The 124,751-nt window shown below is 38.8% G+C and overlaps 2 protein-coding genes and 1 non-coding gene across 4 annotated transcripts; all 3 read right to left on the bottom strand.

The window, feature by feature from the left end:
* Positions 1–2,437: 2,437 nt before the first annotated feature.
* Positions 2,438–31,396, bottom strand: CCAR1 (cell division cycle and apoptosis regulator 1). 2 transcript variants are annotated; one of them, XM_067299745.1, is made up of 26 exons: positions 31,327–31,396; positions 30,207–30,325; positions 24,045–24,217; positions 23,410–23,454; positions 22,709–22,741; positions 21,496–21,689; positions 20,846–20,960; positions 20,569–20,761; positions 19,242–19,374; positions 18,746–18,907; positions 18,007–18,232; positions 16,604–16,717; positions 15,542–15,708; positions 14,624–14,834; positions 13,735–13,818; positions 12,885–13,070; positions 10,965–11,156; positions 10,150–10,383; positions 9,689–9,800; positions 9,374–9,415; positions 7,847–7,929; positions 6,596–6,742; positions 6,051–6,171; positions 5,215–5,400; positions 4,625–4,830; positions 2,438–3,343 (listed from the first exon to the last, which is right to left on the bottom strand). In XM_067299745.1, the coding sequence occupies exons 2-26, from the start codon at positions 30,277–30,279 to the stop codon at positions 3,284–3,286; spliced, it is 3,492 nt and encodes a 1,163-aa protein (XP_067155846.1). In that variant the 5' UTR covers positions 30,280–30,325; positions 31,327–31,396; the 3' UTR covers positions 2,438–3,283. The 2 variants fall into 2 exon arrangements, with proteins under 2 accessions (XP_067155846.1, XP_067155847.1); XM_067299746.1 differs by lacking the exon at positions 22,709–22,741.
* LOC136992491 (small nucleolar RNA SNORD98) lies at positions 15,859–15,923 on the bottom strand. Its single transcript, XR_010884779.1, has one exon. It is a non-coding gene; the product is annotated as a small nucleolar RNA SNORD98 (small nucleolar RNA).
* Positions 31,397–48,805: 17,409 nt separating the features above from the next.
* On the bottom strand, positions 48,806–120,024 carry TET1 (tet methylcytosine dioxygenase 1). The gene is made up of 11 exons (XM_067299747.1): positions 118,041–120,024; positions 110,206–110,256; positions 90,526–93,064; positions 89,203–89,293; positions 88,471–88,564; positions 74,570–74,778; positions 72,488–72,638; positions 68,020–68,109; positions 67,415–67,552; positions 58,548–58,887; positions 48,806–52,827 (listed from the first exon to the last, which is right to left on the bottom strand). The coding sequence occupies exons 1-11, from the start codon at positions 119,970–119,972 to the stop codon at positions 51,686–51,688; spliced, it is 6,777 nt and encodes a 2,258-aa protein (XP_067155848.1). The 5' UTR covers positions 119,973–120,024; the 3' UTR covers positions 48,806–51,685.
* Positions 120,025–124,751: the final 4,727 nt, after the last annotated feature.

The raw sequence follows: 124,751 nt of genomic DNA on the forward strand, positions 1-124,751 counted from the left end.
TCAGCAGAAAGATGGACAAGAAGCCATAAATATCCGTCAAAGCAGTTATTTTGATCTGCACATTAAAAAATGTTACACTGATGGACAAAGAAACAGCCCGGTTTCAAACACTGGATCCGTGGAAAGGCAGCTGCAAGACAGAGCAGAGCGTTCTGCCTGCTGCACAGCACACGCGAGGGCGCCGCGGGCTGAGCTGCAGGACACGGGCCGAACCGAGACAACCGCGCAGAAAGGCCGGTGCGGCACTGCCCAGGCATTGCGGGCAGCAGCTCCATTCATCTCCCATTCAAGCCTCAACTCCGCAGAACACTTTGGCAAAAATCCACCATTACTCTTTTTGCCACCGTTGCTACGTAGCCTTGAAACTATATACTTCTGCCATTTCATTACCAGAGCAAGCACACAGCTTCATGTGAGTCTACTTCACTGTACGCTATTTTGCATGTAGATTCATCATATGGAGCATTTACCTTCCTATCCTTTCTCATAGATGTCCATTATTCTGAGTATCACTTCATAAGGGTTCAATTCCCCCATACTAGTGTTTTACAAAAGGGGGAAAGGGAAAAAAAAGAAAAATCTATGAACGGAGATGAGTTTCTGTTTACTGGTCTGTTGTAGCAGTACTCTCTAGGTTCAGGCTGCTACCACAGAACAAGGCAGTCCTGGCTTTACTGCTTCCCCTAGAGCATCTGGGTGACTTCAAAACTACAAGTAAACTGGACTTTCAGCCCCCTCAGTGTTGATGCACCAGAGCAAGACCTGGCTGAGGCTCACTTTTACCAGCAGCTGACACCTAATGAAAGACTTAGAAATGGAGAGCCCAAGAGATGGGAAGTGCAGACATGAAAGATGCATGAAATGAAAAAACACTGCTCATAAATTGAGCCTGACAGAAGATGGCTTCTCCAAACTCATTAGTGGCACTCTAACAGACTTTTCTAAGAATGACTCACAGTCTTGGGAACAGGGCTAAGAAGCTTTAGCTAATGACCAGCAGTAACAATGTATACACATAAAAGCAGAAATGGCAGAACCCTGTAACTTGCACTGTTTGCTACAAAGTGCCTTAAAGAGCTTGCAGGAGTGTCTCTTCTTCCTCAGCTACTGGGGCTTCAGAAGACTGACCAAGCTCTGTGTAGACTGTTAATTTTTTTTCCTTGTCTCCCCCCCCCCCTTTTTTCTTTACCCTTTTAATTTCCTCTCCACCATAAATGCAGATTGTTACATTAAAGCAACATAGAGAAAGATTATAATCATTCTAGCAAGTACCTTTTTCTTAGATGCTGTAAAAATCTGTATGAGTCTGACAACTACCTCATATGGCCGGCCACTCACTGAAACGTAAGATGAGGCCTGCTTCTCATCTGTGATAACTGCTTTCAGATAAGGACACAGAAAAACACCTTGGCAAATATTCCAACAGATTTTTCAGTGTGCCGACAAAGATGTTCATCCTTGACTTTGTCTGAAATTTTAAAAGAAGTTTCTTGTGTGTTCGTATGCACTGCTGAGAACTCCTCAAAGTTTTTCCACAAACTCAATCCTTTCCTCAGTGTCTTTAAATAAATGGTGCTCAAAGTTGGTAGTAATACACGCTGTACTGGTCAACAATTTGTACAAAGGTAAAGGTGAAAAATATAATTTGATTGCAAAAGATTTTTTTTTTTAAACCAGTTAACACCATGGGTGCATTATGATCATAATGCTGTTCTTAAGATTAATTACCATCCTCCTTCAATCATATTTTTATTTTGAGACATCTCAACTCATCAAGCATGCATTTTCTGTGTACTCATATGCAATAATTAGTGCTTTTATAGTATCTCCTAGTCTGATGTGAACAGTTAAGATATTATACAGTGACTCCATTGAGATGAATGAAGGGGAAGTTTATGCATGTTCTTTCAATGAAAAATATTTCATTTCTGGCTCCGAAAGAGCCAAGAAAGGTAAGTGATAAAAGCACCAGTTTAAGACTTTTTTTGAACATAAATTCAGGCATTTTAATGTATTTCTCAGTAAAGCTACATGAGTTTCCATGTAGGTTATTCATACATATTATGGCACTCAGACTCTCCTAACAGGTATTTAGTTACCTAGGATATCTAGGTTTAAAAGAAGTTTGCTAAAACTAACCATTTTTCTAAGAAAACATTTCTGCCCCAACCTTCAAAAACTCATCATCTTCCTCAAAGTTTGCATCAAAATACAATTGTTCATACTTCACATTATTTGAATAAGTTGCCCTTGACAATGATGCCACATTAAGTTTAGAACTCTAGTGATTTGTGAACACAACAGAAGGCAGCATATTACCCACTTTCAACAAAACAAATTGTGTCCTGCTCCTTAGTAATTATAATATAGAAGCTTAATACTTGTGTATCCATTCTTTTCTTGGACTAAAGCCTTTGAAGTAATTACACATGCTAGCTAGGAAAGAAGTCAAATTTAATTAAAGGAGGCTTACAACGGTAGCATTTTCCCCATGTAAGGCATTATTCTGACATCTACTGGCCTGGTATCCAACCATACATTTTAATACACGGCATTTGTTATTAAAAAGGAGCCTATATATTAATCCAAAGATAAGAACAATTAAAGGAACACAAAAGACATACATTTAAAACAGGCCCATATATCTTCATATAAATCTCACAGCCCTACCAATATTTTGGTAGGTTTCTATTGCTTTCTTAACTCATCTGAACTACTGTATATCATGAGGCTTTAATACAAGCAGCTTTGGGGAAGAAAGTTACATTAGGGAAAAGAAAGTTGTGACAAGTAAAAAAATCCAAGAAGTTTTTAAAAAAAAAATCTTTACTTGCAAAATTAAGCAGCATGCTATTTTATGATTTATACTTGAATTTAAAAAGACTAATTAGACTGAAATAAAAATAAAACCTAAAAATGGCAATTCTATAAATAATGAAAATTTTGATTTCACTAGACTTTAATGAAAAACATTTGGTAATTAAATACTTGCTACTGTTCATTACGTTGATGAACTTTATTAGGGTTAAAACTATAACAAAGTTCATCCTAAAACATTTTGCAATGCAAAATTATTTTCACTCAAGGAGTGTCTCAAATTGAATGCTAAGAATTACAAGCAATCTTCAGAAGCAGACACTCACATTCGTAAAACTTTATACATCTTTTGGAACTAAGATATTTATACTACTAAAATCAAACATGCATCACTTCCCATACATTCTGGTATCATGATTTATATTACATTATGTAACACCATTCTTCTAAACAGCAGCAGTTTTAATCATACGTTTGCCCCATTTTCTTTGGATTTCTGATCTTTATCTTCGTTCTTCACAACATCCTTTAAAAGAAAAAAGGAGAGAATAACCGAAGTTCCAGAAGTGAGATTTCTGACGTGAAGTGTAAAGCAGTGTAAGACTAAGATACTGTGCTGCATTTACTATGTGAACTGTCTTACTCAATTCAGTTATAACATTCATATTTCCAGCGTGTTCCTGAAAAGCTAAGGGGGCATAAAATTAAATGCAACTTGTGAACTTGTAAAGAGAAGTATAAAAACCACCCCCAGAGGTCTCACTTTGTATTCCTTTACAGGCTTTAAGAGAAAAATCAGATTTTTTTTCTGCAAAATCCATTATTTTAGGATAACATATAACAGAGCTAACATGAAACGCACTTACACTGGTTAAAGCTGCCTGAAAACCCTGGGGTTACAAGAAATCTTCATCCCCAAAATACCAGACAAAGGCTATTTATCTGAGCTAAGATCCTGGGAATAGCGGGTCATGCAGCACCTTCAGCAGCCAGGTCTGATGGAGGTGGCAAGCCCACAATCTGCAGTGCAGCACAGGACTGCGTAAAGATACTGATGACAGTCAGACGGCTGCAAGGTATTGCAGCATCAGTTTAATAAGCTACTGTGACTGATCTGATGCTTCAGTTGTATCCTACAAGAGCAAAAAAGGTCAAAGACTTAACAAGGTTCCTAGTTTGGTTTTTGAGCCTCTGTAGAGTCTATTGGCTTTTCAAAGTAAAGACAGAATTAGAAGCAACTCCAGTTTGCCACTGAGTAGCCTCCCTAACCCACATCTATTCAAGCCTTATTTAATGGGGCCTCACAACATTCTTAGGGAACATGCAAGTCACTTTCTATACAGTGAGAGAGATGATTAAGCAATTTGCTCAAGCTTGCTTTACTGGAATGCACCGATAAATTGAAATGCCCCGATAAACTGAAATACCGAAATTTTGCCTTGAAAAATAGAAGTCTTATTCCTAACTGAACAGAGAGGATATAGAAAATTTGCACTGAAAGGGATGGAGAGGGTCCACTAAAATATTACAATGGCTTGGGATATATATTTAAAAACTACATAAAAATTAATACAAGTCAGGAACTTCTCTTGTGTTTCAAGCTTAGAAAAATACACTATATATGTGTGTGTATATATTATATATATATTTTTAAAATAATTAGTACCTCATTTAGCATCTCATACAATGCAAGTTATTATTGTCCCGAATTCACATAGAAATGTTTTCATTCTGAAGTTTTTCTTCAGATTTAGTTTACAAAAAGTTTACATATAACAATCAACAACAGAATTACAAAAATTCTAACCTGTTTAAGAACACTGTGTATTTCATCCATAACAGTAGCTAAGTTTTTGATTGTCTTATTCAGCTGACTCTCAAATTGCAGATTTTTATCATCAGAGATCTTTAAATTTTCCTGTAGTTGGCCAAGATCCTTTTTGACCTCTTTGAGTTCCGTAGACAGACTTTTGTTAGAATTCTCCAGCTGAAGTATAGTCTTTTCATCCTCATCTAAAATAAAAGTCAAAGTCATTTCCAAGGGCATGTACTTTGTATCTTAACATTCCACTTACACAACAACAAAATTATTAAAAGACCATTAAAAGACTACATTGTGTTACCATTTGATAATATGCAATTCTGACTACATTTGAAAAGAAGCTTTATATTCAACTTGACCGAAAAAGATAAAAACGATTTCATTGTATGCAACAACCGTACTCCAACTGTTGCTGGTGTGCAAGTTCCAAGGGCTTGGGAAATAGAAAACACATGATAGAGTGTGCAAATATCTAAGAACACTGGGTCACAAATATTACTCAGATTGGTTTATCTACTAAAAAAGTCCTAGAATTTTGCATCCATACAAGTACTACCTTCAAAGCAGTGTCCCACCTGTTTTTTCTTCTAGTAACTGAAGCTTTTGTTCTATCTCTGCCCGCACTCTTTCACTTTTCTCCAGCTTCTGCAAAAGGCTCCCAACATCCACCATAGCTCCATTGTACACTATGAGGCCAACATTTTCCTCTACAGCTTTTGATTCTTGCTTTATTGTAGGAGATGGTAACAGTAATCTGTTTCCTACAATTGATTAAATAGTATTAAGAAATAATCATTATGTCATTTTTCAGCTGCCTACAGTTCTAGTGACCAACCTTAAAAACGTCCTTCATTAGTTTAAAACAATATCCCATACTAATTCAAGAGTCAGACCTCTAACATTACAGAAATAAGATTGTAACGTGGTTTCTTCATATGTGTAAAAGGAATAAATAGAGATTCGTGATGTTTGGCCTATCCCTCATTTCTCTCCTCCTTCCTTCCCCCAGTCCCTTCCCTTCCCTCCCCCCCGCCAAGCGGTATGCTCTCCCATGACATTCTTCTATTCTTCCTTTCTGCAGTAATTGTCTTCCAAGAATCGAGCTCCATTCCACGACCCGTAGGACCTGCATTGAGCCTCATGACTGCAAAGGTATGCGAGAATACATAATGTTGTTAATGAACATTCAACATTAACCTCTGTCTTCCTTCCTGGTCCAAAACACATTCTAGAGAATTCATGTTATAATTGTAACCCAGGAGCTGCTGGAAGTCAGAAATACCATAATTTATGAACTGCTCAAGGTTTACTTTTCTCAAATAGGCAGGTTCTCTGCAGGCATCTCAGAACTCTCATATCATTTGCACAGAAACAATTCTTTATGGAGTTTGTACAATGCAAAAAATACTACCTAACATATCTTCCTGTAGTTCTTCAGACTCCTCTTGATTTTCTTCATCTTTAGAAGTATCTGTTAGTCTTCTGTAAAAGCAGGATTCTCTAAGTACTACTTTATTAAGTAGCTTCTTGACCTAAAACACAGCCATGGAAAGCAATGCTATGTTATTCAAGTAATGCAATGGGTGCTAATGCACAACAGTCAGCATAATACCTAAACAAGTATGTTCTACTTTGAAACCCTACTTCAAGAAATTGCAAAGCTTTTTAGCATATTGAGCTTAAAAATGTAAACAAGCTAGGAAAAAAGAGACTTTTTTTGAGACACATTTAAAAGCTGCATATTCAACGTAGGCATACTAAGAGCTGCAAACTGTACCTTTTCATCCTAAAACAATTTACAAAAGATTAAATTAGAGTATCTTTGCAACTAGAAAGTAGGATACCTAGAAGTTAGGGATAAAGTATAGAAGCAACAGCCTTCAGAAATGCTTTCCACCCACACCCTTATAGCATTCCTGCAGTATTCTCAAAGGCATTTCTATTGCTGTACAAAACCTGAGCACGTGACAGGTGTAGTCCAAGAGTGTACAGTATCTCCTCCATGTCCTTTTCCAGAAGATATCCACAGTGACTTTGATCAAAATAAACAAAAGCCATCAGAAGATCCCTATTAACAGTTATCATCTGCGTCTTGTCTTTCTCCTACAAAACATTCATTGTGTGATCATTAGGAAGTTACAATATCATTTTCCCATTGGCTACTAAAAACAAGCAAACATTTAAGTTAACAAGGAAGTTTTCCTCAGTTCCATTTTATCATTTCTTTCTGTCAAGTAATTAATATAACTAGTATTTATCTCCTGGGCTCAAATATAATATAAGCAAACTATTTAGGACAAAAACTTCTAATATTAAATAGGATTACAGCACAATGGACAATAATGTCTGGCAGACACAGCTTCCTTTTGTTCAGACTAACATGCCAAAAAATTTGAAAAATTAACCTAAGTAAACATTTTTTTTAATCCCTTCCCAACCCCCTCCAAATAAAATATTTTACTCAACAGTTGCTTCAAAAGGAAGTTCCCATAGCTGTGTAATGAATGATCATCCAGCTCTAACAGCTACGACCATTTTGCACTGTTTTGTCATTATTCCTATTCCTACATTTCCTAATTTTTGAGGAACAAAAATAGTCAGATGCTTGTTTTATTCTTGCATCTCTAAGAAAGTTTAAGCATAACCAATCCAATTTATGCTCTTTCTTAATCTGAACTGTGGATGCAAGCTACTAGCCTCATCATGACAGAAAAAGCATCATTGTTCTGCAGGGAGATGTACAAGTGCTGCATAATGACTACATCCTTTTTCCTGCAGGGATATGTAGAAATGTTACATAACGATTCCAGGCATTACAATTGGCAAGCCAGTTTTTTTAAAATCAAGCTAAACTTCTGCTTTTCTTACATAAGAACACAGCCATTGAAGACTGTGGATAAAATAATCATATCCACTGCCTCTTATGTGCACATGCAGTCCTCAGATCTTTCAGACAAATTAGTATCTCATAAGAAAGTTTCTACAACAACTTTCACTCAGCAGGCATTTAAATGCAAGTGAAAGTAGATTTTAAGAACCTTACCCAAAGCTGTCATGTTCACTAATTTTTATATATGCAGTGTTTCAGTCTACAAGCGTTAAAGGAATTCAAAAAGTGAAAACAGGTTTTATAATGAAAATAAAGGTAAGCTCTAGTTAGGACAGCTCTAAAAGTTGTATGTAGTTGTTAAGAAATGCGTTAATTACTTTATCTTTAGATGACCTCTCTTTACAATGCCTATTTCCCTCTCTTCTGTCTTCCCGTTTGTTCATTTCCTCTTCATCCCGGTCTATAAAACAGAAAGAAAATTAAACATATCCACAGCAAATGATTCTACAATTATTATCACAAAAATACATGCGTCCATTAAAAAACAATTTACATAACCCCCCAAACATCTGGAAATATTACAGTATTTCCCCAAACAAGAGAAAACCATATGGCATTTTAAGTTAGTCTCATTATATTTTTATTTTTCTCCCATCTTAAAGGGACTTATCAATTTTACCCTGTAAAACCTTAAGTTTTCATACACAGGACAGAAGAGAAGAAATAAATGCCAATGAGGCCAAAACAAGTTGTGCCAACATCATCATCTAAGTGGTGCAGAAAATCACCCCAATTCTCCCTAATGAGGCTTGGTAGAGTCTGCATTCAGCTATGGTTGTTCCTATTAGGACAGAATTGATACTGTTTACTGTCAAATATTTTACATCATAAAAACTATATCAACCACATAATTAAAAACATGTGTTTATATTCATGTCCAAGTGAGATTTTTCATTACTGGTATATTTGATTCTAACCCTTAGATTCTCCAAAAGTTACTGCTGATTACAGCACTTGTTAAATGTGAAGGACAAAAGTTGGGGTTTTTTTGTGTTTACGAGCAGACAATACAGTAAAACTACACTGAAAATAAAAAGAGAAAGAGGAATCTGACAAATGCAGGGATGGATTATGCCATGCAGCTCTGTGCCTTGTATACAAGTTTTTGGCCGGAGAATCACGTGCCAAATCAAGCTTTAAGAAACTGCTCACCTTTCTTGTGAGGGAAACTTTGAAAAAATTATGTATCTCAATATTTGTCTAATTTTGCCAACATGTTTCTGAGAACCACAAGCTTTTTCATGTACCTCCATGGCATGCTGGATGTGTTCTCACCAACTCTGACTGGAAACGGCACAAGGACAGATTATGGGAAGTAGCAGCAGTTGTACAGAAGAGGACAGCCCAGGGAACTTGCATAGGGGCCAGATAATAAGCAAGTAAAGAGTTATTGGGAAACCAGAGCACCAAGCCTTTAAGGCTGATGCAGCACTTTGCTAAAAACACCACTGAAAATGTTGGCTAGAAATACTGGGACTGCAACATTTATGCAGTTCAAAACCACATCTCCAGCAAAAACTGCACCCATTGAAGGAGGAAGAACTCCCCCCAAAAGTACAAACTAAAAAGCCCACAACATATCTTACTCCTTCCTGCACCTTTGAGCAGGGAAAAAGGGTGATTGCTGCTCTCTGGAGACAGAAAAGCTCCCCAGCCCCTTTCCCCATTTCTTTGGGCAAACAGAACTCCACCCAAACACAAACCAGCTCCTCACAGCATCATTTAAGAAGAGTCCCACACTCTACATTCTGGCCTAATAAAAACACGATGACATTTTAAAACTACGGAATAGAAAGTTAGGCACTTAAAAGTGGCTTGGTTTTTCAGAGGTGCTGAATACTCACATCTCCTACTGACTTCAATGGGAGTTGCGAGTGGTCTGCATTCTGAAAAAAATAAAACCACTTCTATATACATGCCTTACTTTGCGTACCACAGCTACAGCTTATATTAACTATGTTCATACAATGCCTAGCATAAAAGGCACTTAAATCTTAAGCAATCTTAAGCAGATCTTGTCAGAATTACATTAATAAGATTAGTAGTCTAATAATGCAATTTTAGATCTCTAGTTCTAGTGCATTCTCCACTTTGAAACAACATTCAATGGCAATAAAAAGACTTATCCAAAAGCCATGAATTTCATAATTCAAAGGTACCTTCATCTTCATCTTCTGCATCTTCTGCCTCCATTGGATCATATTCTTCTTGGTTATTATCATCTTCAGTTTCCTCTTCATCTTTAGAATCATCTTTCCTTTTATCTTCCCTCTGAAACGAAAATGTATCAAGCCAGAACTAATAAAACACCAAAGTGAAAGCAGTCTTACTACCTTCATTCAAAATTTGAGTACGTTTACGTTCAGTCACCAAATTTAAAAAAAAAGTATATACAAATCCCGAGATATGTATGTTAGTATGTTAAAATATCCTAAAATAAATTAAACCTGTAAAGTTTTTAATGACTGAATATGACAGAATCATATTTAAATAGATTAATGAGTCAGAAATCAACTAACACAACAAAAATAGCTTTTGAAAATAGCAGAGAAAACCCCAGATAGCAACAGTTTAATCTTGATCCAGGCAGGACAGTAGTTTATGTAAGCTAGCTGCAGACCTTCTTTTCATCTCTATCTTCTTTTTTATCTTTGTCATCTCCAGATTTTCTCCTCTTGGGTTTTGGTTCATCATTTTCATCATCTTTTTCTTCTTTTTTTTCTTTTTTCTCATCTTTTTTGCCTTTCTTGTCTTTTTTGTCCTCCCTCTCTGGGAGGGAAACCAGGGCCTTGTAAATTCTGACACCAAAATCCCTCTGAAGCATTTCATTGAAGAGTTCTGCAAACAATGAAACCTGAACACAAAGAGGAATGAAAAGGAGATGACAAAAAGTTTTTTTAGAATATATATTACACATTTGTAATACTTAAATAGCTATGAATTGCTGTCTTACCAAGTTTTCATCACATCAGTGCGAAGTCTGACCCTAAATAAAATTTTATCTGGTTTGAATATGGATACCTTAAAGAACTTTATAAAATGCTTCTTTCCTGTACTGCAGTTTTTAGGACCTAAACTAGCTCCCATTTTACTGTATAAACTCACTTCCATACCTGAAAGCTTGCACGTTTCTCCTGGCTATCTTACAGCGGCTATACTGCCGTTCTAAGCTATGTATCAAAGGCTGGGCAATTTTTTTTTTATATGTATTGCACAAAAAAATTAATTTTACTTAGGTTTTATTTTGCCATGCTATCATATACTTTTAGAATTTAAGAACACAGCAGTTACCACACAGAATTAAAAGAACCAAAAGTGGCTGAATTATAAGCTTATTATATTCAACTGGAAGGCATCAGCTTCTTCCCTCAATGCAACATCTCAATATAGAGCTCACTAAAAGGTTGCTTTAATAGAGTAGTATGACTTACTTACCTCAAAGGAATGCTCTTTATTATCTTCCAATCTGTAGTCCAGAAGAACACTAAGAGACATAATGCTGCAATCAAACTTTCCACTCTTTGCTGCCCAGTTCGGATGTACAATGATTGCGGGCTCATCAGGCAGGATGTATCTCCTCTCTCGCCGTTGACGTTCCATTTCTTCTTGTCGCTTTCTTTCCTCTTCCTAAAAAGAGAGAGGAAAAAAAAAACCCACCCCAACACACAGCATATTCCAGAGGTGAAATTTCAGCCTCTGTATTAGCTTCAAGGACTCACTGCTTTGAAGAAAGTGAAGGAAAGCCTAAGCTGCTGAACACGGTGTAGATGACAGACAGAAATTACAGGCCAGCACTTCCAGAACACACGCTGTGCCCACTGCCTCACCTAAGACGACTGGCAATCTGAGCAGCGCGAAGCAGCGCATGCTTTGCCGTTTAACCCAAGCGGCAACAAGCACCTCCCAACTACCTTACGGTGCTGATTGCAGCATGCTTACTTGATGGCGAAGGGAACCAAACTAATTCATTTCAAGATATGGTATGCAAGCTGGCAAGGGAGTCATTGGCTCTGTTTGGGGTGTTTTATGATATGTACAGGGAAATCTTACTGTATCTTAGGATAGGAACAGTAAAAGGCTTCTTGCATCAGTTTCCCAAAGATGTATATCCAGCACAGTTTTAACAATTAGCAGAAGATGATTTACTCAGCTCTTTTGGTCATGAGAAACACCACTTTTATAGATGCAACTGATGCAAATCAAACAAAAGGCTAAAAAACAAAAAACACCATGCAGCTCATTGCTTGCCAAGACAGGAGTATTAAAGTGTTACAGAGTGTGTGTATATAAAGGTGTTTTTTGTTTGTTTTTATTTTTTATTTATTTTTATTAAAGAAAGCAAGCGCAATGAAACCTCCCTGCCCCTAATCTGGGGGGGGGGGGGGGGGAGCACTGTGGCAAGGAACCCCAAGATAGTGCAGCCCATTCAAGCTGCAGGAGAAGGCAGCAGTTAACAGAAACAGCAAGAGCGTGGCCTTTGCTCCCTTACCAAGGGAAAGGCTTACGAAAGTAGATAAAATTTCAAATCGTGTCATGATGATTAGCAGGTAAGATGACACAAAAAGGCAGGTTTAAAAGTAAAACACAATAACTTGTCTGTACATTCATGCCCCTTCTCTGCGGTTGGCTTCAACCTTATTGCATATATTTTTATCTTCACAATATAGCAACAAACACTTAAAAAGTATTGAAACTACTAACTGCAAAACATAAAGGGGGAAACAACAATAAAAAAAACATGCCTTTCAGTACATAGGAAATTTATCGAAAGTGAAAATTAAAGTTTCATAATAAAGATAAACCTATGCAAACAATTAGCCACACAAAGGAACTGAACTGGTTGGGACACTATAACCTTTCACAGACTAAAAACAAACAAACAAAAAAATATATATACAAAACAACCCCAAAACCACACTTCCATGGTAATTCGCCAAGGCTTGCATGCTGCTAAATGCTAATACAACTAAGCAGCTACTTTTCATAAAGGTTTAAAAGGTTAAGATCTTGTTAAATGTGTTCATCTATTTGCAGTAAGTGTAGTTTTGTTGGGGAGTTTTGCCTTTAAAAAAAAAAAATTATGGTCTGATGTTAACTCAGACATCCTTAACAGTTGCATATTTCAGCTGACTTTGCTGATATAAAGAAATTCAAACCTGCCAAGATTTCACTCCAATTCAGCAGCTCAGGTTACAAAAGAGTTCCCAGTCTAGTCAGCTAAGAACTACAAAAATCTCAACACAACTAGGCATAAGTCCTGTGCTTTTAATATTTATATATTTATTTATACAAATTTTTATATATAAGATTTTATGTATTTAGTAAGAATTAAACCAAACATGTCCAAAACCTAACCTCTTTGTCATCTTCAGACTTCCTATCCTCCTCCTCTTCCTCTTCTTTCTCAGACTTCTCTAGCTCCTTTTGCTCTTCTTTTTGTTCCTCTACTTTCAGCTGCTTTGTCAGTCGAGCTATCAACTGAGATTTCAGTCCTTTAGAGCTAAGGGTTCGACTTTCTAATTCTTTGCGAAGGTCATTTACCTGGTAAATAAAAGCTCTGTAAGTGGTATCAACCAGTGACATTGCAAAACATGCGATTAGCAGAAAAGGTGAAGTAAAAATTAAATAAGAGCACTGAAAGTCAACTGTATTTTTAAAAAATCAGTTTTGAAAAAAACAGTAGTATTTACTGATATAAAACATACCATATTTAAAGCTGTGTTCTCCTCAAAGAGCCTGCTTTTTGAGGGGCTTTTCACAGGGGCAGGGAAAGGATTTGGTAGTTTAATACTATTATTCCTTTCAAGGGAGCTTTTTATTATGTCTCCTGGCATACATTTTTGCATAATTATTGCCTTTTTAAACTAATATTAAAGTATTTTAGACCCCACATTTTTGCATGTAAGTAGATATGGCCAGATTACTGCAGAACTTTAATTTTCCAGTTAAAAATGCTGTATTGTATGTGATACACTTAAGTTGTATGAAGTTCAAAGAGTTTCAGTTAGCTGTATTTGCTTATTTAAATCAGAAGTCACACTTGCATACTGCAACATCAGATCTAAGTCGCTTACCTATAAAATTAGCAAGGAAGGTAAAACACTACTAAACATTTTCCACAGTTAAGGGAAATAAAACTATATTTTGGGTCCTGCCTTAAAAAGGAAAATGTACAGTTGAACCCCCCCCCCAAAAAAGTAATTACCTTCATTGTTTTTGGATCCAGTTTAGACCAGTGTGTAGGTGTAGAGATCTCTTTAGCTTCCCCATCATCCTTTTCCTCTTCATCCTGACAAATAAAATTAGAAAATTATCATTCAGAAAGCTTGAAAGCTTTTCATTTACTTTTTAAATTCTGTTGCTGATCTGTGCAAGGTCACAACTGTTTCAGATAGTCTTCTCCTAAAGTTATCATTTAAACAAGTTCACACATACATTCTACCACTTTATAAATTATCACAGTGCCACTCAGCCAATACAAGCCAGATCTGCGGAACACAAAAGGGTGATAAGCAACACCACAAAGAATATTGGGGTTACACAGACACTGCTGGTCTCCATTAACCACACAGTGTGTGATCTTCCCCCAGACTTTAAAACCCCAAAGTTACTCTTTGTTCAGTCAGACCTTCCCTTATTCCAAGATGCTGATCAGCCACATGGCCTGAAATTCAGATGTTTCAGACTAATGTTTGTTCAGTTTCAAGTATCACAATTAGAACTGGCCACAAGAGAGAATTTAGAAATTTTAGAAAATGGCAAAATGTTTAAAGACAGCTATTCATAAACTGCATCTCACTCAACAACTGGTCCCAGATTCCAGCAACTACTTCTATGATAAAAATTTTCTGCGCATCATAAGCACAATTTAATTCCATTTGTGATATCAGCATTCACATTTTAAGTTAGTATACTAGCTGAAATAAAAATAAAAAACAACATTCACTACACTGCTGAAAGCTGGTTTACCAGTCATTGTTACCAGTTATGTTCCTCCTATGTATGTATGTTGTGTAGTATGTGGTGTGCATTTTGTGCCTGTGTTCCTGTGCCTGTGAGAAGCAGAAATAGAAAAAGGGATTAGCGTTCAGTGCCTGTTCTCCATCAGCCTCCTTGCGTTCACCCTGAAGCTTCTCGACCAGCTGCTGCTTGTATCCTCGGGAGAGGGTTTCCCACTCTGAGCGGGTGGGAAGGCAATGCCAAACATCCGGGAAAAATAAAACCACTGTCTCCACATGAGCTGGAACTGTACGCCCCTTGTGGGTCTCCTCAGGGCGATGGTAGCGAATCTCTGCAAAACGGTACCTGTTGCAAGGGAAGAAGCATGTTGGAAAAAAAATTCTACAATACATTTTAAAGAGCCTAGATCACTTGTAGCACATCAAGTAAAGAAACTTTGCTGCAAGACCTTGAAGTTTATCTAAAGAAAAAAATTATGGAAGCCATATTTTCTCTTTTGGCACATTTGTACAATGTATCACAATTTAAAAGAGGAACCAATGATATGCTCTTTTATGTAACTTGTTATGTAGCACAAACAGGTTTAATGCGCAAATAAAAAGAGTTGAAGCACTTCAAATTTAGCATACAATAGGCGTTTCTTTTATTAGTAGAACTGCAATAAGTGTTAACACAGGACAAATAAACTCATCAAGAGAAAATATGGCTATAACCAACAGCTAATTATTTATAGCAAAAGAACAATGAAATGAAGTTCTCTTGACGATCTTCTCCAGCTATGCACAAAACGAAAAATATTTTCAACGTACATTCATTAAAAAATTACAGTATAACATGTCAAAATAAATTCAGAATTTTTAATTAGTTCTTAATGCATTGTTCAGCACAGTTGGCACCAATCAAGCTTATTACAAAACAGAACATCCTTCGAGTAGTTTGCCTGCTCTACCACAAGCAGCTGACAAAGAAAAAGGTGTTTTCACTTTTTTTTAAAGCTTTTATAATAGACAAGCATTTCTATAGTGTATTTGGTTTTGCAGCACAGTACTTACCATTGTGTGCACACACTTAAGTCAATCCCTGTAAGAGCCTTGCAACAACGAATAGCCGTCTTTATCAGCACCGAAGGGTCCTTTTCTGGATCAGGTCCATCCAGTGATGGGGACCAGTGTCCTCCAATAGCCATAGCTTCATCTTTGCCTTTCATACCCACTAAAAACTAGACAAAAAGAGTCTTCTGAATGTTCCCCTGCTAGGGGGTAAAAAGTCACTTTCCCAAAGCGTAAGAAATATTTCATAGCACACACTGAAATCCAACAGTAAACTGTTACATTATTTTGAAATCTGAAAATGAAAGTCAGTCAAGAAAGAGTTCAGTTATTTTTTTTCCACAGAGTATTTCAGAAATGGAATAGGTTTAAAACATCATCACTCATTCTTGTTCTGCAAGACTTTCCATCAAGTTTCTTTTTGCATATAGCTTATTCTTTTGCAGTAAGAAGCTTTCTAACACAACAGACAAACATATTAATTCAAATGGTGTTTTAATTCTGGTAGACACATGTATAGATGTTCCTGCTTAAAAGTGATAAAGCAAAGCTACAAAAGATAAAACCACAGAAGCATTATCAAATCTGTAAGTTCAAGTACTTCCATTGGCTTTAAGATGATTAAGTTTAATTAGAAAACAGCAAATACGTGTTGTCTTGAAACACTATAACACCTACTGAAGTTACAACAGTTTGTTCATTTTGATAACAATGGCTAAATTTCAGTTAGCATGATAGTTACTTGTTACTTCATTTGTATTCTCTTCACAGCTGAGCCCTTATAGTCTACATGCTTGTAAAAAAAAGACTAACAAAGTTAATTATATAATAGATTTCTCTAAATATCTATAGTTTGACTAAGTTGAAGAAAGCAGTAAATATGAAAACAATGATGATAAAGCTCCAATAAATCAGAAAAAGGAGAAGTGACATACAAACTAGATCTCTTCAGAGGAGAAATGAAGCGGTCATTTAGCCCATGAACTCCTTCCTTATCGACAGGTATTTTAAAGCTCTGTAACCAACCTTCATTGCCAAGAGTATCTGGCATTGAAGCATATTTACCTTTACAAGTCTAGCAGGATGCTGAAATCCATCACGAAGTTCTTGGGGATCTTCAGCCAGAGCACATGACTTATGATAGAGATCTTCCATACTAGGACTAGCCATCAACATCACCTGTTGTGGAAGTCAGATCAGTCTTGTGAAGGTCTCCCACTATGACTGGTAAACAAAGCCCACAACTTGCAAGCACTTACACACTTACCAATACTTTCCCTTAAGGTCACAAAAATCAGCACATGTAAGGGTTAAGAACACAGTTGTAGAACTGGGGCTTAAAATGCTAGTCAGAAAGATCTCTTTCCCTCCCCCACCATTCCAGATAAATGCAATGTGTGATCTTATATAATGGATTGAAAGTATACAAAAGCAGCATGCAGAACTACCATACTACTTAGCATATTATCACTGAATGTACTAAAAGAAGCAGTGAGTACATTTCTGGTTTCAGTCACTGACTTCTTCCATTTTGCCAGTTACAAGAGAACTGGCCTCCCACACATCAGACTCTTCTTAACACCCTGTTAGTCTAGCCAAATCTAACAGGGTTGCTTTCTAACCTAAACAGCTTATTCTTTGGAAACAGGCATGCTATTCCTCAATTAATGAAGATGCTTTGAAGCTTAACTTTCAGAGAGTTCTTGCCCATTATAACTAGAATGAATAAAGCAGTATATCTCATACTTGAGCCACAGCTTCAAAAATTTTACAGACAGAAGGCAAGTTAAGTAAATCTTTCAGAAATAGAGAGATTAAAGGCAGCTTTGTTTCTAAACATATTTTTAATGTTAAATACTTTTAAAACAGATTGACCTAGAAATCTCAGACATATTTTAATGCAAAAGCTTTCAAATGGAACAGTTTTCGGAAGATTTTTGGCACTGAAGTCCTTTATGCATCATTATGGCCCTTGATACAGAATTACATGATATTCTGATAGTCTAAACATGCTCAATCTACTTTCAACAGGATACTAAAGATAAAGATGAATTTGAAAGGAGTAACAAAGAAAACATCACTAAAAGGGAGAGCAAAAACTATATAGAAGAGATTCCCTGAAAGGGGGGTGGGGGGGGAAGGGCTACATTAACTGTTCAGCACATATTGCCTAAGGACTGCACTCGGAGATCCTGCAGGAGCTGGCTTTCTTGCCTATAATTAAATCAGTGCAACATAGTGCAGAGAATGGAAAAGAAACCTCAGTACAAACAAGATGTAACAGAAAAACAAACTGAATTTCAATCATAATTCCTCAAACTCTGTACACCAGTTCTTTATCAAAAAGTTTAAAACACTATTTTGGTTAGATCATTGCAGCATATTTTCAGCTCAGTTGTAACCAGCTTTTTGCCTTATAGGTAGAAAAAATTCTAATGGACAGTCATAATACAGGAGGCTGCACAAACCTTTGCACTGTACAGATGATCAGCATCAGGTGGATCAAGGACAGCAGCATTTTTATCTATAGGATCTACTTCTCTATGCATTACGTAGAAATTACAGTAGTTTCCCAGCTGAAATGGTCTAGACATAGGAAAAGCATCCACCCATGTAAACTGAGCATCAAAGAAATCACTCGGGATATACAAGTTCTGGTAACGCCTCCTCAGTTCCATCATATCACAACTACGGCTGAAACAGACAACATTTTTTGAAAGATACAGCAACAACCAAAAAAAGCACAGCATTAAGAGGAACATTTGCTGGAAATACAACCACCTTATACCTAAACTAGAAGAGTGCTATTTCAGATTGTAAAAATCTTTAGACCACGAACCACATGCGAACCTGTAAACAGCCATACATAAAAGACTTCAAGTATTTGATAATTTTGATCATTTAAAGAGTCATGTATAATTACTGAAGTCTGAAAATTAGTAACTACTAAACACTCTTTAATTAAGGTGTCTACATATTAGGGAATATTTAATAAATAGGATAATAAAAGTATTTTGCAGAAGCACTCGAAAATAAGAAAGAATCTAGTAAGTTTATTATAAGGTTCTCAGACATATCTGTTTTTTCTTTGAAGTTCAGATCATTATCTAACATTCACTACACATTTGTGTTGACACTGCTCACAGTAACCTGTACCCCCTAATAAAATGAGATCTTCTAAGTAAAAATCTGGCACTATAAACATACCAGTCCAATGAAAACTTGGAAAACTGAACCGTGTAACGAGGAACAACACGTCGTGGTCTTCGAGGTGATCTCTCCCTCTCTCGTCGAGGTGATCTCTCTCTGGAGCGTTTTCTCTGGGGTGATCTTTCCCGGGACCTACGTCTCTCTCGTTCTCTTTCACGACTTAAAAATGCATACAAGATGTACATATTTTTGCATGCTGCTAACAAAAAAAGCTTTCTAGAACATTATAGCACAATAAAAGCTAGAACTGTCACAGATGATTCATAAATGAAGATGAGAAGTTCTGAGTAATTTGTTCCAGTATATTGTCTCTTCTTTAAAAGAGAGACTGATTATGTAGCTCTTTCACTACAGATAGACAGGAACTCTTTACCAATATCTACTGGTAAAACTGCCTGTATCACTGACTCAATCTGGAGCAAAAAGCTCGGCTCCGTTAGAAGACTAAATAATAATCAAAGCATTCTACAGAGATCTGACATCAAGAACATACCTCCTGTCATCTTTCCGGTTTGGCATAGAGTCTCCTCCTCTGTCATTCCTCCCAGAGAATCTGGATGGCGGGTCTAATCTTCGAGCTGGTTGAGGCTGTGAAACTATACGAACAGGAGGCTGTAACAAGCCAGCTGAAACAAAAATTTGCAAGATGAATACATAGCAGGGGGCAACTGTCTACTCCATATCATTAAAAAGATTGACTTTACAGTGGTTTTGAAAGATGCACACCAGTGAAACAACTGCTAAGCAGCAAATAAATCACCAGCAAATAAATCAACCCCACCCTCAGCAAAGAGCCCTCCATCCTTCCTCACTGATAAAAACAGAAACACTTTTCCAATTTCTTTTAAAATAAGTGAAATTTGTTTAAAGTATCTTAAGATGGAAGTAACAGAATCTAAGCAAGAAGTTATAACCATAAATATCTAACTCTTTTATTGGAAACATAATTGTTTGAAGACAGATATACTACATACTCACTGAGCTAAAGAAAACCTAGAATTTAATTTTGAGGCTACTATTAGGTAAAAACAATTAGCTTCTTTGTAAAAATGACTCTTGAATCAATAGATTATACTGCTGTATTAATCCCCCAACACATACTTTTTTTTGTCTTAAGACAATACAAATTTAACCGACTAACTGTAAACGTAGGAAACATTACTAAATACTGCTGAACACCTAGGACCAACTAGACTGTAATAAGCATTTATCCAGAACAGCTTTGCTTAGGTGGTAGTTTAAGAACTTCTCCCCTTACTTTTATTGTGGGTAAGAAGTACTGCGGGTCTTATTACCAATCCTACTGCTTATTCTTCAGCCACTCAAAGTGCAAATGACACCACAACAACCTCTGGTTTTAATTTGTCATGTTCAGCAGTGTTCATTCCCTTAATTGCCAACTTGGCTAAAATAAACAAATAAAAAGCACAAATAATACATTTTTAAGAATACCACTGTGGGAAAATGGATCTCGTTAAACACTCCAGAAGATGCTGACAAATTACACCAATTAATATTTTCGACTCCTCAACTTGTCTGTAAAACGCTCAGGAAAAAAAAATACCGAATTTGTTTTCAAATTACGAAATCCTAAGAGGAATGACAGGAGTCCACAGGAAGTTCACTAACCAGGGATTCTTGAGCTACTGCAGGTAATGTGATTTGCATATCTAACTTCCCACAGCTATATTCAGACAGAAGAATAATGATCTTCCCCTTCTACAGGATCCTATTCACATAACTTCCCCTGTTACTTCAGTCTTCTGAAAACATTACACTAAGCACAAAGAGAAAACAAACTTTGTAAACTGAAGCAGCACCTTTCTGCTGCGGCTGCTGCAGTAATGGCTGAGGCTGTGTCTGAAGCAAAGGTGTGATTGAAGCAGCTGATATCTGCGCCTGCAACAAGGACTGCGGCTGCGGCTGTGCCTGAACACTGAACGCAGTCTGCTGTGCAATGGGCTGAAGTACTGCCGGAGGTGTCTTGAGTAAAGGCTGAGCTTGGGTCTGGTTCTAACAGAAGGAGAGGAAACGAGTTGTGAAAGAACTTAAACTGGAAGTAGTCAAGTACAAGTTAGACTGGGTAACCACGTATACCTGATTCGGAAGCGTCTGGATCCTTTGCGCGTTCCATTTGAACGGCATATTAGGATTGTAGGTAGCTTCTACCAGAACTCTGTCGCCCACCTGAGGTGTCTTTCCTTTAACAGCACTGCAAACATTGCAGAAAGTGTATTGTAAGAGTCTTACTAAGCTACAGAAGCAAGTTTTATATTTGAAAGTTATGTTTGAAGTTGGGGGAAGTAGTGGAATTTCATTAAGAAAAGCTTATAGGAACAGCATCTACCCCCAAATTCAGTGAAAGCACTGTCTGCTTCAGATAGGAGTATGTACAGGAATTTAATTCCTATCTTTGGTCCAAGATTATAAGTTCCCAGAATTGTACTGGGTTAACATACACAGAGAATTATATGCATTTCTCCACCACAAACTCTTCAGTTTTATATTATAAAAAACTTAGTACCTTCTGAGTCTCCTAGCTTTGGCTTTTGCATGAAGAAAATTCATGTAAGGAACTTAGATCTAGAAACTATTAACTTACTCAACCATCTGACTTTCAGTGTTGAGAGGAAAAACCATACTGACTGCAGACTTTATCACTGGAACCACAGAATTAGAATGCAATAATCTAAAACCTTTTATTTAGTATCACAGAATACATCTGCAAGCAAGTGTTTATGCCTTACCTAAGCTGAAAAAAGACATCTTCATCCACAAAACCAAATGTATCATGTAGCTTAGTAACTACCCCAGTGAAGACGCGCTGCTTTTGTGGTTGGGTTTGCTGCTGACTTGACCGGGGTGCTGGATAAGAAACAGTTATCTGGGCTGCTGGTTGAGGAGTAGAGAGGCTGAGACTAGTAGGCAGTGCAACAGCTGGCTGTAAGCAAAATAAAGCAAACTCTATAAATCTTATAACCTGCTGACATACCTACAGGAACAGTTCCTTTACTCATGTAGACAGGAACATAAAAACCTCCCTAAAGCAATTATTCTGAATGGAGATTTTCAGAATATGGAAGTCTATTTTATTTTAAGATGATTTTTTTCTAATTCAAATGCAGATTGTCTTTGCTTAGCCTTTTCTTTTTAAAAATGTCAACTTTCCCAAAATACATACTTTGTCTGGAGGAGGAAAAGAAAAAAAAAAAGAGAGAAAGAAGACTGCATTATTGTCTACAGGTTACCCATTCAATGAGTCTGAAGAGGGGATAAGCTCCTAGTTTTGCTAGGAATACATGCTTAGAGATCATTCTCCATCCGCATACCAACTGTATTGTTGTAAATCAGCAAAGGGATTGAGACTAACAAGAACCCTTCTCATAACTTAAATTCGTGCGCTTGCCTTCTTACAAAAGCAGAATAAGGAGGCAGAACACAAGTTTTACAGAGTAATATAATGAAATTAAGTAACCTACTTCTACTTCATACTTTTTTAAAAACATGTTTTGAAGATTAAGTGAAAACAGAATGTGAGCAATTTACAGTGTGCTAAATGGTTGCATGTTTTATGCCTGTCAAGCTCAGCAACATGTTTTTCAAATGTCTATATACACATACTGCAATACTGTTAACACAGAAAGTTAAATTCCTTCTCAAAGGAGAAAAAGATTTTCCTAATTTGTTACTTACTGCAAAACACTGAACACTTGAAGTTCAAACCAAAAAAGTAATTGAAACACCTATTCCCCTTTAAGATTAAGGAAAAGTGTATGCTGCTCAGTTATTAGAACCAAGGCAATGCATATTTTAACATCTGGATAAAATAAACCTGTACCAATAAAATGTCCATTCATATTAGTTCATTTTACAGATTAAGCCATTCAAGAAGTCACAAAATTTGTACTCTTGCATTATCTGTGTTTGGGGATGAAGACCAAACAATAAAACCAAACTAACCTGCGTTAAAATGGTCTGCTGAGGTTGCTGCAACTTAAAATAAATAAAAAGTTATAAATTAATTTTATATGCTTAAGGAAAATGTACAATTTTACCTCCTCTTTACAAGTAAATTTTTGCTTAATCTGAGTCAGTTAATAGTCTTTTGGGGTTTGGTCATTTCAGCAGTTTGCATATCCATAAAATTGTGCTTGTGTGATTAATTTTAGGATCACATGATCCAGGTTTATTCAGTAAGCAGAAATGCTCTTTTCTTGCAACTGAAAGGTAACAGCAATATCAAAAAAAGTTTTGGCAGCTGAAGAAGATTAGGCCTGTAATTTTCATGTTCATTTTTTCTTTTTCAAAATCTGGTAAGCTCAAAGATGACCCTAAGATATGTAAAAGGGAACTTTTTTGGACAGCATCTTTCCAGCAGTTAAAATACATGGCCCTGTTTAGAGCAAAGTTTAGCAGGAATCGTGTACACATGGAATTGTATATTTTTAATGTCCTCTTTGCATGAAGGTAGGCAGGCTCCCATTCTGGATACGTCTCTCCATGTTTGTGAACTTCAAGTTCTTTCACTATAAAAAAATATTACTTAGTTTCTTTAACAACTTCCCCTACAAGGTTGATTTTGGAGACAAATCCTACAAGACACACAACCAACATTATTTTTTAAAGTTATTTGTGATGTACACAGTAAGAATCAGACAAACCTGTTGCTGTACACTATAGAGAGTCTGTTGAGGTTGTGAATATTGCTGAAACAGATAAAAGCAAAATATCTCATAAACAGGAAGTATTATTACCCCCAAAATGCCAAATACAAGTTATCTGCTAAGCGTGTTTTAGATAGAAACTATTCACATTTAACAACTGTATTACAAAACACATTGAATACTATCAACATATATTATCCTTATAACAAATATTCTTAGACTTTAGACTGGACCTCTGATGTACTCTTTCTAGATAAAATTTTACTTTGGCAATTTTTGTTAAGCCTGACACTTACAGAGTATCTAGGACACAGTATGAAATCATGCAAAATGCTATCAAGGTTACATATGGTGATTGGAGATACTCAGAACTTTAAACATTCAGTTTAGTGGCAGCAGAATTTTTTCCTGAAATTCTCTCCCACAGCTAAGATTAAGCAGAAATTCTCCCACCTTCATAGATTAATACTATCAATAGCTCTAGACCTACAGTACTACTGTTTTTAATCAAGTTTATACTGCAAAGGCAACATTTCCCACTTGCTTTTCTCCTGGATAATTTAGCTTCACAAAGTCACTGTTTCTGTATTGTTACATTTCATACAGACAATAGCAAATACTCCCTTCTTTACCTGCTGTAATGCAGCTGCTGCAGCTGCAGCTTGCTGCTGTAAAGCAGCTGTCTGAGTTAGCTGATAGTTAGTTGGTGTCTGGGTAGTCAGGCCTGCTGCAGCCAATGCCGTCTGCTGCGTGTATATCGTAGGAGAGGCTCCAAGCAACGATGGCTGCTGTACACCAAGAGCAGCTGAAAAGAGAATAAACACATAAGCACTAAGAATAACTTTAAACAGATGATGTTTCTGGCAGTTGCAGTACCAGAAGCAGTATGCGATGCTTCACTCCTGAGTTAAGTTCATAAAGTAGATAAGCCCAATGCCAAAATTTAAGATAAAGCATTACACCTTGCTAGCTTTTCTTCTAAATTTAGTCAGAATTAGTATACCACAGTAGAGGCACAGAGACTGTTTAATTTTGTTCCCTCAAGTTGCTTATGATTTCACAGCTCTAGTAGTTGTGCTCCACACACACCATTGTTACTGATCCAAAATTAAGCTGTCATTCCTGATCTGAGGAGGCAGTAAGAGACTGATTTGTAGTTGGTGACTATCATCATATAATACACAAAGATGCTGTAATCAACTCAACAGATCCTGAAGGAAGTGACTCCCTCTACCACACTGTTCTTTCCAGTAAAGTACAGTTTTTAGAGAAAAAGTTGATGGCATTGATCTTCTTGAAATTTTGGAATGAAACATGGAAAGAAATCAGTAAGCAACTGTGTAAATAATCACTATGACTATGATCTGTATCAAATATTGTCACATAAGTATTCTAGGAGGTAATACTATTTTAATAATGAAATCAGTAAGCATTCCATATTACAGCAATATTACAATATTTCCAGTATTACAGGACATTTTTCCCCTGGAAAATTCTAGCTTTATTTCACTTTAGAAGCCAAAGAAGCCAGTTCTTTCTCCCATGACATGCCCTCCATTTCCCTAATCCTCTTCCTTACTCCTTTTCCCTCCATCAGGTCCTCTTTGAAAGTATACTTTCAACCATCTAGAACCACACTCATCTGGAACATCATCAATGCCTTACATAATGCACCTTAAACAGTTCTTTAAGTCTAATAAAAAAGCTTTGCTGCTGCATTCTAGGACAACTTACATTTTTCTTGGCTGCATTACTTTTGCTAGCTCACTCAAGGCAAATACAAGTGCATTAATCTTTCTCCTCTTATTCCCAAATGCTGAACAGAAATTCCTATTGGCACGCAAATTCACTTAACGCTATTACCTTTGAACCTGATTACCCTAGCCATCATCATTTGGTCCCTCTGATTCTAATATTGTATTGTAATGAAAATGGGAAACATTGTCATCAAGCAGGTTTCAGGAGCTCCTCCTACCTTTTGTAGGAAGGATATTCACAAAAATATTAACATGCTTGGTCCCAAAACCAGATCTTTGGTTATGCTGCTCTGCCTTTGGTGTTACACCTGCCATTATGACAATTTTCCTTCCAGCAGAACCCACCAGTATCTCTCTCTTATGCAATTCTCAACCCACACTACTACGCTTATCCCATCTTCTCCATTTAAACAAAGATTTTGCCACCACTGCTGTCACTTTCTTAGCTTTCAATATTAACCGGGTACCACATTATCTACAATGCTGCAGATCAACTTGCCAACAAAGAGCAAGGTCAGAAGGGTGCTGTGATCCCCCATGGACTAATATCTGTAGTAACATATTTTTCAAAGCCATATCCTCTTCCTGCTGATTTGCTCTCAAGTATTTCAAGAGTTTAATCTGACCATCTTTTATTTATGTATTGACCTCAACCAAACAGGTTCTGATAAAAATAAACAATCATGTTTGCCACCCTAGTAAAAATAAATAAAAATCCCATAGCCAAAAGCTGACTGTGTGGGGCACTGACATCTGGCTGCCATATTATGATTATTGCCAACAAACATCTGCAGCAACAAACAATGGCTTCTTAGGATTTGTGATCATCAGCCAGTAAGTACAATGACAGAAACGCCTTCCTTCAAATTAAGCCTAGTAAACAATTTCCACTAGCACCAAACACTGCATGACATTGAAGTCAGGAAGGGCTTGGATACAGATCACAGTCCTAGGCCACAGCATCCTTCTAGGTAAAAGAAGTTTCTGTTGCAGCAAATTCAGAAAAAGACAGTATTAAGTGGTCTCTCTTGATGCTTAATTCCAGAGACCCTTTAAGATGAGGGAATGATACAGATTTATTAGGATTATAGTAAAGGAGTACCTATCCAGGGCTTTGAGTACTTTTCACAATTGTCAGAAATTGTGGGTTTGGGGTTGTCGGCTTTTTTTTGCTGTTGTTTGATTTGGTTTCAGGCTTTTTTTTTTTCTTCAGACCTACAAATCCAATTTTAGACAGTAGATAGTCATTAGAAGGTAATATTGCCTTAAAAAAAAGTTTCTTCAAGACTAATGCACATGCAATGTAAATGTCATATAATCCTCTCCCAAAGAATTCCCACCAACAGGCACACAATAGAAACCAGGCTTAGTGTATTCATTATAGGACATCCCTTTACAGCAAGCTAACAAATTGTGCATCAGCTACTGTTTCCTAGTGGATCTGAGATCCACAGTCCCAGAACAGCCACAGGGAATATTTTGGAGAAGTATCTCACTACATGCTTGTCCTATACTTAGGCACTTCTTTAGACATCTCATATAGGCCACCAGGAATAACAAGATACTGAGCTTCAGGGACCTTTGTTTTCATCAGGTGCACAGTTCTTTCATTCTAATGCGATGAAGTCTTGATATAGCAAAGAAGACAATGCTAATTAATCAGAATCGGGCACAGCTAGGACTTTACCTTGACTAAAGAAAAGGTTTCAGAGCAAAACTCTAAGTTCTATGAAAACAGGCTTCACTATGCAACAATCAGTCTTGCAGATGGTGTATACCAAGCACAGAGACACAAACCAAAAGACATGTCAAAAATCAACAGCTGAGAGAACAGAAGGGGATTCTCCTTCAGGGGGCAGGTTGAGAAAACTACATCATAAGTCTGCAGGTATACGGACCAAAAAAAAAAAAAAAAAAATCTGTGTTATGTAGGGTTTTAATTTTCTGCAGCAGGCATAATTTAATTTAACTTCCTATGCTTAACCAGCATAGCAGGGACTTTATTCTGTTCTTAATCATGCGATGCATGAAACTATTAGACAAGCTCTTGAGAAACAATTTCACTGTGTTGCAAGTAGGAGTCTCTCTCGTCATACAAAGATCTCTGCTGGCACCTGGAATTACCTGCCTGCCTTCTAATACCAGAGGCACAAAAGTAAATAGTGAGCTATCCCAAAGGGATTCCAGGAACCCCTCATCACATGTATGTCACTCTACAACTATGTAGCACTGTCACACCTTACTAATTAAGGGCCCTAACTAGCATAGTTACTTCTTCACCAGGGACTGCCAGGACAACATGCCGGTCAAAGTGAAAAAAATCCCAATATTACCTTTTTGCAATTATAAAACTGGGTTTATAACATCGTCAGTAAAGATGAGCAAAACTAGTTCATCACTTTTGACTACAGCTTAGGAAAAAGCTATATAACACATTGCCTGTGTTATAAGAAAACTGAGACCTGTTCTCTCCCATATGCAAACATTTGATGCTTTGGAAAAGGAACCTGACACTTGGATAAAGACAGCTGGCAGGCATAAATCTATATACACTCTTTGCCAATTCTCTGAAAATATACCAAACTTTGGTAAGCATGCATGCTTTTTAAATCAAGTTTATGAATATTAAAATTTACAAGAGCTTAACACAATGCACAATCTACAGAACAACTTCTTGGGCTCATTGGCAGGTGAGAAGCAGTGCGTGCTATTCAGCCTGCCTGAGCACTGGCAGCATGTCTCTAACAAGCAAGCAACCCGGCAGGACAGTCATACCTTCATGCAGAGAAGTGCATGAACGGTGACTACTTAGCTGCAGCTGAGCGGTATACACACTGCTCTTCAGCTCTCAGCAGGACCAAGGAACACTGTATACTAAAAACAACAACATCCACCACCTCCTGTCCTATATACTAGCAATCAGCATTGCCTATAAAAAAGCAGGGGACAGAGTACACGTATGGGTGCTGAAACAGGAGCTGGGTGGCAGAATGCTGGGGACTGGATTCAGCAGTATGGATAGGAAAAAAGAAAGAAGACAAACAAGGTGATGGAGTAGTGACTGCAGTAGCAATAGGAAGGTACTGCGGAGAAGGAAGCAAGGATCTAGAGGCCTTGCAGAGAAACTGTGGAGAAGATACTGTAGAGTATGAAGAGGGAAGCTAGAAACATGAAGAAAGGTGAGACTACTGCAGGAGGAAGGCAAAACTGCAATCAAATGTTAGTCTTTAATGGCTCACATGTTTTAGTCAGGTGCTACAGTATCAGATGAACAGCTAAAAATCCCTGGAGACACTGTCCTCACCGAGCAGGTGAAAAATCTCTCACAGCAATTGATGCTGACTAGTCCAATCCCAATCAAATTTTGCATTTCATTTAATTTAAGAAGGCAGAGAAGTAGACTAACCAAAGGCAGAGTCATATGTATAGGAAAAGAGGTAAGAAGCTGTAAGCTTCTAGTGATCTACCTCTGCTTCCTCTTCTCCAGAGCCCCCTTCTGGTCCTGGCTCAGCAAGGTCTAAGATGGCTGCCAGCTCCTCCCCTTTAGCATTCTAACAGCTTTCTCTCCAAGGAGGGACATGGAGCATGGAGTTGGCCCTCAGCTGGGCCTTGCACCACCACTTTCGGTGCACAGTCCTGAGAAGGCCCCAGCCCAGGGCAGAAAGCTCCAGAGGTAGTTAGTCACCCTCTGACTGCTCCAAGCTATCGCTGAGTCAGACACTGGAACCACAAGCAAAGTTTCTCTCTCCCATGTTCACAGTTCCTACCCTTTCCCTCCAGCTTGTTAAGCAGTTTTTTGCAGAAGGGGAGCAGTACCAGGGCATGCAGATTAGCTGTCCAAGGAACAGGCACACTGGGACTGAGTACTGTGAAACTTATTGGTAGGAGAGGGGGGGGAACCCAGTTCCTTGAGGATATGCAGTAAGATTGGATCAACACCCAAAGGAAAAAGGAGTAAGTCATGTAAAGAAAACTGAGTTAGGAGAAAGATCTGTGTTCCTTCCCCCCCCCCCCCCCAAGGAGTGGCAGGCATTCCCAAATTTTGCTAAGCTTCAGGAAGTAAAACTACTCACAAAGGAGGTATGACATTCAATTTCATATCAGTCAAGAGTAAGATGCAAAGGACAACTTCAAAAAATGGACACCACTATAGAAAGACATCTCTTTAACAAGGCTACTGCCCACTCTCATATTTTGAGATCCTGAGTCCTCAAAGTACTACAGCTTTGTCAAAGCCTTCTTGCATCAGGCTGAATTGAACTACAGAATTTAGGAAATACTTTGAATTCAAGAGGAGAAAGAGGCAACCCAGCACTGGAAATGAAGGTACCAATATTCACTGTGCAGCAAGTCCTGTCTTAAAACCTTTTTATAAAAGAATCCATGTGAAACATATATCAAGATGTAGCCAGCTAAGTTTCCAAATACAATAGCCTGTGATTCAACAAGGCTACTTAACTAAAACATAAAGGACATTCTTTATGATCAACAGGGCACTATCTCTGGCTGTAGTGATCTTTAAGTTCTAACTTGGCACAAAACCCATAAATGCCTCTCCCCCCAAGAAGTAAATCTCAAAGACCTCTCCGCTATGTGAAGTATGCCCAATATATTAATAAAGGCAAAGTATTTTGTAAACATTGATTTAAGCTGCCCTGTGAATGAAACACCGGCACCACATAAAAATCTGTGATGTCTTATTACTGCTATTGTTTTTTAATCTACATGAATGCAGTCTGATGAAAAGTAATTTGATTTATACAACTTTGGATATGAGTAACTTAATTTTACTGACCAAGAGACTCAAGGAAAATTCAGCTATGATTTTACTCATTACTCAAGAAAATATATACAGCTAATGTTAATTAGTGATCATTAATACCTTTACCACATAAGAAACATCCAGCATAAACTGTTTCAGTAGAATTTATCAATAAGTTAGTTAGCATGGAGCCACTCTTAACTGCATACCCAACTACGGAATCTCCAAACCTACTAGATGTCAGGGTTCAAACACCAAGTTATATGTAAACTGACCTGGCTGAGATACTGCAGTGGCTGTAAACTGAGTAGCCCAAGGGGGATTCTTCTGTCCTCCAAACTGAGCCATCGTGAAAGGCAAAATCTCCTGGGTTTCTATCTTCTATAACTGCAATCTATTAAAATAAAGCAGCAGCTACAATCTTTGAAACATTTACCATCGGCCTATTTTAATTCTGGGTCAAAAAAAAAAAAAAATCATGTTGAAAGATTATCTTTAGATCCCTAAACCTGGTGGGCAGCACGCATTCTTACTAAAAGTGGGGGAAACAAAAAGTTGCAAGACAAGTTATTATATTTGCCTAAGAAATGATCTCCACCCTCCCATCCCTAACAATGAGACTAATGCTATTTAAATTCAAAAAAAAAAAAAAGTATTGAAGTTTACAGTGAGACTGGGGGAAAGGTGACTCTGCAGAATGAAGATTTTTTTTTGTTATGGTTACTTCTACGTCGCCACTTAGAAGCGAAGCCGGTAGAAGACACACCACATGCTTTCGGCCATCGCTCGGTTTCGAAAAAAGCAATTTCCTTGAACAAGGGCAAATCAGCAACACAAAAATGGCAGAAGCGCTCACCAACTCCACAACTTGCCCCCTCCCTCCCTCCCATCCCCCCACCCCCCGAAAAAAAACCGCCGGGGCCATCACCGCACCGCACGAGCCTGTCGCTTTCTTCGCCTACGTTTTTGTTTTAATTCACTTTCTAAAACGCTAAAAAAAAAAAAAAAAGCCTAAGCAGAGCTAACCTTTTTTATTACGCGCGCGCAGCTAAAACACCGGCGGCTAAACTGGGCCTAGGCGCTTAAAAACGAAAAAATACACATCCATCATGCAGGAAAAACAGAGGGCCGGGCCAGGGGAGGCCGCGGGAGCACCGGGGGGAGGCCCTACCTCGCAGCTCCGCGAGCAACGGCGGCGGCGCGGGGCCTTCCCCCGCGGCCCGGCCCGGCCCGCCGCGGCGAGGAGCCCGCCGCCGCCCCCGGCCGACAATGCGGGCCTCAGCGCGGGCCCGCTGGGGCCTGCTCGGCGGCGGCGGAGCCGTTGGAACCGTTGGAGCCTTCCCCCTCCCCACCTCCTCGCGCGCGCGCGCGCACGCCCGCCGCCGCCGCCGGTACCTGAGCGGCGCCGCGCCGGGCCTGCCCGGAGCCATTTCAAACCCCTCCGAGCCTCCCACACCGAGCGCGCCGCCACTGCGCAGGCGCCCCGCGCCCCCCGCCCCCCGCCCCCGCGGCGGCCCGCGGCGCACACTGCTTACGTTCAAACGCGCGCCCGCCGCACGTGCCGCCGCCGCCGCTCCGCACAATGCGGGCGGCCGGTAGCGCGCAGGCGCAGAGGGAGGCTCGCGCGCCACGCGGTGGGGGGGGGGTGTCCGGCGCGCGCCTCCTAAGGAGAAGCGGCCGTTGGGCGAAGGGAGGCGTCTCGGCGCCATGTTGGCCAAGGCGCGCCGCCATGTTGCTGTGGGTGCGTGGGGCATCGCGGGGTGCCCGGGCCGCGGCGGTGCCGCCTTGCGGGTCCCCCTCGGCCCGCCGCTGCACTGCGGCTCTGCGGGGAAGAAACGCAGAGGGGCACCCGCTGCTCGACACTCCCTCCAGCGCCCCACCGGGGGCTCCGAGCAGACCCTCGGCGTGGGCCGTTTTCTGGCGCTTCTCGCACGGCCTCAGAGGCGCCAGTGCGGAGAGCGGAGCGCTGCAGTGCTTAAAAAAAAAAAACGAAAAGCTGCACTTCTGCTCGGCCGAGGGGACAAAGGTGTCATCTGAAAGGGAGCAGCGGCTCGCACACGTGCACACAGGCAGCCCAGGGGCTCACTTGGGGCGGGGAGAGCGAGCTCGTCAAAGCCCTGGACGAGGTGCTTTGCCACAGAAATTGCAGCCAGGAGCAGGAGCCGTTGCAGTAGTTCATGGGCAGCAGTGATCTCCCTTCCCTCCCGCTTCCATTGATGCTATAAAGTCTTCCATCCCTTACATTGGTTTTGACCAGAGTTTGCTTCGAGGGAAAATACACGTGTAAGTTGTTACTCAGCACTTTAGAGAAGTCAACAAAACACACTCTGAGTGTGAAAGTGGGACTGCTAGGTGTTTACTTGACATTGTTAAAAAAATTGAAGTTTGATGATGGAGTAAAATCCATCCTTGATAGATGCATTGAAAGGCAACAACATCAAGTAGATTTTTCCTCTTAAGGGTAAATTAAGTTCTCATTTGCTGTGGGCTGCATTATGTTGTAGAAGGGCAACTAGGAAAAAAAAAAAGCAGAAGACCACCAGGTAAATAAAAATTTATTTCAGCATTTGGTATCCAATACTACACGCAGGTAGATCTGTGGTAGAACTTTAAAGGGCAGTGCAGCTTAGGCTTAAACCATAACCTCTTAGGGTTGAAGATGTTGTACGCTGGTAAGCATTGTTCTTAATTAAAAACAAAACAAAATAACATTTTAAGCCTTATTCATGTCTACTCCTGGCATTACTCCATCAAATTCTGCCATTGGACTATGCAGAATCTGTACTCTTTAACCTGGAAATAGGCTTTAGAGGCTAAAAATATAACAGGGTTCTCTCCCATGCTATAAATGAAAAAGATGAGGCAAAACTGTATTAAAAGAGAAAATAAGTTTCAGCAAATGTCAGAATTTTGGAAAGTACCTTTGTTTGTTCAGTCTTCTGTCCCAGAGTCTTTTTTAAAATCAGAGAATGTATAACTCTTACTGATCCTCTTAGGAAACCACAAGCCTTATTTCCTGTTATCTGAAGTAGTATATAACTTCATGTACTTTTTCCTCTCCACATATATTTTGCTCTCTTTAGCTGGCAAATGTTGCCATTGCTATTTTTGGTACACTAATGACTCCTGTTGCTTTCTTTAGGTCTCTGCATTCTCTTTTCAAGATAAACCATGCTGTTGTGATATTGTTGTAATGAATAACAGTCGTAATAGAAAGCACACTGCCAAATTAAATGAGTACATCTAGTCTCATTTCTTTAAACAAACAAACCCATAGGCTTAAGTAATCGCTCCATTTCTCCCTTCTTTTTTGCAAGTCCTGTATATCTTTTAAGTACATCGGACAATTTCAGACAAAAATGATAAAGGGGCAGAGGTCTAAATGGTATGAAATTTCTACAGATTTGCTTAAAATAATCAGACAAGTTGAGAAAAGAGAAAATTAGCAGGGAAAAATTAGCATAATCTGCCTTCAGCCTTTCTGGTAGTTAAGGGAGTTAAGAATAAGCTGGGGATATTGTGGGGAGAAAAGGTAATACAGAAAGAGTATAAGCAAAGAACTTCATATGCTTTCTGGCACTGTTGGTATGTTTAACAAAGATGAATGGAAAAGAGCAAAGAATAGAACTTTGGTATCAGGAAATGCTACATAGTAGTGAGATCTCATAGTGCAAATAGCTAGTATTTTGGATCTCTGGCCTTCAGCACTCAGCTGTCAATGCTTTGCCCCAGAAAGCCATTAAGTTGATCTGTGGCACCTTCTACAGTGGTGTACATGTTCTTTATTACCAGAATGTTTATGGAATGAAAACAGCTATATTCTTTTGAACAGGGGCTCAGTTGGTACTTAATTAAATACTGTTTTTTAAAAGGGTTTAAAACTAATCGCCTTTTTTTTTTTTTAAGATTGTGACTAAAAGAGCTCTCAAAATCATCACCACCACCTCTATGTATACCACTGTTAACACAATCATAGAAGTAAGTATATTTTCTACTACCACATCAGCCAGCCTTACTGATCCAGCACTGTAGAAGCAATAACTAATACACTGAGAAGTATAAACACTTAAGTAGCAAGTAGAAGCATGCTGTTCTTCATACTGGGTGTGGGTGGAATGCAGATTTAGACATGGATATCATGCAGGTCTCTAATGAGCATACTGGGTAGCTGAAAAAGCTAGTGTATGGCTTGCTTTGAGACAAAGGAGCTTCTCCATTAGCTCAAGGAATATGAAATTGTACTTTTTCTGCAGATAGTATACATTTTAGATCTGCACTGATGTTGATATGTATCAACATTTGCCACATTGTATTTTGTGTTTGGTGTAGTATCAGTATCTCACCTTCAGCTGAAAAAAAAAAAAAAAAATTTGTTTTTGAGATAGCAACATTTGCCCTTAGTGAAACTCACTGATGACTCCAGCTTCAGATCCCCTAGATCTTGAAGGAGCAGAAAAATAATCACATTCATCATCAAACAAATCTTTACTATCTTCAGTATGCCCCTAAGGTGTCTCATAACTGTGATTGTATCATGAACTTACTTGTTGCTGTACAAATGCACCACAAAACAAAGTGTTTGCTGCAGGGGTTTTACAATCTAAAAGGAATGACTGAGTATCAGCTGCAAATAGTAATTGTCATTGCTTTTAGAAATACATTGTACTTCACAGCCTTGGAAAAATAGAAGTCCTATTTTTTCCAAATAAAGGGAAATACAGAGAACGGTTATAATGCTTTATCCTTCTTTTGAAAGCGAAGACATGGGTCAGGCTGTATGTAAGCACAAGATAAGGACCATATGCTTCAGAGGCAAGTTACCCTCGTACCTACACTAGCACAGATGCTTCAGTATTTCTCTTTACTAAACCACTACACATTATTGACACTACAGAGTTCCACATCATAATAAAGGTATGATGGCTGCACACCTGATTTATAGTGTCCTTCACACAAAAAAATTAAGCATTTATCAACCAGTTGTCACTATACAGCAGCAGCAGAGACTGTAATATTTTCCTGTGTTAGAAAAAAAACTAGTCTGAAGTATCTTAGGTACATGCTGTGAAAGAAAACTATTGAAGGAGGCATGTAAGAGGCTCATTTTTGTTGGGAAAAAAAAAAAAAGCCAGAAACAGATTTAACTGTGTTAATACTGTGTGTTTGAATGAATTGGAGGGGAAATTATAATGTTTTAATAAACATAATTTTGACAATCTGTGCAATTGAGAAGACACAGCAATTAGTGTTTCACACCAAACATGAAACTACAGGGAAGAAAACTAATAATAATCAGTAACTGGGGATATTGTATCTGTCCAGCTCATATAAGACCTTTGCCAACTACAGAGAAATGGTTATTTCACTGAATTTTGATGGTGTACAACTTTGATGGTGTGACCCATTATGTTTCTTTCATATTCTTGTTGAGAACAGATTATCATGCATCTTGATCAATTCCTGAATTAACATTCATATATATATACATACACACACACGCGCACACACACACACACACACACACACACGCACATTATTTCTGGAGCATGTTCTTTGTAGCTCTTGATAGGTTTATTTACATACTCTCTTCAGAAGGTCAGCAAAGATCATTCAGGAATTCAAATGTGTTTTTACCTTTCCAGATATTCAGTGATACCAGGAAAACCTGATGGCAACAGCAGTTCAGTCAATGGCTTTTTTGATGCTTGAATTATAGGAGCCAAGAGTAGAATATAACCTTCTGAACAGATTAACAGAATTTTTTCTTGCACAGAAATTTCTCTTAGTTCTTTTCTGAGATCTCTTATGTACTGAAACTTTCCATTCCCTAACCACTTGAAACATTTAGTACCATAAATTTATTACATACTACTATACAAAGCATTTAACAAAAATATTTCTGAACTTGCCAGACCACTCAAAAACACAGGAGGGATGTCATAGAGTTAAAAGTCTACCTGATTGGGTTTAGCAGATTGCAAATGTGTGACATGCAAAATGTTCCCCCCTACCGCTATAAGCTCTTAAAAAAAGGATAAAGATCTTATGTCACGGTCTACTATATCCAGACAAAATTAAATGGGTTCAGAATGGACTTCTGACAAAGCCTGAATTTGTTTAGTTTATGCTAGAGCATTTATATTATTTTTAATTATTTTGATGCTAATATACACCAGGATTACAGGGGCCATCACATACAATATATTTAACTGATAAAGTTTCCTGTCTAAGGGGATTGGCAATGATTCAGTAAAATAGCTTTAAGATACTGCTTTCAGGAAGCTCAGAGAAGGGATTCTTATCTCATGGTGAAATTCATTAGCATTTATTGATGTTACAAAAGTATTGGAGATCCCACTCTGAACAAGGTCCCATTTCTAGAATTTTTATGTAAGGGCTTTTACCTAATGGGTTGTTTGTAGATTTTAATTTGAACATTTACGGTTCTGAGTTAAAAAATGTCATCTGTGCATCCCCTAAATTCTGAAATTCTACCACATCTCTCATTATATATACCATGTGTTTGTAAGATTGGGTGCACTTGTAACTTTATTTCCTTAAATTTAAATTAAAGGTGCATGTATTTGAGAGAAGATTGGTCCTTCCTCAATTCAAGTTTGACCATATGTGCTAGAAGGCTGAACCCCAGAATATTTTACAGTGCATCCCACAGCTGTCTTCATTGCTATTACATGTAGAGGTTTGACACAGTGAAACCATTAGGGGATTGATCTCGATGTAGCACATTTGACTGCCTCTCATACCAGTCACTTATCTATATCAAGAATAAGGGTTTCTGCATTTTGCTGTAGTTTATAATAGATTAAATACAGTATTAAATCACACTGTGATCTCTGTAAATGACTGAAGTGAGCTAAAGTGATGCATAGAATCTTCAACTAAAGCAACTGGAACATACAATAGACTCAAGAAGAGGAGATATGTGTTTCTGCCAAAATAAGTAAATGAAATTCTTAACATGTTTCAGCTAATAACTTAGATGGTATTCTGGGATAAATAGAGGAGTGAACAGATTGACAGTGTTGGACAGATGAAATGTAGCCTAAACACCATCTTGGTGCCCTGTTAGCGGGGCTAGTCAACACTTAGTGAGATAACTACTAAAAATATTTGTGTTTCAGTTCTGAAATCAGATCCCTGCACACAGGCCTTCAGGGTCTGGGTTGTTTGCAGCTATTCTTCTGTCAAATCCCATGAAATGTTGGCTTTCCTTCAGCTGAACCAATGCTTCTTTGCTTGAGCGCAGTTATTTTATATAAGCAGTTGGTTCTTGGTTCTCCTAAATGAGTACATAGCAGACTTTTCTCCTGAATAGTCCCATTTGACACTTCAAAATTTCAAGAAAATACATTCTTATGATCAAAAACATTTCTTGGAAGGAAGCTTCCATTTCAAAAAAATTTTTGGACAATCACAGTTAATGCTGAAGTTTCAGAGAAATACATCCTTGCAAAAGGGGGAATCTCTAGTTGGAAAATACAACTATGCCTTTAAAAGTAAGGTAATTTCTTAACTAAAATCAGATAGAATTGGTTTCAAATTTTGTGACTGTTTTGTTTTTGCATAAGAGTTTAACATTTTACTTTAATCACAAGTACTCATCTGAGTTTTATAAGGTTCTTAGAGGAGTATAGGATATCTTATCTAATTTTAGTTGAAGGAAGAAATATTGTGAATATTAGTTTTATGTGTGGCTTCTTGTCTAGGGAGAGCTGTAATGTTTGGATCGTTCCTCATGATTTATGGAAAGAAAAAGAGGTACAATTTGTGTTGACCAAGGAGTACAGGGATAGCTGCCCTGATTAAGGATTCCTTCCTGCTTACTTGAGGTGACATGTGTTTGAGCAACCTTTTTTGCCTGTCTATAGAAGTGCACTAATTCTACCTTTCACATAGCAAGATTATAAGGAGATACATGAGAAATCCCTTCTCACACACAGAATGGAATCTGATACATCTAGAAGAACAGGGTTTTCCTAAAGTGCTCAAAGAAAGATGGGAAGAAAAATCCTGACCACCTTTAAAGTCTTAGCTCCATTGCTTGAAAAGCAGGAGATTGAGAGCCAAGAACTAATTTCCCTTCTACTATTGCCCGCAATATCTAGTCTCTTTCCTGAGCAGAGCAAGAGCTGAAGGCCAGGCAGATATAATTCCCACTGTGGTGCAGCTGAACGTAGAGATTCAGAGATGTCACTTGCTTTGGACTATGCAGGCTGCAAGACACAGGAACAACTAAGAACATCCTCAGAACTCTGCATACGGTAACAGCCCCAAGTAACGGCTCCTCCAGTGCGAGAAGGCAACGGAGAAACATTTAAACTCTAGTTTCTACTCAGTTTGCTCAGACACAATAGAAATTACACATAGAGGAAGTACTTGTCTGTGCGCTTTGGGGTGATCTAGAGCCTCTGGCCCCTGCAAGGCTTGCTGGTGAGCACACTAATGTGGAGCATTCTGCTTTTCTTTGACTGTGCTGGTCAGGCCTCAGAAGAGTTGCAGCTTAAGGAGTGTTGTTAAGCAGTGGCACACCTGAGCCACTCACAGCTTCATGCCCTCAGGATTTGCAGCAGCCCAGCTCATCTCATCCTTTCAAAATTCGTAGCAACTGTGAACCAGACCAGTCCTTACAAGGCTCTTCCGCTAGTGCGGAAGTTAGTTAGGGTCTGTCATAGAAGTGCTCATTGAGGAAAAAAAGGCTTAGTACTTGATTTCTCTGAAGGGATCCCTCAAGTGAATGGAGTTAAAGTCACCACTGTGCAAAAACAAAAGGCTACTTACAAAACAATGTGGTCACAAGAAACTGAACTGCCAACTTGTTTTGCCATAGGAAGCAAAATTTTTACTATTCTGAGTAGAAAAATGAGGCTAAGTCTTGGTGCCTCCAGCAACAATTCTGGGCTACTTCAGGCTCAAACAGGGGAGAAGTGTTACCCAATTTTGTTAGGAATAAAGAGAGATGCATGCATGATACAGTGGAGATGATTATGAGTCAGTTTTGGCCTAGTGGAAGAAGACAAAAAAATTGAAAATTTCAAGAACTCAGCTGCTAAGAATTTTGTATAACTGGTGTATATTATAAAAGCAAAACTGTATTCTGAAGTAAGCAGACTGGACTGGGAATTAGAGGCCCATTTTAAGAATCACACTCCATCAAATGGTTATTGAAATAGCTCGGCTTTAGATTTCCATATTTTTAACACCTTTTTCAATGTGCCTTAGATCAAAAACACAAGCAGGTATCCCTGCTAATTATTTTATTTTAGACCATCTAGGCCATGTACTAAACCAAAACATGATTAGTTGAAGCATTGTCTTGTTTGTGCTAAAATTAGTTTTGAATATGATGCTCATTTTGATGTGGAGAATCCACAGAAAGTCCTATATATCAATCAACATCCATTTTGAAGATACAAGTTAAGTTTAGATGAGATACAAGGACTTTCAAAGATGAAACATAAAAGGCTTTGCATGACCTCATTTGCATTGGGTAGCATTCTTTTTGTAATGAATAATCCTCTAGGGTTATTCAGAGGAATATTTATAAAAAATGAAACAAAAGTCAGGCAGACAATAGTATATAACAACAGAAACTGGCATTAGTATTATCTGACAGCGCTCAAACTTCAATAAATGCCCTGCCATTCTAATCTTTATCAGGTATTAGAGCACTGTTGAACAGTATAATACAGCACTAGCAAAAATTTTGTAAACTTGCAGTTTAAGCTGTTGTTACAATTAATACAGTTTTTAACAGATATTACAATTTGAGGTTATACATCTTAAAAATGTAGAAGCAACCAACTGTATTACATGAATTTTCTATTACCTGTATAGCTTATATAAGAACTTCAAAACATGAAAATGCACTGAAGCTACCTCCAGTTCTTGAGCTATGAGATAGAGATAAATGAATGTTTGGCAAACTTTCAGGGATGGTAGGGCCAATCACTTTTATTTGTTTTTGTTCCCACAAGTTACAGGTGAATCTGCATTTTAAAATCTCTGTATGTATTAATACACTCTCTAATATATGAAAAGGTTTTAGTAAAATATTGGCTGTTCAGAAATGTGGCTCTGACTGGGAGCAGATTGGGCAGTGGGAACCTCAGGGGGTGGCAAGATGCAGTTGGCTGCCAGTACCTCAAAGGGAGCTGGAAAATGTTGCTGCTTACAGGTGTCTCTCTTGAGATGATGTTCTTGGGTCAGCTCCCGGCTCCTTAAGTGCCATTCAGAAGCTGCATGCTATCTTAGACATCGGTGCTATATGTTACTGACCCCAGCGGCAAGCTGTGGAACGTGCACTTCCATCAAAAGCTTTGACAGTGTGGCTTAGAGAAGGCCTGGGGCGGGTTGGGAAACCAGTCGCTATAAAACCCGTTCATGATTATCCTCTAAAAGAGCAGCGAGTGACATAGAAGGGTAAAGGCCTTCCTGTTGGATTACCACATCTGGTTCCCAGGGACTACATGCACCATATCACATAATTTACTTTATATTACTAAGGAGGTATTAGAGCCTGAGTGTAGTAGCATTTTCCTGCCTTGTAGGAGATTTCAGTTTTCTGGAAGATTATTGTAACAACAGCTTTTGCTATTGCATTTACTGGAGAAGGGAAGAAAGCAAATGTGAGCAGTAAGAGTTGTTTTCCTTCTTTCCTTCACATCTAAAGAACAGGAAATCTCTCTAGTATTGCTGTTCTGCACTAAATGTTACATAGGAAAGCTGACTAGAGCTGAGGTGTATTGTGTCTCCAGAAAAAAAGTACCCTCTCATTTGAAACAAAATCTGGACCATTTCCACTGGATGGGAATTAAAAACCACAGTAAATGATTCCCATAACCTTGCTCTGCCAGACAGGGCTTGTAGAAAAATAAGGCACTTCATGTAAGAGTGTTCAGAAATGTTTTGGTCTTTCAGTCAAAAGAAAATGAAGCTCCGAATTTTCCGACTGCTTCTGTTGCTGTCGGCTCTGCCTGGGACAGTTCAGTCCTGCACACGAGCACAGGCAGACTGGTCAACAAGGGGTCGGGTAGCCGCATGCTGTATGCCCCTGCCTGTTCTGTCCACTGCAGAAATCTCAGACTTTGATAAGCCCAAACTGTAGTCCTGTAGGCCCGAGTTAACTTGTGAATATATTTCTAAATGTAGCAAAGGTTATTAGTGATAAGAGCATAAACTTTTGCAGAGGAAATGTTTCAAAAGCTGAAAATACCTTTATTAATACTTGTCTTACTCTTCCCTTAACAAGAAGGCCCGCTTTACTGACTACAGGGCAAACAATATAAACATAGTATACAGAATGTAGAGAATATAGTATTTTTTATTAGAATAACTTCTTGCTATTGTCAGAATCTCTTTGATGAGGTTTTCAGTACCCTCAGATGTGCTGCAAAATGAAACTATTTCTAGGTCTAGAATCACTAATTTTTTAATTCCCATCTAAAATTTAAAACTGTGTAATGGTTTTAAATGGTCAATACTAAGCTCTACTACATTTGTGTGACATCATATTCTGTATTATAAACCAGGGCACTAACCTTGCTATAAGTTGTATGGTACAGGCTCTCCTGGCCTAAATTTTCAGTCCTAACTCTAATTACTTCAGCATGACTTTATTTTGGGGGAATCCAATTTGTGTTGAGAAACAGCATTCTTTTATTTCTGAAAGCATTTTACAAGAAGATAAAATGCAGGAAAGAAAAATTAGACGACTAAGTGCAAAATAGAAGTATAAAATTTATTTAAAACCACCCACAAAGTTCTGTGTAATCAGGAATGATACAATTTGTAATAGTCTTTTTAAAAACTCATGACAAGATTTAAAATATATTTTCAATTACAGTATTCATTTAGCCTTATTCAGTTAGGACAATAAAAAATGAAAGTTTACGTTCTAAACAGATGAGACACACAAGAAAAATAGAACAGAACAGACAATTTCCACAACAACAATTTTTACATGTATGTTTCAATACTAGTATCAACATTTCAATGCATCTTGCTACATAAACATGAAATCATGTACAACAACTGCTTGCACCAAAAAACATAGCTTAATTAGATCTTTCAAGTAACATGCAGTCACAACTCACAAGTCTTCAAGTACTGCTGGTAAGGGTTCCCTTGTCTGCAAAGAAGATTTTAAGGTTCAGTTCCTCAGCTAGTGTAACTCCTCACAGCTCCATTAGCCTTATGAAGCTATGCTCAGTTAAACTAGGAGAGAGTCAGGCCCCAAATATTTTTCAAGAAAGGAAGTAACTTTTATACTTTCTCCTGTAAATACTGTGACATAATGAAGTGCTTTTACTTTCTGATTTTTTTTCTCCCTGTACATAAACTTCTTTTGCTTTAAAAAGTTATTTTATGTTTCAGATCTAAATACAGTAGGTTGGTAACTGGAAATAGTCCAAAACCTCAAATTCAGAGTTCAAAAATAAATATCAAATGCATCCCAAGGAAAGAAGGAGAAAGAAAGAAAGAGAGGAAGAAAAAAAGAAAATCCTGGCAATTTTTTGTTGTTTGCTTTGGCATACTGTTAATCTTTTAATTTTTTTATATCAGGGAAAAAATCATTAACCCTAGCATTTTAGTATGGTGTGCTCTTACAAATTAATGTTCATTCTTATGATATCAAGTTTTGAACAGCATTTGTGACCTGGTATAATATTGTCACATTATGAAGAGCTGTCCTCTTCCAAACTAAACAAATAATCTTAGAATAATTAATTTTTAAAGCCTGAAGCGTCTAAATGTTTGGATTAGTTAGAACTGGCTTTCTTTTAATGATATTGGGATATCAGGTTTGCTTTTCTGGCCTACTGTTATTTTTTATTTAGAGGACTAGAGACTCACAAAGTTCAGACACTGGCTTTTGAGTTGCATGGATTCACACAACTGGCATTCACAAAGTTAGTATAAAATCTGTTCTCATTAGGCTCTACAGTATCACTACAGTTTATAAAGTTAAGAATGAAAATACAGGATTTTGTTTGTCAACGTTATTTTCTCTTTTTTTGAAAGAAATATTTCATAACTGGAATATAGTGGGGCTTGATGCTCATATAATGCACCCATTGGCAGCAAGGAAGCTTTGCATGACTCAAGCATACAGAACAGGGCCAACTTTTTCACTGTCTAGGATCACCACAATTAAGGCAGATAGGAAGTGTTGGCTCTTAGCTATGTGTCTCAAAATTCACCCCACTGTGGCAGCATCACACAGTACTGCACACACACCCTGTTGGGTCTTAAGTCAGCAAAGAATGGAGCTAAGTAGATTCTCAAAACCCCTTTTTATGTGATCAAATAGAAGGGATCAAATAATGAAAAAATGTAATTATTTGAAGAAAAATTGCCCAGACTTAGAATTAATATTATTCACAATTCTGCCAATTTCTGGCCAGGACATTATCTTGAGGTACAAGTCTTCTACCACATTCTCTTTGTAGACAAGGTTGGAAGAAGCACAGCCAATATAAATGAATACTTATAACCTGTTACAAAATAAACCAGACCAGTTTCTTTTCAACCTGTATTTCTAAACTAGTGATAATTTGGATGTTACTGGCCAATATGTGTGCAATAGGGATATCATGAAATTGATTTCTGATGATTGTACAAATCAGTCTTTTGGCAACGGTTCCGATTTATACTAATGACCTTTTATACCACTATCAGTGTAACGGGATATTCCAAAGGACGTAAGCTAAATGGATATCCATTTAAGGCCCCTTTATCCTTTTAATGTGATGCAAAGGACAGTAGTATAAATGAGAATCAGGCCTTTTATTCTTATTTAAAAAAAACACACCCAAACCCTAGACCTTTTTCCATTACAATGTTATAATAAAAATACAGATATACATGTAAAATATTTATCAATCATTCAATTCACAAAACTTTCCACAACAGTAATTAAAATGTTCTGTGGCAACAACTGCAATACTGAACGTCAAACTAACAGTTCCCTTGCTCCATTGCAACAGCGCTTCTTTGGAATACAGTTCATCTACTGTAACTGGTAACTCTCTGTAGATTAACTGCCACATCTGTCCTGCTTCTTACCTGTGTCCTTTTTTGAGGTCTACAACCTGCACCCTTCCACTTTATAAGGAAAGCTGGTACGGTGTGCAAAGTGTTGAGAATAGCATTGTCAACCTGTCACACCAAACAAGAGTAGGTCACCTTAACATAACTTGTTTAGCACCCAAATCTTGACTTCATTGCAACTACACTGCTGGAAGATTCTAGCATTTTAATATAAATACAGATGGGAAAATGATGTGTATCATGGTCCAGTAGAAAAAAAAGAGAATAGATGCTGTTGTGGGAAGAATTAAGGGTACAGCATTGAGAAGCATCTTGTGTCATTTAAAGCTAAAGTTAAGAGTACGTGGTTAGACACTGCAAACAACGTTGGGATGAAATGGGGAACTAGAGTGAAGAAAGGATTCTTACATCTTTGTATCTCAAAAAGAGGAAAACAGTGATGCTGACACTCCTATACCCTTTTATAAAAGGCAGATCATATTTAATTATTTTCTGCTCAAGCTCAATCACTTCCACTTGCTGCTACAGAGGAAGAACAAAAAAAAAAATCCATTGTTCCACTCTTTTCCAAGCAGTTCACCGTCAGTTAAGGCATTTAACTTATGCAATACTCAGGCTTCTCACAAGGGCTACAGCTGATCTCTGCACAGGGATATAACCAGAAGATGGAAAGAAACACTCCTGCTCTTGTAATTGTGCACAGTCTACAGAGTCTGTCTAAAGAGTCTGTCTTATGTCAGGATTTGAACAGAACTGATAGAGTAATTCAAAAGAAGAGAGGGCATTACAAAGAGATGCTCACAACAGAAGCAAAAATATCCAACTCTGGAGAGCCACGGCTGTGAGCAGTTTGCTAATATTGCAAAGTGTCTTGTTCAGCTACTTGCAGATATAAGAACAGAGTGTAACAATTACATAGAGTTCAAAAAAAATTTGGAAATATTTTAATTGGACTTAGAAACAAGAAAACACTGATAGTGAAAGATGATGAAATGTCCCTCTCTCTTGGAATGAAAAATTATCAAACTGCAATAGTCTAGGCTCCCTATAAGAGAACATGAATTAAAATCATAAAAAGAAGCAAGAAACTACTGTTTAAAAGATAAAAGATGACTGAAAGAGATTTTGGAAGAGTCACAAGAAGAATAAATTCTTATGGTTTTCCTGAGATGAAGATTAGCTGGTTTACATATGAAGCAGAGACAGTTTGGGAGAAAAAAAAATTCACAAGTAGGCTGACCTCTTATATTGCTACTGCTGAGTACTGAAGTAGATCTACAGAGAGTTATGGAAAACTTCTAGAGTAGTTATAAGTGTTTAAAGCATTCAGCAGCAGGTTACAGTATAACCGAGTGCTGACTGTCAAAGTAACTAACCACAGAGGATGATCCATAAAGACACCATAGACTGAGAAAGGTAGCTGTAGTATCATCTCTATGGATTAGAGAGCAATACCTGCTAATTGACGCTAGTAAATTTAAATGTTCTTGAGGGAGATAATACAGCGCTATATTGAGAATTAAAACTTCAAAATTTAGGAAACAAGTATATAAATGACAATATTAAACTAAAAATTGAACTCTCTCTTCTGAAATAACCAAAAATGTTTAATATAGCGGCAACAAAATAAACATGAAATATGTTTTAAACCACTCTTTAGAAGAAATAAGTGATCTATATATACTGGTGCCTGATTAAGTATTACTGTTAATGTTTGGTCTTTGAGAAAACCTCAAGTATAAATCTCTTCTCTTTATGTAATTATACTTTTGCAGCAACATACTGAAGGACAACCTAAACAACCTGTGAAAACTGTTTGAGTACAATATCAGATAATTCCAGAAGACACTGAAGCCACAAAAATACTAAGTATGCACATCTTCAGAACGTTTGACACTGGCCACTCTGAGATCAAAGAAGGCCACCAATGTGTCACGGACTTAATAAAAAGAAAACTTATGTATTTAAAATAAGATGTACCAAAGAAAAATGTCAATAGAAAGAAGTACCCTGGCAACCACAAATGTGTACAGAGAAGGCTGGCCCAAAAGCCAACCGTACCCTTCACAGTTTTGTAACTTATTAATGCTTTGTGTCTGATTAGCTTTCCACATTCTCCATCTTGATCCTGGGAAGAATGAACAGACTGGTGATGACAGCAGTGCTTGCTACCTTGTCTACACGGATTAAAGAAAAGGTGACCGCCTTTTTTCTTTTTTTTTAAAGAAACCAGCATATGCACACGGAGAACAGAGGAAAAATTACTGTCCTCAAAGGAACTAAAGGAAACAGATGAATGTGTACATATATCCAGGGCTGTGTGACATGACGACACATCCTCACCACTGAGAAACAATGCTGTAACGCAGACATTGCAGTCCAGTACCATGGTGTCACAATAATCAGTGGACGTTTTCTCTACAGTGGAAAGGTTTCCCTCCACACTTCCTCCTGAAAGTTAGATTACCACCTGACAAAGTTAAGAGGAAAGCCAAACAATGTTTCCACGTGTGATTGGACTGTTCCTCATCTCTAATTTTATTATTTAAGATGAGAAGATATATAGCGTCATGGGTCACAGTTAGGCAGACATCTTCCATATGTGAGAAATAAAACACACTGACAATTTTATGGAAGATATGTCACAAAGATTGTGCTGGTGAAGAAGTTTAATGACAACCATGAAGCTGAAAGAGAGTTCATTTAACACTGCATGAATACATTGCTGTTATGTATAAAAAGCGTGAAAGTGGACATGCAATTTAGTTTTTCATGTATTTGAGGGTGTGGTTATTTCTTCCTGTTTGCATAGAGATTACAGGATTTCTGTCAAAAATTGAGAAAAGTCATATATAAAAACCATAGATTAGAAAGCTGATGACTTGAAATGGAGATAAGAAATCTTGAGATAAAAAGCTTGAGATAAGTTAATTTCAAAGAGAGATAATTTTCATAGGAGATTAAGGGCAGTTTGAACTTTACATTTTAAATATAAAACATGCAGATACAGTTTTATTTGTATGTTTCCATAAAATCTCTTTCTTGTTGAGCAACCCATTGAATAAGAAAAACTAAAAAAGGTGTCAAGAATATAAGCCTGAAATGGGTCTGAAACAGACCCAGTGGTCTTGAGTGCCTTAAAACTTGTAGTGAAGATATTACACCTTTCTACAGACCTTGAATCACTTATCATGGCTACCAGCAATATTATCCATGAACCTCTGTATTTAACCAAAAATACAACAGCATTTATTCCAAATCTCTCTCCTTCTGTCCTTGCAAGCCCTAATTGTGGTAGGGTTGCAGGGGTCTGAGTAGGCACAAACTTTGGTCAACAGTATCAGTATCCAGCCAGCTAAGTATGAAAATTGCATGGAAGTTTGATAAATTAGCACATTGCAGTCAACAGGGCTGCAGCAATGTAAACAGGACCCAAATTTAACCGAATGAATTTAGCATAATACTGCAATGATGTTAAAAGGATCTTTTAAGAAAGAAAAAGCCTGTTGTATGTTACAAGTAATCCTAACTACTAAAGAAGTTGCCATTTACCCATGCTTAACATAAAATGTTGCTTCAGATACTACAGTTATTTCCTGTTTTACATATAGAGAAGCACTGTCATAGCTCAGATAAGGACTGCTAACAGCAGTTATTCCTAAATAAGAGTTAGCTTAGAAAGTTCTTAAGGAAGATCTGAATACAACTGTTATAACTAGCAAGTCACAACAAATTGATTTCTTTAAAAACTTTTTGGATCTTGTGACTAAAATATTTTATAGAAATAATTTTTGTTGTTTTCTGTAATACAAGATAGTGTGTTACAAATCAGTAAGAGCAGAGAAACTGCATGAGTAAAAATCACTATTTAATTGGGCACTAATGCAGTCATTTCAACCGGGACCCCATGACTCAGACAGCACTGACTTCTGTGGAAAGTGTTACTCCCTTCCTTCAAACTGAAGATGGAGTGGTAGTATCGGATCCATTAGAGAAAGGGATGGGACACATTTTTTCTGGAAAGTCAAACGTGTCCCATGTTGGATCAGAACTGTTTTTGCTAGTGTCCTGTGAAAAAGTACAAGGACAGCTACATCCCATCATCAGCCCACCTGTATCCACCTACTGGTTTTTCACTGAGAGCATAATGCCAGCTATTAGAAACCAAGTAAAATATGTTGGTCTGACCTAGCCCTTCGCAGCTACCTTAATTTTGGATCCAGTTTCTGACCTGGCCATCCTGGAAGGACTTTGTTAAGGGGTAAGAGCAAGTTACAGAGTGGTTGTGTGGGCCAGAAGACAATATACCCACAAATTTGCGACTGTCAAGAGACAAGTATTGTTACAAAATGATAACCTTACTCAAACTCAAAGAATATAATTTTGTGTACAAGACTGATAAATACTCTGAAATGTTACAATAAATAGCACACAGTTGTAAAAACAGTAAATAGTTGTATTTTCTATACTGCAGTACAGTAATAGAAAATATTAGCTTCCTGCTATGTGTCACACCAGGAGATAAAGTGGCCAGCTAACCTGCCTGTTAGATACATTGAAAAAGTAGCTAGGTAAAAGACAGTCAAGGAAAGAGCACCGCAACTGATATTTTGTTGTACAGATGATGTATTTTTCTCACGTAAAGTATTCTTTAATAGAGTAGTAACTGTGAGCTTTAGCACCTACCAGTTAATAACATTACTATTACGTTAAGATATATTTTTCTCTTAAAATTTCCATTTCAAATAAGGTAGACCTGGACTTACTGATGCAGTCACTTGAGAGGCAACTTGCCAGGGGCTATGTTAGGAGGTATCCTTTTATATGCACCTATTCCATTTCTCAGTTCTTTGAGGGAAGCTGCTGGTTTTTCAATGGAACATTTTTATCTTGAAGGCTCCAGTCACACATATGTTAAAGATGGACCTTTACAGGGGAAGATTCAAGTAAAAATGATCCACTTCAATACTTGGAACATCTTAAAAGGTAAAGAGATGGCTCTGTGACTTACTAATTTTGTGTAGAAAAATTGTTATTCACATAGGAGTGCTGAATGATAAATGATTTTTCAGTTTGCATTATACAAGCTAAAGCTATCAGCACTATCAGTGAAAACAATGAACTATTCTTTCCTGTAAATGATTCATCATGATGTAGGACAAGGGGTTTCAGATAGTAAATACATTAATGGAACAGCTAGAGAACGTACAGTACTACTTACTGTATGGACAGCTGGAATTCTTACTAATCTTAGGCTCACCAAAAATATACAAGTTTTAAAATGGAAATCTAAGGCACACAAAATACCATAATGATTTGATGTATACTGTATATTATATAGTCAAGAAGCATAAAACTGCTGGTACAAAATGATGGCATAATATTGGTTTTGTTTTATTATTATTTACAATCCCTTCATATCCTCTATTTGAACTAATATTAAGCTTTGAACTAAAATTTGCAGCATACCCGGTTTTACAAATTTTACTTAAAATAGGTAAGATACAAAGAATGGGTTCAAGTCCACCATCCTTTGCCATCAACGTTTTTGTTAATTTTAACAGGAACCTGTAGAATTGAATCCTAGGTCATTACATAATGATTGCTACTCCAGACCTGACCTGGCTCCTGCAAACACTACACTTGTATACATTTATACAGGACAATAATCTCATTGATCTACGGCCATATTTAAGTATTTGTAGCACCAAGGTCCTAACTGGCACTATGTGTTAAAAATACAGCTCATCTAATTTTCGTACCGAAACTGTAAATATAATGATTACAGTTCAGTTTTTCAAGAAAAAAAGCACCTTGTCTAGGTTTTAAATAAAGCAGATCTAGATATTTCATATTCCTTTGTTACAGCACCACTACATTATAATATTATCAAGTATATTATTAGTATATTTTCACACCGGAAAACTCTAACCTCATTATACCTATGGGTCACCCAGTCAGGGAGGATCCCGAGGCATAATTAAGGTACAGCTTCGTCTCTGGGCCTGATCCTGCAGCTCTCAGTCACGAGAGGAGTCCCCACTCAAGCAGGCCTCCTGGCTCCGGCGGGACAGGTACAGTTAAGCAGAACTGTTCTCATGGAAGAAGGTGCAGGATGAGGTCGGTCCTTAGCTAACGCTGTCATTTGGTAATTTGTTTAAATAAATAAGTTTAAAAAAGAAATACATAGGAGAGGAGAATCAGAAAGAAGAGTGGGATGCTACAGTATTTGAAAGTAATGGAGTGTCTGTTTTTCCTCTGGTTTCACAAATACTCATTTCATGATATGTCACTTTTTCAACAAAACTGGAGAACATAAATGTCAAATGTTTGGAATGAAGAATACAACAACCCTTTCTACATGAAATGTATAAATCACTTAAAATTCTTACAAAACATTTTTGTAAAAAAAGTTTGAATTTAGAAAGCCTTAGCTGGTGAATATTACAGATGGGTTATTCTCAACTAAAAATTTGCCGTTAAATGTTAGAAATTTCTTACTTTCCAACACTTATTTTGTATTTTTTCCAAATTAGTATTAATTATTTTTTTCAGAAGAGAATAAGGCAACTCTAGGGGGTATTTTTTATCCCAAAACAATCCCACCCCTGAGGCATTAGGAACATTTGGTTGTCGTATAACTTAAAATGCTCCAAATGAATGAGACTTACATACTTATTGCTCAAATAAATCATAACAAATGCTGCCTTTAAAAAACAGATAGTACTCCTCTAACTTCCAATAGCAACACATGTATTGACAAGATGTTTCTTAATTTCATATTTGTATTATCACTTACAAATAATAAAAGTTTCTGTATTTTATAATGGTTGTTTATATGTAACATAAAATCTTCAATGAAAAAGGGCAAGTCTAAAAACAATCATATATGCTATTAGCATACATACTGCAGCTGTAACAATATGGAACTCTACACAGCAAGAATAAAATGATTTCTTCTGTAGAGTATGCACAAACCTTAGACAATATGATCCTTATACTACACTATTTCAAGTTAATTTTAAAAATAGAAAGTGCTTTTAAAATATATATTTACAGCTTAAAAACAACTTCCAGCCATCATTACCAATAATTTCATTTCATACATAATGACAAATCTAAAGAGAAAAAAATTCATTGGTTTTCTAAAAGATTTATCTGCAATTTGGACTATAACAGCAATGGTTGGAAGTTGTTAAAGCAATGGCACCATGAAGTAATAATTCAGCTTATTTATTTTTAACTGTTTGATGTGGTTAAGCACCAAGAGCTGTGTAGAGCTATTACTGTATAACTTGATTTAACAGCATAAAATGTGAACCTGTTAAAATCCCTATAAATGATTTTTGTAGTAAACAGACTTGATTTAAAGCACCAAAATATAAATTCCTAAAGGTAATAAACTGAATGATTCAATCAAGGTTAATAACCTAAACAAAGTCTTTTTTAGAATGTATTAAAACTATACAACTTTTTTTTTCTTTTTTTTTTTTGCTTAAAATGTGCTTGAGCACCACCAAATGTTAAAGTCACAGTTTAAGAAGAAATCCCCCCCCCTTTTTTTTTTACCTCAGCCTTAAAATGGTTGAGATGAACAAATAGTAAACGACATGAGACTTGTTCTTTAACAGCACCTTAAAGAAACTGTAACACTGCACCAAGAGGAGGCATTTGATACTAAAACCTATGCCCAATGGTTATAAGGCCCTGCAACTCGCGTGAGGGCGTAAGAAGATACTGTTATTACATTATCTTTAGTTACTGTTAATGCTCTGCGTGATGGAATTTGGTTGAACTCATTGTCTTCATAAAAAATCTCTCTGTTTTCACTGGTTTGCTTTGTTTTCCTGCTGCTAGAGTTTAGTTCAGTATTTTCTGTTCCTAATCTTTCTGCTTCTTTTTCTTTTTCTTTTGCCCTCTCAGCCATCTTTGCTTCCCACATTGCTAACCCATGTTTCGGCTCATTTAAATTTTTGTGTTGGTAGAAAACTAAGGAAATTCGCGTGGGATGATTTCGGTTGGGTTTTTTAATAGGTGTGGTAGCATGGAGTTCCCGTCTTGCACATTCAATTAAGATAGAACCATGAGAAGGTGCCACAGCAACACCACCAATATCATCATCCAAAAAATTGTGCTCACTGTCTGACCACATTTCCTCAGCTTTTTCTTCAGAATCAGCCGGTTGTCCCAGTGCACTGTTTTGCTTTTCATCAACACAGTCAAAGTCACACATCTGTTCTTGATGGGAGCTACCCTTTTCCATGGGGCATCCGTGAGAACAGTCAGCTTCGCTTCCGACTGCATCCTTGGCTGGAGAGTTTAGCGGTACTGACAAATCACAAGAGCTGATCATCTGTGAAGAAGGAGAATTGTCTAACTGAAGCTGACAATTCTGTTTGTCTGGCTGATGTTCAAGTATACTGGGCAGGGGGTCTTTATGGGCTGGGGGGCCTGAAGCAGTGACATCTGGAAGAATTGGTGGCACACCATTCATCTTATCATTCAGCAAAATTCCAGTATAATCTTTGACTGACACATCAAAGTTCTTACAATTAATATAAGGTGTCACGTGAGGTTGCTTACTACTGCATTCAAAATACCCGTAGGGAACTGAAAAATCTTGTTGAATATTTGTCACTGCTGTTAGGTCAGGCTTATGTGCTAATGATGAATACGGATGTAAACTATCCACCTTAAAAGGGGAGGAAGCCGTATACTGTTTTAATAAAGAGCAATTTTTAGTAGTGTTTGAAGTATGTTTCATGGCATAGAGGTGATCGGAAGTCTCCATTTTTATTCCAGGTTTTAAAGCATCTGTTTTGTTCCCTAAAAAAAATGCACACCAAAGTGTAAGTATTTTTCCTCACTTAGTTAATAAAATATACCATTTATAATATTTTCATAATTGTTTTCTAATATGAGAGATATAACGACAACTCTAAATTTTTCAGAATGGTAACTTTTATATTTTTATGAATATTTTTATGACTTAAAATAGTATGTTAATTACCTTGCTGAATTAGTGCCTTAACCTTTTCCAGTCGGACTGCTCAGTGTTGTTATATAAAATAGACAGGTATTTCACAGAGGGATGAATAAAATAAATAAAATCAATTAAGTACTCGGTCCAGATTCACACAGCCCAGTTCTACCTAGATGCTTCCTACCAGCTGACTGCTCGCCTTCAGCAATGCCCAATCCAATAGGAAGCCCTAGGTAGAAGATTTTACATTAATTGCTGAAATTTAGGCTGTCTGAAATTAAGCCTGCAAAACAATCAAAATTCTTGACAGCCTTACCCCAGATTATGGTTGAAGAAGAAAGTACGTTTATAGATCATGTCCATCTTACCAAAATAATACTGAATTACAATGATCTGTGCATTAGCAAGTAACTTCTCAGAATTAAAAAAAAATTACTGGCAACGTACTCAAGGTAAACCCATTTTTACAAACCTGCAACCTGTGATTTGGCTCTGTCTCCCATCTAATTGCCAAACATGAATTATTTCAAACCTTCTTGGAAGCATACTTGGTTCAGTTTATGTCAGCTCCCTAAGCAGTTTCTAGTCCTGGCAACACTGCAAGTGTGCGCTTTTATGGAAGAGCCTCCTCAAATGGCTCGTTCTTGTCGTGGATACGTTTCAGCCAGAGGCCACTGAAGTACTGGGAGAGAACTGCCCTGCCTCGGACTGCCTTTGCATCAGGCCCTAAAATTGCTTTACATCTCCCTTGCTGGCAAACTAGCACCCCACAGAGAACTCTTACGTATTCTCATAAAAGACTGGCTCTGTCAGTGTTTCTTCTTTGTTCCATAAATACACAGAATGTTTAACTGCTTGAATTAATACCGAATATAGAAGAACTATCCTCTTTTGTATTCTCTCTTCTAGTAATATATAAATAGTTATGTATTAAAAAACATTCTTTCAACAGAAATAAGAAAAAAGCAAACAGGGATAAGTTTGGGACACATAATAGTTACTACACAAATACAGAAATTGTGGAGGGACAGAAGAAAACTGCATCAACTCTTTTAAAGACCTCTTCTGTGAAAGCAAACCCCAAACATAAAGTCACTTAATTAAGAAAAAAAAAGCCAAACCAATGCCTTCTTCCTAAAAGGTCTGAAACAGCAATTGAAAATTTCATTTTCCATCATCTCTGATAGAGACCCCTATATTCTCTGAAAATAAGTCTTTACACAACCCACAGCACTCTGGCAATGGCTGGGGCTCCAGCAAGTTCCCCACCTCTCGCCAGAAGCAACTTGCTCCGTGGGGCGATGGAGCAGAGATGAGGGCGGCAGCGCCGCCAGCAGAGGGGAGGAAGCGGGACAAGGATGCAGAGGCAGCAGGGCTTCGGCGGGGGGGAGCAGGGAAGGAACTTCGGGGAGACTGTTTTAATTACACACACATAATTCACACTACTGCTGAATCTGATTGGTTTTAGTGCTGGTTTAACCCATAATCTGTGGTTTATAAATGTGAAAATATGGTAATTCAAATGGTACCTGCCACTATAAGAGGAGAAACAAATGTACATTTAAATCGTGATTACACGTCCTCTTGTAAGAAAGAATTTCATATTGCTTTGCTATTCTCAATCACTTGTCAGCACACGCCAACTAAAGACCCAGCTGGACACACTGAAACTACATTAAGTAGAAATTAACATTTTCTACTTCTATATGTGTTAAAGAGATATATAGAAACATATATCTGGTCTGGTAAAAAGCTACACATTCCTTTAAAAATAAGATTAAACAAAAGCCAGAGGAAGTTATGATTATGATAAAAACATTACAGATGTTAATAAACGGAAGTTAATTCAAATACATGAGAGAAATATATGAGAGAAATCAGCAATGGTTCAGATGAGATGGCATCATTCCCCAAGAATACCTCCTATTCAAACACAATCTGGTGCGGCTCCTGCGGAATCCAGCGGCTAGTGTACGACTCCGCTTTGGCCCAGCTCAAAAACTGGCTCTGAGTTGGTGGCTCATTTCTGGTTCTGTACAGGCCAAGAGGAATTGCCAGCCATATGGACTGAGTATTTAGAGAGACAAAAATAACCTTTCCATGTCTAAAGATTATTTGTCGGAATAATGTGATTAATGACAGGACTATATAAGGAAGGATGTAAGGCCTCTACCTTTAACGTGTTTCATAACAATTTAGGATTTCAAAGGCTCTCAGTATTATCACAAATGTAAAACTTAAGAGTTATGCTGCTCCCTATTTATAAAGGTGCACGACAAATGGCCCTTTTTAATATCCAGTGTTCTACAGAGGACTTGACAGCCAGTACTCAAACCAATTCTTCATGTATCCGTGTCCGACAAGCAGACTTGATCTGTCTTCAGCACTAAAACTGTCCACCTCAACACCATCTCTGCAGCAACGTAAAAGCACAGGGCAGTCCTCTTTTACCACTTTTCAATTTCCTGTTCTCAACGTGGTGAAGACACGGGGGTCCGAGGATTTGTTTAAGGTTTTCAGGTTTTTCAGCTGGGCAATATAGTAATGGCTCTGAAACGATGGTCAGGTATCTTTCAAGAGAAGATGCTAAATCTATGTGATGGACAACATGGAATAACCAGCGTTGTGATTCCTTCAGAACCCTCCTCGCCTACTCCCAGGAGCGACTCACACGGCTAATGCATGACAGATTGCACTCCTTACATACAGTGGTCATCTTACCTCATATAACTGCACATTCTCCATATTTTTTTTAGTATTTAAAAAGCAAAAGCAATACTCTGAAATCATCCTCATCAGTAAATTGAGTACTACACATTGCATATACCGTACATCAGTATTTCTTCCTTTCCAGTTGATGTGAAATCTTTCTATGTAGCTGATTATTCTTTTGTTCTTATATTAGGAGAAAATTAATAGCAGTATCTGACTTGTTTACCTCTATCAGTACTCTCTTTATTCATCACTTACCTAAAACTATACAGCCAATATTTTTCTTCCTCCCCTAATGAGTTTTTCTATCTTTTATTTTCATTATCTATTTTTCAAACCCTCCTGTCTTTTATGTTTCAATGGTGTGACCAGAATTGAATGTCACTCTTAATGTGAAGGAATAGTGATTTAATAACCAATTGGTTCCTCCAGTTTACCTTCAGGAGTGACTACTGGATGGTCTAGTTTCACCTCCTCTGTCTCACAAGCCTTTTGACTTTGTGTTCATATTGAGCCTAATTATCTCGGCTAGACTAAAATTTCTCATTTCTCAGGATTAAAATGGTATCTGCCACGGGCAGAATGGAAAGGACAGACCAATGACTCATCCCCTTCAACAGTCTAAAAACGTTTGTACAAGTGTGACGTGTAGTATTACACGTCCATTATTTACAGACCTTTACATTTGACTGTGGGTTAGGGTTTGGGGGCAGGGGCAGGGCAGCAGCAGTGTGCTGAGGGCTTCACAGCGACATCGAGGCATTGTCCTGCGTGGCTGCAGTAAACAACAACGGCTGTGCAGAAACACGTCATTTATCTCATGCAATGCACAACACCTTGCACTTTTCCAAACCTGAATTTCCTCTGCCGCTGATGCCCAGTTACTGAGGCCTCTTTAAAATTGTTTCCATAATTTTGTGGCCATTTGTGCCATCTGCAAATTTTGGGCTAACAGTGTTACATGTTTTTTCAAGTCACAAATAAGGGCATCAACGTCACATGATCACTTGCAGAATCTTGGGGAATCCACTGTCAAAACTTCTATGATTAAAGCTAAATATTGGTATTTGGATCTTATTTTTTCATCTCTGAACAACTTGCTTACTCATGAGTTTTTCTTTCTCACTCTGTGACTTATTTTTACTAGCAGCCTTTAAAAATTACTTTACAAAAATATTTAAAGTCCAAATGAATTATATAAGCTGGCTTGATAATGCAGTTATTTTACTATTTTCGCATGCTCAAGGAATTCTAAGATAAAGTCCCATGTTCCCAAAGCATATAGCAAAACTCAGGATAGCATACTATTCCTTAAAGGCATGGTTTTCAAATACAGAAGCCATGCTCATTTGTAACTACCACGTCATGTGCCGGCAGGCAGTCCATAATTCTGCTTCAGGGTTTTAGAAGAATTTTCTGATGAGATGAGATTACACAGTGCCAGAATTCCTTCCCACGCCGGAGCCGTGCAATGACTGCAGGGCTTCCAGTGCACCCTGGGCGCTATGGAAGTTATTCATCACTGCTTCGGAGTCACTGCTGTATGTCTGCCTCAGCGGGGGCACTGCTTGTATATTTGTTTCACAGCCTGTAACTATGTCTTCTAAACTTGCATACAGACCGAATGACTATCCCATTTCCTCAGGGTGTCAATAATACCACTTTTCTTGTTCTTATTCCATCTTGTTGTATTCAAAGTTTATTTGTTGCCCTGATGCCTTTACTGAGTTAAAGCAAAGTGCCGAGTACAAATTACAAAATTACATTTCAGATGGATTTTTTTGCGATACTGCAATATTTTTTTCTTAAAACACAGGCATTCTTTTAAATTCATTTCTCCTCTTAAATCTATCACATGTATCTGGATCTCTCTCATGAAACAAAATTCAAAATTATAGCGTGTTGGCTGTCTGATTTTCCTCTATTCTTTCCAAAAGGCACATAGTCTATGTTTTAATTCCATTAATTTATTTGCTTCCCTCTAATCATAGTTTTTATTCCATAGCTTTATCCTCCTTTTCCTCCTTTTCTACTTTTTATTGCTGCAAAGTCCCCCAGATGAGTTTTATTCTCTGTTCTGAAATTAATGGTCCAAAAGCTGATCTCAGATACAACATCATGAATCTAAAGCAACACTGCACAGCTCAGTCAAGTAATGACTCTATATTGCAGAAATAGGTAATTGTTGCAAAAGACTCTGTGGCCACAGCCATCATCTCGTAACACAGAAAAATATGGCATACTTTTTACCTAGCTACTCTCAGATTCCACCTTTCTCCCCCTCACTTATAATACTTCAAGGGAGAATTTGAGAAGTACCATCTTGTTAGATAAAACCTGCTTTTTGCAAATCCCTTGCTTTGCAGCGATATCCATGACACTGAAGAATCAGAAGAAAGAAAATTGTCTTATTATAGAGTTATGTGCTATACATAGTTGACTTGCACAGTTTCTCAGAAAGCCATTACCTTCCACTGAAAGTGGATGATACAGTTCCTGTACTTTCAAATGGTAGAAATTCAAGCCTGCTATTTAGAGAAATATTCCTACAATAATATTTCAAGCTCCTCCTACTGCCATTATTTATTAGAAGAGGGGAACTTGGAAATATTTCATTGGTGCAATATCATTACCTACTGTTATTAACGTAACACTATGAACTTATTTTTGGGTGATCATCTGTTTTCTCCTGTGCCAAGAGAGAATAATGGCTACAATGACTTGTTTATTAGCTCCTGAAAAGCAGAATATGCAAATATTTCATAAGAATGAAAGGTTTTTCCTTCCCTTGATGGATAAAACACAATACAGTATCAGAAGAGACAGGCAGAATTTAATAAGCACCACTCACCTAAACAATGCAATGTGTTGCTAAGATTTTCTGGTGCTTCAGTTTTCAGCTTCACTGGTGTTGAATATTTTTTATCTATTAACATCTGCTTTTCGGTCGGGGTCCTCCTTGTGTCTGGTTTCTTCTTCTTTGTAGCTCTAAGAGGCTCAGCTAACATTCGTACTTCTCTGGGAAAAGCTGTAAGCACCTGTATTGCCCCAGCCTTTATCTTGGCTTCCAATCCCTCTTCAGTGCCGAATTCATCTGTTTGTGAGATTTTGTAAAGAGGTAACACATGGAGCTGCTCATCATTTGGAATCACCCCCACTCTCCGGTTATCTTCCTTCGTTAATGTACAAACCTGGCAAGAAGAGAAACATTTACAAATATAGCCACATACATAAAATGCAACAATTATTTAATTATTAAGCATTCACCCTAGACTTAATTGCTGTCTCATATTTTATGGTCTGAATGCTATACATCTTTCAAATGGAAACATCTGACAAATATTTTGATTTACGATGCAGAAAAAGTTAACTGGTACCTAAAGAATAAAATCTAGGCATTTATCTTGGACAGACTCTTTGTTCAGGAAAAATTCCACTTTGGATCAATTCATATTATCTACAAATATATGCCAAACTTGGTAAGTAATTTCAGCTGGAAATATACTGGGAATTCCTAACCATTTTGATTTCTTTGTGTGTTTTTTAAAATACATTTGATGCTCAGATTAAGTTTTAAGAACTAAAAAAAATTTCCTGAAAAACAAATGAAAATATTTTATCTTGGGTTGCACAAGAAGTTTCCTGAGACATGGAACTATTTTGTTTTTTTCTGTTTTGGCAACCAGAAAAAAAAGAAAAAAAACCCTCTAGTTATTCACGTTGCTCTATATTTTAAGCAAATCTCAACTCTAACTCTCTCTCTATATACACTTCTCTTAAATTAACACTCTTCCCCAACTCTGCCTGCCTGCTGTAAGGAAATCAGGAGGCTCAGTTTGGTCTCTCTTAGGCCACTGACCTACTTTCTCTTATGAAATTATATGTTGCTGTAAGAGACTGCAGTCAAGAGGAGAAAGCTGGTTAGATCCAGTTTGATAAAGACACATCAGAAATGTGAATAAACATCAAAATTTGGCATTTATTAATTCTTGTTATAATGTTTTCAAATCACTGCTGGACCTTTATAGTACTTATGATTTTCAGGACTTCTGGAGGTCCAGCCATTATTAACATTAAAGATTCACCTTAAAACAAGAGCTAAAACCATCAGCATGCTTGTTTCCTAGGGACAAAATAGCGTTCTTAAAAACAGAACAGGCAACGTTTGTCTGGTTCCATACTGTGCCTTCCAAGGGATGGCTATGGTTTTACATTGTGATCAAATATATGAATAATCACACCATTAATGGTTCTACTGATTACATTCAAAAGAGACTACTAGTTCTCACAACAAGATATTACATTACTAGAAAACCATGCATTATTATCATGGCTTAGTTAAGCTCCTATTTCGCTGGGAATTATTAACTACACACATACAGCAATTTGAGCACCATCCAAAGCTATAATGATACTCCCTAAACGGACACATTATCATTCCATCATTGTGTAGGTTGTATGTGATGCCGATCATGAAACAGTTAATCCAATTTTGCAGACTCTTGTCACGATGCCTAACATTCCAGGGGAGAATAATAATATAATTTAGGGAAAACAAACAAATTTTATTTTACAGCATAGCTTTCACATAAAGGCATCACAAAATTATTTCCAGAATAATATAATTACAGAATCACAAACTAGAAGTCCTAAATAAATAAGGCAGTTAAGGATTTATAAATAGCTGTATGCAAAGCTTGACAGTTGCAGAGCAGCAAAAGGAGAAAATTTAAGGGGCACAGACAAAGGAGAAGAGCTTTTCAGGTGGCGTTTTAAAAAGCATCAAGAGAAGGGCTCTCGGGAAGGCGAAGGGGCAACCAGAAGCCAATGAGTAGCATTTACTGATGTGCTCGATCCATGCGTACTTACCTCTACTGGGCAGCCTTTTGACTATGAGGAGGATTTAGAAAAAACAACAAGTTGTTCCATGAGCAGCAAACGCAGCCTGGTTTCACAGGGGCTTCTCTGTCCCGCGCGCCCCTCTCCCAGCCCCTGCTCCCCTTCAGGCCCCGCTACCCAGCTCCCCCGGGCGAGAGGCGGCAGGGCAGGCTCCCCCGGGCCCGGAGCAAGCACGGCTGCTCCGCCTGCCCCCTCCTCAGCGCCTCCCTCCCTCGGCAGCTACGTCCCACAAGACTTTCAGAGAGAGAGGTTAAAATCTCCAAGGTAATGAAGCTCCTACACGTCTGGGGGTATCTGGGCGAAATTTGCCAGCAGATGCCAAATCATTCAGAAAGGAGGGGAAAAGAGATCAGAACTGACAGCACAGACCCATAATGCTCGTTTTCTTACAAAACCCAGCACATGCTCCCCGTTTAAATTAAATAACATAAACAATAAAATAAGCATGTAGGCACCTAGCTCCCATGCATTTTGAGTAGAAATGGTATGACTCTTCTTTAAAATATTCTGTCCAAACTGTACATGGTTGGACTCATGCACTACTCTGAAGAGTAGGTCTGTATGTTGAAGATTTAATCCATAATGCTTGCTAATTTTGAAAAATCAAGAGGCTCATCCAGTTTACACCTGTGAATTTTCCCACATTTCAACAGACATGTACATGAAAACCTCATCTTGTACAGTTATTAATTTCTTCTTTTCTATAAAGTCAGAGATTTCTCTTAAAAACTGACTACTTTTAATAATCTTTTCATCTGGTAAAGGTAGATTACCTCTACATTTTTGCAGTGCTTGACCCATTGGGAAACATAGAAGCAGAGGGAAAAACACAGCTCATATCAGTGGAAAGACAGCTCATTTTAGTTCCAAGTGGGTATTTGTCAACATCGCAAAACCAACATCCTCTTTAAAACAAGAAAGCCGAAGAACTGTTCAGAGGAAGCGGCTGTAGTATATTGGCAGAACTGAGTGTGAAGGTAGAGTCACTCCAACACACAAAATATATTAAATATTGAATTAAAATACATAAAATTGAGAAATTAATGTATAATAAAAGTGTATGTTAAAACACTGAAAGTTACTATACCTATAGCCTAAATACCACAGAAGAAAATTTCATGTATGTACATTTTCAAGAGAATTGTAATATAAAAGGAAGGACCCAGTAACAAGTGGATAATTCAGAAGTTAATATTAGAGGGAAACCAACTATAAATTGAGGCTCAACAGATGTGCTAGCAGTTTATAGTTGGAGTAATCCACCAATTGTGAAACATTAGTTTCAAAAGCCATTCATTAATATTGAAATCTGTGCAAAATATTCCATAAGAAACTTATAGAAGCTATTGCTGAGAAGTTAAAAACAAGATTTTCCATTGGTATTGATACTGTGCTGCAAACTGATCAAAAGTAAAACTGAACAAGAGAAAACTGTGGACTATGTTAAGCCTGATTTTTACAGCAAAGCTGCACATCCTGCTGCACTGAATACTTTTTCCAGAACACACAGCTGAATCACCCAGGATGCTCAAGAGCCAAAGGAAATGCTGGCCAAATGGTTTGTTTGGATTTCCAGCATACCTGGTGATCAAAATCATTAGCTACTCTGAGTTCAGTGATGTCATGGTAAAACCTGCATATTCATGAAACTTTTTTCTTAACTGAAATGCACCCATGAGCTGAACGAAATTCCCTCCAGAAAAGTCCAAAGAAACATCTGTGGCCAAACAGCTCTGAACGCATGACTGCGGAGCTCTTTGATCTGCCTCCGGCCTCTTGAACTTCTCACGTAGAAATGATGTAGCCTTTTCTGCTATGTCCTAAGAACAGATGTTTTGAATTCAAGATGCAGCAGTCAAAATGCATTTCTAAACTTGAAGGATGGAACTGAGTTTCCTATACAGATCTTTGCTTTGCAGATGGGAAGCAGGATGGACGTCCTTTGGGACTCATAAATGCTGCATCATCATTTTGCTTACTATTACAAATATGAATGACTTGGCTTTCTTTTCCTTTGCAGTTTTTGAGACAGTGTGCGCGGTTTTATTGCGCTATGACGGCCTGAATAAGCTTGCACAAGTCTGAATAAACTAGAGAAGGAAATCCCAAAAGATTTTCCTCAGGACCACTTATGGATAACAGTAGCATCTCCTGGATATACACACATAGCAAGTGGCATCAGGCATCTCAGGCAGCATTTCTGTACCAGGTGCTGTGACATGGGTATGGGGTACAAACCCCTGACTGGGAACTAACGGAGCAGATGAACAGAGTGCACTTCTAACGTGTCTCTTTTTTCACAATATAAAGAAGAGTAACAAAAATCCTTCCTATACAGTGCTGCAGAGTTTATCTTTTCTCCTGTTTGTTATAATCTGCACCACCGGCTTAAGCATGAGTATTCCCGCAGCCCCCAAAGCGAGCTGTGCATATCGTCCACCACGGTATTTGTGCAGTCCGTAACCACCCACAGAGACGCTCTGCCAGTTACAGCAAAGGCCTCGGCCTCTACGCCATGACGACTTGCTAAGATGCAACCTACAGAAACACAGTATGCTACTGAAGACCAGAGGATCTTTTTTTGGCAGGAACAGTTCATTGACGGATTGCTGATTGACACTCACTCCTTAGTTTTGTCAATCATAAATTTTGTATTGTAGCTGCCCTTGAAGCATAGATTTATCTTGCCTCCCTTCCTTCTTCACAGTCCCTACTACAGACTGTGGGGCACCGACGATTACAAATAATTGCAGCTGGTCTCTCTCCTTCCTCCACCCCAGCGAAAAGGGCAGCACGCCCTGTAGGACGAGAAACACCCATATACCTGCTACAGAACTAGCCGAGTTGTCACTAACCATTTCGTGCTAGTCACTATAAAACCCCTTACTTCACTGGTTTAAATGGATTTGCACAGGCATAAAGAACGCAATCCTTTGCAGCGAATCCATTCAAGTAACAAAAACACTTAAATTTCACAGACTCCATTAATAACTATAAAGCTTTTATTTGCGTGTTGCTCAGTTGCAGTCTAGCTCATATCCCCAAGGAACACTGCATCCTAACTGTTGTTGTAATGTGCATCAGTGGTTCTTAGGACAATGTTAAAAGATGACAAAAGAGTCTGAGTAAAACTGGATGGTAAATTTATTGACTTAAAGGTTCTTCAAAAATTCAATTCAGAAGCAGAAATTACTTTTGCTACTTTCAGATAAACATGTTAGTTTTACACCTCTGTAGAATTTCCAAGTTTTTTCATTCTACTACAGAGCAAACAGGGAATATTCATTGTTATTGTTAGCTTTTCTACCAAAGCACAGCTCTGCTGAATTCGGGATGTGATTTTGCTAACCAGGAAAGATGTTCAGTGAATCAAATCTCCCAACATGGTAAACCTGAATTTTTGTGAGTTAAAATGTATTATCTACAAAATCTATCCTGAATCCACAAAACACATTTCTCAGATGGCTTTCCCCCCACCGCTAACAAAAATGACAACCTCATTTATTTGCAGAATCAAATACAAATAATTCAGTTGACCAAAGTACATATATATATCTGGAAAAATATAAGAATGCTTTTCTGAAATTCTGACAGAGACAGAGCAAGGGAATATTTAATGGCAGCTCATTAGATAATACATTCTTTTAAATATGTAGTAAACTCCATGCTTATCAAACTCATTTAAGTGCTTTGCTGAATTCATGTCTCTGTCTGGTTGCCTTTGCTGAATTCTATAGTTTAAATATATTCTGTTTTTCCTTTACTTTCTGTACACTGTGCGATATTCCATTCGTATCTGTGGTGAAAGCGATTCACCAACAACTGATGGAAGAAAATGAAAAGGTGTCGCTTATGCCATAAGTAGTGGTGACAGAGCTGGCAGCATTCACAGATACCATCTTGCAAGATATTTCCTCTAGACTAAAAAGGTTAGAATAACTTTAGATTGTAAAAACAAAGATTTTGCTTTGCAGTGAGAAGGAAGGGAAGAAATCCTGTCAACACTAACGAGATGCAAGGTGACAAGTATGCTTTGTATGGACTTTAAACCGAAAGGTGTCATTACAATTAAACAAATCCAATCAAAAACAAAATACAAGAGGAAAGTCATCAATGAACTTATGGATGTTTGAGGTTTATAAGGCAGCACAAATCATTCTCATTCTGTTTATTACTGCATTATCAGAAAAAAAACATCTACATGAAAGCTAACAGTCACCTCAGATCTAATACACACACATACTACATATTAAAACAAAAATATGCCATGGTTGAGATTTAAATGACTCCTCCATCCATTATTACCAGAGACCTACAACAAAAGGTAATTTATTTTAAACTAAGTAGATAGTTGAAGTAGCTTTTGGAACTAGATGACAATGCAGGACGTGACCAGACAGATGCTAGAATCACACGTGGTGACTTCCTTTTCTTTATGCTTTTAGCACTAGTTTTTCTATTCAATTACCAGTTTTGGTTATAAACCAAAATTAAGAACCCTAATTTTGATCATCAGCAAGCTGATCTAGATTCAAAAAACCTCAGGGTATTCTATCACTCAGTTTCCAAAACAACAAAATTCTTTGCTTTAGGCTTCTGATATGTATCATGGTAACTATGTATCACACTAGATATACTAACATATATATATCCTATGCATCACACATTTTCTCACTGTAAAACTGAAACAGGTTGTATTTAGATCATTAGGTAACAATGAACTATAATTCACCTTCTTGTCGAAAAGCACCATTTCTGGTATATAAACTAAGTGTTAATATTTACAACTATTTTGTATTTATATATAGCCTTTTGTTGCAAATATATTTCAATAAATAGAGATCAAATCTAAATAAAGAGAATATGTAGTGTCCCTTAGTTATTTGTATTAGTGAGACGAGGTATCCAATGAAAATCAAATTTAAAGGCACAGTTTTCAGGAGTTGAATGAATTTACAATGTTCTGTAAGACTTAAATTTGGCAGGGCTTGATAGAAACACAGCAATACGTTCTACAGCCTGTATAATGAGATAACTTACACAGGTCACAATTTTCCATGCTTCTTTGATTTGGAATTACTTACACTCTATCTACAATCCATAGAGAGAAAAAAAAATCAACACCAGCAAGCATAATCTGAAGCTGAAATAACAGCAATGATTACAGATAAACACATTCATAGAGCTATTCCCTAATACATTCCTCAGAAAAGAACTAACTGTACCTCCAGCCATTTCTAGTCATGTATTATGACTTTTCTAGGACGATGACCTTTTTCCTTCTGGGATCCAATATTGCAGAACAAGTAGCAGGCTCAGCTTCCATTTCATTGTGTCTTTAAGTAAAGGCAATGTAGCACTTAACAAAATATTATTATTTTGGAAATACCCAAGCTAAATTTCATTAAAAAGTGTAACACACCGTTTGTCATGAAAAGCAAGTCTAATTTTAAAATTTGGGACATTTAAAAGGTTAGAATTACTATCCTTCAGAAGCTTTAATATGACTGTACTTACACATGAGCTTATTCATAGCAGCTTACTAATATTTTGCAAGATATGCTTCCAGCATTTTCTTATAAAATATCTCCATATATGTGGCATTCACTGTTAGGAAAAAATATTAATCTATTCAGGACTGGCATTCCTGGCAAATTCTGAGACCTGCTTGTGCACTTCAAAGTCACAGACATTTACCCAACATGCAAGCACACAATTAACATTAAACAAGTGCTCTAGTCACTTCACTGATATTACACACAAATGCTAAATGTTATGTGTATGCTTAAATGCTATGTTTTAGTGAATCACAGCAATGTATTAATTCAATCTTGATTTTCAAATTAAAAAAAAGACATTGCTTGTAAGAGGGCAGAGATTTTAGCTATGTATCTTTTTTGTGAATATACATCCTTTGATAGAGCGATTATTCTTGAATATTATTTCTAGTGATGTACAAGAAATCATCCTTGCTATTTAGGAAATGTTTACAATTTATGTTCTGTTTTAACTATGCTCTACTACTAAAAAAACAGATTGACACAGGTCAGTTTTATTTCACCTTTTCTTTTTTGAGCTTGTCTCTCTTCATGACTCTCATTTTCTAAAAGATTATTTAACTGAGTAATTCCTGTCTGATTTTCTCACTTGCAATCTAATAAAGCATTTGCTGCAATGACCACACCAAAAAAATGACTGTAGGTCTTCCTTTCATACTGAGATACTCAGATGTAATTTCAAAGATCATAATAGTCACCTAACTTCATCACCTACCCCATGGTATCATACCATACTCCATAATATCAGACTATCTAATTTCTGACGAGTGACTGTACTGATATGAAGCCTGGTAAGTGCACAGTGCAAGAAAACAAGAGAGGATGATGAATAATCAAGCTGGGGGAGGTAATTTAATAGTGAGTTTATTTGTATAAGCTCTTCTTCTACGGATGTCTATACAACTGTTTGGTTAGATAACAATTATTTGACTTTGAACATCAAACCTTTATTCTGAAGAGCTTATCTGTCTTATGGCCAATCCTGTCCAAAAGGCTTGGGTGTCTTAAAAGAATGAAGGTATGCTGTAGGAAGGCTCGCTCCCATACCTTTCTTTATCTGTCCTATAACAAGATGAACTTGTGCCTTCTGCAGACTAAATAAGAATAAATAAATGCAAATAACATGGGAATTTATAATTGGCAACATGCAATTAATTTCATAACACCTTAAAAAACTTCATGCAAACGTATCCACTAAATCAAGAAGCATTTTAAAATGTCAATAGTAAACAGCACAAATGAGAAAATCCTATGTACGTACCACAGTGCTTCCATTGTGCATGTTATGTGTGTCCTTATGGGCATGGGCACAGAAATCTATGCAAGCTGTTACACCAGAGAAAGGCCTACCGTCCTTGGATCCGAGCCGACAGTCTGGGCCCATGTGTTCATTTTCCACCTAAAAGTAAAATAAACTACAGGTACTTAGGACTGTAAAAGAGTGACTTAGCACCTCATGAGCCACAACCGCATTTCTGACTGAATTAAAACTCAGTAACAGTTACCAGAAAGTACATATTTTCCATTAAAACATGTAATGCTTATTACTGGATGTCAACAAGATAATCAGCTCAGCCAGAGTCCAATGTCTCTAAACAGTAAAACCATTTATTTATAATATTATTTGTAAGACTTTTACATGCACATAGTTCAGGGCATAACTTGACCATCAGCTGAAATCAGAAAGACACAGCATTTTAAAACTAACCAAGCGAAGCAACCAGAGTAAGCAAGCAACAGGACTCACCCTATCTGTGAGCTCTGTGACTTTCTATACATTAACATACTTTGGGTTTTCATTTTGTTTTTTTAACTAAGCTGACTGTTTTGAGCTACAGCTGCACTATTTGAATATCACAGACCTACCTGGTTCTGAAAAGCTTCAGGAGCAAGTTTTTTATAAACTGGAGCCACATCAGTAGCTAAAGTTTGCAAATTATTTTCAAGAAGTTCCTCCTGCAGATAAAGACAACATTTAGAGAGCTATAATTTACTTTAAAAGACTCTAATCCAGTTTAGAGATGTCTGACACAAGTCAGCAAAGCTAAGAAAGTCCACCTCTATCTTATATTTTATTAATCTGACTTCTTTTCTATTATCTTTTGTCACTGGCTGTAAACAAACCTACTGTTCCAAGTTATCAGAATTGATAAATGCAAGTAAACCAAGTAACAATGGAGGATGTGTGCTAGGGCAAAGAAATCCGAATTACCTTCTGCATTACTTCCACCTTCACATGCATAGACAATCAAGGAAACAGGTATGTTCCACACAAAATAGAAAAGTAATGTCCATAAGAGAAAGAATTTAATATGTGGAAATGGAATCCCATGTCTTTTGATAGTGCTTTTCTTATGGAGACTTAATTTATACCAATACAGTTCCTGCTAAAAAAAATCCTGGGTTTCTGCTTGTATTTTTTTTTTTTTAAACTGATGAGTAACTTAAATAGCATTTAACATTATTTTCAGCTGTTTGGGAAAGAGGTAAATTTCTAACATTGCAACAGAACTCCTATCAGGAACATCTGATATTTCGTTCTCTGGAGGTGCAAAGTCTCAGGACTTTAGGGAAATACCTACTAGATTTGGAAGTTATATTCAGTTTCTTGGGGAAAGCCTTTTAAACATGGTACTAACTAGATGGGCTTCCACAATGGTGTAACATTTAAACTCTTATTTATGCAAACATGATCCCTGAATTCTGTTTTTCTAAATTTTTCCTTTGCCAGGAAAATCACCAAACCAGCTGGGAAAGGAAAGACGGCAGACTGAATCTGGGATGACATATTCCCTAACTTGCTTTCCTTCAAGGGCCAGGCTTTTGGAGACAATTGCAGCTTCAGTTTTGCATACTGTACAGTGGCAAAAAACAAGAGCTTATTTTGTTTTACAAAAAACTTCTCAGTATATGCTGTAAATGTCCATGTATATAAATATAAAAGTACACTTTCATGATGTGATTTTACATTACAAAGTGAAACTATACTTTAAAGACATACTATAGTCAGTTATTTTAACTGTTGATTGCTACCACATGTTCCGAATTGCACTGAAGGTAATGCATCCTTAAATATCTATCCTATGTACTATTCTTACCTAGGTATATTACACCCTTAACCTCATCTCACTCCATCCAGTGCCTCAAATGATCAAACGATCCAAATCTTTCTGGACTTCAAATCTATCTTCTTAATTTGCTATACCTCCTAGCTTTATGTCATCTGCAAAATCATCAATATCCAGTATTTAGCTGAAAGAATTATCTGCTACTAAAATTAACGACAAAACCAAATGAAAAGTTATTTACCATGAAATTCATTTCTTTGCGATACATTGCCAACTGTGCACAGACTGCAAATGCCCGAGCACCACCACCACCTAGAGCAGAAGGCTTTTGCACAGTGGTACCCTAAAGGTGCACATACTGCCCTCACAGGCAACCCCCAGTTACGAAGTCGTGCACGCTGTACATCCCTCAACCTCTCTTAGCTTCAGAATCCAAGGAGGTTTTAAAACTTCCGAGAAAAAAGGGGAAATAAGAGAATATGTGGGTAGATGAGACATCTAGAAAATGTCCAGTTACTGGTTAGGTAATCTTCTCTTTCAGGTGACCGTTTATATACACTGTGGCACAAAGCATCCACCTTGACAAATTAGCTGGCTGCTCGTGAAGTAAACAGGCAAGGCCAAACAGCTCTCCTTAGCAGGGCGGCACTTCTAGATGCCTCCACACTGCTGTTGGGCCAGACGACGTGTCTGAATGGAGCTCAAGGTGGCCATTTCCCAGACGTGGAAGAAGTGAAGCCACCAAGGTAGCCTGCAGCCTTGTGGAGTGGATTTTGATCACCCGAGATGGATCTATTTTAGTGGTCTTACATTGTAAGAGTTCTGGACACAGCCTAGTATTTGCTGGACAAGGCATATGACGATTGCTGCCTTTGCTGACCTCCCAGCTAATGAAAAGCATTAGAAATCAGGTGAAGAGCTTGATCATGAGAACATGCAGGTGGGTCAAGCTGACACTATCATTTAAAGGTTCTCTCTGCCTTAGAGGTAAAGGGCCTAGGACAGACACGTGGTAAATTAATTTCTTAATTTAGGTGAAATTCATATACTACTCTGGGCAAGAATTTTTGTTGGTTCCTGAAATTCTACTCGAAGAGAAAAACAGATACATAGAAAACAGCAAACAGGGCCTGGATCTTCTATCAGATATGAGAGCTGCCTTAAGAGCCACTCGAACTCAGAAAGGTTGCTGCATGAGCCACTACAGGCTCAAATCCTGCTGAAGGACGGCTCTGCACCAAAGGTAACTTGTTGATCAAACCACTGAAGATGGGAGAAAATAAAAAAGCTCTAAACAAGAGGATGAGGGACAGAAAAAATTAGTCAGAATATCAAAAAAAAAAACCAAACAAATCTGATCCATCCGTTCCCCACACAGGAGGGACAAACTTGGCCCAGCAATAGGATGAACAGATCCTCCGGGCAGTAAGGTAACAGGTACTGAAGCTGGAACAAAACACCTGTCCTAAGTACAGTGTTGGCAGATATAGAAACACAGACACACCCCTGGACTCCTCGTAACTGGACTGAAAAGATCCTGAAACAAAAACCTAGCCTATCCGGATGGGAGAAAGGTCTTTCTGACAGGCCAATACAGCAAATAAGCCAGCTGGACCATACCACATCCCGCATGACGACTCCAGAACGGCCTTTTCTAGAAAAGACGGTCTCTCTATCAGTGACTGATGCAACAGGCCCACTGAAAGCATATTTCCACCACTGTAAGCAGGAGGTGCAGAGAAAACACGCACACAGAATGCTCCATGCACAGAGTTATGCAGGAGAAATACCCAAAACTCAGGATCACAGAGAATGGAAAAGGACAAAGGAGAAGGGATGAAGGAATGCCCAATAAACAAGTTTTTCTCTAAACTGAAATTTTATAGAAAATAAATTGCATCCTGAGACAAAGACATCTGAGATGAGCAGAGCTATCTCCAGCTATACTACCGTAGTCATGTATTCACTGAGAAAAAGGGGAGAAAGGCCATGGGTGCCCTGTTCTGCTTTGGCAAAAGTCTCCCACTCAAAGCGATAGCGGCATTTGGGAATACCCGCAGTGTGAGTAGACAGCACATCTCAGAGGAGAAAGAAGGTTCTGCAGTGTGACTTTACTTTCTATTTTTCCCAGTATCTTTTAATATCTGATAGCTAAATTGATTGGCATTCATCTTCAGGAGCGTAAAAGATGCTAATCAACTCTCTCAGGGAACAATTAGGACTTGGGGAGAATATTTATCTCCAGTGAACAAAGTGAAATCTTTCTCTTCAAGAAACAATGTCCAAACTACACATGAAAAATATAAGAATACTTCTACTACAGTCTGGACTTCGACAAGCCAGGTCTTTTCTGTCTCTGGCAGCAGTGGAGTTCAGGAGGTAAGAAAGACTGGCAGGGCAACCCAGAAGGAGAACTAGGTAACAGATCACCATACAGTATATGTATCTTCATAATACTTTTATCTGGGAGTTCCACAGGGAAGTGGGATTAAAGACATCTACAGTGAGAACAAAAGTGACCTTAAAGTTACTCTGTGGATTCTTCCTGCTGTATGGCCATCAGGCAGTGATTATCAGTTTAAAACAACTTTACGCTTTCTTCACAAAAATATTTCCTATGTAAAAACAACATTTTTTTTTTTAGAGGTCTATGTTACTTTGTATAATCCATCACTATATTTTCTGTGCTAGCTGAGCTTTATGTCACCGTTAATGCTCATAAGCAGCAGTTATAGTGTTCTTTGACTGCATCCTATTTTAGTGTATTCATTCCCTCAGAGTGTTTTAAAAACAAGTTGTCCAAGGAAAAAACTGTTTCTTCTGGATGGCAGAGAGAAGATAAGATTGTCAGCTGGTCAGAAAGCAGTGTGAGAGGAGTGAAATTCAAGGTACAAAATCTTCTGTGATGAGGCAGAAAGACTGAATCTGAGGTGCAGTCCTGGTACTCATGCTTAGAAAAACCTTTAGCTGTGTTCTTTATTTACACAGAATTAACATTTCTCACAACACAGAGTTACACAGAGGAGCTAAATGTGCATGCAGAATTTAAGAATAATTTTAGGATATTAAAATGCATAAAAATGAATTTTCATGCAGTGGAAAAAAATTATAAACACTGAAGTTACAAAACATTTAGTTGGGTACATATAAGCTATGTATGTGTGAGAGAGAGGGGGGTGAATATTTGTAGATTCCCCTTCTAGTTCTGAAAATCATCTGAATGAATACTGGAGGAAAACAAAACAATAAAATAAAATAAATCTTACTTGTTTAGAGTCATCAGTCAAAAGCCTAAATTTCCTGGGGTTTTTGCTTCTGGCAAATTTACAGCCATTGAAATACATACTCCATGAACAGCCAAATGAGAACGATGCTCCACAAGTTTCTGGATCAAGTCCTTGACATGCACACGTACGGCTGTGAAAGGAAACAAAGGCACAGCAAGGCAGCTTGGTAAAGCAGGGGTACGTTTTTTTTTGTTTTTTTTAAAAGGACAATGCTATTCATTTTATAATACATAGCAAAATAACGCAGGAATTTATAAAACACATAGTTTAACCAGTTTATTTGCCTTTAGTGAGATATTTAGGTGTAGAGGACTGGCTTATCTTTCTTAAAGACAAACTCAAATCCCAAAAGTCCCACTTTTGGGAAACAGATAACACTAAGTTATTTCCTTATAAATATATTCATGCTACTGTGATTTTGACTTCTCCAGTTGGATTAAAGTACAAGAAAATATCACTCTTACTGAAAGCCACCCCTAAACCCAACAATTATACACAGCATATATTGTATATTATACATTTGTTATGTGTGGAGATACCATATCTCCAAATTGATCCAACTTTTAAAATGCAACACCCCTAATTAGCCAGACTCTTTAGGAACATGAACATTAGATTCAGGTCAACTGTACATGTATTAGAGGGACCGATTAGATGTAGGCCACACAAAAATCAGCACACCAAGGCAGAAATGCTCCAGAGCCTCAGTTGCAACACATTAACTGTCAATTAAATTAAATTCCTCACATTAGTTGGTCATTTCAGGCACAGAGAGGAAGATCCTAATTTTGAGTGTTCACTCTCTCATTTATTTAAAAAAAAAAAACAAGTGTTTTAATTATGACCTACTTTATCTGAAGCAGCAGAATGGAAGTGTGGCAGTGAAGGTTCAGCCCACCCCTACTTAAAGAATGCAGCGACTGCTCAGTTTTACTTTATTCGGGATGTCACCTAAAGGACAGGCCAGGAGATGAGAACTTGCCAGTGGGAACTTTCACTGGTAGCACTGCTGCATTAAGAAACGCTTCCAGCAACACGGGGTGTACTCAAAGCAGTAGCAGTCACCGCTAGATGCCAGACGTGGCTATATGCGGTGACAGGTGGGAAGAGCAGACGGCTGTTATTCGGAACAAAGCAATGGCTAACAATGAGAATTCCCTGTTCTGAAACTTTTAAGAGAAGGCTCCCGCCCTCTCCAAAAGACTACCGTCTGAAGAGTCGTAAGCAGCATTTATTTCAGAAACCTCAAGTTGCTCTTTTTTCAATTTTGCATCTTAAGTAAAAATGTTCCAAAGCAGAAATTAGAAGCAATAGGAAACACAGGTACACTTACAGCAACATTAGCTGCAGAACACGAGACGGCTGACAGTTACTACTACTACTACTACTACTACTACTACTACTACTACTTTCTTTAAAAATGCGTCAACGTAAGTAGCATGGCACGCAATTGAAAAGAAACCACACTCGCAGTTATCCTGGCTCGATTCCACAGCATGTGATGTGCTCCGGTACGGGGCAGACGTGCACTGCCTGAAGGAGAAGGCCCTCAAAGACCTCTGGGAGGGCACACGCACTGCAGTCACCGGCAGGATCAAAGGGAGCATGCCTTCCTCTTATGCCCAGCCAGCTCCGCTCACTGGCACAGTGGTGCAAGTCACAAATCACCTTCTTATCAGCTATTTAGCGTTGGTTTGGGTGTAAAAGTCACACTGACTGTCTTGTTCTTAGGCGGCGTGTGCAAAGCTAGGAGAGAAACCGCGTAGAGGGCACACTGACTGTGTCTGGTCCTCAGGCAGCGCGTGCAGAGCCAGGCGAGAAGTTCATGCCCAGCCCTTTCCCTGAGCACACCTGGCACAAGTATCACTATCATGTACAGCCTGGTCTCTAGGAAAGGCCAGGAACTAAGTTTTACACTAAAATGACACCTAGTGGTTTGCAGTTTAAAGTAAGCTTTTGTATATCTACTATTAGCAATACCAGTATTGAAATCTCAAGTTTTTCTTTCATGCAGAATGACTCTCAAAGAGCAACACATCAAGTGATATTAACGTAACTTACTCTTCATTCAATGCACACCTACGGCTTGTGGGACAGCCGTATTTTCTGAGACTCTGCGTCAGTTCCTTGTACAGCGTATCAGCCAGAAGATGAGGGATCCCTTCCCAGGCCAATATGAGAATCACTATGACGGCAGTTTGACAGTGGTGTCCTGCACGCTGACGTACCAAGCACAGCAACTTTTCTTCATCACTACTTCTTCGTATCACCTGGAAAAACCATTTTGTTCATTCTTAGATAAATGTAGGAAACACTTGCAAGATCTGGATGTCAGATCTTTGCTCATCCACTCTATCTGCTTTACTCACTACTAAGCAAATAAATTGTTTTCAGAACCAAAAAGAAAACAAAATGCTTAAATAATGCTAACTATTAAACTGCCCACATTATTTCCTCTGAAGCCACTTTTGGGGTCTGTCAAATTAGCTTCAGTGGAGGAAGTTGTATGCATGCAATCAATGGCAAAATTTATCCTGCAAAGAATTAAACAGGGAGAATCAAGGTAAGTATTTTGTTGGTGCTATTTCCCAAAACTAACTAATTGATTTTTGCTTGTTTGTTTATATCTCAAACTTAGTCGTGCTGAAATGTAACAGATTTCTCTTCTCTTCCAGGCTGGGACATATAAGACCCAAAAAAGTAAGAAATACTGCTGCCCAAAGAGTCCACGCCAGCAAGCAGGACTGGCCAGGACAGCATCACACATTGGTCTCTGGTGCAGAATGTGATTTTGCATTGCATTTCTACCTGGAGAAGAAATGGCAGCATATTTTATGGAAGTGGGAATATTTTCAGTATCCCAGTCTATACAAACAATAAATAAAATGGATTAAGAAGAAAATAATCATCCTGAGATGACAGACCCACTGAAGACCTAACAGCTGTCCTGAAATGATACTGAAAATATACCCCCAAAGCCAGAAGGCTGGTATGTAAACGCACACCACACAAGCACACGTATATGCGTGTTAGAGCGGTTACCATGGTTACATATCAGTAGACAAAAAGGTTCCCACCTTGCAAAACAAGAAGATTGGAAGAAAGTGATGAAAATAAACAAACTGTGTTCTTACTGCAGGGAGAAATGAGATTTTTCTTCACAACATCTGCTAGACGATCTGCGGTGAAGTTCTGAGCAGAGTTGTGAGGTTTTTTACTAAATTGTAGATATACAACGCAATCTTAGTCAACCTTATCCATACAACATACCAAAGACTGAACACAATATGGAACAGTATGATGGCTTTTAATACAGCACTGAATAAAAAAATGCCTGGTAGTCTAACTCCCACCTTTAGTAGGTTTTTGTCATAATTTGAACCAAAGTTGCATTATATTAGCTGAAGAAGCAAAAAAGATTCATTAGAGCTAGATAATACTGGAACACAAACAAGCAAAGCGAGCTTACCAATTCTTCCGACACGTTTTGCACAGCCTGGCCTCTAAGAGGCATCTGACAAAGGTGTCAAGACCTCAGTGCAAAGCTTCAACAACCACATATTAGGCCTGGACCTCTCTTGCACGATAGAGGCCACGTTCTCCTCCGCAGTCCTACTGTATGTAAGCTGGGGGTCAGCGAGTCTCTCCCCCTTACTGCAGGCGGTGAGCCCTGACACTGCAGCAGCTCTCTGGCAGCTCCCTCGCTATGCGCTCGCCCAGCGCAAGCCGTGCTCACCCTTGCTATCCACCCAGCACCCCTCAGGTGAAGATGGTAATAACGATGGACTGCAAAAGCAAGAACAGAGTTTCACCTCTCCTTTGGATACCTCCAAACGCCTGGGTTTTCATGCAGATTCCCCATCAGGCTGATGTCAAAGTTCCTCTGTTGCCAGACACGCGGCTAACTGTCACATGCAACTCCTAGCCTGGTCAACTGTGAATACCTAAATTATTTGAACTAATTAAAAGCAGGGACCAAAGCACCCTTGCAATTAATCTGCAAATGAAAAGATTTTCAATAGACCAGCAGTTTCAGTGGGAATCTCTGCAGACTTAGCAGGAAGAAGAAAGCTTTGAGTTAATTTGTGTCAAGAGAGAAAGTATCGCTCTTTTAAAGTTAATCATACAATCTTACAATAAGTCTTAAACTTAATGAGAAAACAAGTAAAAGCTTCTGAGATACCATTCCACAAAAGGAGTCTTGGTTGTGACTGACAGTATTTCTATAAAGAAAGAAAAATAATGCTACTCATTTCCATTTGAGTGAGGTTTATAGAAAACCTATTATGGCCGATGCACAATACAGATTATTCATGTCAGTGTGAGTTTTGCATTCTTTAGGCAGCACAGTTCCTTCAGCTCAGAGAAAGAGGAGTTTAATGTTGTTACTCTGCAGGAAGGGTGATGCTTTTAATCTCTTTTCCTCTTTCTTTTCCAGACTTCATAATTTCACTACAGAAATCTAGTACCTCTTAGTTTCTCAATACAAGATCAAGTTGTCCTTTGCGAACTCTCATGTATTTCTAAACTGGAAATACACAATCCAGGAAAAAAGACAAATGACAAGGAAAGGAATTTACAGTTTCCTTTAAACTAACATCCTACCTCCCTGCAGTTAAATACAGCTGGAATTTGTGTCATTACCCATGCAGTGGATAACGCGATACTCTTATTGGACCCCAAAACATTTTACGATACATTGTCTCGCAGGCACAAAGCTGGCTAATAGATTATCAGTTGTCTGGATTTTATTTCTGTGGCTCTTAAGACGTTATGAATATACCGTAGGGCCACCTGACGACTGCAGATGGAGCTCCTCCTTGCCTTTCGTTTTCCCAGGTAGGGCGTTTTCCTCACCTGACTGTTCCTGCTTTTAGAGCAGCACTGCTCGTACCAACGGGGCTAGGCTTCCTCCCAGCCCGCCGGCGGCGACGGCGAGACAGAGCTCTAGCCGTGTTGCTTCCGCGTACACGGATGATGCCCGTTCGCAATCCACAGCCGACGTTCTCAAAGCAGTAATAAGCAGAGTCTCCCTTTAGTAATAACAGTAAATCCATGGCAATACCATACTCCACTTTAACATGCAGAAAAGCTAGTGTGAGCAAGACAACTGGCTGCAGAACAAATCCAGCAAACGGAAATGCCGTATGATTCTTCACGATTTAACAGTTCTTCTAATGTGGAGGATTGCCACTGTACTCCTTCATTTACTTATTTACACTTACTTTCGCTACACTGATGCGGTTCCATTAATTTTTAATTTAGCATTTGTTTTCTAGTGCCTACATCAAATACATTTCTGAACTCTGTAATAAATTGCATATTAGAGTTAAAGAAGAAAAATTGACTATATTTGCCTTTCTTATTAGACTTGTAGCTATCTGAAAAATAAGAAAAAAATAAGAAACTGTCTACTGCTTATCAAGATTTTGTCCAATGTGCTTACAGACTGGATTTCTTATTGTTTTTCTAAGCAATGGGCCTAGTAAGGTTTTACTTGACTGATCATTTCTTGGATTGCTCTTTTTATTTAGTTTAGAAGTCAGGAATATATTTATTTCCATTATACTTACTGCAGCTTGAAATGATTGGCGATGATGGCAAAATCTGTTAACTCTTAAACAACCCCAAACCATATGCACTTTTCACTGACGACCACTCCCCCCCGCCCCCCGCCATCGACTTTCTGGAAAACACCATACCTGCATAAAATTCATACAATAGCAACACCATCTTAAAGCAGTCATCAAGAGAGCAGCGTACGTAAAATCTCTGTCCACACTCTAGTTCTTTTTGTTTTGTTTTGGGTTGGGTTGGGTTGGGTTTTTTTCAGCATGCATTTGATATAACCAAGGTCCTTCTCCGTAAGGCAAATGAAATCAATATACTGTTATAGCTGCAGAGAATACAAGACTTGTGCATTTGTGAATCAATTCCTCATGCAATAATTTCAAATGCCAACATATGTGCTATTGGAACTTGTAAGCATAACTCCCAGTGTACTTATTGTTTACCTATGAAACACTGAGGTGCAAAATATTAAATAAAACATGCAACAAATACATCATGTCACTGAATTTGTTTTTCTGATGGTAAACAATGCACAAATCAGTGGCAAAATCCATCTCCCAAAGTTATCAATATGACTCATGATTTCTGTGATACGGTTAACAAAAATGATGATGTAGATAATCTAATACTTTAGTTTGTTTAATAATGGTCCCTAAAGAAGGAATAAGAAAATTTAAAAAAAATTAGTTGGTGAAATTTTAAAGCTAGTTTTTTTATAATGGGAAAATTAAAAAAAAAAAAAATTTCCCTAACAATTTTTTTCCCCACCAAAAAAAAAAAATCTGTCTTCTTGGTGGCTCTAGTAGTAAAATAATATAATCAACCAAACAAGATTTTAATAAGTTTGTAATGCATTAAGTAACACTTTTTAACTTTATATGATAATCTTTTTGTATGTAGGGGCAGGTTATCACTGAAGTCATTTTAGCACGCCGTAACTGTCATCGGTACTAACTAACTATCCATCAAACGTTTCCTATATTTACAGTGAATAAACTGATGCATCTGCCACAGAGCACTTTTGGAAAGCAGCAGACCTGACAAACCCCCGCAACGCCTGACCCCTCAGCCCTGCTCCGCACGCGCAGCAACTGGGCCTGAAGTTACAGGCTATTCAGTCCTTCGCCTTTTTGGCTAACATAACCACGTCTAGGGCAACAGGAAAAACTGAACAGGGACAAACACCTCCTTCCAAACATCTTTTTTATGCCCATACGTGTCAGGACTCGGGGTAATACAAGTATCATACTTGTAGGGCACTGATTTGGGCACAGTGCTCATTTATTTTGGTCGTTTTCAAAAACAATTTTTGTACCTCCCTCACGTGCTGCAGTCTGTCACTGTCTGCACCATGCCTGTTCTGAATTATTATGGCTATCCCTGTGTTCTTTTTAGGCATTACATCTAACGGAAGACCGTATTTTCTTTTGTGAGCCACCCGAATGGCAGCTTCGACTAACATGAGCAAGCCTACAGGGTGAGCCCAAAGCCTGTCAGATAGCACAGAAATACCAACAGCAGCTATTATGGTAACACGCCACAGCTAAACTTGTCTTTCTACAAGCCACAAAGGTAGAAATAAACCCAATTTTCTTAACAGAAAGCATGAGCCAAGAACTAGAGTATGTTTATTAAAGGGGTGCCATAAGCAGAATTTGTTCCAGCAATTTAGCAACAAATTACAGAATAAGCAATAGGAAAAGCCAATTTTCCACTCCCCCATGCACAAGGACATCAAAGAGACAAAAACGGATGATAAAAGCACTTCCTAGGGCTATTTTGCTCTATCTCATTTTGACTCAATTAAAAGAATCTCAGAAGAGCTGGACTGGGTCAGACAAGCAGACTGCTTAGTCTTATCATCCTGATTCTGACAAGGACTAGGAGCAGTTGCCTAGGGAGTGAGAAAGGCACCCAGATGTAGGCGACACTTCTCAAAACCCACCAGCCAGCTTCCAGCCACCTGCAGGCGGCTCAGGAAACGCCCGGGACCATGCCGCTACCTCACAGCTTTTTAAGGATTTGCCTTCTGTGCGCTTGCCCAGTTGCTTCTGAACTTATGCAGAATTTTATCATACACAACATCCCAGGGCAACAACGGCAAAGCTTAGCTCTACACTGCGTGAAAGAAAAACCACCGTCTTTCATTCGGGCTGAGCTACCACCTGCTAGCGCCCTCTCGTTTTGGTATGGGATGAGAGGGTGAGTAACAGATTGCTGTTCACGTCTCCAAGCCACTCATGGTCGCCTTCCCCCTGCCCTCCCTGCAAGGCTGAGGAGTCTGTACCTGCACCTTTCCCAGTTCTGCCGCGCTCTTTCGAGCTGGGGGACTCAAACCGCAGACAGTATTCAAGACTTGGGTGCAGCGGGTGTGCACGCAGTGACACAGTCGTTTCTTGTTTTGTTCTTCCCTCCTTCCGAATAATTCACAACAGCGGTGTTTGTTGTTTTCATCACCACCAAGCTCTGAAGCTGATGGCTAACAAAGTATCGTCACCCCAAGCAGTAACACTCAGCCTGGTGTCTGTAACTATGTGTATAAAGCTACAATAACTCGGTGCTTTGCATCCCTTTACACTTGCAGCGAATTTCATTTACCATTCTACTGGCCATTCATTCTGGATCACGAGTTCTTACTGCGGTTCACGATAGCTGGCCACCATCGTCACTATCCTGAACAGCTCTGTATCACCCGCAGTTTTTCACCTCAGTGTTTCCCACTTTTTCCAAATCATTTCTGAATGTATTGAACAGCATCAGTAAAGTTATGCTATCGATAAAATCTACTTCAGCTGTCCAAATGCTTGAGTTCTACTTACTTGAATTATTTCTTTTAGATTGTTGAAGCAACTGTCTCAACCCTTGGCAGGAGCTCTGGAACAAGGAATAAGTTCACTGTGAATAAAAATTACTTGATGTTCCTAAACATAAGCCAGTCTATCTAAATTAGCATGTACATGACTTATGCAAGTAGCTAAGAGTCAGACTGCAGAAGCTCAGCGTACCAGATGCTGAATTACCATATGGATGAGAAATTATTTTCCAATTTAGGATCACCAGAATAGATGTGTTAACTTTAATATGATATAAATCAGACACCTCTAACAAATAGAGAACTTTAATTGTGAGTGAAATACAACAATGTTATCTATTACTGGACTAAAAAATTAATGGAACCAACAAAAAGGTCTTTTTTAGGTTCATTTCATCTCCCTGTGGTCCCACTGTGATAACTCCTTCTAGCCCATTCTGATTTTCTCCTTTAAAATAGCGATGTCTCCTTTGCAAGATATCAGTAGATGTTTTTAAAGGGAGAACATATCCTAACTGTTCACTATAATTTCCTGAAACAGGCGACTCATTAAGAACAGTTTGCCTCTACAGTTTTTGACAAGCAGATTTTCAGCTAATTTCTCCAAAGAACCGTGAGCGATTCATTTATTTTGTCTCTGCTGTCTCCTTCCTCCCCAGGACTAGATTATGTGCTAACTTGCAATTCCATAATAATCTACACCTGCACAGAGTGAGAGCACAATGGCTGTTCAAAATTACTGCTGTTTTGGCAGGTGAAGCTGTGTTGCAGTGACAGCAGGAGAAATGTTCCCATATGCAGCAGAAGCGAGTCTGCCCTCCTTTTTCCTAATTCATTCTTCCTCCCTAGTCATTAATCTACATTAAACGCTTTTCGCTCTGGAAAATGTTATATCCTTTTATTCTCAACATGTCTAAGAGATATTAAAATGGAAATAAATTCCACTTCCCAAAATGCACTCTTCTCAAGAGTACTGGCAGACTACATCGAACGAGTTAGCACAGAATGATTACCAGCAATAACAAAACCATGAAGTTACTTTACTTTTTTCACAGGAATGCCACTGAAGTGTTTTACAAGAGTTACCTGCTAACACCATTTCAAATTGCTACAGGAAGCAGTGTTGTGCATTTACAAACGAGTAAATTGCAGTACACACAGGTTACGTGATTTTTCTATAATCACACGACCCATGCTGCAGGAATGAGGACAAAATTCAAGTCTCAGCTCCCAGGACCCTCTTACCCTTCTCAGCCCCTCCAGCTTCCCTTCCTGTTATATTACAGGCAAAGGCAAACCATGCTCTGGATGGTATGGATGACATATCAGAACCCACACTCTCTCAGTGCGTTCAGACACCACAGTTTGTTTCAATTGACATAGTGATAATAGCAACATCAGTGTTTGCTCTTATATAATACTTAACTTAGTTTATCTTAACATCATTTTTTTGTTTCATGCTTATGCTATTGAAATATTTTAGTTCTTCATATATAAAAAACATTAAAACTTTTCTATTTACTTTGGAAACCATGTAAAAGTTTCTAATCATATTGACCCTCAAAGCATTGCAGCACTTAACAGCTTTACTTTGGATGATAATAATACAAATATTTTTCATCCCAGATAAACTCCCCTAATTTTGTATTTAACAGGTACACCTCCTAGCAAACAGTGAAAATAGTGTCTACATAGCTGTAATACCTACTACACAAACCAACTTCAGTGCATTACAACATTATGGCAAGAAAGCCCCACCCTAATACAATGTTTTCCAAAAAGGTGAACAAGATTCCCTCCATCCCACACCACACCACGTGCCAAAAATAATTCTGTTTCCTTCCAGACGTCTCCTGTGGAGCTCACCCTTTGATCATGCAGATAGTCTGATAAATGAAATAACAAAGCTCGAAGGACAGTCAGCTGTTTAGCAGAATGGAGCTGCCCACTCTGTTTCAACGCGCAGCCAGGGGACCATCACCCCAAGAGAATTTCCTTTACAGCACTTTCACAAACATCTCAAAATCTCCCCCTTCTGTCATTTTCCAAATCAGACGATAGCTTCTCTTCCCCTAATTATCAGTACGGTGCCAGATCTACTGTCCACTGCTGAGAATCGGCTTACCTGATTCCTGATTACCCGATTCAGCACCTGAGAATCAGCTTACAAGTGCTCGACTTCTTGATAAAATGGTCCTCTACCAGCTTGGTTGATTAATAATAATGGTCTACTGCACAACAAAGTACCTTGCTCTTTCATCAATTTGTTTTCTTTAATTAACTAAACATCTCTTCTAATATTAACAATAACTTATATGTAGATAGCCTAGAAATTGGAGTAACTTCTTAGTTTTCTTGCCTTTTCGATTCCCAAACACTTTCTCAACTCGAGCTAATCTAGCAAACTGAAAAAAAACAAACCATTTTCTCTGCATCTGCAGAAAAGCCTACTGTTATCAAGGCTAATCAGCACTCAACAGATTGTCCTTTCTGGCATTAAACTACAGACTCCTGTCAGTTCAATGATCTATAAAATCTTGGTTGTAACACTGAATTATCCAAGCATTACTTTTTGTTTTAAATTTGATTAATTTCAGTAGCTAATTTTAGGTTCAGGTCTTAACCATTTCAGATTTACACATATTTTAAAAGTATTTATAATCATTTATTCTTATCTATTTTTAATCCGCCCCTTATTTTTTATTCTTATTTTTTATTATTTATATATCCTACCAATTTATTAACAAAAATATAGAAAAAAAAGGGTCATAAACTCTGCCAGGTTTTAAATATAAAACCCAATAAAGCAGACAATTCAAAACAAATATAAAAGAGTTTGAGAAACAACTTGAAAAGGCATTAAAAAAATCCTTAATACTAAATTTTTCAGACAGATTAGGATCAGCAGGAGGCTATCAGCATCTGAAGGGTCAACAGACCATCCAGGTGTAAAAGCAGAGCTCAGAGAAGATAAGGCCAGCAACGCAAAAATCCAGGTTCCACTTCCACTGCATTCACAAACAAGGAGCCTGGAAAGATTCCCACGTGAGAACCCTCCTGCACAGGGGACACAGCCAAGGGTTTGGGGTTTTTTCCCCCCTCAAGTTAAAGCCCCAACAGAAGCAATTACAGGGTAACAGTGACAAAAATAACAGTAACGAACTGCTGGGATCAGATGGTATCCATCCAAGAACTCCCAAAAAACTCAAGGATGAAACAGCTGAACTATTACATGTGATGTGTGCTGTCTTAATTTAAAATACATCAGTTCCAGAGGACTGGCAGATTGTTTGTAAGGGGATACCAGTTTGCAAAAAGATCCTAGGAGAAATACGGGGATTCAATGATCACACTGGCCTGGTGTCTGTGTGGGGTGTATTTGTAGAAACTATTTTGCAGAACGGAACTAGTGATCACACAGATAAATGTGATCCACAGGGTGAAGTCAATGAAACTTCCATGAAGGCAAGTCATGGCTCAGTCACATGGCAGGTCTTTCGGGATTTCCAAAAGCCGTTCAGTAAGGTCCCTCACTAAAGGCTCTTAAAAAAACCCAACCAACCAACCGAACAAAAAACTAACACTAACCTGTCCTCAGATAAAACAAAAGACCACACGTGAAAAATCGGTGAAAAGATACGAAACAAAGGCTGGTGCGTCCCCACTGCAGTTCTGGAGAACAGTTCAGGCTCTTCGGCATGTTTGTTAAGGGTAAATAACAGGATGGCAACATTTGTTGATGATACTAAGTAATTCAGAAGAGTGAAGTCAAGCACAATCTGCAAACAATGAAGAGTTCACCCGGCTGAGTGGGCGGTAAAATGGCAGATAAAATCCACCCTAGATGTGCAAATGAATGTGGAGAAAACAATCCTATTTTTACACAGAGATGGACTCTGAGCTGACCATTGCCACACAGGAATGAGAATTTGGCAAAAATGAGAGAAAGCTCTATGAAAATGCCAGATCACTGCTCAGCAGTGGAGAAGAAAAAAGCAACTGCTAAAAATTACCGGGAGTTAAGCACAAGGCTGAAAACACTATTATGTTGCTATTTAATTCATAACTTCATTACTGTGTGAGGTACTAATTCCCCTATTCAAAAAAGGTGTAACAGACCAGGAAAAGATATGGAAAAGGGCAGGGGGAAAAAGATGACAACATTTATGAAGAGCAATTAAGCACGAAGACATCACCTCCAGTTCAGGGAACCCCAGAGCTGCGAATTACTGGAAACAGCAGGAGTCTTCTGGGACGCAATTGCTCTGCTCTTGCACCTTTCTGCTGTTGGTGGTGGGTCAGTCCTGGAGACAGCAGATGGGCTCAGAGGACCTCCGCCCTGACCTGGCCACACTTATCTGTTCTCATCTGTTGTCTTTACTCAGAGCGGGAGGAGACAGCCTTAAAAATTACATTTCAGCTCCAAATAGAGACAACAGCTAACAATGATAACTTAACTCTAAGCCAATGTCCACTGAAACCAGCAGAAGGAACCAATAGGAAATGCGTTTAATCCAGAAGTTTTAAGGCCTGAAGCCGACCTCACCAGGTTAGCTGACAGATGGCCAGCGGCATGTATGTCTGAGTTCAGGGAAACAGGATGATGCCTAGAGTGAGCTACTTATGAACAACTTACAGATAATATAAATTCATAAACCATTTCACATAAATTAACCTAGGTAATCTTTATTTGCCATCAGACACCGAGAGCAGAAAAAAGAGGCCACATTTATTATCAGTTAAAGCCCTGATAAAACAATGGGCCCGATACGAGTCACCCGTCACTGGCTGGTTATAGGGGATGCACAGTAACCTGAAACTGTTTCTATTGCAGGAATGGGCTACTAACGCGGAATGACAGGCCAGCAATGAAGTCATCACTACATAGCCAGTATTACATAGGTTTTCTTGGAATAAAAAAGTATTATGTAGAAATCTGATGTACTTAGATGGGGGGAAAAAAAGCAAAAGAAACCCAAAATAAGAAAAAAGGAGCACATCTACCCAGACAGATGTCACAGAATGGTAAGTTATTGCCTAATCATACAGTTAGCACCTACACACATACCCACATATTTGAAATCTCAGGCAAAGTTATGATTTGGCAGCAGCAGACTATAGAGGAGACCAGGCAATTCTTGACATGTAAAGAGAGGTCAAGCAAAGAGGCTACTGAAAATCCCCGTCACTGAATGCAGTACAAAATAGCAAGTTCATCTTCGCTGCAAACAGTTTAGCTCATGTGAGTGTCAAACTAATGCTCACAGATACAACTATGATAATGTTTCAAATCCTGGGTAGTATTTACTGATGCTATTTAAGTTCAGGTAATAGGAGCATACTTGTTCACATCCAGAGGGACAAAAATATTACATGCTCAAGAAATACAGAAAAGCTTATTTGTTCTCAAAAGAGAACTGAAAGGAAAATTCTTTGGAAGTTTGCGGTGCCCTGAAAACTAAGGAAGAAATGTCAGCTCCTGTTAGGGAAAGGAGTCTGTCTTGGTAAATATTTAATACACCAGGCACATGTCTAGAGCCATTTCAGTAAAAATAATTTAAGAGAAAATCAGAATTATGAAATGCAGTCACTAATGGAAGAATGTATGGACATAGATATTTTACAAAGCCTCTTTTGATCCTACAATGCTTCTTAATGAGCTGACAAAAGAATAAACTAACTAGTGGAAATAGGGCAAATTGGGGAAAATAGTTAAATATGACAGATCAATAAATTCAATCCTTTCTTATCACATTTGCTTCAGCAGAGCTCCATCACGGTGCTCTTGCCAGCAGGTCTCTCAGCAGCCCTAGGGCAAAAACTTGACCATCTGCAAAGCAGAGATGAGCCTGTCCCAAAGTACACTGTAAACCAGTAAGTGAAAGTATCTGTGCAACTGGCAGAGCCTTGTGACTGCAATTACCAGAAAGCACAGCAAACTCTTTCCGTATGTTTTAAAATAAATTTCACAATTACGTTTCTTTGGTCATAGCCAAAACCCAAATATGCTCCATTTTAAGAATTAAAATTAGCATTGCCAATGAAAAGTTAACTCACACATTAAGTATATGAAGCAAAAATGTGGATTTTATATAGATGAAACAGTTCTACAGAGGAGATTTCAGTGATTTCCTTCCCTGTGTTGTACTGAACAGTCACACAGTAACAGTTAACGTACTTGGAAAAGCATTCATCGTCTTCGGGTCTGAACTTGCACACAAAAAAAGTCACTGCTGCATAACACAAGATTGAAACTTAGTTAAATTATAATTAAAAATTATTCTCTCGAATGTTTTAAATATAGAAACTTAAAAATCTAGCTGGACTGCCGGTCCCCTATACCTTAAAACAGCCTTTTCTCTATGCAACCCAGTGCTTTCTGACTGCTGCATTATACACACGTTGGACACCAACAGCCATTCAGATATACAATAAAATCTCTCATTGCTGTTTTACATAAAAGATAGTACATTGATAACGGCAACAGAAAAATCAAGCTTCAGAGTTTCTCAGCTAAGATTTTTAACTCCTGTCCTTTGTTAAAATGGAATGTTTATTTGGTTGAAATGCTCAGAAAAATCATTCTATTCCGAGTTGTCTGTTTATGAAATTTGTTCTACCATCTTTTTTTCTTGGATACCAGTTTGTTATTAAAAATATTATCTGTAGCAACATGCACATATGGGTTTCCTTTCTAAGGAATAATTTATGTTCTGAGTATGAAAAGCACATTTTGACTATTCCAAACATAAAAATAGTAAATATTTAGCATGCAACACCATTCACATACAATATGTAATATCCTCGTTTTTGTTACGGAGTTACAAACACTAGCCTACATGCTGTACATTATCTTCATCAAATTTTCAATTAAGCTTGAAATTCCTAAATGTGGCAATAAAAAAATTTAGCAAACAAATTCTTTTAATTCCCAAAACTCAATTTACATGATTTCCTATCTACTTTTTGCTGGTTTCAGCAAAAAGTAGGGACAACCAATTCCTTCCAAGCTCTTTCCTGGAGCTTGTCTCATTTCCTGCCTCCTACGAGGCAATGTGAGACAGACTTTGGTAAAAACTATCACCGTAACATCTACATTTCTAAATACTGAGTTCAGTTCCTCAACGATAATAATAAATTCCATGGTATTTGAGACTGAACTTCCTTACTGCTTCCAACACACTCTTTCCTTCAGGTGTTCATGCAACTGAGAAGGGTTTGAAAAAATGTTCCTGACTGGTTATCCAACTCTCCCAGGCAATCATCCCTTCTTTTCTCTCTTTCATGCTTCTCAATAACTTAGTTCACGAGACACAGCAACTCTGAGACACTGTCAGGATCTTCTTACCCTTGATTTGGTCATTTCTGCTAGCTCTGTTAAGCGCCTTTCTTTTGCTCTCTCATTTGAACTACAGTACAATATATAGTACCACAGCACAAAAAGGTTTTCCTTAGCTTCATCATTCAGGGAGACTTGTAGAACCCGACTTTCATTAAAGACCACATTGTAAAGACTATACATCATTTGAAATTTAAAAGCCACACAAAACAATTTTACTGCTGTAACATAAAAACTTACCCACTTGGCAATTGGACACCCCTGAGAGCTTTTTCCTTCCTTTCCTGTATAAACCACTACCTCTATTCTTACAGCGCTTCCTTTTGCTCCATACCTGAATTAAAAAAATTTTCGTGAGTACAACTAAAACTGTTGTAGACCATTTTAGAACAGGGAACACTTTCAATAAAACAATAACAACTACTTTATTTTTATTTTACTGAGAGCAGAACAGAAACAAAATACCTATAATGTCCAAAAAAGACTGTTAAATTTAAAATCCTATTTGCATGAGTCAATTTGAAATCTCTCTTCCGATAACAAATTTCTACTACTAAGGAGACATTATTTGGGAAGCAAATGTCATCTGCATGTAAATCCTTGTGTACTTAAGTCACTAACGTGACCTTTCTGTCCAATTTGCCACAGCTGGTTACATGCAGGACACTGGAGAACCCAATCCTGCCGGGTGCTTATCTCTGTCATTCATATTGACTACAACAGCACCTAAGAGCACACTGCACTTGGGGAAATTGGACCCTAAAGCTGTTGGAGCTCAAAAAAGACAAGTGATTTTGGAACTGGAATGCTAGTGTTCATCTCATGCACATCTGAGCAGGAAAATGCTTTACAAATGAGTACTGCAAAAAGTTTAAAAAAAAGCCAAACATAGCACCTGACTTCATAGCTCGTCGTCTGTCCTGTTTATACATTCGAAAATATTGTTAGCATTAAATGCTGATTTTTCCTCACCTGTTCTCCATTATTTCTCTCACAGCAGCAACACTTGGTCCTGTCCCGAGGTGTGTGTAATATGGGCCTTCATCTTTCTCTATAATTTGCTCTGTAAACAGGTTGAGAAAATTAAGTTTGCATGTGCAAAGATTTACACCATTAAAAGTAACCTTAAAATAGTTTATAGAAGCATCCTCCAAATTAAATACATAAAATCTTAACCTAAATGTAACAAATAATACACTGATAAACTTTTCTCCTTAAAGTCATCAAAATTATTTCATACCTGAAATAACTCCTACTAATCTGATAATAGATCTTTTATGATACTGTAAAGTAATCCTAATTATATTAATATTTTGCATTCTTCAGCAATATTCACTACAGGATCTGGTATATATTCATTAGGTAAGCCTCCCAATGCCCTTGTAAGTAGGGAAGCGTTTTAAACAAGGGAGGATTAAGGCAAAAAAATTTAACTTGTGGTCATACACTACACAACAGAGAACATAATCCATCTCTTAACTAGCGGTTTGTTGGTTCAGAAGCACATTAAAGCAAAGAGAAAAAAAATCTGCCTGCATATGCTTTGCTGTTCAGTGTTTGACTTGTTTTTCTATCTGTGTGTTTTGTTTTCAAGCTATCAAAGCATGTCCAACACCATCAATTAAGTTGTACTTGCAAAATTTCAAACACCCCGTTTGGTCTGACATCCCATCCCTCAACATAAGTTATTATGTCTCCGACTTTATCACCTGAACTCTACCTCACCTCTCATTCTCTGCGATAAGAGACATCTAAAAGCCTTTGACATGTACTCTTTCAAGGCTAAACTGCATCACTCCCCAGGACCAATGCTGACAGTAACAAGACCGCCCACAACTGTGCCCTTCGGCTTGCCTAACAATATTTAATTTAGGTAACAATGAAAAGGTATTGGAGATCTGCCCAGTACATCTCAAGCAAAAATTACTTCTAGACCATGAAAATCATAATCTGATACACTGCAGATAAATTCACATGGAGCACAAGTCAGTGATGACAAAACAAGTGGAAAAACTCCTTTTCTTCTACTCACATTTAAACACTGGAGAATTTAAACCTGCCAGTTGCAAGGCCAAAAATATTAAAATCTGCTGTGTTTTGCAGGCCCAAAGACCTCAAAAAAGTTACAGAAAGGGGAAAAAATAAAAACCACTTTTTCTCCCATTTCCTAAGGGCAAAACACTGAGCTTTTGCAATGGCAAAGTAACTGTCAAGTGCACTTCCTTGCATTAAGGGAAGCAACGTGAACACAAAGCCATTTGAAAGGTATATGCAAAAATTAGCAAAAGGACTTACCAACACAGTCGCAAGTTGGCAATTCAGACTGTCCTTTTTTTGTAGGTGTATCTATTAAATTTTTTGTAGGGGTGTCAAGAAACTTCATAGGTGATTCAAGAAAACTGCTGAGCGTGTTCTTTGCTGGAGAGGACCCCGAGTCCCCTGTGCTCTGTGGCTGGTCTGTACCAAAGCTCGTTGCCGTTAGAACGGTGACTTCACCTGCGCACTCGATATTCCTGAGAGCTTCTGCGGCCCCTGGCACACGGGCCCCACCGCAGGGAACAGGCCGCAGCTGCAACTTTGCATCTACTTGCTCGACGGCATCCCGCTGAAAACAGGATTTGTCGTCACTCTGCATTTCGTTCGCTCTCAGGTTAGACTGGTTAAGAGCCTGAGGCAAAGGATGTGTCTGACCAACGTTCGCTGCTTGCTGTACCTGAGAATTACTTTTTTCTGTAAACATCTGTACATTTTCACTTGGTCTGTTTAGCGAGGATGCTGTTTTCAACTGTGAAACGGCCATAGGATTAGGGGAGGGCAGGTCACTATACTGGTTGCATGTAATAACATCATTTTTCAGTGGATCAATACATAGAGGGTCACCAGAGCCTGCAGCTTTGATCTGCTCATTCAGCACTTCGCAGCCAAACAACCTGTCTTTTGTTTTCTCCTGTGGTACCTCAGGTAAACATCTGTGGAACTTTATCTGAGTTTGTGGAAGAAATAATCTAGTTTTTTCTTGTGATGATAAAGTATTTTGATTCAGTGCTTTCTGTACTTTGGTTCTTGGAGATTTTTTTTCTGATGCAGCTATTCTGGAGTCCTGTGGCATGGCTTGACCAAGCCTGTGCAGTTTTGATGATATCCAAATGTCCCGTAACTCACTATGCTGGCATGGCAACAGCTCGAGCTGGTTTTGATTATTTTGTTGATAGCGTGTTTCTTGAGGCTTCTTTTTGTGTCTTGGTTTCCATGGTACAGCATTTCCTTTTTTATTTGTTGGTTGTTTTTGCTTTAACAGTAAGGAACTATAATTATGCCTAAGAAATACAGTTTCTTTTTTCTGCAACAGGCACTGATCTTGGTTATGTTTTGGCTGCCTCTCATGTGATATTAGATTGAGCAGTGATGCCTTAATGTCATTCTTCTGCTCTGGATTTGTCTGGTTTGATTCAATTAACGCTGCAAGTTGAGTTAGTTGAGTAGCTACATCCTCTTCATCCTGGCTGTGAATTCCTCCTTCTTTAATTAAAGAATTAGTTTTCAAGTTCAAATCATTGCAGGTTGGCTTTTGCTCTAACTGGGCAAGAATTTCCAAGTTGTTACTTGTTTGCTGGACGTTACATGAAGCATTGCAATACCGGGCAAGGGTGACTTGATCATGCATATAATTATTCTTGGTAGTATGACCTGAAAATGGTTTTGCATTCGATGTTACATCAGATAAAGTTTTGGTGTCTTGTGAGGATAAGTGTAATTTATACATCTCACCAGCCAGATTGGCAGGTTTATCATGCAATTCAGAAATCAAACTTTGTCCATTGTACAACACTGCCTTATTAGGGAGCTGCTTCTGCGAGGCAGCACAGTGAGACAAGAGCTGCTGTTCATTCTGCAAGTAAGTGTCTTTGATTTCCTTCAACGTAGGCGAGGTAAAGGAGGATGAAATATCCCTTTTGTAACTCTGGAGCACGCTGGAAGTTGTTTCTTTTGTATATTCAGTACTTTCAGTTTTAGCTGGTGAAGTTGTTTCTAAAGGGGCTTCAGATAATTGTGTTAAAGCTTCAATAGCTACAACCTGCTCTACGGTTAGATTTCTGTTTTTAATCAGGGACAAGAAAGTGGGCTGGAGTGAAGAATTCTCCTGCAGTGTCTCTTGGTCGGGTGTTTTAAGGCCATCCTTCTCTGCAGGGGCTTCCTCTTCAGGCAGCGGAGGACAACACAAACTTCCTTGCAGATCCGAAACAGAACCAGTTTGCAAAACCGACTTATCAGAATCTTGAAGGACCACACAAGTGCAGTTTTTCTGTTTCATGAAAACATTTCCTTGTTTTTCTGCGTGAACACAACTAACACCAGTTGTCAGGGTATTTACAATGTTATTCAGATTAGTAGCCTTCGTCCAATGCGTATGGGAGTTGCTTGTCAAATCTGTTCTTTCCTCTACAGATACTTTTTTCAGGGAAACAACTGATTCTGGTGGTGAATAATGTAGGGTTTTTATGCCATTTCTGATGGTTTGTGCAAATGACTTTTTTGGCTCAGCTAACTGACTGGGAGAGACTGCTCTTTCACTTTCTTCAGTATTTTTCAAGTGTTCATTCCCTGTCACAGTTCCATGGATATCTCCATTGACATGGACACCAAAAGACAGCTTCTCATTATGTGCCCAATTCTCTGCTTCTAAGCCTGTCATTCTTTCTTTCTCCTTAGACTGTACATTTTCAAGGGGTAGTGTTTGGTTTGTTTTCACCCTGTATTTTTCACCATGACCACATATACTGCATTCCATGAGTTCTGGTCTGCGGCCATTTACTGGTTTGTTTTCTAAATTTGCCTATAAAACAATAAAAAAATTGTTGTAACAGCTGCTAAAAAAATAAAAATAAGAAGCATAAGCTTTACAGCAACTAAGCCCTACTTTGACAGATATAAAGAATACCCTAATTAAATGCAGGCACAGATGTTGACAGAAAAAAAAAAAAGAACAGGAAGTCATAAAAAAAATCTGAAGCCTAAAGACCGATTCATATTTATAGTCAGTTCTTTTTCACTGTTCTGGAGGGGAGAAAGGTAAAAAAAGAAAGAAAAAAGAAAGTGTGTGCATGTGGCAGTGATGGAGACTTACTCTGAATGTAAAGCTAAAGGATTTCAGCCCTTAGAATCAGATCTAAGGATTCAATTTCACAATGAATTTGCATAAGTGGATGAAAGTCTCCCTTGAGCTCAAAGCAGGACTGAAATCTGAAGGCTTGCATTGCAAAAAGTTTACTAGTAACTCAGTATAAATATACCTATGTGGCTAGACCAATAAAGTGATACAACGCTTCGTTGGTCACTCTAGTAAGAATGGCTGTTTTTCAGCTTAGTTTCAATTCCTTCAACAAAAGGACAACAGAATGTAGGACAACAAGGACAACAAAATCTAAATGGATAGTAAGCCACAATAAGACTGTCCAAATAAAGAACTCTGTTTTATATATAATGTCTTCGACAATATCAGCAATGAGTTGCTGCGAACAACGAAGACTGTAGCCCCTGTGACAATTTAAACCAGAACAAGGAAAATTTATTTCAGGTTAAGAGTTTGTCTCATTCTCAGGCATTAAGGCAATAGTGCAAGTGCAAGACAAATTTGAAGCAACACCAAACCGTACTCTAGAATTTGCATGCCCATCACCTGCTGCTAACTGCTTGGGATGTGCTGCACGGTAAGGGAGGCCTGAGGTGCCAGCAGCTGCCTGCCGGCTGCTTCGCCTCACCTCGGAGGCGCTCCTAAAGATAATCCTGAAGGAGCGAGAGCAGCAATTCCAAGAAGGGAAGAGGGAGCTGCGACAGCTTCTGAGAGCTTCTGCCAGAAGCCCCTGCACAGCACCAGCAGAGAGCTACAGACACCACTGGGGAGGCTCTTTCACAGAGGTGTACAGTCCACCACACTGAACGCCACAGAGCGCCACAAAAAAGTCTTGTGGGTGGCAAATGACAGGGATCTTTAGTAGAAAAGTATAAAATTGATAAATACACACAACAATGTTCCGCTTGTGTATTTAGATGGCAACTTTCACATGTCCGAACAATCTCATTTAACTGAGCTATCATGATTACCAGTACTTTAGTGAACTCTAAACTCTAATACTTAAATATATTCTTCATCTTCCCTGATATTACATAATTCACATGGTCAAAACATGTCAAAAACTAGATAGTACCAGAATATCTTGTCCTGGAAAGAATACTCATATAGGTCTCATTTAAAATAGTATTATGACTATGAAGTAAGGAGCTATGTAATTAACTTTTATATTTATATATATATATACACACACACACACACACACATATGTATATATTCAGATAAGAACTCAGGAGGAAACAAGAATAAAGACAGAAATCTGATTTTTATTAAGTTAAAATGTATTTCTATTTATATTACATTTTATTTAAAAAAATTGAAATCACAATAGACAGTGCTGGTACCTAAGCTTATTATAATCTCTAAGAATTATTTCAATATTCTGTAGCCCTAAGCTCTACTTAGCAAGCAAAATGATACTGCTTTTTAAATTAGATATAAGCAATACAACTTGTTAATTAAACCATACCTTGGCACAGTAGATCTTAGAAGCACGCAGAAAATAGCACCCAATGTAATAGAAAATATTTAGTTAAAGCAAACACGTTTTAATGGTCATACCAACGAAAAATGCATGGACTTCTCTAAGAAAATAACTAAAAGGTACCAATGTAAAATAAACTCCTGATTAATCACAACCATCAAGATATTACTGCCAGAAACCCCCAGGCAAAATGAAGCTTATGGACCCAACTTCAGATGGAGCCCAGTGTTCACCCTACAACCATTTTCTAATTGATTAAAAAAACAAAACCAGAGAATCTATACTATGCCCCAGATTTTATCAGAGGCTTCATAATCTTTCATGGATCTGCTATGTAAAAAATGTATCCAGCATCTATGCAGCAAAGCCAAACTTGTGGAATTTACATTAAGAAAGATACCTTATATTAATGGTCTTTATTTACATGGATATAATTACATCGATACTGACTAATGGTCTGTGAGCCTGAACCTCTATGGATCCTGGCGATTTTCAATGATCCACAGACCTGCAGCAGACCTGAGCAATTTCTAAGGCTTCCACAAAAGCAATTAAGCAAGTCAACTGTTAGCAGAGGTAAATGCATTACACAGGCACCTGCAGCTGTACCAGAAAATATTTTAAGGGTACATCATTGAACAGTAAAAACCCACAATTCTATACCTACACCAAAGCTGCATTTAAATTAACTAGCTTTTTTTTTTTCCCTCCAAGTTTAACTTCAGGAAGAACTAGGATATGAAACTTCAGTTTTTTCTTCAACAAAAAGTTTATCTAAGACCCCCTGGGAGTACAGGCAAAAAAAGCAATGCAAATTACCCCAGTTGCTGCAGAGTATTTCATCAAGGAAGGCACTATCTGCTTACTAATAAACAAAGAAGTGGCCATGGATGGATTTAGCCAAGTCCATACACTCATACAAACAGGTATTTGGAACAGATGACCTGGAACAAAATTGTGACCCCTCTGAGGTCATTGAAAAAAAATTAAATAAAAAAATACAGCATTGCCATTTCAACTGTAATGTCTGAGCCCCTGGCACAGCTTTAAAAAGTGACAGCAGGGGCCACTTCTGCAGAAAAAGGAATGAAGAAATACATCCCTTCTAAGGTCAAAGTCTTGAAGCACATCAATCGATCACTCCAGAAGTTGTCTGAACAATGCAAAATTGCTATTGAGAATTATTTAATTAAAGGAGGAAATAGGAGCAAATATATTAAAATAATTTCCCAGCATTTATAAGTTTTCAACATGAAAGAGGAATGGGGGGCAGGGAGGAAGAAGGTTCCTCCTTGATCCTCAGAGATGAGAACGGACTCAGAGTCCGCTGACAGAGCTCAAAGTGCAAGAACGTCAGCACACTTCTCTCAGCTATGCTGTTCCTCAGTGAAATACTTTTACCAGACCAAAAAGCACTGCTGCATTTGAAAATCCTCAGAAATTCCCCAAACTGTTAGAAGCGCACAGGTGTAGTGCTGTGCTCACACAAGAAACCAGTGACTTCAGCAGTAAAGCAGTATTATTTTAAAAATAAAATTATTCCCCATACATCATAATTTCCACTAACATTACTGGAAGCTTCCCACACGCAATGAGGAAAAAAAAGTAGATGAATCATATCACTGGCATTGTTAGATTCATATTTTATTTTTCCATATAAAGAATAAAAATTATCAGAAATCCATTTTTTTTAAAATCAAACTCTCTTCCTTTTGAGCACTGTGTTGCTTTTTCTCTTTTGCCACTGACCTGCAATGAATCCTAAAAGACACCTTTTTCCTTCCTTTCTCCACTGAATTTTCGGTGGCCTTCTCTGTTTAACGTGCGAAGTTACTGTTCCCAGCATAAGAAGCAATGCAGACACACTAGCGGGGCAGGGCTCCTTTGATTCTTCCCCCCAGTCGAAGCCTGACACACCAAAAGTAATAGCTCAGCAAAATCTTTCTGCAGCCCAACAACCTAGCAGCGATCTATCTTCGAGTCCTAAATCAAAGCACCTGAAACAACAGTCAAGGACCCCACACCTCCACACAGCAGGCTCAGAATTCGTGGAAGCTGGGCACAGAAGACTGATCAGATTGATTTCGAAAGCTTTTACACAAGTGTAATCAAAAGCTAAAGAACAAAGTGGATCAATAAAAGTAATTTCCTCTCCTCCTCGTTCATGGGAGCACTCCTCTGTCGGGAGATGTAAAACACCAGCAAATCATGCTCAAGCTTAGACCCTGCATGGACAGGGACCATGAGAGTAGAGCCTGCTGTAGCCATTGCTAAAGTACTTAAACTTGAATCCAACATCACAGCTGATATCAGAGCAAATCATTCTGAAAAGGACCAGACTTTAATATTAACACAAGATGCTTACCCACCTCTGAAGTAATGCAAAATTTTCACCAATTCAATCAAAATACAATGATTAAACTACCCTAAAGACACGTCCATATTTCCTGTACAACAGAGAGGAGACCACGGGTTTATGATTCATGTTTCAAGTCTCTACAGGTGGTACCAAGGCTCACTGTACCAAAGGATACAGCCAGAAACAACTGCTCCTCTGAAGCAGAAATAATAGATAATGCCCAGAATCAGCCACTGATGAAACGGCTCAAAGGAGAAGAGCAAATCGTGACAAGTTACCTACTGATCAACAGCAAGTCTCCCTGACTAGCCCTCCATGCAGGATTCTGCTCATACACCCATGAGGATACAGTTCACAACGGATCGAGGAATACTTGCACCTGCCACCTTGTGCCAGTTGATAACGGGGACGGCCTGGAAGGCAGCCCTTCGCAGGGTCACAGCACTCCTCAGCGTAAGAGGAAGAGCGAGCGAGGAGCGCCTGCGCTCTGCCCCTCCTATCCACCGCAGCCTGGATGCCGACGCAGTGCTTGCAGCCATGTAGCTAGCCCAGCATGCTCGTTCAGGCTGGCACGGAGCTGGTAGCACCTCAGAGCTCAGCTCTATTTACCACATTTACTCAAATGCGGTAAGAGAAACGTTCTTTCAGAAAAGCTGCTTGGGGAAAAAAGAAAAGTAAGAACTTCCTCTAATATTTGAACGTGGTGTTTCAATCATGGTCCAACTGAGATGCCACTGCCTCACCAAAAGATAAAACACCAGTCAACCGTCAGCAGCAATTTATTCCTGTTCTCTGGTGCCTGCTCCCCAGGACGTCCAGACACTCAGAAGAAACCAGGACCTGCACTGTCCAATGGAGATGCAAGTACTGGACCAACATATATGGACATGGATAGGGAGATAAGACATGGATAGGATAGGGGACATGATTAGGGAGCTGGAGAGTACAGGCTTGGGGAAACAGTCACACATGCTGAGCAAAGACAGAGCTACCTGGAAAGCTGTGGGCCATTTACAGGAGAGAAAAATACGGGACAAGATGCTGGGGAAGGCATAGGGCAACCTTCTAAGGGTGGCCAAGCTTTTAGCTTTCCAAAAAAGTTACACATACAAGAATATATTTAGTGATAATCTTCTATTTAGGATCACGCTGCTCTGAGTAAAAATAAATAAATACTCACCCGTAATAACAAAGACTATAGCAATGTGCTGCAGGTTGCCACCCAAGGCTGTGGGCCATGCAGGATTTCTGAGCAGACAACCAGTATAGAGAGAAGGAAAGTGAGTAGAGACCAAGCTACTACCTAACGCTCATTCCCATGAACATCACCAAAAGCTTAAAACATCACCAAAAGCTTAAAGCAGTTATTACTCTACCCTACATAATGACAACAAACATGAAAGAGTATGCCTCTTTCAGTATACTGCTTCACGTAAAGCACATTCTCCATAGACCTTTTTGCAAAGAGACTGAATTGGTAACATAATTACTAATATAACAAAGTCTGCATGTGCAGAGGTTTTGTTCCCCAAGAGAACCACGTTCACAATCACACGGAGGAAGAACTCAGAAGAGCTAATAATTCAGTATTTTAGAAACTGTTACAATCAAAGCAAATATGGCAAAATGATGTAGAAAAGTTTTAGCAGGAGGTCTGGCGTATATGGAAATTCAGGGGAATGAGAAGACGAAGAAAGTGATCAGACACTCAGGAGAGTGGGAATGCCTGTGCTTTTCCAGAGGCATCCCTCATTTGCCACTTCCCCAGCCCAGAGTATCAGATCCACCCAAAGCCACGAACTCGAGTATCTCAGAAGGTAACACTTCACACTGGATCTTAGAACAGTTGAAAAGTTTGCTCTAGTTGGTGGTATTTTTCTTCCTTATCCTTAGTCCCAACAACAAAGATCACTCTCTCAACTACAGCTGACACTTCAAGCAAATAGGAGACCTGAAAAACACCATCCTGCACCTGTCTTCTGCCTCCCCCACAAAGCCAAAGCCAAAAAAGCAGAGCAGGGGGCAAACAGGAGGTACATGTAGGTAAGAATGAGCTGGGCCTAGTTTATCATTATTTATTCTAACCAATATAAATGATGAAATCTCCCTTAGAAGATCCGGCAAAGTATTTTCTAGACTTTATCTTACGCCACTTATTGCAACCCCAATTATTCCTCCCTGCACACTTTGCCAGGCAACAGCCCTCAGCAGCTCCTCCCTTCCTGTAGGACCCAAATGCCTCTCATAACTCCTGAGTCCTCTCTGCATAAACTGACATAATCCAGTGATCTAGACCACATTTACAGAAAATGTTCAGGGTTGCACACAAGAATGATGTTGCAAAGCAGTGCAGCATGCCTCAAACTGATCCACGATTCAAATGAGGCATGGAAAGAGTTTATTTAGTCAGCCAACCAAGAAAAATAACATACAAAAACATCTTAGCTCACAGGTAATCAGTTTGTACATAGGATTTGCCAAGAGCAGATCTCCTGGGAGGAGCATCTAACTCTATTGCGTTATACACCCCAACATTACTGATGTATCACATCTATGCCTTGAAACACACAAGGAAAATCAGATTTGTTCCCCCCCTCACTCCATGCACCTGTACGCATCATCAGCGATTTACATTGTCAAAATCCATCAATTGAAAAAAATATCAGAATATTATTTCTTCTCTTCCCTTCTAGTTCAAACTCTGAAGTAAAATATTGCAATAGTATTTCAGATCTAGTACCCTTCCCCTTTTAAGTGTTGCTGTAGCGCAAGTGGAAATCAGTAGAAAAAATGCCCAAAGCACTCCAAATGATGCAAGCACCAGAAAAATCCCCGATGCTAGTTTCACCTGTTCAGCAGATATCCCTTTATATGGGGCTGCATTAGAAAAAATCTTTTCCAAATTGTAGGAATTCCACTCCAATTGGGAACTTGCTTGAGAGTTAATGCCAATGATCATTCACTTTTCATCTTTTCTCTTACTTGATTTTTTTGGTTTTGTTTTGAACTACTCATCTTCCACAGCAGGTGCAAAGAGTGAACTGGAGAAAAAGAGGAACGGAAGAACCCAAAAATGTGCAGGTTAGGAAAGAACATTGGACTCTGAACTGGAGACTCCCAGGAAGACCACCAGAGTAAAGTAAATAGTTTAGCTTTGTTCTCCTATAGTGTCTGCATTCCTCAAACTCAAGAAAATGACTTTGAAAAATAGTAAATAAACTCAGTCGCTTTTCAAAAAAGAAACAATTTTCTGATTTACAAGCAAAACTTTTTTTCCCCCTATTTTGCGAATAATCAAAATGTGAAAACAGTGCCTATATTAACTTCTTCATTTTAAAGCTTCCACTTTAAAGACCCTTTGTCTCCTTATTTTAAGCCAAAAAGTATCCGGGAATAAGTGGAATAGCAATAGTTATAGCAGAATAGAAATTTTAAGATGTGGCCAATGTGAATCCCAAGTCTGAATTCAAGAAAGGTTGGAATGGAAACATCACTCCTAATAACTTAATATGAATATCTTAAAGATTATTATGCATCTTTCTCCTTGTTTCTTCCTCTTCCTTCTGCATGGCCAATTATGTTCTTCATTAACTACAGGTATGATCTACCATCAAATCTCTTTGCTCACAATTTCTGAGGTCAGTTGATCTTACATTTGCCTTCATAATATTGTGCAGATTAACACCACCACACTTCTGCCAAATCTCTGATAGTTCTGCAGGTTTTGACTCTCTAAACTCCAAATTTGTCCTCAATAGAGTGGACTCATCCCATTGTCATTTGGATGGGGGACACACAGTCAATTCCCAGGAATCTTGATTAGCTTCCTGCCCACTGCAGAATTCAGCATACACCCCCCACATACAAGCTCTCTCTCCTTCTCATTTCAGTTTCATCTCCATTTTATCTATGTTTGTATCCTCTTGGCTACGCTCTTCAAACACTAGGCAGCTCTCCCACCACAGAGGTTCCTCATCTTGTCTTCCTACGCAGAGTTAGTATATTATGGCCTTAAAGTCTTTAAGTCTTTATTCTCTTCATTTTCCCTCCCACACCATTAACACAATCCTCCCACCTATGTTGTATAATAACTTCAGTAAGACCACCTTGTAAGTACAAGTAAGAGCTATAGTATGAGACCCTAAAGGATGGCACTTATTAGCAGTATTGAAGGTACAGGGCACTAATCAAGGCTCTACATGCTTCAAATGGTGACCCCCTGAGAAGTGTATTTATTAGATTACCACTTGGAAATATGCTTTCTGAGCCACAAACTCAAATTATTGTTTCAGTCAACCCTGAGCTCCAGGTTGTGGAAGCTCCAGACAAAAGCAAGATAAGGAATGCACAGTGAATGCACCATTCTCCTCTACAGGCACCCAAAACTGGATGTGTTACAGAAGAAAAAAAGCCATTACATTATTTTTTTCCTGCAACAGAAGCCAGCACAAACTAGTATCTTGCCTGGCTTTTACTGTTGTTTTGAATTACTCAATCATTTGTCTTCGACACTGAAATGGAGGACTCAAAGAGATACTGGCAGCTCTGGAAAATATAGCACTCACCCCAAAATAGAAAAATGGTAGATCAGCAGCAACATGTATTCCATAACATAAACTTCCCCTAAAGTGCTTTAACTCAAATTTAGAGATGAAAGAAATTTAGGCTTTGAATTTATACATCCTAATGTCTCCTGTGGTCTACTCACTTATTCAACCATTGCCATAGCATTAGAAAGTATTGCCTGGCCTGTAATTGTAAATGGAGAATCATCACAGAGTGTTCATAATGAGGTCCTCAGGGAACATACCGCAGCTATGTATTATATAACATTTTTAGCAATGACCTGGAAGAAAAGGTGAAATTATTCCTGATAAAAATATAGCAAGTTATCAAAAGAACAGACACAGTGTTTCCTGAATTGACTGGGAAGGGAGCTGCAAGCAAACATTTCAGTATAGCTGAAGTTACTTATCTAGCAACAGACTTCAGATTGTATTTACAAAATATTGCTTTCTACAAGAAAGCAATGACCTTAAGAAAGAGATCAACATGGTCAATAACCAAATACATAGTAATTGTAGAAACTCCTATTGAAATTTTATGGCCAAAAGGGTTAGTGAGATTTCTGATGCATAAATCACAAAATATAATTAGGAAAAGACAGGTTATTTTATATCCTGTATTTGGCACTCTGGCATCTGCTAATGCAATAGCATGTCCAGTTCTGGCATACACAATTCAAGCAAGACGTTGACACACTGGAGAGAGCTTGGGGGACCACAAGAATGACAAAGGATTGAAATATCTTGAAGTGAAAGCCCCAGGGAGTTCACTCTACCATTTACCAAAGAAAAAGAAATTTGAAAGGCCACAAACTATGTCTACGTGGAACAGAAAACTGATAACAGAAGGCTCCTTGTTCTAGCAGCCAGAAGTATAACAAGACTCAATGACTTTAACTTAAGGCCAGAGAAATCTGGACTGGAACTATGGGAGGGGGAGAGGGAGCTTCGGAAGTATCTTATTAGAGATTTTGATGTCCTTTTCATCCATGGGCATTTTCAAATCCAAGTTTTTGGAGGTATTTTTAAAACATGATGCTTCAGTACAAAAATAAATTAATTCAGTCTTACAGCCTCCCCGCACCAGCACGGATGATCTCAACCATCTTGCCTGCCTTTATGGCATGCGAACCAAACTGACACAAGTTAATAATTTTCCCTCAGTTTCAGTTCAGTAAAGATCTGAACTGCTGCCTAAGATAACACCATATTCCAGTTCCTACAGTCTAACCAGGAAGATATTCAGGTCTTTAATTTAGGATCTATTTCAAGTTCCTAAATTCTGTTGTATAAGCAATTATATTATTTAAGAGTTGCTACATGCTGGTAGCAGCTCTCAGTCCAAATCTGCTACAGACACAAAACAGCAGTTAATCAGCCCTCACACACACATACCCTTTTCTATTACTTCTAAAAAGAAATCAGCAGAGGTCCCAAAATACACAATGTAGCAAGTCATGCTCAAGTCTTTTCCAAAAGTAAACATCTATTTTATGGGTATATTCCTGCCTGGTTTTAAAGGTGATGAGAGGCAACAAAACAAAAAGGAACAACTCAAACACTTCAGCAATGAGAAAGGCAGTGACAGGTAAGTCAGAAAACCAGCTAAAGGTAACTCAGTTACAAGAAATAAAAACAGTCATGGGGCAAGCAAGGTGTGCTGATCACTCAGGCCACCTAGCTACAAGGCTGCAGCACTATTCAGGATTTCACATCTATGTTTTGTCTATTCCCATGAGGAAAAAGCCTAAAAAATGGAAAATGCTGTTTCTCCTCTATGTCTGTATCAGCTAGCACACTTTCGCTTTTAAATAAAGCTCAAAATGGAATTTATACTGTATGTAACTTCTATTTTTTCTTTAGAGGAACACTGACTTTCACTCAGGTACTGGAACAACAATGTTGTTCTGGAGCAGCATGGCAACAGCAGCAACATTTGGGTTGCAAAATTCAGGCAACGATCATCTGTTACAAAAGTAAATGCTACACATTTTCAAATACATGGAAACTTTCTCTCTTATTCACAAGTTCAGTAAAACTTTTACTTTACAAAAATGAATTTTAGAGCCAAATTTTACAACAGAGTACCAATTAACTTGTAACACAATAAGGACAACACCAAAAAAGATCAATTAAGAAGGAATTCACAATTAAGGGTGTGACACAAACTACGGAATTTTAAGTCGGCCTTGAAAATTCTTAATAATCATTTTTTCCAGAATGCTTAATATTAATGCTGTTAGGAAAACAAGAGCAGACACATGTATTCTATATACCAGATGTACATAAGTTAAGGAAAAGTGATTCCAGTTAGTCCCTAGTAATTCTCTGCTCCTTCTTTCCCGATATTGTTTAAAATTCAGAAATTTGATATTTAAAAAGGGAACACCTTTCTAAGAATGCATGGATTCTTTTTACTTCCCAAATAAAATCCTACAGTTAAATTAATTTTAGGAGGAATGAAATCCTTTGGTCTCTACACAGATGAGGCTCTTACTAGAGTCAGTGGGAAATCACCTATAGTAGTAACTGAAAGATGAATATTTTCCTATTCATTAACACCATGTATAAAATCTCAGTGTAACACCAGAGAAAAAAAAAAACAAAGCAACTAAGATCTAGTCCCATTCAAGTAACCTGGGGGCTTCTCACCAGATTTTTCAGTCACTGAAGGCAATAAACAAACTTGCTTAGCAATATGGTATAGGGGTCTAAACAATTTGTTAGCGCCCATTTTCAAAGTATTTTCTAGATACTGTTATAATTTATCAATGTATGGACACCATAAACAGCAAAGATTGACAACTGATTTCCGGAATTTGCAAAGCTGTCTCAAATATTTCAACACCCATGTTATATACAGCAAGTACAAATATGCAGTAAAAGCAAATCATGCAGTAATGAATACAAATGGCATCGACAAAACAGCATATCTGGAATAAGAAATCAGTGTTTATTTTGTAATGCTGCAACTTCACTAAGAACATCTAAACAACATATAAATATACTTACTACACATGCATCTGACCTGCATCCATACACAGACACGTTTTCCTTCCTTCCCACAAACTATCTTACTTTTATTTAGTATTTCAAGACAGTTTTGATCACAAACACATTTTCTACTTTTCTAATAAGCTCTTCTATTACAGGGTTTCCATTACAGTGCAAGCTCCAGCACTGCACTAAAACACACAGTGGTGGGCAGAATTTGCAAAAGCCTAGTGATTCAAAGCACATGCAAAACCCAAAACCCCACCAAAATTACTAGTTCAGCCTGGCCTTATTCCACACCTCCCAGCCTCATTGTACCTCTGCCTGCGAGGTCCCCCAAGCAAGAACAAGAGTGGCACTACTCTCACAACTTTTCTGCTATGCAATAAATGAGTTAGAACAGAAAACCCTACTTCTCCCTGTCCTCCACTCCACTGACAGAATCCCTTTCTTCCCCCAGCATTTTTTTGGTTGGACTGAAGGGGGAAAAAGAGAATAGCACGACGGTCCTATTCAGCAAGTAGCACGGCAGCCCCAAGAAGGAGGTGGACGAGGCAGAGCGCAACGCTGAAGGGAGCTCTGCAGAAACAGGGGGAACGAGGGAAGAGCAGCATCTCTGCATCCTACCCATCTGCACTGCAGGGAGCACCACAGGGTAAAGTCTACAGGGCCTCAGCTCCCCCTGAAACTAGCTCAAAGTAGCAGCTTGGACAGAATTATTCACGGGCCCCCCAACACTCCACCACTCCCACACCCAAACGATCTAGCAGTATCACAACTCTTATTCGGAACAATTTTTTGATTCGTGAACACATTTCAAAATTAAGGATGATAAAATTACTGGAGTAGGATTAATAAATTGCAGGCCTTTATAAAGGCCTTCTTTGTTTGGACTTCATTCGAAAATACCTACATACATAATAAGTCTTAACAGTACCATACAAATGAAATATAGTAGCTCATGTGAAGTGCTGGAAAGACCGCACAAGGAAGCATGGTTCTAAATTACAACCAGAATCATGCCTGCTCATTTCAACTGAGCTGCACGGGCCTATCAAGAGGGGGGAAAAAGAAAAAAGAAGAAAAAAAAACAACCATTTAGCCACACAATCAGCTTCAAAATAGGACAAAATTAAAGGAACATTTCTTTTGAAAAACGTTACCTAGCTTTTAACTAAGTTACCTAAGTAACTCCTTATTTATTTTTAAAAATAAAGTTGACTTATTTGTGTGGGTCACTCACATATCAAAAGCGAACTTTTCCCTATCAAAAAAAAAAAAAAAAAGGAAAAAGGCACAAAAGAAACAGGCAGACATTTTCAACCAGTACTCAAATCAATTTTAATTGATTTTTTTTAAATAGATAGATTTCAAGGTGATAATATCCCTTTAAGAAACACAAAATGCAAGATAGGTATGCTCTGGACAACATCCTTTCCAATTCATATTACACCATTCTGTCTTCTTCATCTGTAAAATTCCACTGTAGTGCGATTCCATCCATTGACTTGTTGATATCTCATTTTAAAAGGGGGGGCGGAAAAAAAAAAAAAAGAGTAATAAAAATGAATTACTTCCAGCTAAGTATTCTGGCAAACATTTTGCACTAAAAATATACACCATATATCTTAAATTAGAATAAATGTTCAAAATCAGTTCAATCCATGCTCACTAGAAGCAGGATCATGGACATTAGCAGTTGCTTTTCTTCATTTTTGCTAGCACATATATGAGCTTTAAAAAGTGGGTTTTAAATTTCTTTAAGCAGCACAACTAAAACCTCAAAGTAAAAGAGCTAACAGCAGGTCTGCTGTACTGACTTCATATTTGAAAACTGTTTTTGATGAGAAATACTACATTTTGTATGCATAGAGGAGAAGAATTAAGAAAGTACTCAAGTACATATTCATAACTTCCATAGAAATATGACTTTTACTAGTTATTAATATGATGTATTTGTTTACAAATACACCAAAAGTTCTAGATATCAAGTCATCTTTGGCTTCTGGCTTGGCTTAAACTGAACTGATTTTACACAGTTTAGCAGGCAATGTTTGCACTTTCTTGACACCCACGATTACCATTATGGTGCTTATGCATAAATGCACAAACAAAATCAGTCAAAGAACAGAGAATGTGCATGCGGTTATAATACTCACTTAGCACTGCATATATTATTGTGGATCTCTCACAATCTCTTCCTTTTTTTTAAATCTCCATCAACGCAGCAAACATCTGCAGCCATTCAAACGGTAGCCTTGGCTCCGCAGAACCTAGTAGAAAGACCATGGACTGTACTTCTTCATCAGCTGTATCTTGATCTGTGGGAGGTTTCCTTACTGGTTCCACTGCTAGCTATACTTGATAACTGTCGATTTCCCTGACAATATGTTGCCATGTTCAACTGTCTTGTTCTTCTGAGCTCTGTGTTATAAACTTGCGTGCGATTGCAAACATTTCCTCACTGTTAAGGAGAGGTGCACTGCACTGCCCAAACTGAGTGAGAGAAACTGCTAAGTGGCTAAAAGGAAGATGGTATTACTATGTAAGTGAAGAGACCGTATATGCCTTTTGAAATGCAGGCAAATGAATTTTAAGTACCAATCCCTTCAAACAGATTTTCCACTATCAGGAGTAAAGCACAAGAGGGGTCTGCTTAACTGAGGAAGGCATACAAGGTTAGCAAGATAAACTATAAGTATTCTTTCTTTAGTATCCATTTCTATGAACTCGCACCGATTCTTTCTTCAATGAGCATCTGCTTGCTACAAATGATGAGTGTTTCAGATGTTCATTCAAAATAAACATGGAGAACCTAATAGGGTATTTATGGCACAGAACAATTTCCTAAACAGCTCCCCTTACAATAACCAGCAAGGAGGAGTAAAACAAAAACATGGAAAATGATAAATAATAAACAAAATTTACACAGTAACAGTATGTATCACATTTAGTCTTAACATTTATACCTGTCCAACCCATTTTCAACAGTAAAGCATTGCTTATTTTCACTCTGTACAGAAGATTTTGTAAACATGCTGGTCCTAAAAAGCATAACCTGAAAGATATCCTAGCTATCCACGTAAATGATTACACATCTATAAAAACCTAGGACAATTAGAGAAATGCTAACTACATTTATTATTAGAGTACTACAAATCCTCCTTTAAGAAAGTTTACAATCATATTGGAGGCGAAATGCAACGCAAAAAAGCCATTAAATGGAAATATTCTGTTTTTTTTTTTTCCAGCACGTCACTGGTCGGATTAATTCAACCACTACTGATCATTAAATGAGAGGCTGGAGTTGTAATTCAACGGGTATTATTACAGTACTAGTTTACATACCAATCCCACCCATAAAAGAAGGCAGGTTAGAAAGAAATACACCAGACTGTCATATTTCTGAAATGCCCTTGTGAAGAAGTGTGTAAATTATGTAGCTTCTTATAAGTTTACTGCAGCTGACAGAGAGATGTAACCTAATTTAGGATGACCAAGCTTCCCTCAAAACAACAACGCAAAATCCCAACATCTCCAACCTACTTGATCCATGAAATTCCTTCAGGAATACGACACCTTTCTTGGTGTATGCAGGTGAAGAACTCTTACCAAATACAATTCAGCACCACAAAACAAAAACAAAATACTAGAAGACACAAACTACAGTATCTAAAACCAAAGTGGAAACATTGTACAATCAACTCATCAAAGGAAAAGTCAAAACAAAAACAAACAAAAGTCCAATGACTAACATACGATACTATGCATACACACAAAAACAGACAAGCCTTTCCATCTAAGAGCCAAGAAAAAAACTGTTCAAGAAGCTTTGGGAAAGGAGAGAAACGACAGCATCATATTACATAGCAACCTGCCCTGCCATCAAATCAGAAACAGTGGTAAAATGAACTCAAGAGAAAAATCTGGAGACACTATGAACCCCTACTATAACATATCTGCTTATGACCAATAAACAAATAAATAAATAAAATCACGCTTCAACAGAACAGGTGTCATACTGATTACACATTACAAAACTGAATGACTCATTTACAAAGAGACCTTATTTTGCACACTAGTATCTACTTAACTGCACAAAATATATGAACAAATGCTAAAGCTTTAACTACACCTGTGCCGTGCTACAAAAGCAGCAGTAATTAAAATAAATAATTAAAAGCATATCCATAACAATGAAACGTGCTAATTTTTTAATGAATGAATTTATTTGATGAAAGAAAGACAGTGCACTTGCTAGTGTTGTATTACCACAATTACTGTTAACACACAAAGAGGTGGTTTGCACAACTACTCCCACATTAAAAGACAGACAGAGACACTCCTGAGACTGGATATACTTGCAAATCAAATACACTTACTTGTTCCTTCTTTAATCTTAACATTTCACCTCATTTTGCCTTACTGAACAAGTTATAAATCCTTTAAGCAAGTTTTGTAATGTACAATAGTGAAAACAAACTGTTAAGAACTGGGTTGTTTTTGAAGGAAATTACACTACAGACATTCATTTAGCAAATCTACCATGTCCAATAACTTCTTAAATTTTAATGTACCAAAACAATGCTAAAATATCTGAAACCATTTAGCTGCACTAGATATAAAAATAATAGCTCTGTAAAATAAGAGTTTAAACATAACATTTTTCTCATTTTCTTTAGCTTCATCTTATAGTAAGTTTGCACCATCCACCCTGCAACATCTTAGTTTTGAAAGAAATCATGACTTATTTCTATTCAAAATATCCTAATGATGAACTCAAAATGCATTATCCATGTACTACCTGTTATAAGCCATAAATGTAATAATACTTATTTTGTTATAAAAAACAAAGTGTTTTAATTTGAAACACTGATCTTTTGTTATCATGGTATCATGAAAGATAGCCATCTTAAAAATCTCAAAGAAAGGTATTGCCGTGTGAAACTGCAGACTGTTGTAAGTTTCTGAAATTTTCAGTTTCACTTGAGGAGTTGCAAAGCTTAAAGAAAAAAGCAAATTGCAACTACAGTAATTTAGGCAGGAAATTTCCAATTTTATTAACTTGGTTTATGTTATAACATTGACATCTTGCACTTAATTTCAGATGCCATAAAATCTGTATACTGAAAAAAACAAAATTCAACTATTACCTTTGGAAGGAATAAACTAGAAATACAAGAAGCTAAAGTGAATCTTCAATACAATGGAAGGCAAACTTTTGAGTCTGCAGACTCGTGCAGAAAGATTCAAATATGTACACAACATGCTGGAGAGAGAGAGGAAAAAAAGAAAATGTTCTGTGCTTTTAAAATTAGCTAATCTCCTGAATAGCTGGAAAACACTGCTTCCCAGAGGTTAACCCTTTGATTTCCTATTCTATAGGACAAGAAAATGCTGCTTAAAATGGCAGGGGATAAATATCAAAGCAATTATTGGTTACCTTTAAAACTCTTTGCTTCCTCCTCTGAGGTCTTTTGTTTTCAGTTAGAACCTAAAAAAACATCAAATTGCAGAATAAGTTGTGGTCACAAAGGCAGGCACCTCCAATTTTATTATTAAACTGCAACATTTTTAAATACCCAGAATGCTTTACGTGCAGCACTTTAGCGGGCTGGCGGGGCCCTAGGCGGCCCCCCCGCTGCCGCCCCGACACGCAGCGACGCCGCCGAGGGCCGAGGGGAGAGGCCCGGCCGCCCCCCTGGAGACGGCCTCGCTGGTGCCCCGCATTCCTCACAGCGGCGCTCACGAGGCGGCCATCTTGCTTCCTGCCGCAGCGGCGCCCTCCGCGCCGTCGCCCTCCTCCAGGCGGCGTCGCGGGCGCGCGCCTCGTGCGGCTCCGCGGCGGGCGGGCGGGCGCGCGCCCGCCCCCGCCTCGCCTCGCCTCACCCCGCCCCGCGCGCGCGCGCGCGCGGCGACGCGCCGGGCATGCCGCCCGCCAGGGGAGCCGCCGGCGGCCCCAGCCAATGGCGAGGCGCGGCGCGCGGCGCCCCCCCGCCCCGCGCTCGCGTCGGCCCTGCCCAAACAAAGGGTCTCCTGTGCGGGCGCCGCAGCGGCCGCCCGCAAGCTGCGGCCTGGACTCTGCGCCGCCGCGGAGCCGGCCCCGCCGCGCGCGCGCCCCCGCACTCACGGGCGCGTGCCCGGCGGGGCCCGGCCCGGCCCGCCGGCGGCGGGGGTGCGCCCGCCCGGGCCGCGCTCCGGTGCTTTTCGGCTCTGTAAGGGCAGGCTGCATGCGGGGTCAGGCGAGGACACAGCCCGAGAGCACCCGCCCCTGGGCACGCACACGCATGCGGGCGGGCACACACATGCACGTGCGCTGTGGTGCGCGCACACTAGTGCACGCATGCACCTGCCCCTGTGCACGCACGCCTGGGCGCACGCTGCCGTGCACCTGCACGCACGCACGCCCCCGCGCAGGCCCGGCGGCCCACTCCCTCCCACGGGGGCAGAGGTGGGGATGCAGCGTGGGGCCTCGGCACCCGCTCCGGCGAGGCTGCCCGCCGCCCGCTCTGGGGGATGCTGCTGCCGCGGTGCACGGCAGCTGCAGCTCCGCAGCGTGGAGGTCATGGGCAGCCCAGAGCTGGGGGGGTCCTGCGACCTCCACGGCCCCACAGCCGGTGCTGCCAGGTGCCGGCGACCCGCCAGGGAGGGCCGTGCCCCAGCCCGCAGGCTCGGGCGGCCCCTGCCATCGCCACCGGTGCGGCACGCCGCCCACACGGCCCAGCACACGGTGCCCGCGGCTGCCCCGCTGCAAGAGAAGACTCATTTTTGCTCTCCTTTTACAGCATCTACCACAGAAAGTATCTGTTCTAAACAACTTGCGAGGCAAAGAGATTACAATGCAAACATATTTTCCCATGTCACCACCTGTTTGAAGTGGGATGGAGAGGTAATAACCTCATCCCAAAGTGATAAACCTGCTTGCTAACAGGAGACAACAAATTACAAAGTACCTACTTTAACCTATTACTATTCACTGAAATGCTTAATACAACAATTTTCAGTTGATATCTCAACCAGAAAGTTGGCTATGTATTCATGCACCACATACATCAATAGAAGAGCATCTTGTCAGCTTTGCAGCTACAAATTGCAACTTAAAACTGTTTTCTGAATCTACTGTTGAATTGTAAGTGTAATTCCAGTTTGGTTATTGGTGCAAATCCGCTAAGTAGTGAAAACACTCAGATTTGGACCCACAACTAATTCTGTATCATATCAATTAAATGAGAGAAAGCTGTTGCCTTTTTTTTTTTTTTTTTTTGTCTGACACTACCTAATATTTAAGCTCCTAATTTGTTGTACTAGAGTTTCATACAGAGATAATAGGATTTAGGCCCAGGTAAAGTAAAAGTACTGACTGTTAACGCTTTCCTAAAATACCACAAGTTTATGAGGGTCTTTAGCCATAATAAAAACAAAAGAGGTGCCTACACTCAGTGATCTAATTTTTCTTTGCAGCTTTGGCTACCTGAAATGCTTTACAGTCCAGAAACACCCAACCTATTTTATTTGCTTAGAAACATAAAGCCAAAAGCTGTTCAGCATACTCATTCAGGCCCTGATGGGGAACTGGGTATGCACTAAGCAGCAGCTGAAAGGAGCACCAGAAATTACAACAAAAATTACCAAGTAGCACTTAACATTACTAAGATGAAAAAACGGACGTGCTGTGATTTAGTCCCTGATTTGTTAGTTATGTGCATTGGACAGTACTTAAGCTGTAGATTCAGGTTTCCATGTTACTCAGTTTTCCCTCTTCTTTGGATGGATCCTTAATACAAGAAAGGAGAGAAATACTTTTTTTTTTTTTCCTTCAAATAAGAAAAACGTCACTGTAAAAGCCATAGGAAACTGGCACAGGGACTTTGGAGCAGGTTCACTGAGGAAGCAACTTTTTAAACACACACTCTAAAACTAACTAGACCCCAAACTAAGCCACTATCCTTTAATTTAAGCCTTATTATATTCCACACCCAGCATCACAGAGAATGCCAAGGTGTAAATATTACTTTACACACACACATGCTGTATGCCAAAGAAAGAGTAAACTACTCCAACTCCCAGCCCTGCATCCAGTGGGTGTTTCATGTACAGCTTTGCTCATCTTTGCTGTACACGTTACCAAACTTCACTAGTCCACACGCTACCTCCCTGCAAAACTCTCAAGTATCATATGCAAGAGGAGTGGCTTTGTGCACACTTATTTTAAAATTTAACAGGCTTCAATATTTCTGGATTTTGTTGTAAAGTATCACAGAAAGTCTAAATTTCTTGATTATAACTAAGCCTGGCTAGAAAACAAGAATTCCATTTTACTTTGTTTTTTGAGATTTCAACAACTGGTTGGGTTCCAAAGTAGAGCAAAAATTCAACCAGAGACAGATGGGATGTGGAAGACCAAGGTTCAAGCCCTCGGTCTGCATCAGGCAAACTGCCCTAGGCATCAAATTAGTCTAAATTCTGTCCCCACACCCCACCCCCCTTTTTAAAAAAAAAGTTTTAAGCTGAAATTTCATTTGAGACCTGAGAAAACTTTCCCAACAAGAGTTTGATCAGAACAGATAATAGCTGTGAAAGCTTTCTGTTAAATCAGCATTTTCCATTCAAAAATGGTTTATTGAAAAGTTCCTAACCAACTCTAATTATAGCATCCTTTTTAAACATGCCTGCGTTTTAGGCAGCATGTTAAAAACCCACAATTAAGCACGCCTTATTGTTACTTAATATTTCCAAGCTACTCAGATTACAACTATTAAATAAGATGCCTCAACAGACTTGGGTAAACCCAGTGAACCTACAGGCAGTGCCTTGATTTTTTTCCCCAACTTGTTTACTTCAGGTCCTGCTAATTCTTATTCGGTCTGTCACCAAACAGGAACTCAAGCGTACGCTGTTCACCTCTAAGCAAAATATTTTCTTGCATGGCTGCAACTCTTAACGATAATGAAAACGGTGCCAATGAAGAGGGGGCAGAGCAGTGGGTGCAGAGGCGAGGGGCTCGCCTGAGGGGCAGCCTGAGGAAGAGGAAGGCTGGGACAGCAGGCAGGTGGGGAGGCGAAAGGCGGCTGCTCTCCTTGCCAAGCACTTTGTGCCCGCGCGGCACCCCGGCGTTCAGCCGTTTCAGCCCTGCCCAAGCAGGGTCCTGAAGCAGCAGGCAAGCGGCCACGGCCCTTTCTGGAGGCAGGCTGTGACCGTGGCCAGCTGGGGCTCCAGCCGCTCGCAGCACCGCTAACACCTTCCGCCGCTGCACCCGACCAGCCCGCTCGCCTCCAGGGGGGCCGGGTGCTCGCCAAAACGCCCCGCAGGCCGCGGGGAGGGCGAGGTGGCAAGGTCTGCCATGCAGAAAGGGGCCTTCTGAGATCAGGGCTCCTGGCAACGGCCAGTTTCACCGGCGGCTCTAGAACAGCCCTGTGTGTTACAGCCTTTTGGGCAAGAGGAGCCCCGGTGGCATGTTACGAAACTCTGCAAGTTCACCTCAGGAAGAACCCGGGCTGCGCAGCTTGGCACCCGCGCGGGCTAGGGCTACGCCCAGGGAGCCCTGGCCAGCTGGGAGCCGGACAGGAGAGCCGCAGCCCTCGGCACAGTCGGAGCACAACACGCCACAAAGTGCAACTACTGGGCACCACAGTCAGCTCATATTATACCCCATCACGACTGCAAGCACTCAGGAGACAGCATTTTAATCCTGAGGGCATGCTACTCCATCTGCAAAACCTGTCTGTGCAAAACTGAAATCCTTTTCTTTCAAAAAAGATAATGAAATAAATTATGGCCTACCTTTCCTATCTAATGCTAGTTTTGAAATCTCCTGAATTCTACCCTGCACTGCAGCAGATCCAGACAACGCGGACATACCTGATGACTCAAGAGCAACAAAATAGACCATTTTTTGAAATCAATAAGCTTTTTGGTAAAAAATAGCTGTGAAATAGCCTTCAGTAACTACTATATTATTTCAGAAAACAACAGTCTCAGAAAGACAAGACAAAATACAGAAGTTTCACATTCATGTATAGAAAACTCTTTTTACTGTAAAGTGTTCCTCTGTTATTCATTGACAGAGGCATGGTAATTGAATATAAAACCTTTTTCCTCTTCTTTTCAAAGTTTACTTGCACTTCCTACTTACTGTGCTGCTCTTTTAAAAATCAGTAAGCCTATTTTTTTCCCCTATATATTTTAGGATTCTTTCTTAATTTTACCAACTCCTAACAAAACTGCCACGACACGAATCCTTCAGGAAGAAGAGCACTTCATAAAACAATGTTGCTATACACAGGGGCTATGAACTAGAGCCCACAATGCTTTATCCAGACTTTCATGATGTCATGTCACTGTAAAACCCATTACATCCAGCAAGGTAAGTATCACTGAAGGTTTATGTGGATGTTACTTTTAAAGATTTGAAAACTATATTGGACTTGAAAATATCACTTATCTGGATTATGTGTGAATTAATGAAAATAACAGTAACGTAACTCCAAACATGCAACCGATACTCTCTTAGGGTTGAATGCTTGTGCACACATGTGTTGGAATATACACTTCAAACTACACTCACGGATACTACCAACCAGGCCTTTCTCTAACAGTAAATCCATGTGAGATTTTTTAAGGCACTTTTTTTTTTTTTTTTTAGTAACAGTATGTATGGACTACCAACTCCTGTACTAGCTATTCTAGAGCCCTTTAACGTACGAAGTTCTCCTGGGCTTCATCGTGAGTTTTGCACCGTTTAGTTAAAAAGAGAGAATTCCCTTTAAGGCAAAACATCAGTGTTTAAACTGTGCTCATGCAGAGAATGTCTATCCCCTACACCCTCCTCCCAGTGAATCACCTCCAAAAAATGCTTACATTCCACCAACATGAGAGAGGGAGAGACGCAGGACTCTTTCGAACAAGGAATGTACTGAAGCCAACCTAATTTCTCTTAATTATTATGTTCACTTTCTATACCATGGACAGAGACCTACAGTTTTTTCCCAGTTGCCCTCTGTTTGAAGCAAGTTACTGTCATAGAGGTCCCAACCGCTGCAGCCCAAGCCTAGCCATTTAGGAAAACGCAATGGAATTCCCTTCTGGACTGCTACAGTTTTATCCAGAGGATAGCTTCTGAACAGAGCAATACAGTGTTTCCCAACCCCCACTACCTCCCCTATATCTCGGCATCTTTAAAGAGTACTCATATCATATCTACATCAGACATACTTTTCTCTTTCATTTTCTCAGAGCAGTTCCTAAGGAGTACAAATGAGACAAAGACTTGTTTTTACAAACATCAGAAAAGGCACCAGGTTTCATTCAAATATAATTTCATAAGAAAATACCTGACATATTCTTAAACACCAGGAATACTCCATTTCCTCCATGTAATACTCTGAAGTTTAAGATGAAATTTAATAAGAAATGAAGGAGGCCGCTGGTGCAGCTCTAAAGGCATTGTACAAAATGTGACCATTTTTATAAAATAAAAGCACACACAAAACAAGCTGCCACCAAAAGAAACATAAGCAAGGAATCTCTCAAAGAAAGCAAAAGGAGTGCCTAAAGAGGAAAGAGGTGAAGGGGCAAAGCTAATCTGCAAGGAGAAGGTCAGCCTGATATACAAGAAAAGAAATAAGTATGTTTAGCCTGGAAAACAAAGGTTGACAGAAAAGCTGGAGTGTTTCCTTTCACTGACCCTGCCAAAGCCCTTTTTCATGGCTTTTAAATCACTTCCTACCTCCACTCCATCAATTCTGTTCCATGAGCTTCTTCAGTCCCACTGGCTAAATATAAGGAAGGACATAATGTTGCTATTACGCCACTCTCTTATTGTAAATGCCAGGATCAACCACTATCACCTTTATTGCTTTATTATGTATCTTCAAGTCACATTTTAATTGCCCCTTTCTTCACTTTTTTTTTTTTTTAAAGGATATTCAGGTGCTGTAGAGGCAAAAATGATTTGAATGAACTTTGGGCCAAGCTGTTTAAACCTACTCCCCCAAACACTATCATTTAAAATACGCTTCCCCCATAAACACAATCATATCCCCTCACTACTGTAAGACTTTTCTTTTTGCTTGCCTGCTTTCAAAACAGAACAGACATGTCTGCAAACCCTGGTAAGTACAGGACAGAGAATAGTAAAAGCATAGATCTCCTGAACCTACATAGCTGACTGGGATTTCTACCAGTTACAAGAACAAGCCATTTTAACAAAATTGCTACTGAGAAAGGTTTTATAGGTGCATTCTCTCCAGTATGAACTGTTCCACTTTGAGTACATACTGGTGCAGAGATTTGAACCTGAGTTTCCCACATCCCAAAGTAAATGTCCCGGTGGCTTAACTACGGAGACAGCGTCTCCCTGACTCAGACACTCTTCGTTGACATGAAGCATAACACTCCCAACAGGAGACAGTGACACAGAGGATAACTCTGTAGCTCAGAGATTAGGAAACTCAGTTGGGATGTGGGAAATTTATGTTCAATTCCCTACTTACCTGATTTAAAGCCTGATCTTGAACTGAAATCTCTCAGAAGGTCAGTGCTGTTATCACAGGGGCATACAGACTGTCTTTTTCCCTCCTCTTTGTTCCAATAGTAATGACCTGGGTTATAAAAGGCTGATGGATCAGAAAAATGAGTAAGAAACACAGAAAAGAAAGTACGTATGTGGGGTGTGGTAAAAGACATAAGGAGAGATGCAGGAGAAGTGAAGTGAGAGAAACAGAAGAATAGACAATTAGAAAGGCAGAGAGATGTGAAAGGGGAAAACGCAGCTACAATTTGAGCCTAAAGGTTATAAATATAATTTCACCAAATGTGTACCATCACAAGCAAATTATTTTCACTCTAATTAAAGAGCAAGCAGCCTTATCTTGCTTTTTAACCTAAGATATTTTGAAATAGACTCTAAGAATTTACCATTTCTTAAGTGACTACCATCATTTTCCCCCTCCCCCTTGCCATTTTGCACTTATATCTTTCTTATTCCTTCATGTCCTCAATGATTTGTTTTGGCCAATATGCCAAGATCTGGAACAAAGAGTTAAAGCCAAACTCACCTCTGGTTTTATGCATTTACACAGCCAGAAGAAGAACAACACTAGCGCACCTTATTCTGTATTTGTATAGATAACTAGAGAAAGTTACTATTCAGTGTGTTACGTCCAACAGTAACCATAAGTTGTCTAAAGCCATACAATAACCAACATTTCCCCTTACAGCATTTTTAGATGTACCTGAAGCTTCACAAGCATGACTTAATTTGCAACTTTTTTGGCTTACCTCAAAAGGTAGCGTTATTGGTGGTGGTGGCTTTTTCAGTTCTTCGCATTTTCTCTTTTTACATATCCGGTGACTAGTTTTGCGTTTCCTGCAACAGCTGCATTCTTCACAATTTGTTTTCCGCAGACAAGGTTCACAGACTCCACAACGCCTTCGTTTCTTTTTTTCTAGCATAGGGAGCAAAGATGAATATGGAACAGGGTAATTACAAGCCGGATTTGTAAGAGAGGATGGCCCTGAGGCCTCTACTGCTTCAGTGCTGTCACTCACGTTGTCCTGAACCAAATTCAAGTTTATCCCAACACTTTCCAGCTGTGATGAATAATCATTATGCTGCAGTCTTGAGTCAGCTGGCAAATCTACATTTATGGCTTTTTCAGAGGCAAGAGCAGAGATTTCTGTGCTTGAAGGCAACACTGAAACAAAACCTTCAGAGAATTGTCCAGAGCTTTCACTGAAGATTTTATCCACTGTGCTTTTTTCCTCATCAGATGATGAAGTGGGGACACTACCTGAATTCGAAATTGAAGTTTCTGCATCAATACATTTAACAAGCTGTTCAATTTCCTCCACTTCAATATTGTTTAAAGAGGTATTGGAAGCTGGTTCACATACTGAAAATATGTTTTTTGAGTCAGATTCTGAATTCTCCCTTGTACAGCTCAGATCAGAATCTGAGTTAAGTTCTTTGTGAACAGGTACGAAATCCATAACCAATTTTATGTGGGATTCTGTAAATGAACTTGAGCCTTCACAATGTAAAAGTGAACTTGATTCAGTGGTAGCAACAGAGTCGGAATTTGAAACAGGTTCTTTATTCACAGACTCTAAATCCCAGTCTGCCTTTAAGCAGGATTCTGCAAGTGAACTTGAATCTTCTAAATGTTCTTGTGAGTTAAGTTCAGAGGTAAATACACATGTAGAATTCAAATCATGTTCTTTATTAGCTAGCACCAGATCCAACTCTGTTTGGACATGGGATTCAGCAAGTGGGCCCAACTCTAACGGTACTGCTGAACTGAGGTCTGAGGTATTGACAGAGTTGGACTCGAAATCAGGTTCTTTACTGTTAGGCACCAGATCAAAGGCAGTCCCTAAGAGTACCTTTGAGTTTGATTCAGAGGTGATTATAGAATCAGAAGGAGAAGATGGAAGCACAAGCACTGCATTTTCAACAAATGCTTCGACTGAACTACCCGTATTGAGATGGCCGTGTGTCTGCTCACAGGGCAGGTGGTCTTGCTTATACTCCACCTCTGACACTTCTGTATTGCAATCAGCTACCTGACTGTTTGGAATGGAGTCATTTGTTTCAGGGATTTCTCTCTCTTTGTCTTGACTATCACATTTGGTGGCAGGCTCTTTGTCTGCACTGCATGGCATATCCTCTCCAGGAAGAGGAGCTAACTCATTTTGTGCTAAATCTTGTTTCAAAATGCTTTCGCCTGCTTCAACATTTTTTTCTTCTACTATTGCCAGGGCTTCTTGTTCATGTTTTTCCTTTGTTTCTAGCCTTTTCTGTGCAGCAGCTTTCTTGGGTTTTGCAATTGTTGGAGTTTGGGCCAATCTACGGGAGAATGATCTGTTACGGAGAGACATTGTAAAGCCATTGATGTTGAAAGAATCCTGGCTATGAAAGAGAATATTGTCAGCTTTCTCCAAACTCACCCAAGATGCTCCAGACAAGGTTCTGGTTACACTGCTCCTGAGAAGTCTACCTGATGAGCTCATGATTGGTTTCTTTTCTTGCTGTTTTTTCTTAACATCTTTTTCTTGTGCTGTCTTTTTGCATTTTCCAGAAGTAACAGCTTTTGTGGAAGCCTTTGTGGTTTTTTTCCTCACTTGACTAGTTTTCTTTTTGCCTTGGTTAGTTTTCCTTTTGCCTAACTCTTCCTTTTTGACTAATCTGGAAGGCCTTGCGTGGTGAGCCATGGCTGCTGAGTAGTAGAAACGTTAAGAGGGGCGATGGAAAATATCATGAGCTCTTGAGAGAACTTTTCAATAGAAAACTGTACACTCCCATTGCTGCTCTCTGTAGTGGTACAGAGTTAACTCTGAAATAGAAAAAGGTATAAAATAACATTAATATAATCCTAATAAACCAAGGAAGCACATATTAAGCTGACCATTTTAAAATAATATTTAAAAGTACATAGGTACAAGTAGAAATATTTGTATCAGACATTAGATTTAATTAACGCAGAAGCTTTGAAAATACTAGTAGTAGATTACAAGACAGAAAACTTGCCCAAATGCCTCTAACACAAATGAAAAAGTGAACAAAGCTCAAACGATCAGTCAACATCACATATTTATTGTTTTACATTAATTCTAAGAAGCTTGAATTTTTTCGATCTTATTAAGGGTTCATTTACTCCACTCCACTAAAAATGGGTAAGATTTATCCATGGACACACTATTGAACATAAAACTAACACCTATCTCTATAATGACGACGCAAGAAAAAGAGTAAAGCTGAGTTTATCTAGTATATGTGTGCATTCACACACCCTCACAGAAGAGTCTCTCCTTCTTTTGCCATCTGCAGGCTGCCTACCATGGTACAACTCCAGGTAAAATGAAAGAAGTAACTAGCTCCACGAAGACGGCTAATTCACAGCACTGCTCAGAGAAGAGCGGGAACACAGAAGAATAGCTCTTCCAAGTGTTATCACCTAGGTGATGTATCAGCACAACATACCACATCGCAAGCCTTGGTCCTGTTCTGTCTGGCTATACCAAAGAAATGTATTATGTAAGCGACTGTCTTTGCTCCATCATTATGACTACCATCATATTTGGCTTCAACAAAATACTACAACGTTTGTCCTATGTATTTGTCCGCAAATACGACTGCAATGCAGAAGTCCCCAAATTTCCTAAACACAACCTGTGTATCTCAGAGGATACAGCGGATACCCACATTCTTCTTGCTCCTAAGTAATTTCTTTCAAAGTAGGTGGTATTTTTTACATGTAAAGCAATTCTCTAAGTACATAGTTTCTACATGTGTGCTTTTAAGTACCAATGGAAGGCTTTTAAAGCTTTATTTGTCTATTTGAATAGATCAGATGGAAAGACAAGGGGCACCCTAAAAACGGGAGCTGTCAGATCCAGAGCAAGACTCTGTAGTCTGAGACAGGAGGATGCTTTCCCTTCCTCATCATTCCTGTGAATTCCTTACGTCCAAAGCGAGTCACCTACAGGTCATTTGCACCCCACTGCTGCAAGGGGGAAGAGGGGAGGAGAAGGAAGGAGAGAATAGGGAAGAGGATGATGTCTGAAACACTGACTTTGAGAGGAAGTAGAAAAGGGAAGATGAGTGCTGCTGGGCTCCAGGCAACACCACCTCAGACAGCTGGCGAGCCAGAGTGCACTGCCTCAACCCCATCTCGAAGGCGGCAGGGTAATCTTACAGAGGCTGCACTTACCCAGAGCCTGGTCTGGGCTTTCGCTGAAGGCTGGGAGAGCTACACCAGTGCTCCACAAGTGACAGCTGTTTGACGTTACTACATCGGCCAGGTCCGGCTGACAGAGCAAACGAAAAGGCACAGAGCATGCAAAGAGCAGCTCTGCAAGCAGAACAGACCCCTGGACCACAGAAACACGTCTCTAGCACGAGCGGTGCTAACAGCTTAGGACCGTCCACAGTGAACAGCGCTGCGCTGCACCCAGATAAGCTCATCAGCCTGCCGCCAGGCTGGTCTAGCGCAGCCAACGCGCACTGGTCTCTGCAGAGCCGCACGCTGCTGCAGCTCACGGCAGCGGCTCACTCGTGCCGAGCAACAGTAAAGAACAGCGGAGCCAGGGAAAGTCCAGTCTATGCTTCTGCCTTTCTTGCAGCCTTAAGCAGGCTGCCCACCACTCCACCACTGTATTTCACAGTTAGCACAGTACAGACCAAGGCTAACGATAACTCCCCAAACTCTTTTAGAGCAGCTTATTTAAAGCTTTTTTGCAGCCTAGTTCTTTTTTATTCAGCAGCGGTAAGCTGACTGAGCTTGTATACTACAACATATAAATGAAATATCTCATCTAAACATGCTCTAATTATTCTGTACCACATATTCATATTATATAAGCATATCAGACTAACATTATTACTGAGACAGCAATTTTCACACACTCAATCAAATACCATTTTAGAGTCAGCAGTACTGTAGAAGAGAAGGCTAAACATGCTTCCAATGTCAGATCAGAACATAATGCCTATCACATGCACAACAAGCAAACTAACAACATCCCTGTTCCATCACAGCAAAACATCCAACCTGCTGAGACCAAATATACATATATTGCTAACTGTGCATAATACTTCAAAGGCCACAGAAAGGACCTGAACAGCTCCCACAAGAATGTTCTATAAAACCTGGACCAGACACTGAAATAGCAAAATAAATACAAAGTTGAAATTAAGGTAATTGGAGTGCTTTCCTCCTACTACTCTCTTCTGGTGTGGGGGAAGAAAGATATTGCCATTACTGGTCATTTCATGAGCTGAGTATCAAGGAGGGTATCAGAATCATGCCAACAGGTCCATGAAATATCTGCTGGCAGCCTGCAAAAAGCCACCTAGTTTCTTGTTTTGATGAGACTGGGCTCTTCATTCCAAAGAATAGCCTGGAGGCCTGTAAAACCAGTTGGAAACAAGCAGCAGGCAGCATATCTGTAGCCATTAGTGGCCAGTGCTACATAACAGTAGTAAGAGAGGAAATGCAAGCTACTTTCAGAGACTACAGCCAGTAGAGCAAGGAAGAAAGAAGCCAAACAACAAGAAGGGCCAGGCAACATGGGAATGTGTGCATGAGGATGGGACCAAAAAAGAGGAGATAAAGTTTTTCCTCTTTATCAACCTTGAAACAGAAGAGGACTGATGAGAGAAAACAGGAGATCAGCGGAAACAGTGACTGAATTTTTGAAGATACTGAATGTGTATGAAGCTTTTTTTCTTATTACTTTTCTACATAAACAGTTGCCACTGCTATTGTGGAAATTTGGGAATCATGATCTTCAAAATGATTTATAACTTAATCTTGTAAATGCTAATGCTTTATTTTTCTGCCATTATTACTGTGTGATAATAGGTCTTTACTTGCATTTAGAAGTTGCAACCTGATCACTCCAGGACTGAAGTACTAAGATCATCCCTTTTTTTTCCTTTTTTTTCTTTTAACCCCAGAAGAGACACCTGTCTGGCAAAGAGGTAGAAAAGTAACAAAGCCAAAGTGTTGCTTCTTTTCAGGGCCTAAAATTAGAGGCTGGTTGAAGATCTCTCTTGGTACACAAAGAATGCTGATATTTGTAGGAAACTGTCAGTCATTTAAACAGTTTTAGACAAGGTGGAAAAGGCCGTTAGCATCTCTCGCTCAGAAATGACAACACAGAGAAGTAAAGAGAACAGCAGCAGCAGCAGCTTTACCTGTTTTGTTCCAATCTCAACACTAAAGAGCTCAGACTTTTCTGAAGAGATCTGGGCAATAGATCTCTAAAGGATTTTTTTCTTTTTTAAATACTGGATTTCAGTTTTATTTATCTGGGACTCTGAGTACCTGACCTCCAAGGTAATTCTGAGCTCTTGGGAGAAATGCCTGTTGGCAAGGCTTCTCTTAAAGAAAGCCCATAGTCATGATGAATGCTGGTCTGTCACAACGATCTTTAACTGCTGGGTAAACACTGTCATACATGTTTTAATGAAAGTTTCTAATATAACTCAATTACATTGTTATTTCTTTGTTTAGTCTTCCACATTTAGAAACACAGTCTTATGTAGCTACATGCTCAATACTCAAGTTTTGTTTTCTAAAATACGAAGATATATTTTACCCTCCTTTTTCCATTTAAAGGACTGGTAATGACTCCACGTTGATGCCTGCAGCAGTTGTAAATTGCCTTATGTCACTTTCTAAGGACAGCCAATAGCTCTACCACATTAGTCGCCTTTCATAACAAGAAATTAATTACACTCCCAGAATGTTTATGCTGACATAGCATGGCTGTCAAATATAAACCTCATGGGTCAGTGTAATAATTTGTCAGTTCTTAGCATTCTGGAGAGGAACATAAACTTACTTCAATGCTTTCATCTGAAAGCCAGATCAGCTGGGACCTACAATATCCTTCCTGAGAGCAGAGTAAGACGAGTGTCTCTATGAAGTAAAATAGGTAGTGGGTACAGGAGGGTTTTGCAAGGAACTGCCCTAGACAATAACAGTGCATGCTGAAGCTGTTTGTTACTTGAGCTGAATTCTCTCTTCCAATTCATGTGCAAAATCAAAAGCCAGTTGTAAGGACAGTTGCTTAAGTTTTGCTCATTCACAGTAATAAATCTGAAACAATCCCACTGACTGCTTTAATCCTCAACAAATACTGCGAAAAAGCAAATGAAGGGCTAAATCTTTTTTAGTCTTTACTTTGTCAAAACTCCAAACAAGTATAATGAGAATTTTGCCTTCAAAATAACTGCAGAATTTAACCCCGTATTACTGGTATGTCTCCAAAAAAAAAAAAAAAAAAGAAAAAAAAGAAACAGTTTCTCTTATTTACTTTCATTTTCTTTACACAAAAAAACAAAGCAAATTTTCCTTTTATAAGCAGCATTCATCAAAATTCTGTTTCATAACTAGAGTCTTGTTGGAAGATGGAAAAAAGAGAGATTAAAAGATGTGTTCTCATAAAATGGTGGCAGTTTTCTTATGACATCATGAGAGCGAG

This window comes from Apteryx mantelli, chromosome 7 (assembly GCF_036417845.1).
Source record: "Apteryx mantelli isolate bAptMan1 chromosome 7, bAptMan1.hap1, whole genome shotgun sequence".
Classification (NCBI taxonomy): domain Eukaryota; kingdom Metazoa; phylum Chordata; class Aves; order Apterygiformes; family Apterygidae; genus Apteryx; species Apteryx mantelli.

Coding starts and splice junctions, on each gene's coding strand:
- CCAR1 (XM_067299745.1), bottom strand. CDS start 30,279: ATGGCTCAGTTTGGAGGACAGAAGAATCCCCCTTGGGCTACTCAGTTT. Junction 20,961..21,495: donor GATGTCTTTTTTCAGCTTAG/GTAAGGCATAAA, acceptor CAATGTTTGCAG/TGCTGTTAAAGGAAAGACAC. Junction 6,172..6,595: donor TACACCTGTCACGTGCTCAG/GTTTTGTACAGC, acceptor GCTGTGTTTTAG/GTCAAGAAGCTACTTAATAA.
- TET1 (XM_067299747.1), bottom strand. CDS start 119,972: ATGGCTCACCACGCAAGGCCTTCCAGATTAGTCAAAAAGGAAGAGTTA. Junction 93,065..110,205: donor GGAAGCAAAGAGTTTTAAAG/GTAACCAATAAT, acceptor ATTGTTTTATAG/GCAAATTTAGAAAACAAACC. Junction 52,828..58,547: donor CAACACATTGCATTGTTTAG/GTGAGTGGTGCT, acceptor CATTTTTTTTAG/GGAACAAAACAGATGCTTTA.